Genomic DNA, 121,896 nt, shown 5'->3' with positions numbered 1-121,896 from the left:
GGAAAGTGTCTTCAAGGTATCTGTAATAATGTTCGATATCATTTATCACACAGAAAAAAAGGAACAGGAAAAGGGTACTCGTTTGCGTACACCTTGAGTACCTTTGGTGTGTAGCTTTTCTGTAAAAAAAGGATACCCTCATGTGAAGGATAAATAGTAAAGGCCATTGTGAGTACCGTATGAACGACAAAATTCGATCTATTCTCCTATTGAGTACCCATTTCTGAGTATTTGGATGTGCAAACCGGCCTGCCCTCTGTTTCAGAGTGTGCTTGAATCAGCTCTTGTGAGTCAGTAAGGCGTGAGCGGCGTGTCGTCGCATGCACGAGCCTCCAGACAGTATAAAGCTCGCGAGCGGCCAGACAAGTCAACCAGAGGACTTATTCCACGTGTGGGACCATGACGATCGCACGGATTTTGTTGTGCGCCATCTGCATCTGGTATCACGTTCAAGGAACGTATAGTTGTAAGTGCATTTTAGTATTGTTCCTATTGTTTTTTAACTCTTTGTCAAAAAGACAAAGGCATTCATGACAAATGTAAAACAGTGTATATGTTTTTTATAGTGTTTTTGGAAATCTAGTCAATGATGCCCATGTTGCATTGGACAGTCAGAACATTATAGTTCAAGTGGTTCGGTTTCTTTTATACAACAGCAAGAAATCCGTTAGATTTTGATTTTACTGTTTACTGTAATTGAACAATTACTGTTGCATAGGAATGACACTGGAGATTTCTTTCGTGAATGTCCTTACAAACATTTTAGATAAAGTAAAACCGTTCAGACCCAAGATTCTGACTGTGATTTGATGCACTTTCTAGTCTCAGTCTCAAAGAAAGGCGATATTTTATTCGACTTCAACAAAAGCTGCTTCTCAAAGTTTTTGGAATTGATTCAAGCTTTTTAGACTGAAAACGAGGCTTTAAAAAAAAGACGCTCACAGGCAGCGGATGTGGGTAGAGTGTTGAGCCTTATTGACATCTTCAACAGAGGTGCAAATGTGGTAAAGTACATAAAAAGCACATCATAAATCGTTAACTCAAATGTGGTTGAGTACAGAGTAAAAGTTTCTTATGTCTTTGATACTCAGTAAAACTAAGTAGTTGAAAAATCACTTAAGTACAGTAACGAAGTAATTTTCAAATATGAGCTGTTACTAAAGAAAGCTGTAGGATTAGAAGAGAAAGCTGTAGGATTAGAAGAGCTCAAAATGAAGAATGAAACAGGTTAGTTGTATAAACAAATGTAAAGGTTGCAAAGAAAGCTTTTTCCATGAAATGTTACATACATTGTGTCTTGGTATGTATTTAGTTTTACAAAGAAAATGTACATAATTGAGCTACAAGTCTCTTGAATGTAGGCATGAGAGTGAAATGATTAATGGATAATCCAAGTAGCATAATAAATGCCTAAATGTGTGCTAAGTCGTTGAACATAATGTCATTCTGTATGTCAACTGGCAACTGTCCATGGATTTGTTTGTTTTTTCACACCATGGCAACATTTTATGTTTTGACTAACGTAGATCAGGAAGCTGAATTCTCAAATAAAACCCTGTGTGACCCCCAAAATCCCACGGCAAATTTAGTCCCCATTTGCAGTTATAATAACCTACAATCTTGTAAAAAGATGTTCTAGATTTTGTTGTTCATTCAACCACAACGGTGTTTGTAAACCCAGTTACATGATTCAGTTGAGGTGAGGAGGCCTGGGGTGCAGTCAGCATGTACATTCATCCCAAAGATGTACGATAAGATTAAGGTCTGAGATTTTCCACTCCAACCAATGTATACCTTATATTCATGGATCTGGCTTTTGTGAAGAAATTGTGCTAACAGTTTGGCTGACAGTTTGGCCAGCAGACCAGCACCTGTCAATTGGTACCAGGCCGCACAGAAAGAATACATCACTTACATTATTTCCATTTTATTTATTATCTGAGTCTAAACGATGTTTTATTTAGGAAAATTACCAGATTGTCTTCATCACATTTGTCTATGACTCACTCTTGATGCATGTCATGGTGCCTCGGTCACATGTCTTACCTCCATCCGCTACCTTCTTAAAGGGACTGCTCCGGCCCCTAACACATAATGCATTAGCGCTAAATTGAAACCCCCAAGTTAGCAAAACAAACAAAAAACCAACACAGTGGATTCATGTTTATTCACGACATTAAACTGGTCTGTGGCTCAAAAAAGGTTGGGGACCGCTGCTATAGAGCATGTGATCCGGGATGCCATCTATTGGTCAGAGCATCCCCAAAACTTTGGGGTGTTTCCGATCTGCAGTGGTCAGTATCTATCAAAAGTGGTATGACCGTGGGGAGCGAAGGTTGGCCCGTGTGGTCCGATCCAACAGACAAGCTCCTGTAGCTTATATTGCTGAAGAAGTTAATGCTGTTGATGCTCGATGGGCCACGACTGTTTGAGCAGCAAAAGGGGGATCAACACAATATTAGGCAGGTGGTCATAATGTAAACAAGAACCAGAGTGCAAGGTAGAGGAGGAAGTATGACGCTCTAAACAATGTTCTGCTCAGAAACATTGGGTTCTGGGATTCATGAGAATGTTACTTTGACCTAACTAAACATTGCTGCAGACCAAGTACCCCTTTGTTGCAATGGTATCACCGAATGACACTCTAAAAATGATTTGGCCTCCAAATTCCCCAGATCTCAGTCCAAATGAGGATCGAATGAGGACAGAAAGTCCAATCCACGGAGGTGCCATCTTGCAACTAACAAAACTTGGTGCCAGATACCACATTGCACTCATGGGGAGTCCAGATGCGTCTTAATGAGTCAGACTTATTTTGTTTGCAAAAGGGGTATCTACAAGATATTACTCAGGTCGCTTTAATATTACAGCTAATTGGAGTTTATAGTCAAAGACTTGTTTCTACAAGGAATCAGGAAAGACTTATGCAGTATGGGGTTATTTGTACAAATGCTGAAAGCTGATGAGGTGTCTAATAGTGTGCAATGATTCCTTTTAATCCAATTGACTGGATCAGCCTGATACCCACTAAAGTACAAGCATAAACCTGCCCAAAGCCACTTCTTATATATTGTTTAACCAACAAAAGCAAGTCCGCTTTGCATACCTGTGTGTGTGCACGCCCACGATTGACAAGCTTTATGATCCTCGATGGTCCTGGGTGTCATTTTGTTGCCCTTTCTGTCATTTTCTTATTCACATCCTTTGTGTTTGAAATCCGTTGCCTGCTATTTCTAGTAGAAGAATGCAGGTGTCTATTTCAGGGTGTGGTCTTAACCCTGACATTGTGCAGGTACACATACCAGCTTGTTTGATGATTACGCCATTTACGCTTCCAAAGTTTGGGCACCATCCTCAGAAGGTTTTTAAGCGAGTAAATACCTGTAACAACTTGGCACTGAAAACTGGCACATGATCTCAATGTTAATGCACCTGGTTTGGTTTGATAAAATGATGAATAAAATGATCCTTGAAGCATCCAACGGAACACTATGTACACATTTTTAAGAACTGGTAGTACAGCCATAGCTCTTTAATCAAATCAGTGATTGCGTCAATATGATGTAGATCCCGCCACCACCACCATACTTCTCTGTTCTATGGTTTTGCTTAAGCATACTTTTCTATTGTTTGGGAGCTTTATGGTGCTCATAACCCTGTTTCTTTAGGTCTATTTCCTAGTATGTATTGTGGCCTTGTAGGAATAGGTAAACTTGCAGTACTTTTTGGACATCCCACTCCACATTTAGTGTCCATTTTCTGTTATAAAGACCTCCACTATTTTGGGACTATGTTCTAGATTTGTGCTAGACTGAGCTTGTGGAGATTTTTGTGAGATTCATTCAGCCACAAGGATGTTGGTAAAGTGAGTTACTAATGTAGATGGGGTGCAGTCAGTGTTTAATTTCATTCCAAAGGCATGGGGGAAAAATTAAAGCTAGTGCATCCAGAGACATCATATAAAATTGTGTCTCCAACTTTGTGGTAACAGTTTGGGAAAGAACCACATATGGCTGGAAAAGTTAGGTTTTTCCTCTACTTTCGTCCATCCAGTGTATATACATATATAATTACAGATGTGAAAATGGCTTACACTGACTAACATCTGGCTTTTTTGTCTGTTTGTTGTTTCATTAAAGCCTCAAGCTGCTCATGCAATGGAAATGCTCTGTACTGTGTGCGAGACTCTTTGGGCCTGCGCTGTGCCAACTGCCAAGACAACACCGAAGGCCGGCACTGTGAGAACTGCAAGGAAGGATACTACCACCAGAGAGCAGGAGAACGTTGCCTGCCCTGCTTCTGCAACCCTGTAGGTAGGTAACCATCTGGATGGAGTTCATTCAGTTTAATGATCTGCTTATGGAGCGTTTGTTTTGGTAATATTACACGGTATATTGTGTCTTGATCATCTAAAATCCTCCACTGAACTCTATTCTTTTATATTACCGGATTTTAATGTAATTTTTATGTGGAAAAACCACAATATTAAAATTCAGATTAAAAATACTAGGTAATATAGAAAAGTTGTACACTACTTGGCAACCCTTCTAAGAATAAATAAATACATAATTCATTCATTTATTTTAGTTCTTAGTTTCGTATATTGCTCTTGGTGATAGCATTCATAATTGTATATTCTATTTGACTCAGAGAGTAAGGAAGTTGTAATTCGTTATTGTACTTAAGTATCTTTTTTTTTTGCCGTATTTGTTATTTTTCTGAAGTATTTCCATTTGGGGATTTTCTTTTTTACTTTAACTTTACTACATCTTAAAGTTACGATGGTTCGACTTAAGATTTTTCAATCTTACGATGACGATACGACAACACATCTGGGATGAACGTATCTCTAGCCCTGTAATATGCCCCACTCCTGCTAGCGGTCGAAGGAGTAAAGTTGTCTCAGTGTGTATTTGTTTTAAACAGCAATTTTAGTGATAAAAGCATGTCTTCCAAGTGCCCAAGTATGTCTCCTGCTTGTAGTGAAAAAAAAGAGGAAATCCATCAGTTTAGAGAAGAAAATTCAAGTTAGAAATTAGCATTAAGCAGGAAATACTGTCACAGTCATAGCACCATCTTTGACTTGCGATATTTTTGACTTACGATGGGGTCTTCGTAACGTATCTCCATCGTAAGTAGAGAACTACCTGTATTTGTTTTCTTACAATAGAGAAAACAAATCTATTTGATATTTCTACCTTTATAAAAGATATTACATGACTTGTTTTTAATATGGAAATTATATGGAACCTATACTATATGGGCAGAACAGCTGACTTTCCTAGCTATAATGCCATGTAAAGATATGCTCTACAAGGGATGAGTACTCCTACTTTAGAGCTCTAATTCAACCCTAGTAGTCACTTCTGAGATAAATTGGATTTTTTAAAAAGAACACCAACTTTCGTATATGTAGTGTACTTAGCTAGGTGAATTGTCCAATGCATATGAATAAGCGATCTGTGATGCCATTTTGCCAGGTTCTGAGGGGGCAGGATGTGACAGTCAGGGGCAGTGTGTGTGCAAGCGAGGTGTACAAGGGGCCCGGTGTGACCGCTGTGCTAACGGATCTCCGATCACATCTTCCGGTTGTGAGGCGCTCCAGTGAGTATCGATACCAGTAAATACCTACTCAAGCAGTTCTATCATTTCTATATGTTTGTTACTTAACAAATTTTTTTCCATTGTTTTCAGGCAGAGGACTTGCTTCTGTAACGGTCATTCAAACGAGTGCTACCCAGCCCGGGGTTACTCGGTTCACAACATTGTTTCCACTTTCGATCAAGGTGAGTTGGTGCTTGTATTGGTTCAACGACCTTCTTGAAATATTCGAAAGGAAAATAACAATGTGGTGTAAATGCAGGGATGGACGGCTGGAAGGTCGTCACTGCTCCGAATGTCAGTCCGTCCCAGGTGCAATTCCGCTGGTCTCCGGCACACCACAGTGTGGAGGTCATGTCTACAGACATCCTGCCTGCTTACCTGTCTGCCCCAGGTTCCGAGATTTACTCAATCTATTTCAATTAATCAGCAAACCATGATGTATGATTAATTTATTAATTAATTTCTTTGCTTTTTTTCATTCTCAGCTCAATATTTGGGCAATCAGGCTCTGAGCTATGGTCAGACGCTATCCTTTGTTCTCCGCCTGAGCCGAGGAGTCCGCTATCCCTCCCCATCAGATGTCGTGTTAGAAGGAGCCGGATTAAAGGTTTCTGCTCCACTGGGAAATTTGAGGACCGTCATCGCCTGTGGCAAGAAAATTACCTACACTTTTAGGTATCTATTTGTGTTTCACATTAGTGATTTCAGTTCAGTTTATATTTATTTTGTTACAACTAAGCAGTAAAAGATTAAGGGCTTTGCTTAAGTTCCCAGCAGTAGCAGCGTGGTGGTGCTGGGATTTAAACCTATGAGCTTCCAATCCAGAGTCCACTGCCTTAACCACTGAGATACAACCTTCCCTACATACAACATAGAGCTACATTAAACAACATAGAGCTACATTAAACAACATAGCGATATATCAAACAACATAGGGCTACATCAAAAAACATAGAGCTACATATAAAAGAAACAGCTACTTCACACAACATAGAGCTACATCAAACAACATGGAGCTACATAACTTGACATAGAGATACATAACTTGACATGGAGCTACATCAAACAAGATAGCGCTACATAAACAACATAGAGCTGCATTAAACCACATAGAGCTACATTAAACAACATAGAGCTACATAAGTCAAGTTTCAAGTCAAGTCAAGTTTATTTGTATAGCGCTTTTCACAACAGACATTGTCTCAAAGCAGCTTTACACAAATCAACAGTGATGGTGAATGGTGTGCATTTGTCCCTGATGAGCAAGCCGTGGCGACTGTGGCAAGGAAAAACTCCCTTAGATGTTATGAGGAAGAAACCTTGAGAGGAACCAGACTCAAAAGGGGAACCCATCCTCATCTGGGTGACATCAAGAGTTTGATCATAAATCTTTCAACAATACAGAACACTGGAGAGTGGGAACTAACATGATTACAGGAGTATAAGATTATAAGTAATGTTCTTTCTGCAGTCTTAAACAGTCTATATGGTTAGTAGCTCCGAGTTTTATAAGCTCAGCATTTGTGATCACCACAGATCCAGCATCAGCTTCTCCATGCCAGAGCCTTTAAACACTCCAGGAGGTCCAATGTCAAAACTCCACACATGTAGCGGGATCCAAATGGCACTGGTACGTCTCTAGATGGTTCAGGATGTTTGTGAGTTCGGCATCTACTTCTTTAAAGGTCCGTAATCATCACGAGGTGGGAGGTGACTGAGCTGGAGCTACATCAAACAACATGGAGCTACATCAAACAACATGGAGCTACATAACTTGACATGGAGCTACATAACATGACATAGAGCTACATAAACAGAATGGAGCTACACCAAACAACATAGAGCTACGTAACATGACATAGAGCTACATAATTTGATATATAGCTACATCAAACAACTTGAGCTACATAACTTGACATAGAGATACATAACTTGACATGGAGCTACATAACACAACATAGAGCTACATAATTTGATATATAGCTACATCAAACAACATAGAGCTACATAACTTGACATAGAGATACATAACTTGACATAGAGCTACATAACTTGACATAGAGCTACGTAACATGACATAGAGCTACACCAAACAACATAGAGCTACGTAACATGACATAGAGCTACATTAAACCACATAGAGCTACATTACATGACATAGAGCTACATAATTTGATATATAGCTACATCAAACAACTTGAGCTACATAACTTGACATAGAGCTATATCACACAACATAGAGCTACATAAACAGCATAGAGCTACATCAAACAACTTGAGCTACATAACTTGACATGGAGCTACATAACTTGACATGGAGCTACATAACTTGACATAGAGCTACGTCAAACAACTTGGAGCTACATTACACAACATAGAGCTACACCAAACCACATAGAGCTACATAACATGACATAGAGCTACATAATTTGATATATAGCTACATCAAACAACTTGGAACTACATAACTTGACATGGAGCTACATAACATGACATAGAGCTACGTAACATGACATAGAGCTACATAACTTGACATAGAGATACATAACTTGACATAGAGCTACGTCAAACAACTTGGAGCTACATAACACAACATAGAGCTGCATTAAACCACATAGAGCTACACCAAACAACTTGGAGCTCCATTACATGACATAGAGCTACATAACATGACATAGAGCTACGTAACATGACATAGAGCTACATTACATGACATAGAGCTATATCACACAACATAGAGCTACATAAACAGCATAGAGCTACATTAAACCACATAGAGCTACATCAAACAACATAAGGCTACATAAAAAACATAGAGCTACGTCAAACAACTTGGAGCTACATAACATGACATAGAGCTACACCAAACAACTTGGAGCTACATAACTTGACATAGAGCTACATAACTTAATATAAAGCTACACCAAACAACATAGAGCTACATAAACAGAATGGAGCTACACCAAACCACATAGAGCTACATCAGACAACATAGGGCTACATAAAAAACATAGAGCTACATCACACAACATAGAGCTACATCAAACAACTTGGAGCTACATTACATGACATAGAGCTACATCAAACAACATAGAGCTACATAACTTGACATAGAGCTACATAATTTGATATATAGCTACATCAAACAACATAGGGCTACATAAACAGCATAGAGCTACATTAAACCACATAGAGCTACATCAAACAACATAGGGCTACATAAAAAACCATAGAGCTATATCACACAACATAGAGCTACATCAAACAACTTAGAGCTACATTACATGACATAGAGCTACATCAAACAACTTGGAACTACATAACTTGACATAGAGCTACGTAACATGACATAGAGCTACACCAAACAACATAAAGCTACATCAAACAACATAGGGCTGCATAAAAAACATAGAGCTACATTACACAACATAGAGCTACATCAAACAACTTGGAGCTCCATTACATGACATAGAGCTACATCAGACAACATATTTCTTAGCTTAGAAATATTTCTAAGGTGAAAGAAGGCTGTTTTGTAACCTGATTGATGTGATTTTTGAAAGACAAGTCGCTGTCTAAAATAACACCCAGGTCTTTTACCGTTGAACTAGTGGTTACAGAACATCCGTCTAAATGCAGGTTGAGATGCTGGGCGTCTGTATACCAGTTTTGGGCCGATGAGCAAAATCTCAGTCTTATCAGAATTTAAAAGTAGAAAGTTATGGGTCATCCAATCTCTTAGTTCCTTAACACACTCAGTCATCCGGGTTAATTGAGCTGTATCGCCTGGTTTAGATGAAATATATAGCTGAGTATCATCAGCATAACAATGGAAGCTAATTCCATGCCTTCTAATAATATTTCCTAACGGAAGCATGTATATTGTGAAGAGCAGGGTCCTAGAACTGAACCTTGCACGCCATAATTTACTTGCATTAGCCTGGATAGCTCTCCATTCAAATCTACGAAATGGTAACGATCGGACAGGTAGGATTTAAACCAGCTTAATGCCTGTCCCTGAATGCCGATGTAATTTTGTAAGCGATCTAGGAGGAGATCATGGTCTATAGTGTCGAATGCAGCACTAAGATCTAGTAAAACCAACAGCGAGATGAAGCCTTGGTCTGAAGCTAAAAACAGGTCATTAGTTATTTTAACTAGAGCAGTTTCTGTGCTATGATGGGGCCTAAAACCTGACTGAAATTCTTCAAAGATATTGTTCTCTTGCAGGTAGGAACATAACTGTGCAGCGACAATCTTTTCTAAAATCTTAGACATAAATGGGAGATTTGAAATTGGTCTGTAATTTGATAACGTGTTTGGATCCAGATTAGGTTTTTAATGAGGGGCTTAATAACTGCTAACTTGAGGGATTTAGGGACGTGACCTAAAGATAGTGAGGAGTTAATAATATTTAGAAGAGGCTCACCAGTTGTATATAACACTTCCTTCAGTAATTTAGTAGGAATTGGATCTAACTGACATGTTGTCGATTTAGCTTTGGCAATAACATTATACAGCTCTTCCTGTCCTATACATGTAAAACAGTGGAGTTGTGGAGTTGAAGGTAACACTGTCTCAGGAGATGCTGTAAGAGGTTGAACTGCCACAATTGTTTTTCTAATGTTATCTATTTTTCAGTGAAGAAAATCATAAAGTCCTCACTACTAAACTGTGATGGAACACAATTTTCAGAGCCCTGATTTGTAGTTAGTTTAGCTACTGTACTGAAAAGGAACCTGGGATTGTTTTTGTTGTTTTCTATAAGTTTGCTCAGGTGTTCAGCTCTAGCAGCTTTTAGCGCCCGTCTGTAGCTGAGCATACTGTCTTTATACGCGATTCTAAATACCTCCAATTTAGTTTTCCTCCATTTTCTCTCCAGATTACGTGCTGTTCTCTTGAGGGCATGTGTATGACTATTATACCAAGATGCAGGTGCTTGGTCTCTAACCTTTTTTAACCGGATAGGGGCAACGGTGTCTAATGTGGTAGTGAGGATAAGGTCTATGTTCTTAGTTATCTCATCAAGATTAATAGTAGTTATGGGTTTAGTGAGAAATTGAGATAAATCAGGCAGGTTATTTACGAATCTGTCCTTAGTGGTTGGAACAATAGTCCTACCAGGTCGATAACGTGGTGCAACACGGCTAATCTGCTCTACCGGTAGTGTGTACAGTATGAGGTAATGGTCTGTGATGTCATCACTCTGAGGTAAAATATCTATATCAGTGACGTCTGCTCCGGGGGATTACATAAAACAACATAGAGCTACATCACACAACATAAAGCTACATCAAACAACTTGGAGCTACATAACATGACATAGAGCTACATCAAACAACTTGGAGCTACATAACATGACATAGAGCTACATCAAACAACTTGGAGCTACATAACTTGACATAGAGCTATATAACTTGATATAGAGCTACACCAAACAACATAGAGCTACATAAACAGCATAGAGCTACATTAAACCACATAGAGCTACATCAAACAACATAAGGCTACATAAAAAAAAACATAGAGCTACGTCAAACAACTTGGAGCTACATAACATGACATAGAGCTACACCAAACAACTTGGAGCTACATAACTTGACATAGAGCTACATAACTTAATATAAAGCTACACCAAACAACATAGAGCTACATAAACAGAATGGAGCTACACCAAACCACATAGAGCTACATCAGACAACATAGGGCTACATAAAAAAACATAGAGCTACATCACACAACATAGAGCTACATCAAACAACTTGGAGCTACATTACATGACATAGAGCTACATCAAACAACATAGAGCTACATAACTTGACATAGAGCTACATAATTTGATATATAGCTACATCAAACAACATAGGGCTACATAAACAGCATAGAGCTACATTAAACCACATAGAGCTACATCAAACAACATAGGGCTACATAAAAAACCATAGAGCTATATCACACAACATAGAGCTACATCAAACAACTTAGAGCTACATTACATGACATAGAGCTACATCAAACAACTTGGAACTACATAACTTGACATAGAGCTACGTAACATGACATAGAGCTACACCAAACAACATAAAGCTACATCAAACAACATAGGGCTGCATAAAAAAACATAGAGCTACATTACACAACATAGAGCTACATCAAACAACTTGGAGCTCCATTACATGACATAGAGCTACATCAGACAACATAGAGCTACATAACACAACATAGAGTTAAGGACTAAACGTAAGTTGTCCTAGCTGCATAAAGTGCATAATATGCAACCTAATGCAAAAAGGGCAAGATGAAAGAGAGTGCTAACAGACAATACAAAACAAAACACTACAGGACGGAGACACAAAATACACAAAATACACAAAATACCACGACCAGAATACATTCTGTATAATGTGTTATGCAATACAACATATAATTCATATTATAAAGCAGCAGCATTTCATAGTCTTTGTAGACTTTCTTATAAACCATGACTAGTAGGCTATATGACTAGGAATATTCATTATATACTAGACAATGAAAGCATGTGTTCTCAGTGCTGGCTCTGCAGAACCTTCTAGAAAAGTTGGTGTGGGTGTGGGTGTGGTCTGGGCAAAGCCATGTTTAAAAAAAAAGCTTTGTCTGGTACGATGCCATCTGTAATAGCTTTCGGGTGCAGTATTGCCTGAGCAAAGAATTTGAAAGCAACATGTAGGAACAACATGAGAAAACTGACATAGATAATGAATTATTTGTTCTGTAGGATCAACGTTAATATATAATATGCTGTACAAAAGCATTTAGCCCCATTTTATTGATGATTACTGGACAAATGATTTGCCAATTAAAAAAAAGGAGGCAGAAAATATTCAGAGAATATTTAGTTACCTGACCTTTCCTAACATATGTGGTTCTTCTCCAAACTGTTACCACAAAGCTGGGGGCACACAATTGTGTAGGACGTCTTTAGATCTTCTTCTTCTTTTGGCTTCTCCCATTAGGGGTTGCCACAGTGGATCATCCGTCTCCATACCCCCCTGTCCTGTACATCTGCCTCTTCCAATCCAATGACCTGCATGTCTTCCCTCACCACATGCATAAACTGCCTCCTTGGTCTTCCTCTTTTCCTCCTTCCTGGTGGCTCCATCCTCAGCATTCTCTTATATATACCCCATGTCCCTCCTCTGCACATGTCCAAACCATCTCAATCTCGCCTCCCTCACCTTGTCTCCAAAATGTCCTACATGCGCTGTCCCTCTAATAAACTCGTTTCTAATCCTGTCCATCCTTGTCACTCCCTACGAAAACCTCAACATCTTCAGCTCTGCTACCTCCAGCTCCACCCCCTGTCTTTTACTCAATGCCACTGTCTCCAAACCATACAACACGCAGGTCTCACCACAGTCCTATAAACGTTCCATTTCACTCTTGCAGACACTCTTCTATCACATTAGGACATCTTTAGATAAGCCATAATAAACTTTTGTGTTCACTTGAACTTGGAATGATGAAAAAAACTTGAGAGGAACCAAACTCTAAAGGGAACCCACACTCATTTGTTTGACACTGACTTGTGTTCCTTTGTTGATGAGGTTATCAAATGTTCACTTAAATGCAATACAGGCCTAAGCCATTGTTGCTTATACTAATTACAGTCCACATTCATAATTCTTTAGTTTAACCTACCATATGGAACCATTTTCAGCCACCACTGAGTGGCCTCCAAATGAGTACAATAGGGTGAACAAAGCAAGTACAGAGAACCGAATGGGACAGAATAATGGGTCTCAAAATAATCTAATCTCAAAAGCATGAGATGGCTTTGGATTGTAATTAATATGAACAGTTTGCTACAATGGCTTAGGGCAACAACTGGCACAAACACTTTTGCTCTCAAGTGTCCATCAGGGATCAGGTGATAACCTCAAAAATTATTGAATTCTAATAAATGGTACCACCCAAATGAGTCCGGAATCCCCTTTGTGCCCCTCAAGGTTTCTTTTTAAGATCATCACAGTGAGTTTTTCTCTCACCACCATCATCACTGGCTCTGCTTTCTCATCATATGCAACCAATTGAACATTCACTGTATACTCTTTTTATATTATACAATGCTGTTGTGTGTTTTTTCAGGCTGGATGAACAACGCAACAGCAAATGGACTCCCCAGCTCTCAGCATTAGAGTTTCAAACCCTTCTGAGCAACATTACGGCCATCAAGATTCGAGTCACTTTCGGGGAAGAGGGTGTGTATACAGTACAAATACACCAATTACGCTCCATTCTCATATTTATTTTACTATAAACAATGCTAATTGTTATGTTTTTCCTGATGATGCCAGGATATGGCCATCTGGACGACGTCACTCTGGTGTCAGCTCGGTTTGGTCCCGGCTTCCCGGCAACCTGGGTGGAGGAGTGTCGCTGTTCAGCAGGATACGAAGGACAGTTCTGTGAGCGCTGTGCTGCAGGATATAAAAGACGTTTCCCTGAACGGGGCACCCTTAGCCAGTGTGAGCCATGCGATCCTGTAACAGGTATTTGGTTCAGAAAACAGTTTGTTTTTATTTAAGTGTTTTTTCTCGGGTTACTGATCGAAGGTTGGTGGTTCAAGCCTCATTAATGCCAGGCTGCCACTCTTAGGCTTTTGAGCAAGCCCCTTAACCCTCCAGGGGCACTGTATCATGGCGAACCCTAGCTTCTTAAAAATTGCTGGGATACGTGAAGAAAAAACATTTACTGTGCTCGAATGTAAACGAGGTGGTTTCAAAAAGTTTCAAGACTAGTTCTGTTTACAAGAAAATGCTTTATTTATCGAGATTTACACACTAAATAGTCCCCTTCCACAGCAATAAAGCTCTCCCAACATTCCTGCCACTTCTGGAATATGTCCAGGTGCTCCCTGTGACTGTGAAGCCAACAAACTTTTTGATAACATCTTGTTTGTGACCAATAAAGACTCCAGAAATAAGTCTGGGGATTTCAAATTTTTTTTAACATCACTAACAACAAAAACCAAGGAATTCATGAGGAAATAATGACATGGCATGTTCTTTCTAGGGGACTGCTACTCAGCTGATGAGACTCCTAGTGAACAAGGCTGTGGTGCAGGATACTACAGCGACCCTGAGATTCCCGGAGCTTGCAAGAAGTGCCCATGCCCCATAGGCTTTATGTGCTTAGTCACACCTGGGACCCTGAATGTAAAGTGCAAATGCCCAGCTGGGACCACAGGTTTGTAAGAAAGCAACATATACATTTTACATTTATAGCAATTGGAAGATGCCCTTATCCAGAGCAACTTGATTCGATAGACTATGAATACTTTCAAGTTAAAAACCCTGTTAGAAAGGAATATAGCTGATATAGGGGTAGCTAAATTAAGTACCTCCGGAAGGGGTTGGTCTTTAGATGTTGTTTCAAGACTGTAAGTTACACCACCTAGGTGCTAGGACATAAAAACATTCTTAAAGCAGGCCTTCTTTGTACCATGAGAAGTTGTGGGACCAGTTGAATAGTGGTAGATGATCAGGGGGGTTTTGGTTTTGTATACTAGCATCAGCGTTTTAAATTTAATGCAAGCAGCTGCAATCTGGGATGGTTGCAAATGTCAAATATATCTCAGAGGCAGTAGTCCAATCTGGAAATTACAAGCATTTTGAAGCAAGCATCAAAATAAATTCCTCTTATGTTGTAAAGCAGAAATAGTAATGACCTTTCCAGAGTTGCAATGTTTGTGGACAAGGACAGTCATTGCAAGCAAGCAGAAAACAAGAATGGATCTCAGAAACCAATTGTTTTCTATTACTGGGGCCACAGGAAATTGTAGGATGTTATCCACAATGCAACACATTATTTCCATAATGAAACAATGGTGCGTTAAAACATTCTGAAGTCCCTGGAGTTGTGACCTGGTCTTGATGAACCGTTAGCCGTGTCTTCTTCAGTGAAGTCAATGCACTTCCAGTCAAAACAATGATTTCACACCATATCAAGTCTTAAGTACCCAATTTGAGGCTAGGACTTTGGTATCTTTATGATATACTTAGTTTGTGGCCTATTGTCTTGTTACCTCCAGTGATGGATGAACCCAGGGGTTACAGTTGTGGAATAAGTCATCAAGACTCCACTATTCCCAATGGGAAAAAATTATAATTTCCTGTATTGACTTATAGGCTCTCAGTGTCAAAAGTGCAAGGATGGTTTCTATGGAGATCCTCTTGGAGAGAGTGGCGTTCCACGACCCTGCCAGCGCTGCCACTGTAACGGCCACTTGGACTTAAACGCCGTGGGAAACTGTGACCGCTTGAGCGGGGAGTGTTTCAAATGCCTGAACAACACTACAGGCTTTCAGTGTGAGAAGTGCTTGGAGGGATTCTTCCACAGCAAAGCCGGGACTGTGTGCCAAGGTAACGGTCACTGATTTAACACGTAATTTAATGCAATACAATGCAATAGAAAAAAAAATAGGATGCTCTGCAATTCAATATGGTACAGATAGTTCATAGCAAATCCTAGATGTATTTAAGCGTTTTCTGACTTCTAACATGTGGCCATTTTACAAACAAGCCTTCGTAGTGCAAAAAAAAAAAGATAACAAGATGAAATAAAAACAGATGTTCTGTTCCTGTTCTGCCTCCAGGAAGTTACAGCTCTTCCTCTGCCATGTTAATCTGTATTCTATGTGACTCTCAGGACACGCCTCGGTCTCTGTAGTGTTGCGATACGTCATATTTAAGTAGCAGAGGTGCTTGAGAAACAGTTCGACAAGCAGAAATCAATCCAATATCAAATATTGGACACAAATTATTGTTCACACTGGAAATAATAACAGTATAGCGGATCTACTATAATTTTTTTTTTTTACCGATGCAAATATGTTTAAAACGATGCATTGTGATACAAATGCTGTATTCAATGCACACTTTTTTTAACGATGCTTCACATTATGCAGATGAATCTAGGGTTAAGGGGTTTAGAACTTTATAGGAGGCCACTCAAGATCCACTCCAGCCCATGTATCTCAGATGAAATGTATCAAAAACAGCAATTTCCATTTATATTACAGGTTTGCGTTATCTCATTTACGTAACAATTTTTTTCATCTCTGTTAACAATTATGACTTTGTTCCAAGGATGTAGTACCTTGTTCTGATGTAAACCAGCATCTCACTGTGTTCTCTTCTCCGTCTTGCAGAATGTAACTGCAACCCAAAGGGATCGATCGCCAGCTCCTGCAGCGACCAGGGCCAGTGCAAGTGTAAAGATGGTTTCGAGGGACAAAAGTGTTTTAGATCCACATGTTCGTCATGCTACGATCCTGTCAAGAGCCAGGTGGGGGGAAATGTGTACTGCATTTCAGATCTAACCGGTTATTTCCATTTGAATAAATAATTACTCATCCAGACAGTGCAATAAAACAATATATATTTAACATATACATTCTATGGACATGGAAAAGTTTATAGGCTTGTGGTGAGACCTGCGATGTTGTATGGATTAGAGACAGTGGCATTGAGTAAAAGACAGGAGGTGGAGCTGGAGGTAGCAGAGCTGAAGATGTTAAGGTTTTCGTTGGGAGTGACGAGGATGGACAGGATTAGAAATGAGTTTATTAGAGGGACAGCCCATGTAGGACATTTTGGTGACAAGGTGAGGGAGGCGAGATTGAGATGGTTTGGACATGTGCAGAGGAGGGACATGAGTTATATTGGTAGAAGAATGCTGAGGATGGAGCCACCAGGAAGGAGGAAAAGAGGAAGTCCAATGAGGAGGTTTATGGATGTGGTGAGGGAAGACATGCAGGTAGTTGTTGTGAAAGGGGCAGATGTAGAGGACAGGGTGGTATGGAGACGGATGACTGTGGTGCCCCCTAATGGGAGCAGCCGAAAGAAGAAGAAGAAGATTCTATGGATAAAAGTACTGGACACATGACTTTTCCAGCCATATGGGGTTTCTTCCCAAACTGTTACCACAAACATGGAGATACACAATTGTACAGAATGTCCTTGGATGTGGCATGAAATTTTCCCTTCATTTAAACTTCAAGCATGTTCCAAAAGATATGCTTTACATGGAGTGGGAAGATCTTGAGTTGCCTGGTATAGAGCTATAAACACCATTGAACACCTTTGGGATGAATTGGAACACTGACTGAACCCCAGGCCTCCTCACCTACATCTACATTAGCACCTGCCTTTACTAACACCCTTGTAGATGAATAAGCACAAATGTACAAAATCTAGTGGAACATCTTTCCAGAAGAGTGAAGGTTCTTATAACAGTAAACAGGGACTAAATGCGGAATGTTCAAAAAGGACATACGACTCTTATCATCAGGTGTCCGGAAACTTGAGTCCATATTGTGTAGAAAAAGTACAGTAAGTTAAGGATGTATTACTGAACTGTAATAGTAGTTTGATGAGAAGGCTTAGAATGTGGATTGTTGTGATGAGCAGATCGGAAAGTACACGAAGAAGCTGCAGCAGGTCGAGGCTCTGTTTAACGAGGTGGGGACTGGCGGTGCGGACATCGTTGCGGCCATGGAGAATGCAATCAGCACCGCTGAGGAAATGGTCAAGACGGTGGCGCGGGAAGCTGACGCACTTAAGGGTAAAACAATCACTTTCGTTTTTGTATACTTTCCTGAAATCTAGAAAAAAAATAAATCTTGACCGGTGTTTAAGTTCAAATCCAATCAAATAAATTACAATGTAAATTGTTTTTAAATAAAATATATTTAAATTGAAAAATAAAAACACTGATTATATCATTCAATTAAAAAGAATTTCAATGAATAAAATAAATAAAAAAAAAATTTTTATATATATATAATAAATAAAACAGAATTAAATAAAAATAATTGAAAAATAGAAACTAAATTAAATGAAACTAAATTAAATATATATATATATATATATATATATATATATATATATATATATATATATATATATATATATATATAAAAGACACCATATTTGCTACACACTAAAACTACAGTCAACCCCTAATAATTTGCGATTCGGAAAATTTGCGGTTCTCATTTGGAACCTAACTAACAGCAAATTGCGGATTAGCTTAATTCGCTGGAATCCGCAGCGAGACCGAATGTTCAGGAACGTTAGGAATAACATTTTATGTATGTCATGTATTTGGTCAACTGAATCTATGTTTTAATCATTTATCCCACAGAAACAGAGAAGATTCTTAATGACCAGCTCTTAGCCATTGGCAGCAGTCAGCAGAAAGGCAAGGGAAAAATCCAGGGCATCTCGAAGATCATAGAGAACGTCACTGGGCAGAAGCGGCGGTATCAGCAAGAAGTAGCTGACATCCAGAAACTTATCGGTGATATTAAGCAAAATCTGCGAACGGCCAAGCGGAACATTCAATCGGCTGTGAGTGTTTTTGTAATACGAATTGTATGTCACCAATCCCCTCTTGACATCGCAAGTAACATGCCATGTTACCATGTTTTACAAGGTGGTATCAAAAAGTTGCGAGGCTCTGTTTACGAGAAAGTACTACACACTTTTACCTTCAAAATAGTCCTCATGCACAGAAATACAGCGTTCCCAGCGTTCCTGCTACTTCTGTGCTGGAAATCTTCTTTTCTAGGCGTGTCAAGCACCTACTGCGATTTGCGCAGGATCTTCGCAATGGTGTCAAACAGCAACCTTTAATCTGGACTTTTATCTTCAGGAGAAGGGCAGGATCCTGGCGAGTAATGCATTACAATATTGAGTTACTCCCCAAAAAAGTAACTAATTGAGTTATGTAGTTACTTTTTATAGAAAGTAATGTATGTTATTTTTGCGCTACTTTTTCTGGTTAAGGCTACCCCCAACACTGGCGAGAAGGGTGGGTATGGAAGTGAGATCACGTAGATTGTCCTCCAATGATCATCATGCACAAGTTGCCAAATGGTTTCGACATTTTAGGGGGGTTAAGCTTGTTGAAGGTCTTCCTGATATCTCGTCATCCTCCACTGATGCTCTTCCGCTCTTAAAGCACGTGTGCCATTCAAAACACCTCAAACGACCCGTTGCCAAATGTCAAACGTATGTCATGTCAATGTCACGTCTCTATCCTGCTGTCCATGATGAGATCGCGGAAATGGTAAAGCACGTTGTCAGAATAGCGCCATTAGTCTTGAAACGTTTTTGATACCACCTTGTTGTTCTAGCCCTGTCCTGCCACCTTTGCTTTGCAACTGCTTTGTTGCTCTACTGTGTTCACCTGTTCTGTGTTCACTCTTGAGTTCATTCATTCTGCCTTTCTCGATTTTAGGAGCTCCCCATGCAGGATGTGGATCCAGGCACAGACATAGTGTCCGGTTTGGTTCAGAAAGCAAGCGATCTTGCTGAGAAGTGAGCACAGCATTTTCATTTATGCTTGTTAACCTTCAACATCCAGAGCGATAGATTACATATCATATCATGTCAAATCATATCATATCATATCATATCATATCATATATATAATTTTATGGTAACATATTTACAAGTGGTGTGAGGTGTTAGCTTAGTATTTAAGCGGAGCCAAAGGTCATAGGTTCAAATTCCAGCCACATCAAGCTGCCATTCCTGGGCCCCCTAACAAGGCCCATACCCCTCGTAGCTGTTCAGTTGTACGAATGAGATGAATGTAAAGTCGCTCTGGATAAATGTGTCTGCAAAATGGCGTAAATGTATATCGAGCTTTATACAGTATGTTTTCTTTGCAACTTTATTGACTTGTTGCTTTCCTTATCAGGCACATGGGCGAAGCAGCAACAGTGGAGAAAACAGCCAAGAACTCTCTCCTGGAAGCTGAGAAAGCTTTGGCTCTCATGCGCACCGTCATCAGCGGCGAAAACAAAGTGGGCGAGCAACTTGATGGCCTCAGGACTCGGTAAGTGACTTGATTTAAAGGAATATCTGCTGATTTCACTAAAACACACATGGATATATTAGTTACAATATATGTTAATACTTTTTTTAATCCCTGTGGCAGGTACGAGGCAGATATGGCCCAGGTGGATGCCATGAACAAGCTGGCAGCTCGTCTGAGTAATGGTGCAGAGAAAGAAAGCACAGTAGCACTGGATACCCTGAAACAAATATCTGACCTGGGGAAAAACCTTCCAAAGGCTCCAAAGGTACTGAGTGAACAATAGCTATTACCGACTTCCTGTTTCAAAAGGGAGGCAATTTTGATGACTTGTTAATGGTTATGACTTGATAGATTTCACCGATATTTATTGAGTGCACGTTAATAACTACGCTTCATCCGATCTCTGTCTGCAAAAGGACATCAATGGCTTGTTCACTACACTGGAGGGTCTAGAGAATTCATTTGGGAGTGGCATGGCAGGCTTCATGGACCTTCAGAATCAGGCTGGGGCTGATCAGAGGGAGGCAGAGAAGCTAATGCAACAGCTCAGAGATGCTCAGGGGGTAAAGAAACACCATTTCTTTCACTTTTATAGCCACTATTACATTTTTAAAACTTTGTTTAAAAGCTAAATCTTGTTTTGTACTGTTTTTTTTAAGGTCCAGGGTAAAATGCTTGCCAGGGCCAACATTGCCAAAGCAGATGCAGACAAAGCACTGGCGCTCTTTAACAACCTGGGCAGTGTGGATCAAGATCTGGAGAAACTCAAAGGTTAGAATTCTGTAGTTTGAATCTGATAGCAGTGTTTTATCAGACCACAAATGTGTGTCTAAGGTTCGTGGATACCTTAGGATTCGTAGGTCCTTTTAAAACATCCAATTGGACTAAATGTGGAATTGGATGTTTTAAAAGGACCTACAAATCCTAAGGTTTCCACAAAACCAGTGTGCTTGTGAAGATTTGTGAAGACTCAGCCAGAAGGGTGTTAAGTAAAGTCAGGTACTGATGTAGGTGAGGTGAGGAGGCCTGGGGTTCAGTCAGTGTTCACATTCACCCCAAAGGTGTGGCGCTCTATAGCAGGAGATCTTCCACTTCAACCCATGGAAAGCATCTTTTAGTTCAAGTGGAAAATGTAATGCTAGTGCATCCAGTGACATCCTAAATAATTGTCTGTCAGCAAGTTTGAGGTAACAGTTTTGGAAGGAACCATATATGACTAAAAAAGTCAGGTGTGCCAGGACTTTTGTCCATATACACCAAACAGACAGAACATTATGACGTTATGGCACTGATTATCTCTCCATAATGGTACCTGATAGTGGGTGGTCTATATTAGGCAGCAAGTGAGCATTTTGTCCTCAGAGTTGATGTGTTGGAAGCAGTTAAAATGGGCATGCATAATGATTTGGGCATGGGCATGCATAATGATACTAGATGACTGGGTCAGAGCATCTCCAAAACTGCAGCTTTTATGGGGTCTTCAGTGGTCAGTATCTACATCGGTTTCTGTTCTGCAGTGCTCAGTATCTATAAAAAGTGGTCCATAGAAGGAACATCGGTGAACTGGCGACAGGTTCATGGGTGGCTACGGCTCACTGATGCTCATTGATGCTCATTGATGAGGGTAGCGAAGTCTGGCTTGTGTGGTCCGATCCTACAGACAAGCTACCGTAGCGCAAATTGCTGAAGAATTTAATGCTGTTAATGCTTGATTGGTCAGGACTGTTTTGGCAGAAAAAAGGGGGCCAACATAAATTAGGCAGGTGGTCATAAAGTTATGCCTGATCGATGTATGTACTGTATGCACAAAATATTCAGATGGCAAAATGGGTCTTGGCAATAAGAATGAGACACTTGGGGGAGATAACCATTGACTAAATAGTGGTGGAACAATCAAAATCAAAACACATGGCTAAATATGCAGCATTTAGCAAGAGGAGGATAATCTCTGTCAGGTTTTTCATTAACTAATGTCTGTAGTACTGTAGCTAAAACTATATTACTATATTTTGTTTAGGATTTGAAACCCAGATTAACAGCAATAAGGCTTTGGCTGATGATGCCCTTAGCAAACTGCCCATAATTAGCGGCATCATCGGGAAAGCTGTGATCAACAATGATAAGACTCAGGCCGTCCTGGACCAGATGGGTGACTACAGTGACGCTCTGGCCAAGCTGAACCAGCTGAATACCTCTCTGGCCAACATAGAGGTAATTGAAATCTACACGTTTCATTATATCTCATTTTACGATTGAAATTTGTTTCCTGAGGTGTCTGTTATTCTTGTCTCTGTAGAAAATGTCCGCTTCCTTTCCATCCTCGGCGGATCTTCTGAAAAGTGTCACGACCCTGAAAGGAGACCTGGATGACCTGAATATCCAATTGGACTCAACCAGTGATAAATTGACCAAAGAGAAAACAAATGCTGAAAGAGAGAGGAAGCTAGCCGAGCAGGTATCACTGACAGCATTAAATCTTACGTCAAAGCCTTATTTCGGGCATGTGGTAGTCGCTAATCAGGTTTTGGTTTTGTGTTCAGGTTGATCGGGAGGCCAGCGAAGCGTATATCAACGCAAACAACACTAGAGGTGCTGTCGGAGATGCTCTGAAGACCGTGAATAACCTTCTGGGGTTATTAGGTGAGTCCTTGTGTTTATTCGATTGATTGCTATATTTGGCATTATTCACTACATACTGTATGAACTGCAAACTATGCTATATAGACAACAGAATTGGGTCACTTGACTTTCCAGCCGTATATGCTACTTGCCCAAATTGTTACCTTAAATTTGGAGGCACAAAAGTGTATAAGCTTGAACTTAAAAAAATGGGCAGAGCACACTAATTTGTGGAAGACTGTGTCTACAAATGCTGGTTTAATCTCTATCATGCAAATAAGAAGGGGTGCATCTTTATAATCCTCTCTGTGCCTAAGCTCATTGTGGAAAACTGTTCAAACTAATCGGAAATAAAAATTTTGTTTTGGAAACCATGGACACCTCATCTTCCAGACTAAAGAGGAGCGGGACCATCTGGCATCTGGCTTGTTGATCCAAACTTGTTTCAGCATGATAATGTCCCCCTTCCCACCTGATATGCTTTTTGAACATCTCTTTCCACATTTAGTTAACAGTTTGGGGAAAAACCACATATGGCTGGAAAAGTCAAGAGTCCTAATACGTTTATACTAATAGTGTATGTGTTTGTCTATATAAGCTACGGTTGTGATATAAGAGCTAAAATCTGGCACATGTCCCACAGGAACCCCAGGAGACCTCGACAATAAGAAGGTGGCGGATCTGGAGAACGCTATAAATACAAGCCGCAGGAGTGTGGAGACCGAACTCAAGCCCCGTCTCCGAGAGCTGGAGGACAAGGAGGCTCAGCAGAGAGCTGCCATCACACGCATGATCAGCGATATCGAAACCATCCTGGCCGATATCGGCAACCTGGAGCACATCAACCAAACCATTCCAAACGGCTGCTTTAACACGCCCCCCATCGAGAGGGCTTAGTGAAATGCAATGGACTAAAGAAAATGCCTCAGACACTTTTTTTTTCTTCCTTTTTGTGTGGATTTTGTACCGAATGTTTACGTCACCATCTTTTACTAACTATATTTATGTGTTTTCTTGGGACAAAAAGAGAACTGTGATGATAGCTTTAGATACAATTTGTTTTGTTTATTGGATTCCCAAATACATTCCCATTTACAGTATAATGCAGCAGCTAAGGTGTGTGTATGTTAGCATGCAAAACCGAAGCCTGCGAATGACTATGTCGTTTTGAAAACTATCAGTATTTATTGTGTGTATGGTGCTTTTTAAATAAAACGTTCTGGAACTTTAATTACAAAGTTGGATTAATTTTTGCCCCTTTTTTTCTGCTTACACTACACGTTATGGGAACAAGTATTAGGATTCCTGACTTTCCCAGTCATATGTTGTTTCTCCACCAAAGTGTTGGACCTGAAGGCACACTATTGTATAGTCTCTAGATGCTGTAGCATGAAAATTTTCTCTTCAATTGAACCGAGACCCAAACCTGTTCCAGCAATGCCCCTGTGCACAAAGCCAGCTAAATAAAGATATGGTTTTCATGGGTTGGATTGTGTGGAAGATCTTGAGTGGCCCACTTTAGAGATCTCAGCTCAATCCTAAAAGACACCTTAAAAATCAATTGGAACACTGACTGCACCCCAGGCCTCCTCACCTTACCTATATCAGTACCCGAATTTACTAACAGTGGCTAGTTTGTTTAATGGTTTTATGTCACTGTTGACCTAAATTTTCGGAGAAAATCATGGTTACGGAGTTATTAATGCAAATGTATGTCCAAAATTTGCCTTGATGGTGATAGTTATATTTGCTGTAAACCAGAAAGTGCTTGCAGTGTTAAAAGACAGGTGGTTTTAGAGATAGAGTACGGATATAAATATAGAGTACAGTACACAACCCCAATTCCAAAAAGTTGGGACACTGTGTAAAATGTAAATGAAAACAGAAGGCAATGATTTGCAAATCTCACAAACCCCTATTTTATTCACAATAAAACAGGTAAAGCATAGTAACTGTTTAAACTGAGAATATATACCAATTTAAGTAAAAACATAATGTAGTTGTGTATTTGATGGCTTCAACATGTTTCAGGAAAGTTGGGACAGGGCCATGTTTAACACCGCTAGCATCATGTCTTCTGTCCGTATACTTCTGTGAACTGAAGAGACCAGTTGGTGAAGTTTTGGGAGAGGAATGTTGTCCCATATGTGTCTGATACAGGATTCTAGCTGCTCAACAGTTCTGGGTGTCCTTTGTTGTATTTTTTGTTTAATGATGCACAAAATTTTTAAAACGGTAAAAGGTCTAGACTGCAGGCAGGCCAGTTTAGGACTCTTTTTTTTTTACACAGTCATGCTGTTGTAATGGATGCAGTTAGCATTGCCTCACTCAAACATGCAAGGCCTTCCCTGAGCAAGACATTTTCTGGATGGATTTGTTGCTCTAAAAACTTTATCTACCATTCAACATTCCAAATGTGCAAGCTTCCCATTCCACAGGCACTAATGCACTCCTATACCACCAGAGATGTGGCTTTTTTGGCCTGAGCACTGACAACAAACCAGAAAGTCCCTCTCCTCTTTAGTCCAGAATACGTGGTGTCCATTTGTTTGACCACAGAACAGTTTTTAAGGTTGCCTCACGTTGTACAGTAAATGAGCTTTGGCCCACATAGGATGGCAACGTATTTGGATCATGTTCACGCATGCCTTCTTCTTTGTTCGATAGGGTTTTAACTTATATTTCTGTACATGGTCTTTCACAAATTGAAAGCTTTGCCTATCTTTACTTCTGAGAGACTCTCTAAGATACACTATTTATACCCAATCATCTTACTGACCTGTTGTCAGTTAACCTCATCAGTTGCAAAATGTGCCTCCAACTGTTTAATTTTAATAACGCTTACTTTTGTCGTCCTGTCCGAACCTTTTTGAGACCTGATGCAGCCATTAAAATCAAAAGGACCTCATTTTTTTGAAATTCATTCTACATTTCCTCAGTTTAAACATTTGATATGTTTTCTATGTTCTACTGGAAATAAAATATGGGTTGAAAAATGAAATTTGCAAATAATTACAATCTATATTTATTTATATTGAACAGATTTAAACTGTTTTTGGATTCGGGGTTGTATGTAATAGTAATAATAATAACAATAATAATAATAATAATAATAATAATAAGTATAAATTCACAATAGGGTAGATAGACACTTTCAGTGTTTGGTTCCGAACAATTCGGTTTTAATGAATCCATTGCAACAAGAAAAATTCTATATTAATCCATATTGTGCAATTCCTAATATTAATAAACCATAAAGAAAAAAGAGTCTCAGCCCTCTTAGACACATCACTATAAAGAATTACTTGATTAAAATCAAACACTGGCAGCACAATGTGTATTGAGCACATCAACAGACACATCGATTTCGAATCAAGCAGAAATCAAACAGCTGAATGGAAGTTGAGTGTGAAGATTATGATTTGCACTAATGCCATAGTTACATGTCGGAGTTTGAGTGGATTACAGAGGTACGTTGCGGCGAAACTGGAGCACACGCAGGCCATGCAGCGTGAGGTGAGGTGTTGATCACGTGTCAGTTATATAACCCTGTGTTAACCCATTTTATTGCATCATACACAATGATTTTTATTTGGCAAAGATAGCTGGAGTAATCCGATCCTAATAATCTAACCTGATTCATCCGCTTGAAAGAAAGTACATAGATGGGTTTCACTACAAATACCATTACAACCATTCGTTCAGCCATTTGTTAACCATTTAAACATAGCATTTGGGTATATTATTACATTCAGTATCATCAAATCAAAGAAACTCGTAGAGATTTCCGGATGCTTGTCCCAATGGTGTCCCAATGGTCTCCTTTGGTGATCAGATGATCAGCATGTAATCTGCAAGTTGCTAAAGGTGTTGTATTGGTCCATAATGGTATCAGACATAACATACTAGCATTAGAAGTGACAGAACAGACCTGCATGCTTACTTCATTGGGGTTTCCATTAAAATCAATACAACTCATGTTATATATATTAAAACCAACACAAACAATAGAGTTTTTTTATTTTATTTTTTCAGCAGGGTGGTCAGGGGGGTTTTGGAGCTAAAAAATGAAAGAAAATGTACCTTCTACAAGAAGACCGAATCAGACATTACATTCTGTCAGCATTCTGTCATCCTTGATAACTTTTTGTTGAAAAATGACTAAGAAACAAGCTAATTCAAACACTTTATGGACAAAGTATTGGGATACATGACTTTTTCAACCTATTTGTATAGGTTGTGATAGCGTGAAATTTTCCTTTTACTTGAAGAGAGACTCAAACCTGTTCCAGCAAGTCAATGCCCCTGAAAAAAAAGCTCAATGGACATATGGAGAGGTGGTACCTCATTGGTTAAGGCATTGGACTTTGGATTGCTTGGTTACAGGTTCAAATCCCAGCACTACCAAGCTGCCACTGCTGGGCCCTTGAGCAAGGCCCTGCTCAGTTGTAAGTCGCTCTGGACAGGGCATCTGCCAAATACCGTGAATGTATTGTAAATATGGTTTATGAGTTTGAGTGGAAGATATCCTGTTATAGATCTCTGACCTGTGAATGCTGACTGTACCCCAGGCCTCCTCAGCTCACCTACATCAGTTCCTGATTTTACAAACACCCTTCTAGGTAAATGAGCACAAATTTCCACAAGCTCCATACTCCAAAATGTAGTGGAACTACTAGTGGAAGAGTGGAGGTTTTTATACCAGGAATTGGGGAGTAAATAGGGTCAACAATTTTTAAGTATCGCTAAAACCCAAAAAAACGAAATTATATATATATTGTCAATTCAATTGGGAGAAAATAAAAAACTGTGGCTTTCAAGCTGAAGCGGAAGTCAGCAGTAACTCCATAAGCAGTCTTTACAGCCCGTGGTGAGCAGAAAAGCATCTTAACATGCACAATGCATCAAAATTTGAAGGTGGATGGATAACATTTGGTGTAGACCACATCGAAGTCTACTTCTGTCAACCAGGAACAGGGATCTGACGCTAAAACCGGACATTTGAAGCCTGGAAAAACATGGACTGGCCTTTGTGCCTAATAGCATCAGATTTCTGGACATTCTGTAGGTGTCACATGACTGGTTGATTGGATAAATGGACCCATTTGAATTGGTTCCAAATACTCTGGAATCAGTTCTATGAGAAGGTCTTGGTGAATAAACCCAATTCGAACCCAATTTCGGAATCGTATCGATCGCTCCTCGGGCGTTTTTACAGCAAAGCAAAGACAGCCTGATCAGAAGGTCATTCTTTAATGTGCAAACGAAATACAAATGACATATGCAGGAATGCACGCAGGTGGCCAAAACAAAAAGAAAAAATGAACGGCAATGCAAATCCCTTTGTACACACGGCCATATTGAAAAGATAAAAAAAAGGAATGCGCGTAAGCAGGTAGTTATTGGTAGTTTTTTTTTTTTTTTTTTTTTTGCAAACACGGTCACAGCGGACTAAAGTCTACAAGGCTATTCGAGCACTCGTGCGGTAAAAGAAAAACCTCAAGACATGCAATTAGAGGGAAAAAAGAAAGTATCAAACTGACAGCAAGGCCAACATTCAAGCCGGTAGCATTTCCTGTATGAATCGCTCTCATCTCTTCTCATTTCTGTTCCGTTTCGGCGAACCGCAACGCCGCAGCACGCCCTTACTCCCGACAAGTCACTATGATACAGTTAGAAAGGATGACGGATAGGTTTTAACGCTCCTCTATATGGAAAAAGCAGTGATAGAGTGCGGCAGGACTACACTGTTAATCACACACAGGGAGACAGACGGGGCAGCTTAAACAGAGAGGCATCTGCTTGCGTCCTCTTTGCCTATCCAGAGGCGGTGATGTAGAGCTGATTTTGCAGGATGTAGTCAATCACTGGCTGAGTCAGGTAGTCCACCACGTGGCCGTCTCCATGCTGGAGAGCCAGTCTAGAAGACAGAAGGTACAGATTACAATGTGGATATAAATATGGATAAAGAAATTATTAACAGAAGAGTAAATAAATTGCGGCATTTTCCTCCTTCCTGGTGGCTCCATTCTCAGGATTCTCCTACTGATATAACCCATGTCCCTCCTCTGCACATGTCCAACTCAATCACACCTCTTTCACTTTGTCTTCAAAACGTCCTACATGCACAGTCCCTCTAATAAACTCGTTTCTAATCCTGTCCGCCCTCGTCACATCTTCAGCTCTACTTCCTCCAGCTCCACCTCCTGTCTTTTACTCAATGCCATACAACATCGCAGGTCTCACCAACGTCCTATAAACTTTCCTTCTCACTCTTGCAGATACTCTTCTATCACAAATCACTCCTGCCACTCTTCTCCAGCCAATTCACCCACTTTTCTTAACTTCTCGAACACGCTCTCCTGGTTTGACTTGAACATCCCTCATCCAGCAGCTTTATCTGAAACAGCTTATTTATTCTGCACGATATCGCCATCTACAGGGTATTGAAGGTATTTTTGAGTGAGCCAAATTAAGCTACTCCACACGAAGGCGGATTAGCGTCTTACCGAATGCCAGGTGTTTCACATTAATGAGGGATGTTTGCTGTAAAGTATCTATACTTTTATTCAAGTATGATTTTCAGGTACTCTTTAGACCTCTGGTTGCAAATACAGAATGAAATATTGGTCTAGTCTACTAACCAATCAGTGGCTCAGAAATGACTGTGGGTCACACCGACTGCATAATTGCAATGATGCTATTACTTGAACACGCTTAAAAGCAAAAACAGCTAAGTTTCATTAAATCAGTAGTAAATAAGTAGATTACAAGCACCTTCTCAAGCCCCATGTAATAAGCTGATGTGATTGGTTGGGATGGTGGTTCGTGAGTTCAAAAATCCCACCACCATTAATGTTAGGCTCACACTAGTCTTTTGCGATTGTCATTTGTCAGACTGTACAAACATGATCCCCATGTCATAATATCAGACTGTATGACAGGCAAAAAGTGATGTACACAAGACTCGAACCCCGAAGTTTTACGTCATCAATCCGGGTTCAGACTCTCGCTAATGGTAGCTAGCAGCAGTCAAAAACAATCTGTAGCCTTAATTTGGTTCATGATGTGCCTTCATAATTAAAAAAAAAATCATACAAACACACTCCTTTTTACACCAAATAATCAATACGTTTCTCTTCTGGCTGTACTAACTCGTTTTGAATTTTTTCCTGAGGTGGTTCAATGTTGACGCTAATTGCGGCATCAGGTTTGGAGCTTATATTACTTTTTAGTTGTCGTCATAGATGTCTCTTAACCCTTGACTGCTCAGTTGTATAAATGAGATATGCCAAATGACACAAGCCTGCTATAGAGCTCTGCCCCTCAATCCTATTAAACACCATAGAAATGAATTTGAATGCTGACTGCACCTTCTCACCTCACCTACATCAGTACCTGACTTTACTAATGTGGCTGAATGAGTACAAATCTTCATAAGCACACTGCAAAATCTACAAGATCTTACCACAAGAGTGAAGGCTATTATAACACCAAATGGGGACTAAATGTGGAATGGTGTTCAAAAAGCACATAAGAATCTTATAGCCACTGGTTCATAATAGCACAAGACTGCAGTTTCGATCAATGGTAGTTCATTATCATGTGCTGTGGTATAGGAGAAACCAGACTTAAATATACCTCACCTGCTCTTAGTTGAACTGACAATCGACATCGGGTGGTTCATATCGTCCTTCACCACAATGATGTTGCCCTGTCATGGGAGAGAAGAATCCAAATTTTCCATCAGTTCGCTTCAGGAAAATCAAGTTAATCAATTTCTATGGAAATTATGTTTGAACAAATCTAAATGTAAGATGTTAGGATGTTGTTTCGGCCTTTTTGTAGGACTTTACCTTGTGCTTACGAAGCACAGAGGAATGATTCATTATCCTTTCTGTGTCGGTTCCATCCCGGGGCACCACAACTATCCCAAAGTCACCTACGATCACCTCCATCTGCAAAAAAAGAAAAAAAGAAAATGGTTTACAACCCAGGACAGAATGTTTTACAACCTGGAAAGTCATATACTTTATACAGTGTATGTTTGGCGCTAGTAATACAGTGTCTTACATAAGCATTCGCCTGTCACAACCTGGAAATGCAATAGGGTTGGAATTGTATATCATGAATCTACAAAAAATATGAAATAATACTAAAGTGTGTATGTAGGGGGGGTCGATGGAGTTTACAAAATTATGTAACACCATCATGAAAATGTTCCTCAAGAAGGAGCTGTTGAAAGGAGTGTGGGGACAAAATTTTGGAAAAGTTTCATCGGAATTTATATATAAATCAAATCAAATAAAATTGTATTTGTCACATATGCATTCATACACACTACAATATGTAGTGAAATGCTTTTCACGACTGTCCAACATGTAAATACAAATAGAATATTAAAAAAGATCAAATAAATTTAAATATAAAGTATAACTATAAGATGTAAACTATAAGTATAAAAATATATTATGCTATAAAATATACATACAAAAAACAAACAAACAAACAAACAAACAAATATATATATATATATATATATATATATATATATATATATATATATATATATATATATATACTAAAAAATAAGTCAGTGACTGGCTGTGAAAAGCATTTAGTCAAAGATGCAATCGAACAACCAAAGTTAATTTTGAAGAATCTGGAGAGATCCACAGTTCCCATAGCTTGCCTTTGTAAAAGAATGGCGAGAAGAAAGCAATTGCTCAAGAATGCCATAGGCAATCCTATTTGTAGGATATGGAAGAATGTTGGAAGGATTCTTTGATCTAAAACAATCAAAAGATTACACCCTTAGAACATAGCGTTATGTTTGGTGGACACATATAACTATTTAGACAAACAGTGAAGCATGGTGGTGGTAACCTCACGAGCAAAGACTGAGGAAAAGTTGAGGACAAGACAGATAGAGACGAGGTTTTTTTTTGTATGAAAGAAAGCATCTAAGCTAAACTGGAGTGGTCCAAAATCAAGAACTAGGATATGTAGAATATGAATGTCCTAGTCAAAGATTTTGTCAAGAACAATGTCAAAATACAGATGTGTAAAGAAATAGAAACATATCAAAGAAGATTGTAGTCACTAGTGTTTTTTTCTTTTTTCTTTTACCAAGTCCATTTCAATTTCCTGGTTTTGAGACTACAATGTGAACACAATGTTTACTCCTAAAGAGGAGTTTACTCTCATTTTTACTTTCATTTTCTATTCTATGTGTGTATCATTTGAAAAATGTGGATATTAACCATACTCACATCACTCTCATTCCATAGACCAGGAATGCAGAAGGATTCCAGAAGATCACTGCCACACAGAAGCAGGATACGCAACTCTACACAACACAGCACAATAAATAAAAATCATATATTTGGCTACTCAAAGTTGTACAATGTCAGTTTAAGGCCTCAACCTATTAAGGCAGCTGAACTAAGCCCAAAGCTTGCATACCTGGTTGTACTCAATGTGTATTGAAAAGCCTTTTTTTTTCCATCTATGTAAGCTTAAATATATGAGGTGGTATCAAAAAGTTTCAAAACTAATGGTGCTAACTGGTGCTATTCTGACCACATGCATTACCATGTCTGGGATTTCATCATGGACAGCAAGTTAGAACAAAGAGCAATTGTGAAATTCTGCATGAAAATGGGCAAATGTGCCACACAGATGTTTGACCTGACAAACGTTTGGTATAAGGCGATGATACAATGAGTTGTTTGAGTCGCACACACTCTTCAAGAGCGGCGGAAAATCACTGGAAGATGACGGGAGATCGGGAAGACCTTCATCAAAATTAACCCCCGAAAATTTCGAAACTATTCAGCAACTTGTGCATGATGATCATCGGAGAACAATCGACATGATCTCACTTCCGCACCCACCCTATTTGGCAGATTTAGCTCTTGTGGACTTCGGCCTCTTTCCGAAGATGAGGATCAAGCTCTAAGGTCGCCGTTTTTGACACCAATGCGTAGATCCGGGGTGAATCGCAGGAGATGCTTGACACCCTTCAAAAAGAAGACTTCCAGGACACATTCCAGAAGTGGCAGAAACGCTGGGAGTGCTGTATTACTATGCAAGGGAACTATTTTGAAGGTGACAGCGTGGGAACGTAGATAAATAAAGTACTTTCTTGTAAACAGAGCTAAACCTTTTGATACCACCTCGTACACTAGCGGGGGTTATTTCAATTGTTTCCATTGACTCAAATCTTTGGATCTTTTAAAGAAAGAATGGCATGAATCCAAAACCAAAAAAGTGTGAACCCATTTGTTCATCCAGTTTGTTTATTTCTTTCGGTATGCCAATCAACAATGAGACTTGATCAGTGTTGTCCAATTGCTATGTTTACCTCAAATTTAACTTAATTTCAATTCAATTTATTGTTATAAGTATAGCACTTTTAACAATGTCTGAAAGCAGCTTTACAAAGGTAAACCGGTAATAAAAGAACGTATATGTTTGTTTCTTATAATTGTAAGTTTGTCCCTAATGATTGAGCCATTGGCAACTGTGGCAAAGAAAAAAACAGTGAGATGGCATTAGGAAGACACCTTGAGAGGAACCAGACTTAAAAGGGACCCTCGTTCCTATCTGGGTGGCACCAAATATCCAGTCATTACAGTTCATCTTTAAGCTGATTGATGTGAAACCATCCCCAGCTGCACAGACAACTTACTAAATGACAAAATTGTATGATACATGATATTTGCAGTTCAACCTTTAGACATTGTCAAGTTACACAACATGGGATATTGCTTTCTGTTTAGACTTAACTCTTGCTACATTCTCTTTATAGCCCCCTTTTTCCACTTGCTGAACCAGTAAGCAGTATCGTTCTCATGGTTTAGGTTTAACATAAAGTCCAATGATGGCCTACTTTTTCACAGCTGCTAAAACAGGCACATGTTTTACAGAAGGCAGGATATACAGTAAGTGTATACAAGGGAAATATGAGTCAGTACACAGATGTAAAAAAGAAGGATTTGCTCATTTGCTGCAAATTTTCATTCAGAAACATTGGTTTGTTCACAAATGAAACCCTGCTAATGCATAGAGTAATGCTTGACACGAAGCTACCACCACTACGCTTCACTGATTGGATGGGTGATGAGCGGTGTCGGTTTTTTATAAAGCATAATACTTTATTGCCAAGCAAAAAAGAACATTTTGGTCTTATTGAGACCAAAGACACATTTTTCTTATGGGTTTATATATCTTTTTTTTGTTGCCAAGTAATTCAAACATTTCACTTTTTGTGAGGAAAACAGCAGGTGGCAAAATGGGTTTGTATCTGTTCCTCATCACGATGTCTGTCCATGACTCGCTATGACACCAACAAAATAAAAGACCCAACGAATCATATCCACTCACCGATTTCTTCGTAGCGCACGGCGGTGCCAAGGTTGGCGTTTTCATCTGCACAAACGAAACAGAAAGTCAGCATTGGAAATGACTGCTCCATTACATGCTCATGTAATATGCATTCCGTTTTCGCAATACTCTCTGTATAAATTTGTGGACAGAGCTATTAGGAATGGAAAGATGTTATCACATCGTAAATTTTGGAGTACTCGCCAACAAAGGTGAAGCGCTCCACGTGTGGGCGGACACAGCAGATTTTCGCCAGACTCTCACTCATTTTTCCCCACAGCTTAACTGGAGAAGAAAGGAAAAGGGAGAGAGTTATATGAAACCAAACTATTCATCAAACTGGTCAACTTTTCTGATGACAAATGCATTATCATGCTGGGGGACAACGTGTAATGGCAACACAAAGACAAAATAGCTCTTCTTTTATCTTCAGTGAACAATCATCAGGGACTGACTTTTAAGTAAAAGCTAATGGTGTAATCCTTACTCAAATATAAGAGTTTAAGAGTTTTCTTGCAAGATTCATTTCTTGTGCTTAAGTTCCAGTTAACAACAATGAAAATAGAAAAAATGTTTGTGTTTATTTGATTGGACATTGTGTACTTGATCTGTTTAACTTTCTTTCGGCTACTCCCATTAGGGGTCGCCACAGCGGATCATCCGTATTCATGATCCACATGTTCGATTTGGTACATGTTTTTACACTGGATGCCCTTCCTAACGCAACCCTCCCCATTTATCCGGGCTTGGGACCGACACTAAGAGTACACTGGCTTGTGCAACACTAATGGCTGGAGTTGGTTCCCTGACCGGGGATCGAACCCGGGCCGCAGCGGTGAGAGCGCTGCATCCTAACCTCTAGACCACCAAATACCATATACTATACATATATAGTCATATACCACCTACTCAGTCACTGTTGAGAACTTGTTTGGACTTTGCAAAATGCCAACCAAGTCAAGAAATATATTTTGCTCTGTCATTGGAAATGACTTTTAAATCTACTGCGTTATTCTTGACTAGAAATATTGGGATGGATTGTACCTCATAGGAATGAGTTGAAACTCTTTCATCCCTATCTTTCAAGGTACAATCCATCCCTATCTTTAAATCCATCCCTTGAAATGTACCTTGAATCCTTTTTATACCTATCATTTAAGGTACAATTCATGGGATGACTTAAAACATAAGGATGAATTGTACCAAAAAGGTAGGGATAAAATAATTCAGTGTACAATCCAAGAGATGGATTACAAGATAGGGATGGATTGTACCATAAAATAGATAGAGATAGATTGTACTCGATAGGGATAAATTATAATTCCCTTGGATTGTACCTTAAAAGATAGGGATGGATTGTACTTGATTGATGGATTATACTTGATTGGTATGGCTTGTACCTTGAATTCTTTCATCCTTATCTTTCAAGGTACGTATAATCCAATGGAAGTATAATCCAGCCCCATCAAGTACATCCATTCCTTGAAAGATGGATGGATGGAAATAGGGATGGATTGTACTTGATAGGGATGGAGTGTACCTTGAAAGATAGTGATGGATTGTACTTGATAGGGATGGACAGTACTTGTTGGACGGATTGTATTTGATAGGGATGGACAGTACTTGTTGGATGGATTGTATTTAAAAGGGATGGATTGTATTTTGAAAGACAGGAATGTATTCTACCATGATAGAGATGGATTGTACCATGATAGGGGTAGATTGTACCTTGACAGATAGAGATTGATTGTATTTCCCTTGAATTGTACCTTGAAAGATAGGAATTGATTGTACTTTCACTGATTTCTACCTTAAAAGTTATGGTTGGATGGTACTTGATAGGAATGGATTATACCTTGAAAGATAGGAATGGTTGGTACTTGATAAGATTGTACCATAAAGAAAGGGTTGGATTGCACCTTGTTAGTAATAGAGTGTTCCTTGAAAAAAAGAAAAAGAATAATTGTACCTGATAGGGATGGATTGTACCTTAAATGATAGGAACGTATGGTACTTTATAAGGTCGGGTTAAACTTGCATTTTTACCATCATCCTCTGTTAAATGTTATTCTCCGAAAACTATATGTATGGTAAACTTACATACTACATACTACCATAATCTTTTGTAGATGGAGAGGTTTGTATGAGGACTGTCAAAATCAAATAGATTTTATAACAAAATTTAAGAAGGTACTTACCAGCTGTGGGCTTGCTTACTGCATTGCGGCTCTGATAGATCGGAGAAGTGGTGTTCTGGGGCTGGCCAATCACAGGAGTTGTAGAAGGCGTGTTCACATTGGACAGAATGCATCCTGTTACTCTCTGCAAGGAGACATTGTAAACGTTTGCATTGACATATATGGCATTTGGCAGACACTCTTGTTTGATTTCAGCCATACGTTTAAGATAGCAAGAGTTTGAGTATGGAAATGGAGTGGTCCTGGCAGAGTAGATTTGCTAAGACCAAAGACTGTTTACCATGTTCGAACATAGATTGTTAAGAACCATGCAGCTGTTGCAGATGTATAAAGATGTGCTGAACTAGATATTAATGCCTGAACTAGACATTAATTTAACTGAGCAGTCGAGGGTTAAGGGCCTTGCACAAGGGTACCCATGACAGCTTAGCTTTTCTCATCGATGTCTTAAACACTGAGCGATCACGTTCCCCTAAGTGACAGTGAAATGCTAATCTGACCATCAGGATTTGCCAATAAATTGACACATTTGTCACCTTCATCAGATCTCGGTGGTGTTCCAATACGCTGCAAGTAGTCTGCCAGGTGTCCTGATAACACTCCCAAGGATCGACCCTGCAAATAAAAAAAAACAGTCATTCATCCGAAGCCAGTTAGTTTATGTATTGTCGTGTTTTGTGCATTAGGTTTGATGATTTATACAACTCAATATTAAACTACAACAGATGTTGTTCTGACTCATGAACAGATACCTGATCCAGTCGGATGACTGCACTGCCACCTGACACATGGTGAGTCGGTGTCTGCTAGAAATAAGACCCTAAGAACCCACATGAAGAAAAGATTTTATAACATATCATTTCCACACAAATTATACAAGGCAGCCACATGTATACATCCTGCTCAGGCTGAATTTAGAGGTGAATAAAGTGCACTTGGGGGGAGCTGATAGCGGAATGACGCACATTGATTCCATTAAAAACACAGACATAACCACTGACTTAAGTGCTGTGTTAAGTGGATGGAGTGTGCTGAGAATATAGACATGTCTCAGATGCACATAAATGGATTTAAGCTCATGTTTCTTATACTATGTTGCAAACAAATATTTGAAATAATTTTATTTATAAATAGATAAATATCTTCCTATTAATACAATCCAAATTCATAAAAGATGAGACACTGTGTAAAATGTAAATAAAAACAATGCTTTGCAAACTTTAAAAACCTGTATTTTATTCACAATATACACTGTGGCGCTGTATTTCATGGCTGTAACAGGTCTCCATAAAATTAGGACAGGGCCATATTTAGCACTTTGTAGCATCATGTCTTCTATCCCTATACGTCTGGGAAATGAGGAGACCAGTTGCTGAAGTTTTGGGAGAGGAATGTTGTCCCATATGTGTCTGATACAGGATTTTACCTGCTCAACAGTTCTGGGTGTCCTTTGTTGCATTTTTTGTTTCAAGCTATAGTAACAGTGCTTCGGGTTTCATTCGAATCTGCAAACTCTGAGAAACAGACCACCAAAAGGACTTGGTTGTGTGTACTTGTACTGAAATGCATATATTATTAAGTATTATCAAGATGAATGTTTAATAAGGTGATAATAAATAACTTGCGACAAATGTTGTTGAAACTAAATCGCATGCATTGTATTTTTGTTCCTGCATGCACAAATTACGACTGTCAGCACGTTCTTTGCTAAACCGCACTGCTCTAGTTAAATATTTACAATCTGCTTATTACTTATTTATGATATTGATATTGATTTGGCATTCCAGTTCACGACACAGAGTAGAACTTTTATCATGAGACGTGGCTACTCTTTCCTAAAACATTTATCATCCATGTTTTTGCTTTGTAGAAGCTTTTCTTTTCTTTTTTTGGTATGCATGGAGACAGAAACTAGGTCAAGCTTTTCATTAGTTCCTCATTGAACCCAAGAGATCTGGATTTCTTATTTGGACTACAGTAGATTACAGGCATCTAATGCAGAAACTCTTTCAACCCAGTGCACAATAATGGTTAATTCTGTAACTTTTGAAAACGGTTTACTGTAGTTTTGGATCCATTGGCAGACAATTCTGACATTTTTTCATACATTTGATTATAGTTTCCAGCTGGCACTTACCGCTTTGCCGTAGGAGTCATGTACAGGCGAAATGATTCCACCAATCACTATGAAGCGCCCTGTCTTCTGCAGGAACTCTCTGGCTTTTTCTGCAAAATCAGATACAGTCATTTGGTATAACAGATTTTCCATTTTCCATGCATTTAGTATGGAATAAAACACTCTGGGATGTGTGGTTATAGTCATCAATGGCGTCAACGGCTTTCATCCAGAGAAGAGTTGTGTTCAAGGCTCTGGATGGCCACTCAAGTTCAAATTTGGTGTTTGCATTGTCAAAAGGGGCTTGATTTTGTATACCACTGATGGGTTCTCAGTACCCCAGAGATTCACGGAAAGTGCCATGTTTTGGTATCTGGCTGTCATGTGGAACCAAAGTACACTATATAGACAAAAATATTGGGATACCTGACTTTTTCAGCCACATTCATTGTTCTGATACTTCAAAATTAGAAGCACAAGTTGTATGTCTTTGGATGTGGTAGCATTACATTTTCCTTTTCTTTCACTAGGAGACCCAAACCTGTTCCAGCATGACAATAGGAGATCCACCTTACCTCCTTACCTCACCTACATCAGTACCTTGTGTTTACTAACACCTTTGTTTTGGGCTGAATGAGGACAAATCTCCACAAGCACATTTCTAAATCTAGTGGAACATCTTCCCAGAAGAAGTTATTATAACAGTAAATGGGGACAAATGTTGAATGTACAAGAAAGAGATAGGCATATAGAGATAGACTTATAGGCAACTTTTGTCCCTGTACTCTAGAACTAAACTAAAAGAAGCATTATAAAGAGAGCAACAAGGAGAGGGAATTTGGTTTCCAAGCCACGTTTGCTTAATTTTTTTGTGGACCATTAAAGCCATTGGCATCGATATAGAAGACATCAGAAAACTAGAGCTATTAAGGAACAGCAAGCTTCAAGTTCTTCAGCCATAAAGCAAAGTGAAGCTTTTATTTTCCAATATCAGCATCACATATCTCCTTCAGAACATTTTGTATACATTTTTTGTCATTATAAATGCATGCTGTGCTTTTTACCCATAATTGCTTTTAATATTGTGGGAACGTTCTTGTGATGACTTACTAGCAGGTAAGTTGTTTTATCACTAGACTCTGTTTTCACCAAAAAAAACCCCCTTCGTCATCTTGAAAGTTCAAAGCGCTGAAGCTCTTTGTGACCGTTACAAAGTGGTGACCCTGGAGACTCCTACTACACATGCTAAAACAAGCATCTCCTTACAGAAAACGTTACCATATTGACTATAATACAGTTTTCTGTTATCAAATATCAGCATTTCTCTTTGTGGGCAAGTCCCTGTGAACAAGCTGTTGCCATAGCAACGCAGATGTATTAATGGCAATGTATAAATACGATGCTAAAATCGTTAGAATTACAGTACAGCTGTAGTTTGGTCTACTGCCCTGTTTGAAAAAGATCAATTCACACCCACACCATAATATTGTAGCTGCTCCATTTGACATTGCTACCTATAGCGCTGGGAGAGAAGAAGCCAGCCATTTGAAACAAGCCATCATCTCGTAAATGCGAATAGACAGGCAGCCAAAACTTTTCATAGATCATTGAAATTGAAATCCCATTGTGGATCCTGGTGACATTTTTACCAGGAGAGTGATACACATACACCATCCACATGATTCATCAGACCTGGCCGCCTTCATCTATTGATCCAGAGTGCAGTTCTGATGCTCACATTCCCATTACAGGTGCTTTTGAGGTATTTAGGGGACAGCATATGAACTCTGACTGATCTGTAGCCACTGTAGCACTGTATTGTGTGTTCCAGAATGATGTGGTAGCTCAGTGGTTAAGGCTCTGGGTTACTGGTCAAAAGGTTGGAGGTTCAAGTCCTGGTATCACCAAGCTGCCACTATTGGAGCTCTTGAGCAAGGTCTTTAACCCCTTTGTGCTCCAGGGGTGCTTTATCATAACTGACCCCAGCTTTCTAACATTGCTGAGATATGAGAAGAAATAATTTTACTATGCTGTAAAGCAAGAATAATGTTCTTTCTGTTTTCTTTGTGTATCAGTGATTCTCTGATTTACCAGTTCCTACAGTTTGGTAGATACTAATTCGGTGCATATCAAGAATACTGACTTGCTGTTTTGAAGATGAACCAAATGGTCAGAAATCAGAATTTATCCCATGTAAAATCACACAAATCCTTACGCTGGCCAATTTTCCCTGCTTCCAACTCATTAGCGAGAAATAACTGGAGAAAAATACACTCTACAATGACAAAAACTGGTGTACACTTGACTCTGAGATTGGGCTTCTTTTGATGATATTCCATTTTCCATTAAGTCCCCATTTGTTGGTATAATAACCTCCACTCCTCTGGGTAGACGTTCCACTAGATTTTGCAAAGTGTGGAGAGTATTAATAAATATATACAGTATAGGGCTGTCAAAATGTTCATTTTAACTAATTTGATTAACACGTGATTAATGCAGCACACATTTTATGTTTGGCCATTGTTCTAAAATATAATACATAAAATAACATTTTGTATATATCAAATATATACAAAATATAAAAGAGGCCAAATTAAAACCTTCAACGCCAAGTCTCAAATCAAGCAACCACATCCACCGTGATGCACACATTTAAAACCGTCCGTGTGGAAACATCGCTGATTGTTTATGTCCTTTCGAAACCATAATTACTTTGAAACATTCACAAAAATATTTTGTCCACATGCTCTATGCTGAGAACAGTTTCGCTAATCATTAACATTAAAAACATAAAGCATCCACATTTGCCCATGTTGATTAGAGTATTAAAAACTGATTCTACTTTTGCACAAGGCATAACGCTGTTAATCTGGACTTTAAGCCCTTTCATTTCAAGTTGAAGACCTTTCAGGTTGCAGTCTAACTCAAACCCAGCTTTAAATATCTTTATTTGTTGCAGTTTTGTGATCCATACTCGACTGTGTATATCTACAGAATATTCCATCGAGCAATCTGGACATGGTTATGTATTAAATGCATCGCATTTGGCAGACACTGCTAAGAGAGCTGAGTAAGGCTTTTCTCCAAGGCCCCAGGACTGGCTATTTGGAAATTTGAATCTGTCCTTAGTCGACTGTACAATCGCTTAATACCCTCTTAAAATACATTGCACCATTTCCTTTTTGGCAGCCACCGCATATCTGTCAGCTGTCATAGTGAGACTTTTAAAAAGAGGTTCGAAGTAGAAATCGTCAAGAGACGTCCGTCCCTCTCCCGCAAAAATATACAGGCCAAGGTTTTGTTGCATTTTTATTAGATTTTTTTTATAGGACCATTTTGCGGGAGTCCATTTTTTGATGTTTAAATAGATTCATCAATATTAATATAGATACACTGAGTTTTTGAACACCTGGGCATGAGAGTTGTATGTGCTTTTTGAACATCCTATTCCACCCCGAGTTCCTGTTCGCTCTTATAAGAACCCCTACGCTTTTGGGAGGACGTTCCATTATTTGATTTTGGAGTGGGATGTTAGTAAAGTCCAACACAGTCTCACCCCACATCGTCACATATCGACGCTGTGGATGTTGCGTCGGACGGCGTCCACATCCGACGCCGAGGGTACACCCTTCGCGTTGCTTTTCGACGTAGAGGGACGGGAAACCCTTCGCTTCGCTTTTTGACGCAGATGGACGGAACCCCATTTGCAGGTTACGGTTAGGGTTTGGGTTAGGGTTAGGGTTAGGGTTAGGGTTCGGGTTAGGGTTTGGGTTAGGGTTTGGGTTAGGGCTACGGACATCTTCAGGATTTTTCGAAATTTAAAAATTATTCCTGTACACTTATTATGATAGATAATACTTTATTCAGTGTATAGGACAGCGATCTGCATTGAAAAGTGTAGCACACGGGCTCTCAACCATCTGCGTCGAAAACCGAGGCGAAGGGAGGTACCGTCTCTCTACGTCAAAAAGCGACGCGAAGGGGGTACCCTCGGCGTCGGATGTGGACGCCGTCCGACGCAACATCCACAGCGTCGATATGTGACGCTGTGGGGTGAGACTTCCCTGTAAAGTCGGGTACTGATAGGTGACGAGGCCTGGGGTGCAGTCAGCATTCAAATTCACCCCAAAGGTGTTTATTAGGGTTGAGGTTTGGCACTTTTGCTGGAACAGGTTTGAGTCTAAATTTAATTGAATTAATTTCATTTTTATTTGTAGAGCACTTTTTACAATGGTACAATGGCATATTAGGGCCAATATCGGGTTAAAAAAAAAAAAGAGTTGGAAGGGCAGGGGCAGGGAATTTACCAATTTCAAACTTAAAATCTTTAAAACTAGAAAATTTCCAGTATGATGATCTGGTGATTTTGGGCTTAAATAACAAGTATTTCTCTGTTGCTAAATCGAAGTCACACACACAAATTTTAGAGTTTTAAACTTAAATTTTTCACATTTAATCCACCCAAATCCAAAGAAAATTAGTTTTTTCTTGTAATCATCTGATTCTTAACCTCGAAAATGTAAAAATATTTTCCTGAAAATTATTCGGGTTCGGGATTATTCATGCCACCAAATCCATTCACATCCTAACCAGTTGTGTGCCTTCAAGTTTGTGAAAGAACCACCTTTGTTTTTATGTCCACAGCATCAGTATATCCAAAGCATTTTTTTTACTTACAGTACATATTACACTTAGATCCCTGGTGAGACAAGAAAAAAAACCTCAGAGAAACTAGACTCAAACCTGAAACCATGCTCTTCTAGGGGATTTCTTTCTCAGTAAAGGAAATGAACAATCTTATAATTAGGATCTCTTAAAAGCAGGTTTATATCTTAAATGTATTAAGTCATGATGACGTTTCCCTTTTGGCTGATGCAAAGGGGATTGTCAAAGGTCTGTTTTAAAGGCCAGAGCCGATCCGATGTATGCTTATGCAAATCTGAATGTACAGTACATTCTGATCCCTAGTGAATAAGCCGGACATGATTCTCCCTTTAAAAAAAAAAAAAAACACACACAATACAATCCAGACCAGACTAGACCTCTTCTGATTAAACCAGACTCAACTATTCTGTTTAATTTCGATCACATGGGAGAAAAACCAATAAACCAAGGGTTGGAATTTTGGAATTCATTATCAGTTAATTAAAAATGATATTATACTTCCAGGGATGAGTAGATGATATTTCTCTTTTGGGTGACACAAATGGAAGAATGTTTATAAATCAGTTTTGCATTTCCCTGGAAATAATTCTAGGTTCAAACGCTGGTTTTTATTTGTTGTTTCCAAAGAGGAGAACCTATCCGAGGCATGCTTACCGAGATTTGATGTACAGAATGTTCAGTACTTAGGGATCCCTAATGAGCAAATCAGAAGTGATGCTGCCTTCAAAAAAATCCACCACATGTAAATCTTATAAACTTCAGTATTTAAGATATACTAACATTTTACTGTAGAACACATGAGGAGGAAGCCGTGAAAGAGACCAGACTTAAACAGAAATGAAAGCTGTATTTTTATAGGGGGATTTTCATTTCACCAGAGAAAACAAGTAACCCATAGCTTGTAGTTTGTAATTAGGATCTGATAATGGAAGCTTATTTTAGCTCCAGTGATGATTGGATGACATTTCTCTTTCGGGTGATTCATGGGGGAGTACGCTTGTAAACAGTGAAAAAAAAAATCAGTCTGGCATTTTTCTTGGTAATAATTCTACGTTCAAACTCTGCTGTTTAGTTTTCGAACGCCAGTAGCTATCCGAGGCATGCTTAAAGAAATCTGAATGTACAGTACATAGGGATCCCTAGTGAGGATGTTGGAAATTATGTATTTCTCTCTCTCTCTCTCTCTCTCTCTCTCACTCTCTCTCTCTCTCTCTCTCTCTCTCTCTCTCTCTCTCTCTCTTTCTCTCATGCGATATATCTCATATATATAATCCATTATTAGAAGGTTATTTTGGTTCCAGTGATGACTGAATGTCACAAAGGATTTGCAATAAGGTTTTATTTTATTTTTTAGACAAAAAAAAATAGGTTTTGCATTTTATTTATGAGGAAAGCAATGAGAGAAAGCAGACTCAAAAGTCATCATTTGTCTCATCACTGGAAACCAGTAAGCCAAGCCTTGTAATGAGGATTTGATAATGGAATCTTATTTTAGCTCAGGTGATGACTAGGTGACATTTCTCTTTCAGGGTGACACACAGGAGAATCTTAAAACATTGGGGAAAAAAACAATTTGGGCATTTTGCTGGTGGTTTCCAATGGCCAGAACCTGAATCTGAGGCATTGAAGCAGAAATCTGAATGTACAATACAGTATGAGATCTGTAGTGAGCAAACACATGGGTGAATACAAACTTGAAAAGAAGCAAGCTCAGTACAGAAGTCATGACTTTTATTTAAACCTGATTCAACTTTGTCTGCTTGATATCGATCTCACCAAAAAAAGCAATAAGCCGAGGCTTGTAATTTGTAAATGGGATCTGTTAATGGAAGCTTTTTTTGCGATGGTCACTTTTGTCTGCGTGACAGAAAAACAAACAAAAAAAAGGTTGGCTAACATTTTTAACAAGCAGTTGATAAATAGTATATATAGCATGCCCAGTGATCTGTGTTGGATTTGGTGAGAGGAGGCTCAAAAAAGACCTCAACCTATCTATGGTGATTTGATCTCAATAGAGCTAATCAATAAACTCTTGTAAAGATGTTGACTGGATTACACACTGGATGTGTAAATTCTGATCTTTGTTAACCTTTAGTAGAACCAGACCAATGTAGTCCATTCTAGATATGTTCGGATGTCGCAATTTGTGTGAACGCACAGGACAGCAAAAAAAGGCTTGAAAAAAACAACAAAAAAACCCCAAAACAATAATGTATTTAGTGATCATCTGAGAAATAGTGATCATTGCAGAAATAATCTGGGCCTAGCTGCGCCACATGATCATGATCGACTTAATCAGCAGGCGTCGCCCATTTCAGGACCACGGTCCTGAACAGCGACACTTGGGTTCCTCCCAAAGAGCCTCATTCACGAAGTCACAAAAGAATATAAATGTTCGCAAAACATTATTTCTTACAAACACCCACACACACAACAAAAGGATGTCTTGCCTGTTCCCCCCCAATGATCAACCCAGAGAAAGAGAAATCGCTTACCGAACATATGTATGTGTCCCTTTGTGATGGGGTTGAAGCTTCCACATGAAAGCAGGATAACGTGGGTTTTGGTCGTTTGGTCTGTCATGTTGATTCGTCGTCCGATTTTCTTTCGTATATATTTTTTGACTTGCGTGTTTGATTTGCAGGCCCTTTTTTTTGTTGTTTGAATGTTCCAGGAAAAAGGCGAGGTTTGGTTTCAGATGCGGCACAGTCGCTCCACACCTCCAGACTCAGAGCTGGGATCTGATAGGCTGTCTGATCTGCTGCCTTAAAGCTATACACATGTTTGAATAAATAAATAAATAAATAAATACATAAATACATAAATAAAAGTAGTATTCATTATCATCATCATCATCATCATGATCATCATCATCATCATCATTTTCACTGAAGTGAAAAAAGCAAAAGGCTACTTCTTTGAAATAACAATTCTTCTTATTAAATAAATGAGATATATCAAAAAATGAATATATATAAATATTATATTTTTAAATCAATTCTATATGCACACTTCTAGATGTATTTATAGTTTGTTTGTTTCTTTGTTTAAATGTGCCTTCAAAAAATCATTCATTTTTATTACATTTTTTAATAGATACATAGTTCCATAAGTTTGGAAACAGTCTTTTATCGTTTTTGAAAGGCACGTGCATGTTCCTTTTGTTTTTATTCAACACACTAGGTCATATACCTGCATAATTTACTATGATCGAACAAATATATAAGTGTAGACTTTATTTTCATTGAAAGATCCTCCCTTAGCATGAATAACAGCTTTACGCTCCAAACCTTCAGCTGAAAAACTTTGCTGTGCCTCTTGGAAAACTCTTGAAGATGTTCTTCACTAGTTGGAGATCCAGTTTGTACCAGAGCAGTTAAATAGAATTTGGGGGTCAGCGACTAGGCAGGCCATTCCATTATCAATAACACTTCAGCTGACTGTTTTCTCTCTAAATAAAGCTTACAAAGCTTGGACGTACGCATCGGTTTTAATGAGCTGCAGTCGAGATGAAATTGCATGGTGATGGAGTATGTAATGGTTGCTATGTTGGTTCAGTATTCCTTACATATGGAATGTCTCCAACCTTCTGTGCTCCAAAACAACCCCAAACCATTAGGTTTCACCTCTGAGTTTGACTTTAAGGGTGGGGCAGTCTGCAAACACCTTCTCTTCTGTGCTCTGTCTTACATAAGTTCTTCTGTTAGAGCAGTATGAACATAACTGAATGTATATAAATGCAATCGTATAAATGTAACAGGACTGATAAGTGTAACAGTATAGATATGTGTAACAAGACAAATATATATATATATATATATATATATATATATATATATATATATATATATATATATATATATATATATATATATATATATATATATATATATATGTGTAAGAAGTGTAAGAGTATAGACATAAGTGTAACAGTAAAATGTAACAGGACTGATATAATTGTAATAGTATACATTAAATGAAGCAGGGCATAAGTGTAACAGGACAGATATAAATGTGTTTAGTATAAATGTAGCAGCGCTGACACAAGTGTTACTGTATAGGCATAAGTGTAACAGGACTGACACTGGTGTAACAGGATTAATATAAATGTGTTGGTATAAATGTAGCAGGGCTGACACAAGTGTTACTGTATAGGCATAAGTGTAACAGGACTGACACTGGTGTAACAGGATTAATATAAATGTGTTAGTATAAATGTAGCAGCGCTGACACAAGTGTTACTGTATAGGCATAAATGTAACAGGACTGACATTAGTGTAACAGGACAGATATAAATGTGTTAGTATAAATGTAGCAGGGCTGACACAAGTGTTACTGTAAAGCATAAATGTAACAGGACTGATATTAGTGTAACAGGACAGATATAAATGTGTTTAGTATAACTGTAGCAGGGCTGACACAAGTGTTACTGTATAGGCATAAGTGTAACAGGACTGACACAAGTGCAACAGTATGAATGTAACTGGATGTATATAAATGTAACCGTATAAATGAAACAGGACTGACACGTGTTACAGTATATACATAGCTGTATGAAAACAATAATGTTTATAATAAAACAAAATAAAGAAATAAAGCATTATATATTCTATTAACACGGGCAAACACAGTGCATTTCTACAATACATCTTTTCACCGATGCCTGGGATATTTAGCTTTTTTAAAAACATACGGTAGATTTAATTGTATTTTGTAATTGCACATCTTTAATATTTACTCTGACACCAGAACGAGGAGCCGCAGCCGTATTGCTGCACTGACGTCACTGTGGGACATTATCCCCTGAAGTTCAGTGTCATGGTCATGAGAGAGCTAACGCAGAAATAGAGCACCTACTGGACTCAAAGTCCCAGAAGGCAACGCAGCTCCAATAAAAATTCCAGCAAACATCCAGCACTGATAATTAAAGCGTGTCCAAAAATACAGGTAAAATCGAGGTCATTGCTCAATTTAGAATCTTATCTGAACACACATAGAGGTCCCAGTGGCACCAGTTCCAGCTGGAAGTCAATATGGCCTTATGGGTAATGTAGGAAACCGGCTCTTAGGGTGGGAATGGGGACATTTTATAGTTTGGGAAAGGATCAGTTCGAAAATGTTCATATTAAATAAAGCTTGGCTGCGCATTATGATAAAGATTAATATTCAGTTCGTTCAGGGCGGATAATCTTTTTATATAATATAAAAAAATAAATGAAATGTCAATATTAAAAACGTGCGCGCTGTAGAAACAGTTCGCGGGCGCCCTCTAGAGCACCAGTCGTGCTATTTCAACCTGAACTCCCGGTTATTGGTCCAGACATGTATCCCGCCTCGAAGACATGCGATTGGCTGACGGAATTTTATTGACAGAGGTAGCAGCCAATAGGAGCACGAGTTGACGAAACAGTGGGTGTGACACCAGTCTTGCGTTGCTAGCTATGTATACGGGATGGACAAGATGGCGCCGGGGGTTGATTTAGCATTCGGACCTGCGGTGGTTGACGAATAGTCCGACAGGATGAACCTCTGTGGCCAGTATTTGCGGTATGTGAGACAGTAATAAATGCAAAGAAATCGTCTTCGTGCGAGCGGGGGCAGGTTTTAAAGAGCTATCCCGAGTGGCCGGCTATGCTAAGCAATGCTAGGCTATGCTAACCTACGCTAAGCTAAATAGTAACGCTGGAAAGTCAAACCGAGTCTCCGGATTCATTTTAAAAGATTTATTTTTATACATTTTTAATAAATAATTTGAGATTTTATAAAGTTATATATACACATATAGTTTAGGCTCGCATTCTTGTAAGCTTACATTAGCAGACAAAACGACGCAGCACGTACACCAATAATATATTTATATATATTAGATGTACATATCATATATACCAGGTCTGCGCATGCGCACGGGCCATTTTGATCTCTCCAGACAATTAATTGTAGTGTGATGTTGATGTTTGTGATGGATTTTAATGGCTTTTCAGTGGTGCAAAAGGAAAATAAAACAAAACGCATTCTTTTAACAATAGCTGTCTGCCTCGATTGCCGATTTCTATAATAATTTTTAAATTAATTTGATTTCATTCGTCTCTACATGCATATGTAGAGTGAGGCTGCGTCGGGAGCGCGCATAAAAATCTGAAGGGGGGGGAGTAAAAGCGCGGTTGCTATAGATACAGCAGCCTAGCAACTTGTCAGTCAACACAATGTGCTGTACCCATTTGTAACGTGTATAGATGCCGATCAGGAAGCGTTTTCGACGTTGATTCGCTTTTTTGGGCGTTTGGCGAGACCCCCAATGCTCACACTAAGCGATATGTTACGGTAATCTGGACACCCAGAGTCATCCTGGCAGAGCTTCTTTTTTTTGGGGGGGGGGAATATATGTATACACAGTATATATATCGATATTTTTGCTCTAACCAAGAGTTTCTCGCCAAGTCTCGCTCACGATCAGACGTCATCTGGTGGCGTGTTTTGACAGCTCGATGCCTCACGGTCACGTTTTTCAGCTTCCCCGTCTGTTTTCAGACCGCCGAAGCCAATCCCCTCCTCCTGCGATATTTGTCGGTCAGAATTATGGCATCTGATAAAGTCATCGAATCTACAGGGTGTTGGCGGGGTCTTAAATTTTAAATTCGAAGCCTTAAAAAGTCGCTATTCCACGTCTTAAACAATTTCGAGCAGGTCTTCATTTTCCGATGTCTGTGTATCTTCTAACGATCGTTGAAATGCTCCAGCAGCACTTCAGAATGCTTTCGTGGCGTTCTTTCTTTAGTCCGTATATAATTCACTGTATTACGACTACAATTGAGACCCACATGCAGCAGCCAATCAGCTTTCTGCTTTTTTTTTTGACGTTGTGATACAGGTCTTAAATTGTATTTTTAATGGTCTTATAAAGGTCACTCTTGGCCAAGAGTGGTCCTGCCACTCTTGGCCAAGAGTGGTCCTGCCACTCTTGGGCCCTTGAGCAAGGCCCTTAATCCTCAGTGCTTTGACCCTAGCTTCCTGATATGCTATGAAAGCATTTCACTGTAAGGTGCATTTGACAAGTATACAGCTGGAGAACACGACTTCCTCGTATCGCTTTTTTTTCCCCCACCACCGCACGAGACTAACAATTAAAAAAACACACCGTGTCTATTTGAGGCAGCATCCTATCTCGAATCGAATCACCGATCATGTCTCCTGCGCCGATGTCATGCTTTTACACTGGATTTCTGACCCGTCTTGTTTTGCTAGATCGCTTTTGATGCATTACATGTGAATGTGCAGTATTTAATTTTTGTTTGTTTTTGTCTTCGAGCAGGCAGGCAGAGGCCCTGAAGGCTGACATGACAGGTATGGGTGTTGTTTTTCAAAATATTTATTAATTTATGTTTTAAATTATGTTACACACACAATAAGGTCAATAAGTATGTGGACAGTAGTGTAGGGAGAACATCAGAGATGGAGTAGGAAAAGAAGGGCTTATTAGTTAAATTTGTTTTCTATATCGATTACCAAGCAATATGTCTCACGTACCCCGATATGCTTTTCAGATTCGAAGCTCGGCGCCGCCGAGGTCTGGACGTCGCGGCAGGCTCTTCAGGACCTGTACCAGAAGATGCTGGTGACGGACCTGGAGTATGCTCTGGACAAGAAAGTCGAACAAGACCTGTACGGCCTTTTCGTTCACACTCTTTTTATACAGCGCTATTCCATATAGAGTCATATTTAGTGTGTATCTTTTTTTTTACTCTGCAGCTGGAACCACGCTTTCAAGAATCAGATCACGACACTACAGAGTCAGGCCAAAAACCGAGCCAACCCCAATCGAAGTGAAGTACAAGCAAATCTCTCGCTTTTTCTCGAGGCAGCCAGCGGATTCTACACACAGGTAAGCGCGAGTTAGCAATTATGAAGGATTCAGCTCAAGTCCTCTATGTAGATGAGATCTATATGATAATAGCGTAATAATTATAAGGTACCTACTTTATTATTATTATTTTTTGCTTGGCCCCGTGTTTATAACTCTTCAGGACACACGGTCACCTTGCAGCCGAACGTAATCGGTCGGAAATACGTTTTTTTTGTTGTTGCAAATTGTTTTTATAAAAAAAAATAAAAAATTCAATTTTAACGGCGGCGTGTTTTTCAGTGTTAAACTGGGTTCCTATGCAATTTTTTTCTTTGGCTGCATAGAAAGCATCAGAGATCGTAACGTAACACATGTTGTAGTCATTAGTCGATTCACTCAAGCAAATGCTTGGATTTCGAAGTCGATCAGGTTCTGGATGACACTAGTTAGTCTTCTAGCGTAAGAACGTACGGGATTTTTATGAGCGCCAGGCCGCTTTTCAAATAAATCCAGCACGTTGTAAGACGATCTCAAGTTTTCAGGTACAGTTCAATGATTTCTTTTCCCCCCACCCCTTTTCAGTTGTTGCAGGAGCTTTGCACGGTCTTCAACGTGGACCTGCCATGCCGCGTAAAGTCGTCTCAGCTGGGCATCATCAGCAATAAACAATGCAACTCCAACGCTATTGTGAAACCCCAGCCCAGCTCCTGCTCTTATATCTGCCAGCACTGTCTCGTCCACCTGGGGGACATTGGTCAGTCTGTTCTCCGTCACTCGCAAGTGATTTATTTAACTGGACTTGGTTGGTGGGTGGGTTTTATTCCCCACAATTCAAAATGTTTTTTTTTCTCTCTACCGTAGCACGATATCGCAACCAGACCAGCCAGGCGGAATCCTATTACAGGCACGCAGCTCAGCTGGTTCCTTCAAACGGTTAGTCTCGGTTTGTATATTCGCCCCGTATTAAGAAATCGCAGACCTCAGCTTTATAGCGTTCACTATACGCTTTGTGAATCTGGTCTCCGTCCACTTCTTGCCATCAGGTCAACCGTACAACCAGCTGGCTATCTTAGCCTCGTCGAAAGGAGACCACCTCACAACCATCTTCTACTACTGTAGGAGCATCGCGGTCAAATTCCCCTTTCCAGCAGCTTCCACCAACTTGCAGAAAGCTCTTTCCAAGGCTCTCGAGAGGTACGTACCAGAGTTCCGGTTATTTCCACCACGGTTATATCCGCTTTCCTGAGATTCACGAACTGCCTGCGTCTGGCTTTCAGCCGCGACGAGGTCAAGACGAAATGGAGCGTGTCCGATTTCATCAAAGCCTTCATCAAGTTCCACGGGCACGTTTACCTCAGCAAAAGCCTCGAGAAGCTCGGCACGCTGAGGGAGAAGCTGGAAGAGCAGTTTCAGGTACTCAAACAACATCCGCCGGCTTTCTGTGCGGTGCTTCTCGATCGTTTCTGCTCGACGCCTCAAATGTTTTATACACACACACTCTCGTTTTCTTTCACACAGCGACTGATTCTTCAGAAAGCCTTCAGCTCTCAGCAGCTCGTCCACATTACGGTCATCAACCTGTTCGAGCTGCACCACCTCCGAGACTTCAGCAACGAGGCCGACGACCAAAGCTTCAGTCCAGACGAGCAGATCAGCTGGATCCAGCTACTCGGCCTTTTCAGTAAGTTTGGATCAACCAGCTCGGAAATATTCAACGTGAAATATGAGAGAATATTGCCTTTTATGATGTGAGTTCTAATGCAAGTGCGTTTTTTCCCCCCAGTGTCTTTCCTGGGTGTGATGTGCAGCCGAGCCTTATTGAATAAGAACCAAGAGGAGATCATGGGGGAGTGCCCCCTGCCCGCTATCAAGGTGTCCATGGATTGGCTGAGGCTGCGCTCTGGAGTGTTCACCGAAAGCGCCGTTGACCAGAGACAATAGTATGACTCTTTTTGTCCTTTTTTTATTTTTTATTTTTGGGTGGTGCGTCGTTAATTACAGTCCGTGGGGAAAACAAAAGCTGTAAAAAAAAAATAATAAATCAACCAAAAAAGCTGTTTATTTACAAACAAAATGTTCATATTCATGTTTGTATATGATAAAAAATCCGAATGAATTCCCATAAATTCCTTGGAATATTTCCCAAATTGGCCAGATGAAGTTCCCATGGAAAGCGAAGGGGGAATTTTCCACCCCTCTGTAACCCCCTGTCTAAATTCCAGCCATCACCGTGCCTCGTTTTTTTATTTTTTCTTTCGCGAAGATGCTCATGAATTGCGACACGCTCTGCATTTGGCAGGACATTCAGTCCGATTATGCGTCTCATCTCGATTTTCTGTGTCATCTTCACACAGCATTTGGCCGTGGCTGGTGTCCATCCTTAACAGCTTCCAGCCCAAGGAGGAGGACGCGTCGAATCCGTCAGGTAACGCGCGGATCAATTTTATCGTGTCAATGCGTCATGTATAACAGCAGTTAAGCCTGAAACTGGTTGTGTTACAGCTATTCCACTCCCAGAAGAGTTCGAGCTCCAAGGCTTTTTAGCGCTGAGGCCCGCGCTAAGGTACGTTTTAGCACGTTGTATATTATGCGCCAAGCTTACATTTATTTATTTTTTTGGCTCAAAATTTTTCCCCGCTTTGGTCTGATGATCCAGGTTGCTAGACTTTTCCAAAGGACACCAGGGAATCGCGGTCGACAAGGACAGCTTAATAGTTCATGCCCGTCATCAAAGGCTCATCAGTTTGGGCAAATGGGTGGCAGATAACCACCCGGGGTGAGTGGAAACCGTTTTTGTTTTCACCCATAACTCAAAATTCCATTCAGCGTGTTAATATTCTGTCTGCGTCTCCAGTCTAATCCAGTGTCGCAACAGCGAAGGGCTGCTTCTCTTCATCACCGACATCCCGGAGCTGGCAGTGGAGGAGCCGCCGGAAAAGGATCCCTCAGTGTTGCAGGAATCGTCGAACGGCGAGCAGAACCCCAACGACGGTTCTTCCGGCCTCAAATCGGTACTCTCCATGGGAAAGAGCCAGAGCAGCAGTCTGGACGGCAGCGAGAGGCCCGTGGTCACCTTCAAGGAGAACATCAAACCTCGCGAGCAGAGCCGCAACCAGCCGCACAGGGACGCAGCTAAGGAGCGGACCGGCTTTGGCAAGGGCAACGGGATGCCGCTGAAAAACGAGCAGAAAAAGGACGGCAAGAGGAAGAGTGACGTTAAAAAGAACAGTCACGAGAAAGCCTTGGACGCGGGGAAACAGGTGAGGAGGAATCGCTCTTTCTGCGCTTGGATTTGTTTTTTTTTTATTTGGTTCAGCCCCGTTTAATTTCTCTTATACACTGTGAAGGTAAAAACTCAGACGGAAATGAGGAAGACTCCGGTGACAGAGGCCAGAAAAACGCCGGTCACACAGACCCAGACGACCTGCTCTTCGCAGTTTATCCCTATACATCACCCGGGAGCGTTTCCTCCTCTCCCCAGCAGACCAGGTACAAACGCACACTTTCAATCAGTTGTATAGCAAAGTGAAAGTTTTTTACATTTATTTTGGATAAACAAACAAAAAAATGTAAATAGATGCTGTATTTAAAAACAAACATAACCCTCCATGTAAAATAAAGCTGCACTTTAGCACACAAATTCAAATGAAAAAAGCAGTACTAAATCATGAAAATATGCTAAATGAAATAAATATGAATATATGAATAAATATTGAGGTAAATAATTCAAACTGAAACAAAAAGTAACAAAACGGATGAAAGACACAACAAACAGCACGTGTCTGTGATTCGCCTCTAGAGGCCGCTCTCGTACTATTGGTGTGGATTTTTGCCGATAGTTCCAGCAACAAACTGGAGTACTGGAGAAATGAGCGGAAGCATTTTGTAAATTTACTAAACTTTTTTTTACACCAGGTTTTCCTCCGCCAGCATACGTGATCCCACCCCCTGTGGCGTTTTCAATGAACCCTGGCTTCACCTTCCCAGCTGGCGTTTCCGTCCCGACCTCCTTTCTGCAGCCTGCCTCCCATCCTCAGTCTCCCAATCAGGTGCAGTCCGGCAAGCCCTCGCACATTCCCTACAGCCAGCAGAGGCCCTCCGGCCCTGGATCTCTCACTCAGGGGCCTCCTCAACCCCAGGCCCCAACTCAGACCCAGCAACCACAGCCGGCTCCTCCACAGCCTTCCAAACAAGCCCTGCAGCAGAGTGTGCAGCTTCAGGTGCAGCAGCAGCAGTCGCCCACTAAGCAGAACTCGCAGCTGGGCAAGAGTCCACCTCACCACACCGGCATGCAGCAGGTACCCAAGTCACACGTACACACGGTCAGGGGTTTGACGGTACACAAAATTTCACGGTCTGTCACAATCCATAATGGTAGACTGTCATAAAAACGTTGACAGGAAGTGGCAGCGATTTCCCGCATGCAAAGTGCAAATCGTGCTTCCCGGTACGGAGTGAGCAGCCATGGCGACGTGCGGAGACTAAACAAACGTGCAAATCGCCTCTAAATATGTTCGTGAGGGAACGAAGTCCCGCACGTAAAACAAGGATCGCATTCGTTGCACATGTGCTGAAAATCCTTAACCGAAACGGCTCGGTACCAACGCGTGTACCGTTACAACCCTACTCGTTGTAATGATCGTCAGGTGTTTCATATTGTAACATTTTCTGCGCTCTGTTCTCCTGACCGTATTTCCCCCCTGTCTTTTTTTTATTGAACCCAGCCTTATATGCCCGTCTCTGAGCAGGCCGGCCAAATGTGGAGTCAACACCAGGCCCCGGCCTCGATTCCCAAGATGCCCATGCCGGTCAAACCGCCGTTCTTCATGCCTGCACAGGACCACATGAAGCTCTTTGAGCACTCCATGCCTCCCCCTGCCGTGTCCATGCAGCCGCCACAGCCCAGCATGGACAAGAAGATGAACTTTCAAGAAATGAAGATGCAGGATTTCTACTGGGAGCCACCGTACCGCATGACCGAGAACAGGAGCAGCATGGGGGACAGGATGGGCAAACACCAACCCGGGGTCTTTTGCGCAGAACAGGAGAACACCCCCAGGGGGCCACCTTATGAGGTTTGCCAGCACTTATTTATTATTTATTTATTTATTTTATATTTTGGTCATGATCTATATCTCTCCAGGAATACTAATTAAATGTTTTTTTTAATATATATATTATTGTTTGAGTTATTATTTAAAATTAAATAGGAGATTTGAAACTTTCTTTTTCTATTCTTTCTAAACTGTCCTCTGCAAGGGTGCAATTTGGCAGTATTCATTATTCTGACTAGAGGTTGAGCAATGGATTTTATTTCGATATCTAGGTTGGATCGTACTTGCCGATAATCAATTAATCAATTAATTAAAAAAAAAAGGATACTGGATTAAAAAAAGCCACATCCCTCCATGTACAAAAAAAAGGAGAGACTGCAAATTATCTCCTGAAAGTGTCAGTGATTTGCCTCTAGAGGCTGTTCTCGTATTTGATAACGCATCCCGGAAAAACTATAGATTTTTGCAGACGGTTCCAGCAATCAACTATCAAAACCCTTAAATCGGTCGAACACTAATACTGATTTTTTTTTTTGAAATCATTTGTTTGTTTATTTATTTTTTTATAACCGTCATGTATTTGGGCAGAGTCTCTCTTTTGGCTGGAGTTGCTGCTTTTCTCAGACTCTGAGTCTCTCAGGTGCTTTCGTTTCCTAAAGGGCTGTGTTTTTCTCTCTCTTTTTCTTTCTCTTTTTTTCTTTCTCTTCTGTCTCCTGCCTTTCCTGTGTGCTTCATCTCTCACTAGGACAACAAGAGCTCTCCTCTTCTTCCTCCCGACCTGTTAAAAACTCTGGCAGACTTTGAGGAGGAGGAGGAGTTGGTCTTTTCTAAGCCTCATGATTTCTACCAGGCCTTGGCCGGCCCTCTTAATTCTGCTCCCGGAAGAAACATGTTTGTATGTGTTTATTTTTTTGTTGTTTTTCTTTCCCTTTTTCCCCTCCCAACCCCTGTCTTATTCCTATAGGCAGAGCTTTTTATTTATCTGTACACTTTGGGATTTACTGTTCAGAGCAACAATCTTTCTCTCTCTTTTTCTTCTTTGCTTCTGTTTTTAATATTACACTGTGCTCAGGCTGTAGAGTTTCACATATTGCTCATTCATGGTATATGTATTTTTTTAAATTAGGTGTCATTTATATTTTGTGCGAACATAAACGGAAAAAAAACATCTGACGTTAAATGTGTTATGGTTGTCGGTGCTCAATGTTTTTAGATTTTGTTGCCACTTTAGAAAAAGAAAGGATTACGTGCCATTGTGTAAAAAAACTGTCGATAGATTTTTTTTTTTTTTTTTTTTTTACGTAAAATATTAGACATGAACATTTTCTGTTATGCCTGACATTTTAATTTAAAATTTTTTATTTTAGTTATCTAACCAGTCCAGGCTGGACAGTGGATCCGAGGTTATGGGACAGTCCTCTCTCCTACACCGCTCTGTCTTTTCCATTCAGGTACGTCCATCGTTGCATTTATATTAGGTTGTACCTCTAGATGGCAGCAGAATCCACTTTATTACTCTTGTGCAATTAGTTTCTTTTTGAAAGAGTGGGTTTCTTTGTTTTGATTCGTAGTACACGATATAAAAGCTATTTTTAACACCAAATCTTGATTAAGTGCTAGAAATGGCCATTGCTATAAGACTTGCTTTGTATTTTATATATTTTTTTTATTATTTTTTCCTTTTCAGGAGAACTACCAGAACAACAGTATATTCAGAGAGGCTTACGGGAAACACCTCCCTAGCACACAGAAACCCGACGTACCCATGATGCACCAGGAGCACTCGCTTTACTCGCTGTTTGAAGGAACCCCATGGTCACCCTCTCTTCCTGCTAGCTCAGGTATGTCCTCTGTCCTGGCTGCTTTGCTCTAGGACATCTATAGGGGTCTCCAAATTTTGGTTTCATTTTGAAAATGTTCCTGTGCTTGTTGGGAACTAAATGTGAATTTGGATAGTGGCTTTTAATGTACAAAAACAGTAATAATAGTGTGTCCCTGAACCATTCTTGGGACCCGGATCATTCTTGGGGCAATGATTTCATGTTCTGTAATAAATCACAGAGGAGTTTATTCGTGTTCCGTCAGATCACTCGACCCCAGCCAGCCAGTCTCCTCACTCGTCGAACCCGAGCAGCCTGCCGTCTTCACCTCCAACTCACAGCCATGGGGCGCTACCCTTTTCCAATTTTGGCCCCATTGGCACACCAGACAGCCGTGACCGCAGAGCGGCTGATCGCTGGAAGCCTGAAAAGACTGGCAAGCCCTCTTTCTTTGTTTATTCCTTTCCTAATTAATATATTATTTATTTAACTAATATATAAACTAGTTAATTCTTTGTTATAATCTAAACCCGGATATTCAACTTTTGCCTTTGTAGGTGTAAGTGGTTTCGGCCTGGACTACCTGCCAGCCGGCTCGTCTGGCCCAGAGCCGAACAGCTGGCACCAAAGCGCCCCAACCAATAGCTGGGCAGCGCAGGACATGCCTATGGAAGACTCCTCTACTGTCCTACTCGACAGCTTCAAGGTAGCTTTCAGGTCGAACGTAACTCAATATCTGATGTTTAAAAAAAAAAAAATAATAATAATAATTTCAACGAGCCTCTGTGTGTGTTCTCAGTCTATCTGGTCGAGCTCGATGATGCAGCCCGGACCTTCAGCGCTGGAGCAGCTCCTCATGCAGCAGAAGCAGAAGCAGCAGCGCGGCCATGGCACCATGAACCCTCCGCACTGAAGAGAGACGCGAGGCATTCGTGCGGAAACAAACCAAAAAAACAACCACCGATCCCGAAGACGAACGAAGAGGTGCAAAACCAAGAGCTTCTATCGGAAATCAGTTTTTCCGGCGTTAACCCGCGCGCGGAGGCCGGAGACGGCGGCTTGGCGTGAACCGACACGCTCCAAAGCAACCGCTGGAGGGGTGGGGAGGCACAGCCCTCTCCTCTTTCTCTCTTTCTCTTTGTCTCTCTCTCTCTCTCTCTCTCTCTCTATCTTTGTCTTTCTGCGCCTTTTGAAGGCAAGGAGGGAATAAATATAGGCATCTGATCTACCGCACTGCTCAGCATGTAGCCGTTGCAGAACCTGGTCATGTGACGGAGGGGGGACTTTGACCGGGAACTCCCTCTGTGATCACTTCCTGCAAGGGACGACAAAAAAAAATAAGTACTAATCGTGTTTTATTTGGGCTCTGGACCCTGGACCTGGTCAAAACACCACCTGATTCACAGCACATGGGAGAGAATGACTATGGGTTTTTGGTGTGTATGTATGTGATTTGGGGTTGGGTGGGTGGGTGGGGGTTGAGGCGGGGTGTCTTTACGGAGAAAGGTAGAGACGGAAGGGCAAAAAAACGCAAGGACAAACTTTTCTGAAGGCTCTGTTCAAGCCAGAGCGCGAACGATACAGTACTAATAAAGTGCCGTGTTCATTGCAGTGGGTGTAACGAGTGTTGGATAGCACGCAGGAAACAGTCCAATTTTTGGACGGGGGTGTTTTTCTTTTTTAGGGTGGGCGAGTCGGACAGGAGGCTCTGAAACGAACCGCTTCACGATATTCTAGTATATATAAATATATATATATATATAAAAAAACAAAAACATTGGAAGTAGGGCCTATGTATTGAGTGTAGTATCATTAGCTGCAATAGACATTGCATTTAAACAAATACTGTATTTCGTGACTTGGTTATGTAGCAGTTTTGGCTTTCAAGACTATATTGAATTAACACGTTCGGTAGTTTAACGCGAAAAGGGGAGCTTTATATTATTATTATTACTATTATTATTATTATTATTATTATTATTACTACTACAATGACGCTCCCCCATTCCTTCATAGCTCTTGTTTTTTTTTTCTTTGTTTTTTTTTCTCTTGAGCAACACTTCAGCCTTTTAAGCAGTTTTTTGAGTCTTTGTTTCGGTGCCTCGTCAGTGTTTGTAGTATTCTTGCTTTGTGTTGTTTTTTTCTTTTTTCTTTTTGGAATCACCAATATTATGGTTGGCAATGTCTGGATTTAAAAAAACAACAAAAAAAACGGGTCCAGCATCGACGCTGCTGGTTCAGCATTGTGGAGAAAGAGGGGACAAAGCGGTTCTTTGAACGAAGAGCTTTTTCCATAGCCGTGAACCGAAATCTGAGAAACGTTGGAAAAGACTATGTACGAAAGCAGTCTTTTTTTTTTGTTGTTTAAAAAAAAAAACCTATTATCGGAACTTTTAAAATAGATACTGATCGAGCTGCACTCCGACCGGTTTTTGGAAGCCCCAACGTCGGGAATGGACGAGACCTTCAAGATGGCGCCTGCATCGCTGATCCTAGACGTCTCGTTCGTCTAGACGCTTTTTAGTTTCTCTAGCCTGTCAATCAAAGGTGTGTGGCGTGGAGGTTTCGGAGATTTAAAAAAAAAATCAGTTCCTGTCTGATAGAATCTGCTGAGACATTATGCTGTGGTGAAGTTTAGACATGCAGCACTAAAAAAAAAAAAAGGAAAAAAGTCATTCGGTAATGTAAAGCTTAGGTTTTGCGTCGAATAACGACGGCTGGAGCTCGTGTCGGATCAGCTTCGATTTTTCCGGGTTTTTCTTTCTTTCTTTTACCAGCCTTTTCAGCTGGCCGTTTTTTTCCGAACGACTGTCATGTATGAAGGGAAAGCACATTTTATTTTCCTGTAGAGACTTTTATCGGAGACTAACTTTACCTATCTCTATCTGCTGTGTGATTTGTGCTTCTCGTTGCATTTAAAAAAACGGAGAAAAAAAATTGTATTTAAAAGTGGCGTAAATAAAACAACTTTAAGGAATTACGTTCGAACGTATCAAAGGATCTACGAACACGGTGAGGCTTCGGCTGTCCGTCAGTCGGCGTCCCTTTTATCAGCCCGCACCGGCTTCTAGAAATCCTCCTATCGAAGCCTGTGAAATGTGAACGATACCCATTCTTTTTTTTCTTTTTCTTTTGGAATCACCAATATTATGGTTGGCAATGTCTGGATTTAAAAAAACAACAACAAAAAAAACGGGTCCAGCATCGACGCTGCTGGTTCAGCATTGTGGAGAAAGAGGGACAAAGCGGTTCTTTGAACGAAGAGCTTTTTCCATAGCCGTGAACCGAAATCTGAGAAACGTTGGAAAAGACTATGTACGAAAGCAGTCTTTTTTTTTTGTTGTTTAAAAAAAAAAACCTATTATCGGAACTTTTAAAATAGATACTGATCGAGCTGCACTCCGACCGGTTTTTGGAAGCCCCAACGTCGGGAATGGACGAGACCTTCAAGATGGCGCCTGCATCGCTGATCCTAGACGTCTCGTTCGTCTAGACGCTTTTTAGTTTCTCTAGCCTGTCAATCAAAGGTGTGTGGCGTGGAGGTTTGAGATTTAAAAAAAAAATCAGTTCCTGTCTGATAGAATCTGCTGAGACATTATGCTGTGGTGAAGTTTAGACATGCAGCACTAAAAAAAAAAAAAAGAAAAAAGTCATTCGGTAATGTAAAGCTTAGGTTTTGCGTCGAATAACGACGGCTGGAGCTCGGTGTCGGATCAGCTTCGATTTTTCCGGGTTTTTCTTTCTTTCTTTTACCAGCCTTTTCAGCTGGCCGTTTTTTTCCGAACGACTGTCATGTATGAAGGGAAAGCACATTTTATTTTCCTGTAGAGACTTTTATCGGAGACTAACTTTACCTATCTCTATCTGCTGTGTGATTTGTGCTTCTCGTTGCATTTAAAAAAACGGAGAAAAAAAATTGTATTTAAAAGTGGCGTAAATAAAACAACTTTAAGGAATTACGTTCGAACGTATCAAAGGATCTACGAACACGGTGAGGCTTCGGCTGTCTGTCAGTCGGCGTCCCTTTTATCAGCCCGCACCGGCTTCTAGAAATCCTCCTATCGAAGCCTGTGAAATGTGAACGATACCCATTCTTTTTTTTCTTTTTCCACTTTGCTCTGATTTCTGATCGTGGCTGCGCTAACAGTGGCAATATTAACATTCCAATACGTGTCAACCGACCAGCTTTTTTTACAGCCACCGGACAGTCAGAGCTCTCATGAGTCTCGCTCTCGTTCGGCGAGAAACTTTTTTTGGAAGTCTGCATGGTGATGATTTTTTTTTTTCTTTCTATATCCAGCAAGTCCTTCCCAGGGCTTACGGTCTCTTTTTGAAACAGGCTCAAATTTTCTTTCTTGTTCCCGCCTCTTTTGACTGACATGAAATGCGGCTAAGCCTTTAACAAAAGGAGAGGAAACGTGGTCTTCACTCGGGAGTTCTTTCGCAAGTTTTAATGCGACGCATCGTGCACAGCTCTTAAAAACATCACTTTAGGGGGAAAAGTATTAGGACACCTGACTTTTCAAATTGTATACGACGTCCTAGAGTTGGGGCTAGAGGTACATTTTTGAATCGCTCATACTAGACAACCTGTTTCAGCATGGTAATGAAGATACCCGGGTCGGAGTGGAAGATCTTGAGTGGCCTCACCTTCGGAATGAACTCGAACGCTGGCTGCATCTCAACCCCCCTCACCCTGACTTTACTAACGCCCCCGTGGCCGAATGAGCACAAATCTCCAAAAGCTAGGACATCTTCCCAGAAGAGTGGAGGTTTTTATAACAGCAAGTTTGGAGGAAATGTGGAAAGCAGTTGGTGTCAGGTGTCCGCAAACCTTTGTCCATGAAGTGAATGTTTGATCAGCGATGAAGGGAATGAAAATGTGTGTATGTAACACTCAATGTATGCTAGCAATTCTTCATAGGGTTGAAATAAATGTGAAAATTTCAGGCCTGCCTGTTGTTTTTCCATGGCTAGGTTTTATTGATAGAACATTGCTACTGGAATCGTGTTAGAATTCAGTTTCTGTAGGCAATACTGACATTTATCATAACGCTGTAGGTAAAAAAAAATTTAAGTTAAGAGCGTATGTATGCGTCCAGATGAACAAATCTTGCATTGTTTACCATTGCTCAGGGTTTTGCCTACCAATGTCCAATTCTTGGACCACAAGTTGGATGACAGCCGTATGGCCATCCATCGGGGATGGACGAGACATGGAAAAACCATTGATTTGCTAATTGTGCTGTATTGCATTGTAATCTTCCATTACTCGGAAGGGAAGGTTTCTTGTCACATTTACATTACAGAAAAGTGAAATTCTTTCTTTGCATAGCCCAGCAATGTTAGGAAGCTAGGGTCAGAGCGAAAGATCAGCCATGATTCAGCGCCCCCTGGAGCGCAAAAGGGTTAAGGCCCCTGCTCAATGGCTCAAGAGTGGCATCTTGGCTTAAACCCCCAACCTTCCGATCAGTCATCGTGGGTTGGGGGTAACTCGATGGGTAAAATGTTGGACTCTTGATCAGAAGGTTGAGTTCAAATCCCACCGTTAAGATGGCACTGCTAGGCCCTTGAGCAAGGCTCTTAATCCTCAACTGCTCACTTGTATGAATGATAAAGACATTGCTCTGGATAAGGGCGCCTTCCAAACGCTTTAAATGTAACCCAGTGCTTTAACCACGGAGCTACCACTTGTACCCCAAGTGGTGCCCTTCAGTCAGGCTCTCTGTTAGTCAGACTGCAGACGAGAACAAAAAAAAAGGGGCTTCTGGGTATCATGTTGTGGAGTCCATTAGAACTAACAAAAGAAATTCTATTGGCCACCATATGTTTCCTCTAACAATTTGAAGGGGCCACATTTTGGGGTGACCTGTGTACATCACTGCCAATGCCTGGCTAATATAAATGAGAGGCTAGTTCTATCTTATCCCATCCGCAATTCCCAGCCATGATGATGAGCAGGCTCCAAGCATTTTTCTAAACCGAGCCCCAGGACCCAATTCTCGGTTTTCTAACTCAAACTTTGCCAGTTGGGTGAAATACATGCTTAAAGCCACCACATCTTCGAGGTAATCCACTAATGGCTCGAAATCCAGTTGCACATTATCAGAATGATGCAGGTCCAAACCAAATCTCGGCTCAGTTGGAAAAGTAAGGTCCTCCTTCATGTCTCTCATTAGAGGTTACTTATACTGCAAACGTTTGGCTGTACTGCTTATAGCGTGAATCGCTGTAATACGCATTGAACTGTTGAAGTATTAATGGGTTCGCATACATGTTTTCACTGTACTATATGTTTCATTAAATTAAAAGGTGCTAAAAATAAAAGCCTGCATTAGTTAAACAGATTAAAAGACCTCAGTTAGGAAGGTTTTTCCATCCAATATAAAAAAAAGTTTGCACACCTGATCTAGAAGGGGGACGTAACAGGACAAATTGTAATTACTTGTGTTGTAGTACTACCATCAGGCCAATTGGATCCATCTTGCTTGTCTAAATAGCGGCACAGAATACTATTTGTTGAAGTTTCAGATACATATAACATGACTATTGTATCAGAGTATCAGAATCTTTTTCTATTAGCCACTTCCGTTAGGGATCACCAAAGCAGATCATCCATTTCGTATCACTCTGTCCTCTATCTATTTCAAACCAACTACCTGCAGGTGTTCCCTCACCACATCCATCACATTCCACCTTGGCCTCCCACTTTTCCTCCTGCCTGGTGGTTCCATCCTTAGAATTCTCCTTACGAGGTTCTCAGCTTGTCTCCAAAACGTTCTACAGGGACGGTCCCTCTGATAAACTCATTTCTAATCCTGTCCATCGCTGTCACCCCAATGAAAATCTCAACATCTTCAGCTCTGCTACCTCCCGTCTTTTACTCAATGCCACTGTCTCTAAACCATACACCATCGCAGGTCTCACCACAGTCCTATAAACTTTCCCTTTCATTCTTGCAGATACCCTACTATCACAAATCACTCCTGCTATCACTTTTCTCCACCCACTGCACTCTGCCTGCACTCTTTTCTTCAACGCTCTAACACTCTCCATTATGAAGAGGTATCAAATAGTTTCGAGATCAGCTCTGCTTACAAGAAAGTACTTTATGTATCTGCATTTACACACTATCACCTTCAAAATAGTCCCCTCCTAGCATTCCTGCCACTTCTGGAACTTGTCCTGATGGGACACAAGAGAGTGAAGTCAGCAGGAGCCAAATCTGGCGAGTAGGGTGATTGTTCTGGGGCGACCTCTGGTGAAAAAAAAAAAAACTCTCTTAGATATATGAGGTAGAAACCTAAAGAGGAACCTGGCTCAAAGGGGAACCCATCCCCATTTGGGTGACACCAAGAGTGTGATAATGAACCATAAAAAAAAAATACAAAGAATAGAGAGGAAGAAATATCATTAGCAACAGTGTGATTTGAGTGTACTTGAGTAGAATATTTAATTTTTCTTTCCACCTCTCTGAATTTGCTCTTATAATTCCCTCCACTCTTCTGGGAAGATGTTCCACTAGATTTTGAAGTGTGCTTATGGATATTTGTGTTCATCAGCCACAAGAGTATTAAGAAAGGCAGGTACTGATGTAGGGGAGGAAACCTGGGGTGCAGTAAAGATCTTCCTCTCCAAAATACTCTAATCAACATGACCATGGACAAATATTGATGCTTTATGCAGATGTATGTTTATCATTAGACAATATATTCTTGTAAATGTTCTAAGTAATTATGGTGTTTTAAATTATGTAAATCATCAGTACACCAAACTGAACCTTTGCTGTATTTCCACACGGACGGTTTTAATTGGTGCTGATTTGAGACTTGGCGCATCAGTAAAACTAATGTTTTTTATGTTTAAGAGCTTTAAAACTTTGTAAAGTTACATAGTGCCACATATGTAAGGTACTTTACACATTCAACTTTAAAGTGGAACTTGATTTTCAACTGCATCCTGTAATTTCCAACATTCCAACCCTCTAGGTGGGGCCTAGAAAGAAAAAAAATACCAAATTATCTGCTTCCTCGGTGAAAACCAGAGTGGGTTTTACCACATACACCAGTTGCTTTATCTTATTTCCTGCGCAGGCAAACTCTTTTGAACGGTTTTTGCAGCAGTGTATTTCATTGTGCCTTTACGGGGGGTCACAGTTCTGCAAGGAAATGCAGAACCCCTACAAAAACACAGCTCAGCTTCTCACTTACGAATGCAATATGAATACAATTGGATTGCAAAAAGGTCTCAAAATGCACCTTGAGACTCATATTCTTACAATGTATTGTGTGATACCATGGTGAAATGTAATGGTTTATGATACATATACCAGTATATAGCTTTAAAAAAACTGTGAAATTATAATGGGATAAAAATAATTAAACTCGTTGGTGGTCTAGTGGTTAGGATTCGGCGCTCTCACCGCTGCGGCCCGGGTTCGATCCCCAGTCAGGGAACCGACCCCAGCCATTAGGGTTGCACAAACCAGTGCACTCTTAGTGCCGGTCCCAAGCCCGGATAAATGGGGAGGGTTGCGTTAGGAAGGTCATCCAGCGTGAAAACATGCCAAATCAAACATGCGGATCATGAATACGGATGATCCGCTGTGGCGACCCCTATGGGGATTAAATATGGGTAAGCATTCAGATATAAAGATATGGTCAATAAATGTAAGGATTTAAGGGTTTTCACCAACAAACATAACAAAACAGGGACAGGGGTGACGGTATAACCATCCCCAGTTTCATAAAGACTGGCCATACCAAAAGATGCAAGCCATTCCTCTGTAGTAAGAATCTGAAAGACAAAAATTACATGCCCAGGAGGATTAAGGCAGTGCTAAATAACAATTGTGCCAATGTGCTGGACTCAACGGGTGGAGGAAGAAAGGATCTGCTCATGAGTTAAAACGTCACTCAAGACTTTGGCCAAAATATGCAAACTGCTGCTCAGCAGGAGGAATCTGAATGGCCAAAATTGAATTTGCAAGGTAATACAGAGTCAAAAAAAGTCCTGGAAACCAAGAATGATCTACACCAAAGTGCTGGAAAATCTAAGTGTAGAGAAAGAAAGGATTTGCTCATAAGGCAAAACATCACTCAATGATGGTGGACGTAGTATTATGGCTCATTTGCTTTCTTGGAGTAACTCTTAATGGTTGCAGCAGAATGAATTCAAGTGTACAAAAACATTTTGTTTAAAATAAAAGGTTATAGGCTGACCAGACTATCTAATTGCCAGACCTTTATTCAGTTGAGCAGGTAAAAGCATCAAAAAGATGATATCAATGGTATGCCATTTAATATTGCAAACAAGGGACCACCAAAAGCTAAACTGGATGTAAATTGAAATTCCAATACATGGTCTCATTCATCTTTTTATGTCAGAGATGTCGTTGTTGTTGCTGTGAACAAATTCATGATCTCTTCAGTGTATCTTCTCCACTGTTATTTGCATATAGAGGGTGTCAGTGAGTTTTTGTTCATGGTTGTGGTACTGTGGGATTGGGATCTCGCCCAATAATTCATGCGACTGTTGGTTTTGTACAAAAACAAGCAAACGTCTCAGGCACCTCGAATTTCCAATATATAATGTTCATAAATGAATCTCCAACTTTTCCCTTTATCCAAAGAGAGTATATGGAGTGTTTGTTCTTGGGAACAATATGTTCCCAAGGGTTTATTATTTATTCATTTATTTTTTCCAGGTATAGCTTTGAAATGTTTACATTAGATTAGATTCGATTTAATTCGATTCGCTTAGAATAGACTTATTGTCATTGTGCCTGTACAGAGCCAATGAAATGCAGTTAGCAACTAACCACTATAAGTGGCTGATAGATATTTGCAAGAAAATAAAGAGAAAAAAAAAAGACCTGGAAACAAGGAACAACCTATACCAAAGTTCTCGAAAATTTAAGTGCGGAGGAGGAAAGGATCTGCTCATGAGGCAAAAAGACTTTGGCCATACCAAAAGATGGATATCAATAGGATATCATCTGTGATTGCAAGCAATGGACCATCAAAATTTAAGCTGGATCTAAATTAAAATAGGATCTATGGTCTCTGATTCTTGTTTCATCCAAAGCCTGATATAATTGAATAATAAGCAAGCCAGATGTGAGAGAGATATGTCTTTGCAGTGAAAAATGTAATGATCAAAATCAAAATCTCTTCAGTGCATCCTCCACATCAGTGTATCCTCCATATAGAGGGTGTCAGTGAGTTTTTGTTCATGGTTGTGACACTGTGGGACTGGGGTACCACAGTGCTTCATTTGACTATTGACTGTGTACAAAAACATTGTGGGGCATCTTCCAATATATAATGTTCATAAATTCATCATAAGGTATTTTCTGGCTGGGGGGAGATAAACAAAGTGATTAAGCAAGCATATTTAAATGTAGGACAATATTTGGGAATGTAAATTGAAACATATGGCAACCACCTTGTACCTTTTGGAATATTATGGGGGAGATATAAATTGTATAATGTTGATAAATTCATCTTCAACTTTAGATTAAGGATCTGCTCATGAGGCAAAAAGAGTTTGGCCATACCAAAAGATGGATATCAATAGGATATCATCTGTGATTGCAAGCAATGGACCATCGAAATCTAAACTGGATCTAAATTAAAATTAGGATCTATGGTCTCTGGTTCTTGTTTCATCCAAAACCTTGATGTCTTCAATCTTCAAATGATACAAAAAAAGCAATATAATTGCATAACTGAATCTTTAATAAGCAAGCCAGATTTGAGAGAGATATGTCTTTGCATTAAAAAAAAATGAATGATCAAAATCTGAATCTCTTCAGTGTATCCTCCACTTCAGTGTATTCTCCATATAGAGGGTGTCAGTGAGTTTTTGTTCACGGTTGTGGCACTGTGGGACTGGGATACCACAGTGCTTCATTTGACTATTGACTTTGTACAAAAACATTGTGGGGCACCTTGTATTTCCAATATATAATGTTCATAAATTCATCTTTAACTTTTAACTTTATTAAACTATAGTATATATGATATACTATATACTGAACTAAATGCTACGCTAGAAGGTCATTTTTGGCTGGAGGGAAGATCAACAAATTGATTAAGCAATCATATTTAAATGTAGGACAAGATTTGGGAATGTAAATTGAAACATATGGCAACCACCTTGTAACTTTTCTGTTCAAGTAAAAATTTGAATTATTGAACAATCGGCTGTATGAAGTACTTACTTCTTCAGAGCTTTTTATGCATTTCTGTTTTTTTCACTTTCTCACAATTGAGAAATTTTCTCACAATCCAGATTCTGTTTTTTTTATTCTTGCTTCCTTTGAGTTTACCATTTTGTATGGTGTTCTAAAATCATATGAACAATCTTTCTTTCCTCCAAACAATATGAGCTAAATTATTGCCCGAGGATATTGTTTCAAAGTACAGAATTGTCAAAATTGTTATGTACAGATTTTTAGATCTAAAAATGAATTGATTGTAGTGCAGATTGGAGCTGTAACTTTTGCTTCATAGTTTTCTGTGTAACTGTTCCTGCTGCTTTCAGGTTGTCCTGCAACTCTATTCTTTCTTCCAAACATAATGAGCTAAATTATTGCTAGAGCATATTGTTCTAGAGTACAAAACTGTCATGTGCAACTTTTAGATCTAAAGTCGAGTTGATTGTGGTCCGGATCAATGCTTTATCTATTGCTTTATAGTTTTCTGTGTAACTTTCTGCTGCTTTCAGGTTGTCTTGCAACTTCTTTCAAATGACTGCTAAACTTTCATCGTTAGAAGGGACAATTATAGTAGGTTCCAGTTTCACTAGCATATTATCGAACCACCAAAGCTCGACATTTTTAACGTCTGGTTTTCTTTTCCATTCCAGGAAAGCATGTATTACTATGCCCAATGCTTGTACAATGGCTCTGATTTGATTTTTTTAAAAAAAAATTTTTTTTTTTTTTTTTTACTTATTGTATTTTCTGCAAAATACTGTAAATATGCTTATTTTTTATCTATAGACAGCTCTCTGGTCAGATTGTTGGTTTATCCTTAATGTTTTGAAGACGTTCAAAGCAAAGAATTGCTTGCTAATTGCTAAATTTTGCATGTTCCAGTTTATTTTTTTCGATTATTTTGCTTCAAAAATGGATGGGATCAATCCAAAGGTGCCATCTAGAACAGGGGTCACCAACCTTTTTGAAACTGAGAGCTACTTCTTGGGAACCGATTAAGGGCTACCAGTTTGATACCCACAGTTTTTAGTTTGATCTAAAATAACACATTTGCACAATTGACCTTTTATTATATGTTATTATTAATAATTAATGATATTCATCTATGTGAGGACGCTGATCATGTTAATAAATTCTCATAATTATCAACAATGATTTAACAAAGTAGTAAACAGCTATTTTTTTTAGAAAAGGCCCATGGGCTACTCATGTGGTCCACGTTGGTGACCCCTGATCTAGAAGGTTTACATCTAGAAGCAAATATCAAGAAAGCTGAAATTCCGTTTCATATTCATATGTCGATCTGAAAAATAAACGACCTGGCTTTGCTTTTACAACAATTTTGAAGAGGATAAAAGCACAAGAATATATGGTTGCCTTATGGCGGTTATTCCCTTTAGTCTTGTAACATAAATAAAAATTTTAATATATACATTGATCGGTTCTCTGGAAGGGTTGGATCTTTGGAACACCAGCATTTTGGAGCTCGAGGACTGTAGCAAATGTGTAACTTTGAATGGGCTCACAGTATCCCATGCAGTTTTTATTATTATTATTATTGTTTTTATTCTAATTACAAAAACTATCATAGAATTTTGCATAATCCAAATCTTTTCATCTTTTCATCCTCCCCTGCAATATTCATAGAGGTTGAGAGATTTTGTTTAGGGTTATGTCATTGTGGGGCTGGTCGTACCACAGCGATTAATTTCCATAATGGGTTTGTACAAAAACCTCCCACTCAAGGTTTTAAGCTTTGGGTTGTTTCATATTACATTTCATATTATATTTGAATTCATTTTTGGAATCAAAATGGCCCAAATGGAATTTTATGGACCTGTGTTAAGTCAAACCTTTATCAGGAAATAGTTTGTCTGTCTTGTTTGATTGCAATTTTATGGTTTAGACTAAACCGGGTGAGGGTTTTTGTACTGTGGATTATCACTGTGTACGCTGACTACCACAGTGACTCAAGAACAGTTAAGCCCTGTACAAAATACCTGTATGCCGCGTTCGGCTATCTGGAATTGCATTTATCCGACCGAAGGCTGCTCGATCATCACCACTACATTACCCTGTGGAACTTATTATACTCTAGATGGACTTTTTTTTTAAGTTATGTGTTTTTAGGGAGTTTTCCTATAGATTACAAATGCATTCCTGCTGACACGATGAGAGATTCACTCGTACGTATTCCTAATGGATGTTCACTAAGAAGCAATAAGACCATGGTTTGTTTTTGTTTCAAAAGCAGAAGAAAATAAAATGCTCATTGGATAAGATTTTAAACATTTTGGGCCCTTGTGCAAGGCCCTTAACTCCGAACTGCTTACATTTTTTTGGATGAAATGTAAATGTACAAGTAAGTTTACATTCTTTGCAAAATGCACAATTTCAAGGAAGGACAATAACCACAACCGTTTTTTTTTCCTCTTTTTCGAGGTAATCTTTCAAAATGATCTCGAACAGTCTATATTTCAAAGTTTACTACTACAGTGTATATGCATTTTCAATTAAAAGTTGAAAAGGAATCATTAAAAATGTCTCTACTATTCATTTGATAGTATTTCAGGGGAATACTTTCCTTTTCTATTATAAAACAACAGTTTTTAGGGTCACACACCCAAAAAAACTCCTCCTCTTAACACACTGTTGGCGCAGAAGGTATTTGTATGGGCTTAAATCACAGTGACACTGATGCTCTGACTTTCGGAAAACCGATAACTCTCACCGTTGAACCAAGTAAGTACTTTTTCCACCTTACTTTTCTACTTCTTGTTGAAATTTGTGTGAAATTGAATTTGTTTGTTAGAAAAAAAAAGGAATTGAAAATTTTGCTTGGATGCCATAATTCTATGTAAAGAAAGAGAGAATGTGAGTAAAGGCGTAAGTGCAGCTGTTGCAGTTTGTTGTAACTGAAGAAAAAGCGAGTTCCAAGAATTCTGTTATGTCACATAAAATAGTTCAAGATACTATGAAAGAGTTGACTTTTGCATGCTGATGGCTATAGAAACGACTCAAAGTATTAAAGCTTGATTATTTCATGGAGAAACAGCAATGCAAGTGCAGAGAGATATAGTCTTGTAGTGTTGGTATAGTTGATGAAATGAAGCATGTATGATGTTTGGTGTGGTTTCAACTGACTAAATATCGTATGAAATAGAAAATTAACCTAAAAATTGTAAATCTGGTATTAAAACTATGTATGTAGTTAGAAATGCTTTGTGCACCATAAAGTTTTAACCTAGGGAAAAAACTAAAAGAAAAAGAAGTGGTAAAAGGATTCTAGTAAAAAAGAAAAAAAGTAAAAAAGTCTGGCAAGATCAGGTTAAAGAGACAATAGCTGAAAAGTTAGTTTTATTCTTTTTGCAAAGTACTCTCAAAAAAAAAAAAGGCAAATACATTATATAAAATGTTTATAAAAAAAATATGATTTTTTAATATACATTTTGTATGTTTTTTTTAAATGTACAACATTTATTTTCCTTATTTGTGGACTATATATTTTCTAGAAAATAATATTCATTTATGTTAATAATGTAGCTTTATCATTTACAAACAATTCACTTAAAAAAAAGTATATAAAAATAATAAAAATTTATAAAAATAAAAACAAAATAAGCAGAATGTTTCTTTACCAGGCATCAAAAAAAAAAAAAAAAAAAAATTTAACGATGCAGCTTTTGGATTGATAAAACAATTTCGATATTTAGAAAATCATTTCCAATACATAAATACCGCTGAATAAATGCTGACTTTGCTAAAAAAATAATTTATAAATTAACACTAATACTAACTCAGAAGTCACCTGGTACCTAAAATGTAATATAATAAAAATATAATTATTCTAGTAAAAATGTATTCTTATTTCTTCTTGAGTCAGTATACAAAATCTAAACATGCAAAGTGGATGAAACTTTATATTACAACATGAAGTAGATTGTTACAGTAGAGTAGAATAGTAAAGTTTAGTATATAATGTAGAAGTAGTAATGCAGGTTAGTATATAATGTAGAAAATGTAGACTTGAAATCAATACAGCAGGTCACAGGTCTTATATTTTAGACTTGTATATATATACTGTATATATTTTATACTATAAGAAGTGGCTGAGGCTGTATTCGGAATCAAAATGGTCCCTATAGATTAGATTAGATTCAATTTTAATGTCATTGTGCAGAGTACAAAGAATCTCCAGTGCAGTCTTTAAGTGCATTTCTATACATAAAATATTATGGTCTTTTAAAAGTGCATGTATGAGGGAATTATTAGAAACCAGCTCAATGCAAATCCACATTGTGCACACATAGAAGTGCAGAGATAATTCCATCTTTAACATCTGAATTTATTTCTAAAATGTAGACCTCCATTATGTTTGCCTACATTTATCCATAAAATCCCAACTGTCAACTGGAATACCAAGAATTAATTTTATATTACATAAAAATATTTAATACTCTACAAGAATCGACATAAAATTGACGTTAAATCAAAGAAACCCATAGTATTAAAGGTCCTATGCTAAAATATTCCAGTTTACATATCAACTCAATGAAATTTAGCTTTTGATGAGCCTCAAAACAGACTTTTATAGACATTTTACCGGAAAAAAAATCCCAGAAATTGCTATTATTGTTATTTATTTTGGGACCTGATTTAATATTAAAAATCACAAACAACAAAAAATCCCATTATTTTATTGTCGAATTGTCTACTAGTTATTTTTGAAATAAATTTGCATGTCATATAATAAACATACTGTAATTAATGCACTTACTGTAGAACATAAGGACGGCACCATTTTCTTCCCCTAAGTTCCTTAATTGTTTCTATAAAATGTTGATGGAACGCTATATATACTGAATGCAAGGCAGAACGTACAATGTACACAAATATCCGCATTTAGATTATTAATAGGGGAAATTTCAATATTGAAGTAGACATAAAAATGGCACTTTAACTTAAGTTTTTTATTTTATGTAGCTTTGTAAATCTTTCTGGTGTTCCCTATGTATGCATTAATTCACATTCGGATGGAAATTTGGCGTAACATTTAGACAACTGATATCGATATCGATATCAATATCACTATTAACTATCATTGTCGGCAAAAGTAATATTGTTGGTAGAAAAAGTGGAGGAAATAACATTCACGATCATATAATTCCTTGTAAAAAAGGGTTAAATAGGATGACAACATGTAATTTATATAAAATTAGGCCAATGTTTGGCCAAAGATCGTGCATAGAGAGGTATTAGCATGTCAAATCGATTAAATTGGCTTGTCTGCAGATTAGATTTTGATTTTCATCTTTCAAATTTGTGTTTATTTCCAGAGAATTGAAATATTTCGCTGATATGAGACATATTCTGTTATTTCGGCGTATGCCATATCCACGTTAGAGGGAATCCACACAATGTTATGTAGTTTGAGAACTTTTCAATATTACAAATCACACTTTTAGATTTACTTAGGTTACCTAGGTATGAGGTATTTCATATTTCCTTTCCCAAAAATGATTGATCCTAAAGAATGTTTGAGAGTCAAAAAAACTTGTCATATATCATATGCATTCAGTTTCCTATAGCATACTGTAAGTTGTGTATGTTAGAAAATGTGTTATAAATACATATAGTTTCATCTGCCATCAAATTGTTTTTATACGATAAAATTAATAAATGAAAATCTAAAGTGGTAAGAGTTGGTGTCAGTAATTTGACTTATATAGTGTATATAGGTAGTTAGAAAAACTGTATGTTAAAAGGTTTACCTGGAAAGACAAAGTAAAAAAAAAAGAAAAAAGAAAAAGAACAAAGAAATTCAAAGATAAGAAGGAAAAAGAAAATTAGCTGGTGGAAATCTTGACAAGATCAAATGTATATAGATAAAATGTGAAATCGTTTCCATTAATTTACGTCATAAAACTATATTAATTACCAACATACCCATTTCATCTCGTACGCAATTCATTTTCCGTGTTTGTAGACTTAAAAAAATAAAGAAATATATACAGTATATATATATTTTTCAATTTAAATTGTGTAGCTTCTAATTTGTCAATGCAGTTCACAAAAAAATGATTAAAATAAAATAGAAAATACCAGGTTATGCTGAATAAGTAAAAAAAGTGCTAAAGTTATACTAATATTTGAAAATGTTAAGATATTGAGAAAGGTTCTAATGAAAAAAACAGTGAGAAATTCTGGTAAGGAAGTTGTATTGACGTAAATTCATCTAAAATATTTAAAAAGTTTATTACTGTATATATATGTTCATAATAGCATTGGTTATTTGTACATAATTCCACCACTCGCACCCATAAAAAAACCCCACATTTTCTTTAATGAAGATTCCTTATAAGTTTTAACTGCCAATTTTTTTGCCCTATATTAGTGGCGTGACGGATATCATTACAGACCGATAGAGTTCCTTTGGCAACATGGAGAGTAGTTTGATTCGGTTTGACTTGTATAGTGCTTTCATTTGTCCCAAAACAGCTTTTGAAATGCATAAATTAGTCCCTATAAATGTATCCCTATTAAGTGAAAGAGGGGTGACGATATGAGGAAGAAACTTCGCTCAAAAGAGATGAGGAAATGAGAATCCGTCCTCATCTGGGTGACACCAAATGTCCATTCTATCATTGTTAAGGTTACAAAATACTCACTGATGGACACGAGTGAAAAAAACTGTCAGCTGTAACCCATTGTGTCAGACTATATATTAATTATAGTAACTCCATCGTCATGGTTCTTGAGATCTCACTACATTTACACTATATTTCCAAAAGTATTGGGTCCCTGGTCATAAGTAGGTATGTGCTCTTTGAGCATTGCAATCCTAATTTAGTCCCAATTTGCTCTTTTGATTCCCTCCACTCTTCTGGGAAGATGTTCCACTACGTTTTGGAGTGTGTTTATGGATATTTGTGTTCATTAGCCATAATGGTATGAACTAAAGGTGTTCAGTAGGGATGGAGCTCTATAGCAGGCCACTCAAGATCTTCCTCTTCAAACCAGATCTTCAAGGAGTTCACTTTGTGCACACTGTGCCATGCTGGAACAGGTTTGGGTTTCCAAGTTCTAAAGACGTCCTGTACAATTTGTGGTAACAGTTTGGAAAAGAACCACATAGAGCAGGAAAGGTCAGGTGACCCAATACTTTTGGAAATATAATGTATCTACAAGGGACCATTAGGACATCAGTAAGCATCCAGGTTTACAAATCGAGTTCTCATGAAACAGATTAGTTGATCCCAGGACTTTGTACATTGTCAGATTTTTACCACTGATGCAACTTTATATTGTGTCCTGTAAATAATCTTCATAATAACCTTCTTATCTATTTTTATTTCCCTTTTCTAGAGATCGTGACTCAGTCTCTGCCTGTGCTGTCAATATTAACAGCTCTTGGTGGCAATGATTTGTGCCTGGCTGCTGGCTTCTCTCCGAAAGAAGGGACGGTATCCCTCATTAAAAAAGGCGAAAATACTGTAGCCGAACGCAAGGTCGACAATGCTGTGCTGTCCAAAAGCGGGACGTATTACTTCGCCGCATTTTCCGACGAAATTGACACTTGCAAAATGAAAACTGAAACCGTTAATAAAACCGTTGGACAACCGAGTAAGTTGTGGATATATATATGTGTATGTACCCCCACATTAAGCAACATTAATAAGATTAACTATATGAACAAAAAAATTGTGTGGAAACTGTGCAATAATATTCGTATATGCATTTTCTGTTATAATAATCTCCAATCCTCCCAAAAGACAATTCTCTAAATTTTGGACTGTGGAAGTTCGTTAGTAAAGTCAGATACCGATGTAGGTAAAGTGAGAAGGCGCAGTTGGGGTGCAGTTCAGCGTTCACAATCATCCCAATGGCATTCGATTGGGTTGAGGTCAAATCAAATATCCTCCATTTTAAGTCTTGTAAAGCATCATTTTAAAGATGCACAGGGGCATTCAGATGCCGGGTCTCCTAGTTCATGTGCAATTGTCTATTAAGTTTTTGGGGAGAAATCCACATATGCTTGGAAAAGCTTCTACTTTTGTCTATATGTTGTATATAAATTCATATATGTACATGGATTTTTTTTTCTCAGCAACAGAAACTGGTACAAACATAAAATGTGATGATGAGATCGGCAGTGGGAACGAAACTCTAGTGGCTAATCAAACCAGATCAAATGAAATCAAACTTCACGGTAAGAGCATAACTATGTACAGGATATGATGGCTGTAAAGGCCATGTGTACATGATTCGCTTTATTTATACCTGCTTTTTTTCTTTTATATTCAGGCGATCCAAAGTCGAACACCCTGCAATTGGTCGTGACCGGACTCAGACTTCTGTTGGCGAAAGCAGTTGGGCTGAATATAATGATGACAGTTAAAGCATTGCTTGTCTAATGTTAGTCCTAAACTTTCTCCTTATTGCCTGTGATTTTTAGCTGGACAGAAAGGAAAGCTGTAAGTAGGTCGGTAGTTTTTGTAGATCTATATTCCCAATTTTCTTCCTTATATTTTTAATTGAAACATTTATTTTTTTTAAACAGCGGGTTTTTTGTTTGGCTTCTTTTTAGGATTAAAAAAAAAAATGTGTAGTGATATTCTTTTACGTTTAATACATATTGCGATATTCTCGACTGTTCCGTTCGCTATATTTATCTTCAGCGCAGTACATTTCTAGGGGGCTATCATGCATATAAAAGAGTGTTTTTGCAGACAGTTTGTGCTTCTGCAAGTTGCTGGGCTAACCACAGGTTTAACAGCACCTAACTCTGCGAGGCACGGTGGAAACTTCGGTCTCAGATAACAATCAACCACACATTTTAGTTTTCAGGAAACGCTGTGTATTTCGTCACCGTTCGCAGCGGTCTGCAACAGAGAAGCAAGTGAGAGCAGGTTCACAATGCATGCAGTAATTTGGCTTGTTTTATATGATATACTTAAAAAGGGCAGTTCATGTTTATATGCGTTTTTTTGTTTGTTTTTTTAGAGATATAAATATGTATTAGTTTATTAAGAATAAAATCTGCTTTTCAGCACAAAATCATGTCGTTTGGTTTATTTGGCTCCCCCTTCTGGCTGTGATTATATTACCTTGTTTCCCCAAAAAACAAAAAATAGGATATACTTTTTTTTATATACTTTTTTGAATTTTATATGGTAAACTTTAAAATGGCAGTCGTTTTTTTTGTTTATATCTGTTTTTTTGTTTATTACTTTTTTTGTGTGTGGATATGAGTGTGTATGAGTTGCATAAGAATAAAATCTGCTCTTCGGCACAAAATCATGTCGTTTGGTTTATTTGGCTCCCCCTTCTGGCTGTGTTTGGAATTCGGAGATTATGGTACCTTGTTTTCCTCGAAAACAAACAAACAAAAAAAATTTATATAATAAATATAATATAATATAATATAAAAATATAATATATATTTTATAACATAAGTATATATAAATATATACTTTTTTATTTTCTATGATATACTTAAACAGGGCAGTCGTTTTTATTTTTATATGTTTTATTTATTTATTTATTTATTTATTGTGGATTTGAGTAGGTCTGAGTTGTTTAAGAATAAAATCTGCTTTTCGGCACAAAATCATGTCGTTTGGTTTATTTGGCTCCCCCTTCTTTTTATTTTTTTATTTTATGCGATATACTTAAAAAGTGCAGTCGTTGTTATGTTTATATATATATATATTTTTTTTTTGTGGATATGAGTATGTATGAGTTGCTTAAGAATAAAATCTGCCTGTGTGCATTCACGGTATTACCATAGGTCTGTTGCAACATGATGATGTATTCTTCTTCTTTCGGCTGCTCCCATTAGGGGTCACCACAGCGGATCATCTGTCTCCATACCCCCATGTCCTCTACATCTGCCTCTTTCACACCAACAACCTGCATTTCTTCCCTCACCACATCCATGAACCTCCTTCTTGGCCTTCCTCTTTTTCTCCTACCTGGTGGCTCCATCCTCAGCATTCTTCTACCAATATAACTCATGTCCCTCCTCTGCATTGTCCATCCTCGTCCCTCCCAAAGACAACACGATGATGTATTGAATTATAAAATATTAATATGAATATAATACAATAATAATAGAAATATAATATTAATATTATACCGGTAATTTTAATTATTATGACGCATCAATAATATGTGTAAGAAAACAATTTATGTATAATTATTAGTAGATGCACTATTCTTTAATTATTTAGAAAGTGACCAATCATTTCTGACCATATATATACATTGGATCGTTGGCTATACATCGAGATGCGAATCGCATCGGCCTCAGTTATGAAGATGCACATTACTGTTAAACACACTTTAGTAACAAATATATGTATTTTCCAGCCATATGCGTTTAGCTTTATCAAATTGTCCCCACAAAGTTCGAGGCACATGATTTTATAGGATGCCTTTGGATGGGGTAGCATGAGATTTTCCCTTCCCTTAAACTTGTAAAGCCAAACTTGTTCCAGCATGCCACTTTACTTTATGCACAAAGCCAGCTCCATGAAGATATCGTTTAAAAAGGAACCCTAACCCCAACCCTGTTGGATACCTTTAGGATGATTTGAAACGCTGACTGCACTCCAGGCCTCGTCACTCTGGATCCATACCTGACTTTACCAATGGATCTTTATGATTTTTGAGTCTAACCTTCCATTGGTAGTGTAAGACAAAATGACGAGGACTTAAATGTTAATTCAGTGTAGGAAATGAGTAAAGGAACGCATGAATGGGTGATACCACTATCGAGCCGGAGGTCAGCAAGTGGCGGTCCCACCAGCAGGTCTGGTTATGATATTGTTTAATAGATAATCATGGTCTCAGACCCCTTTTGGTTAGAGATGGTCCTTGATGAAGATTAAGATTGATCCAACTGAAAGTCTACATAACTACTTTTGTGAAATGTAAGCCCTTTTGCGGATGAGCTCATTTTGATATAGCGTGGGGTGGTATCTGGGTTGAGGCAGTCTGGAAATTCTTATTGTAGGCTACTCCAAATGGCCTCCAATTGAAGAGAATAATGTCTAGCCATACGGCATCAGGATGATTTAGGAAGGAAAGGGACACGATTATTGGTACCTCAAGAGCAATGTGAAATTTTAGGTACTCTTCTTGTTGCATAATACAATAGTTAAGGGCACTGTACAGTGTGATTAACAAGTAAGGACTCTGGCAAGACAGGCTATGACAGCATAACTGATAAAAAGAGCCAGACATTAACACAGACATGAGGGAACGAGACATGAAATAATGCCTTATATAGACTTATATGGACTTGATAACTAAGGTATTTTTTTTTAAATACAATGGATGCATTTACTTGTCGCATATATATTACAGCACAGTGAAATTCTTACTTTTCATATTGTCAACCTTCTGATCAGTAACCCAGAGCCTTAACCACTACCACTCCCTCACTTACCACTTAATATGCTAGGATAAACGTTTTTGGACATTTGTCTATAAGGTTGATATTTTGAACATCCAACATTCCAGTTACATTAAACATCACTCTTCTGAAAATGTTCAACTACTTTTTTGGGGTCGGCTTTGTAGTAGCTCAGTGCTTAAGACGTTGGGTTTCTTTTCAAAAGATCATGTTCAAATCCCGGCACCACCAAAATGCTACTGTTGGTCATTTAAGCAAGAACCTTAACCCTCAGGTTGTAAAAATAAGATAATTGTAAGTCAATCTGGATAAAGGCACTTCCGGAATGGCATAAATGTGAATGAGATCTGTTCTTATTCAGCTACTAAGGTCATACCAAAGTCTGCCACCACCATATTATTAATGTTGGTCCATTGCAAACCATATGAGGGAGGTGGACCCCTAGTGGCTAAAAGTGATAATTACCACGAGCCTAAATGTAAGCACCTACAATACAGTAGCGAGCCACATACATATGATAAGTACCACCATGGATTTGAAAGTCTTTCAGGAAAACTGAATGATATGGGCTGGGAATACACCCTCGATGTTCACCTCTATGAGAAACTGTCCTGGCACTAGAACACTTCAGCTTTGGTTAGTGCCTGCACTTCTTGAAGAGTCTAAAAAAAAGCACATTTGTCCCCAGAGATTCAAATCAGATTTTACAGCTGCATCATTGAGAGCATTCTGACCAACTCCATCACTGTATAGTACAGAGGCTCTAATGTGTGTGAACGTAAAGCCCCTTTCAAAGGGTGGCCAAAACCGCCCAACGCATTACCACCACCAACTACTGGCCATTAAGCACCTTTACCACAGCAGATCTCACAACATCATCACTGACTATTTACATCCCAGTCACAAACTGTTTAACTTCCTTCCATCAAGAAGGAGATACAGGAACATACGCACCAGAATCAGCAGGTTCAGGGTCAGCTTTTTTCCATCCACCATTACACTACTAAACTATATGTTACATTTTTAGAACCAGAGCTACACAGGTTGTTGCTGGGATCCTCTTCCACTCCTCCATAATGACATCATAGAGCGGGTGGATGTCAGACACATGGTGCTTCTCCACCTTCCACTCGAGGAGCCCCCACAGGTGCTCAATAAGGTTAAGGTCTGGAGAAATACTTCGCCACCCATCACCTTCACCTTCCTTAGCCTCATCTGGGCAGTTACTATGTTGGAAAACAGGCCATTTTCTGAAGTAAGGGCATCGTTTACTGCTTCAGAATGTGACAGTCCATGTTTCCCTCAATGAACTGCATCAAACATACTTACAAAGAACATATTTATGTTTAATCACCACATTATCTGTGTAAAGCTGCTTTGAGACAATGTTCATTGTTAAAAGCGCTATACAAATAAAAATGAATTGAATTGAATTGAATCTTCCCAGTACCAATAACACTCATGCAGCCTCAGAACATGATGCTACCACCACCATGCTTCACTGTATGCAAGCTATGTATTGTTGACTGTATTGTTGCCAGCTATTTTGTTAACAATTTTAATTTCTATAGTATTACCCCTTTAAGAAGATTATGTGAAGAAATGTGAGGGGTGTACACACTTTTGTGAGATATTGTAAATATATATATTGAATGAGACCAATAAGATCCCTGGCTTTTTTTACAGAGTCTTTTTTATGCTATAGCTATAGTTTGTATTATGTGAGTATCATTATATGAATGAGAGAGAAAAAAATTCGGAAAACCTCACTGTTCCAGCCGTATGTGGTTCTTCTAAGCACAAAATTCAAAACCCTCAGTTATACACTGGAGGTCTTTGGATCTGCTAGCATAAAATATTCCTTTCACTTGAACTAGGACACCCAAAACTGTTCCAGCATGACAATGCCGCTGTGCACAATGCCAGCTTGATTAAGATATGGTTCCCATGGGTTGGAGTGGTAGATCTTCTGCTATAGAGCTCTGAACTCAATCCTATTGAACAGGAATAGCGTTAAAGTGGTATATATCGACATATATAGTGGATGTTGTTTGAACTACTAAGTTCAAATATGGCTTAATGAGCTAATTCGTAGACTCATATCGGAGTTGGCCCAAGCGACCTCCTGTACCACAAAATGAATCTTCTACTGAAGGAGCAACCAATTGGTGATTGTGCAAAAAAGCTGTTTATTCTTCTATTTTTTCTCCACTATTACCTCAAAAATGTCCCCGTGTCTGAGCAACCGCCTTCTTGATCAGTTTGGTGAGCTTTTTTTTCGATCTTCAGCATTGAATGAAGACTGTAGAATGTTATATTCAGGAACATTAAAAGCTGTTAGACACAAACAGCAGCCATACAAACTGCAAGACAATCAATATATTATATTTGGCAATGGAGATGTAGCTCTAAGATGCACAGGATGAGGATAAGGTATGTTCATTTGTAGAAAGTAGGGCAGTGAAGCAGATGTTCGTCAAAGCAACTGCTGCACATCCGCAACTCATATTCGTCTGAGCTGTGCATGAGTTTTATTGGTCTTAATGGTGCCCTTAAAATTCACTTTTTTGACAAATTGACTGTTTTTTTTTTATTTTGGAGATCCATCATGTAAAAAACAACATCTAGTTTAGAGTGTGATCGCAACAACTTGAGGCCTTCAATGCTTTTTCCCCACTTCTTTATTCTTCAGCAATTAAAGCAATTCCAAGGGGATCTATTTGATACAACGCTGAGATGAAGCTGCTAATTTCATTGATATCTTTCCACAAGGAACATGTGTGCAAATGAACCATAAGGATTTATTTTTTTTAATTCTTGTTTCATTTTTACATTTTTTTAAACACCAATTCATTGGATGCTGTTTTACAGTATGTATTGGTGTTTGACCCTATGTACCTCTGGTTCTAGCTAAAGGTTGTTCAGTCTTGTAAGTATAATTCAATATATTTCTTTGATCAAACATTATTCAGAAAATTCTGTTTTTTTATTTATTAACAACATGCTTGAAAAGTTCAGCTTTAGTTGATTACTTTATGGACAATTGTTGGTGGACACCTGACAATGAGATTTGCATGTACTTTTTATGCATCCCATTCCATAGTTAATCCGCATTTGCTTTAAAAGTAACCTCCACTCTTCTGGGAAAGTGTTCTACTAGATTTTGGAATGTGTTTGTGGTGATTTGTGTTCCTTCAGCCACAAGGAATCCAAAATGTGTTCAAAAGGGTTGAGGTCAGAGCTCTATAGCAGGTCATTTACTCTACAATCTTCCACTCCAAATTAAATGCCTTTAACTTTGTAGTAAAAGTTTGGGAAATAACCACATATGTCTGGAAAGGTCATGTGTCTTAATACTTTCATGTAGAACATATTACAATGCTTTGCCATTGAAGTCTGTTTAAAAAACTTCCTATATAGCTAATCAAATTGTAATGTCACAAGCTAATACTGAACTTGACACTGAATGTCGAGTTGACTTTCTATTTTGAAGTTGAAATTGAAAAATTTTTACACATGACATTAATTTGTTGCTTTTCCTGACAAGTTTTTGTCATGGCTTGTTGCTCAGTGTGACTACTTTAGGGAAAACTACGGTTATTTTCGGGTCTGGAATCTATCTCAGAATAGAATCAGGTAAGTTATTTATTGAAATTTAAAGAGTAATGCAAATTTTAACACTTGAATTTTGCATTTTACATGGCTTAGCTGAGTAATATAGGATTTGATTATTGTCAGGGTAAATGTGCTATATAACTTAAACTTGGTATCATGCATAAAATACAACATAAAATACAACAAAAATATAAAAAAATAATTGGCCTGTGATATTTAATATGATAATAAAATAATTTTTTATTGACATTCATTTAAAAAAAAAAACCCTTATGAAACATTCACCAATTGAATGAAAATTATTTGTAGTGACGTTCAGAATATGTTACTGTTAGCTGCCTATTAAACCTTTTTTTGGGTAAAAGATCCATGTTTTATGTTGCAGTAGGTAGGAAATTGGAAGCAAAGCTGCAAAATGTAAATTTTTTTAATGTACAATACCAAACAAAGAGCTACATTCAAATATACTAAATTTATGTGAATGCAAACAGCCTAAATTTCTCTAGATTTTTCTATGTTGGAATTTTTTCTTTCAATATTATTAATGTCATTTTAATAATTTAACAAACGTCTAGCTTTATTTGATAAGTAAGTAGAAATATTAGACTAACTTTATACATGTAGTATAGTGACGAGTGAGTCTCCTTGATTAATGTAGTAGTATGTTATACTGTGTGACATCTGAAACTTATGGGAAACTCATTTTTGGTAATGGGACCAGACTTTTTGTTGAAAAAGGTGAGTAAATTTTTTTTTCAAACTATAGTTCATATATACATCCATACGTATAAAAGTCCACTTTTTAAAATATTGATTAGCAAGAAATTCATGCAGTATAACAGCAAAAACAATTAAATGTTGTATAGTCCTTTACATTAGAAAAAATCACTTTTCAGTTTTACATTTGAAATAACAAATAAAACTTTCTTTAATTTTTATTTTTTAAGGTTAAATACCTAGTTGTAAATACAAACATTTGCAATTGCAATATTAAAATATTATAATGTTACATCGTTTTTTTAAACAAAATTTTTTTATTAAAACAATGCATCTAAATCCTAAACACTTTTTGGTTTGGGTTAAAACGATGTGTGACTGGAGGGACCAATAGGATTATATTTGGAACCAGCATTATGCTGTCAGTGGATATCAGTAAGTATAGTTGAATGAATATAATTCATTGTAATTTTTAATATTTTTTTTAACTTTTTTTATATAGTTTATGAAGGTAATAAAAATAGAAAAGAAGAAGAATTTCTTACTAATGGATAAAGTTATTCTTCTTTTCGTTATAAAACTTCACAACTATACATGTAGCTAGAAGAGATACAACCATGTAAGCATGGGATATTTTACAGAATTAAGTTTTTGTTATGGAGATATGCATTGTGTGACTGGTAGCACGGACAGACTCATTTTTGGCAAAGGAGTTCAACTCTTTATTGAATCAGGTGATATTTTATTTCTTAGTTTTTTATTAAGTTCCTTGATCTTACTTCATAAAATAAAACTATCAAGCAAAATTTTATGCAAAAATACTCTGCTGTTCTTTTGCATTTCAGTATAAATCTGTTTTATTGAGATTTTTTGCCTTACAAGTCGCAAATGTAGTTTTCAATTTTTCTGTTAGAAGTTATTTGGAAAAGAAATTGCAGTTTTGTGTTCTTAGAGTATTTGATACTGACTTTATCGCAGTGTGACTACTGCTGGAGTAAACAAGATCATATTTGGCAAAGGTGCCTCGCTCGTAGTGAAATCTAGTAAGTTTTTTAAATCTATTTTGGATCAATTGAGGTGTATTTTTTTAACATATGTAATTGAAGCTGTGAAACTTCAGTTACATGAGAATCAATGCAATGCATGTTGGATATGTACAAAAATGTAAACTGAATTAATTCATGCAATTATGAAGGAAAAAACATTAATATCTATTTAGTACTACCACTATTTGAAAAAACTCATTTTTATTCTCAAAATGAGCTTCAAAAATGTGAAATACTTCCCATTTATTTTATATGTCCTTCTCCTAAATATTATATCACTTTGACATTATATCACTTAGTATTTTTTTGTATTGGCATTTAGCTATGTGTGACTAGAGAAGGCTACAAGATCTTTTTTGGAAGTGGCATTCAACTTTCTGTTGAGTCACGTAAGTTTCATACATCCAATTCTATCTAATTCTATGAAAATAGTTTGTTTTTTCTTTAGCTTTAGTCTAGTTGACTTTCACAACCTCACCAATTGCTGTGTTTTTTTTTTATATGGAAGATCAGAATGTACTGACTGTAAATCTAAATTATTTTTTGGCAAAGGAACTTAGTGTTTTGTTACAGAAGGTAAGAAATCAAACTTTTTTCAGAAAGACGGTTTTGCAAAATGGTACAATTAGATTTACATTGACAAAAAACCGATATATGGTATATTCAATGCATTCATTCGTGCCAAACTATCTAAGGTTGCACCTCAATTCCTTGTCAAATGTATAATCAAATACAACTTTTTGGGGTCACATGAGTAAATTCATGATTTAAAACAACAGAAATATTTAATCCATCGAGTATACGCATTTGTGTGGCAATCCATGGATACTTTTTATCTTCCTTTTATGAAATATTGATACATTTCTCTAGTAGGGGTCAATTTGTGTCAATTTTGTTGTTGAACTATTTTTGTACTTTGTATCAAATCCTGCATTTAGTCAAATGAAAAAAATATTTGTCATGATTTGGTTGTAATTCGTAGAACTAGCATAAAACGAGTGAGTGTACCAGGTTAATGTACTGATATGTAAAACTGTGTGACATTTGGTGGCAACAGTAAACTCATTCTTGGTCGTGGAACCAGGCTTTTCATCGAAAAACGTGAGTTTACAGATTTATGTCTCTATGTCTATACTTTTAGATCTGTATATTGAATATCTCAATATTTGTAGTTTGGGGAAGTATCATGTATGGCTGTAAAAGTCAGGGATTCCAATATTTATATATATATATATATATATATATATATATATATATATATATATATATATATATATATATATATATATATATATATATACACACACACACACACACACACACACACACCTAAAATAGTGTAATATAAATGATAATGATATGCAAAAATAGTCTACAATTGTGCAACATCACTACTATTAAACAACTTGTTCTATAGTACTTGTATAGTACTTGTGTCCTAGTAAAGTATTCAATTATATAAAAAAAAAGCATTGCATAGGGTTGTTGATGCATACGGGAAGTATTTGCTATGGAGTTTCTCTCAGTGTGAATACTGGCGGGGTGAACAAACTCATATTTGGCAAAGGCACCTCACTCGTAGTGGAATCTAGTAAGTTTTTTCATTTCTATTTCTTTTTTTCATACGGTGCCAAAGAGGCATAGCATAACATGATTACAATTTTAATGTTGTTTATATCTAGATGGCTTATTAGTTGGTTACCCTTTAAAATTTCATAAAAAAAAAAAAAAGTTAAAGCAAATTGTGTTTGGTTCTATTTCAATATGAACGTCATCTTCTATCTATAATTATTAATATATATTAGTATATGTGAATTAAATATATTAGTGTAAAAGTACTAAGTATATGAATCTATTTAGAACTTAGGGTACATTTTTGTAATGACATGTAGCTTTGTGTGACTAGAGGAGACAATAAAATCCTTTTTGGAAGTGGTGTCAAACTTTCCGTGGATTCTCGTAAGTTTTGATTTATTCTTATCTGATTCTGTAGTATGAAGTATCTATCGGAATGTTCAATCTTAAATACTGGGCATAATGGTGGTGCTGTAAAACTGGTAAATGAGATTACATTTTAAAGGCTACAGTATGTCCAAAGTAAAAAAATTGATACCAGGAATTTCAACATAAGAAACCAAGAAAAAAAGCACAAAACCTAATACTTTGTCTATGTCACACTGAAACCAGTCTTTGAAAATTTGTGACAGCTTAAAATTGTATATTTTGTTAGTCGATAATTTGCATTGAAGCATTGAAACATACGATATTGCCATTTAGTGTAACAAACATTATGATACGCGTATATATAAGGATGAATTCCTTTAGTACTGGTTTGGTAATGTTCGCATACCCATGTATTGTTAGTGAAATTAAAATTTACAGTTTACGCCATTAAATACATCTCATACGGTCTCGTGCATTCTACAGTGTAGTATTTGCTATGGCGTATCATTTTGTGTGATTGCTGGTGCTGACAAAATCATTTTCGGAAAAGGGACTCGACTATTTGTTGAAGCTGGTGAGTAAACTAGCTTCGGATTTTTGCCGGTTCATTTTCAGAAATAAGTCAGTAATTCAAGAACAGTTAAATAGTGAATTAAGTAACAAATTGCTGAGGTAAAATCATCTTTCTTATGGGTAAGAATGAAACATACTACATGTATAATGGGCAAATCAATCTTAATATTTTATAATAATAATTTGAAGTACAAATTCCCAAATGAAAGAATCATTAGAGCCAACATGAAAGCTATACGTTTTTATTGCCCTGGACAACATCATGATGTTTCTTCCTGCCTCAAAATAGAGTGTAGTAAAAGTTAATGAAAGGATATATTTCATTGTGTGTATTCTGGTGCTGGAAATAAAGTGATCTTTGGACATGGGACACAGCTTACAGTAACTGCAAGTAAGTGAACTTATCATGATTAGGGGTAATTGTGAAATTTGTGAATTTTTTCTGTTTATCGTAACATAGGCATTTTTCAAATGGTGAAATTAATAGTAATAAATGAGACAACCTTTGAAGTTATGTATGTTACAGTCCAATTTGCTTGGTTTAATAAGGAGTTACAAGAAAAAAGTTTTATTGGATGCTGGTGTTGCATCAAAAAGATTTTTTTTTTTGAGAATTTAAATGATATAAAATGATAAAGTATTAACATAGAACATACTTTTTAACAGCACTTTGTCACTCAGACATAGATCCCAGTAACAATACATAATCTGTATCTTCTGAGAACAATACTGACTCTTAAGGGTACTTGGTGCTGGATCGAAAATGTAAGAATATTTTTGGTGTAGACTTGCATAGGGAATGCTTCATTTGAGGTTTTGCTTGTATTTTTTTTTAAAAGAAAGATGAGTTTGAAATAGTCTGAGGTAGTCAACCTTGGGTATTTGCTATGGCATGCCACTTTGTGTGACTCTTAGCAATGACAAAATCATTTTCGGAAAAGCGGTCCGATTGATTGTTGAAGCTGGTAAGTGAGTTGCCTTTAAAATGTCATTGTCCTTGCTTGTGTTTGCTTTAGTTCCATATAGAAGAATCATCTTTTCTTCAGCTGTCATTACGGTAGTGTATATGCAAAAATATATAGTTAAACATTTCTCCATGGGTGAAATGTTGTAGGTTTCAATGAATGCTGAAAAATAATCAGTAGCGACTGAATATTTTGAATAGCAAAAGTTGTTTTGTAGATTGGACAAAAACGATAGCTACACTATTGTGTTCTGCCCATTAGAAAAACCATTTAGGACACAAATGCAAGTTTTTTCAAGGTTTTCGGATTGAGTTCAAGTGTGATGAAAAGTTAACGAAATGGCATATTTCACTGTGTGGATGGCAGTGGAACAAAAGTGATCTTTGGACTTGGTACAAAGCTTACAGTAATTTCAAGTAAGTGATATATGATAAATCAGGCAACCTTTCAAACTATAGATGTTTTAAACTTGTTAGAGAATTGTTGCTGTTTGTTTATTGTTAGCACATTAATCACATTAATAGTATGTTAAGGCCAGTATATTGCCTTTCTTGATAGGAAAAGGTTTAACAATGGGAATGGTTCCATAGTTTATTGAGTTCTATAGTAAAACGAGTAGAGAATTAAAATACTACAGACTATACTGGAGTATTTGTTATAGTATGTGATGCTGTGTGACTCGTACTGCTGACAAGATCATTTTTGGAAAAGGCATCAAACTGCTTGTTGAAGTTGGTAAGCAAATTGCCCATTGATTTTGAATATTGGAAGACATAGCAAAACAATGAACATATACCATATGTACAAAATATTTGACAAATTTTGGTTTGGATATTTTCTAAACAGCCAAAATAAAAAGGATATACATTAGTTTTGAACATAAAGCCAGTTATCAGGGCATGATTATGTATCTCTGTGATTTGGAAGTACAGTAGAGAGTACAGTAGAGTTAATGAAATGAGACATTTCAGTGTGTGGATTCTGGGTTTGGAAATAAACTTATCTTTGGTCATGGGACAAAACTTGCAGTAACTTCAAGTAAGTCTGTTTATAACTTGTAGTAACATATTTTGTTCATCTTGTAATTGTAGTCTTGAAAAGTGAAATTCACAACAAAAGTTTAGCCTGAATCATTCTTTGATTTTGAAGTTTAGAGTTCATTGTAGCATTTTGAAAATGGTGAACATTTTCACCATAACTTAGACAACCGTAAAGCTATATTATATTGTTATAAATAGATATGTTATCTTTCAAATTGCTTGATTTTATTAGAGAAAACAGATCGATGAAATATTTGGAAAATGTTTGGAAAAGAAACTAAAATGTTTGTTGAAGTTGGTAAATGAATTGTCACAGATCCTTGAGGGATACAGGTTTTAATTTATACGACAATATATACTGTCAATGATCTGAAAATCTGACATTGATGACTTTTGGAAGAATTATTTTCGAATTCAAATTCCGAAATCAATGAATTGTTAAAAGCAATATGAAAAGCTTTATGTTAGTATTGGCCAAGACAACATCACGATGTTTCTTGCCTCCTTTGAAATGATTAGAGTGTAGTGAAAAGTTAATGAAATAAGACATTTCATTGTGTGGATGCTGGTGCTGGAAGAAAAGTAATCTTTGGACGTGGGACAAAGCTTACAGTAACTTCTAGTAAGTCAACTTATGATGATTTGGCTTCATTGTGAAATTTGTGATTTATTTTTAATAATATTTTGTTGGTCATTTTAAAGTCATTGAATGTGAAATTTCCAAAATTGATCAGGGTGATTAGGGTTCATTGTGGCATAGAGGAATTTTTCAAACAGTGAAATAATTGTACGTTATATTGCAATTAAAATGCAATTTTTAAGTTTGAAAAAGGGATTAATCTGCTTGATAAAGTTGGCAAGTTAAATGTCTTTAAAAATACAAAAAAGCAACAGTCTCAGTTTCTGAAATAAAATGTAATGCAAATTTGCAAATGCTTTACTTGGACTTATGAAGCTATTTTACTTTTTGCAAATATGAGTGTAAGTGTGTACTGGAACATAAATGAAATGACACAATTCACTGTGTGGATGCTGGTTCTGGATATAAATTGATCTTTGGACAAGGAATAAAGCTTACAATAAGTTCAAGTAAGTCAGCTTATTATAATTATGGTTTGTTGTAGCATTTATAATGTTCGTGAAAATGTTCTTATAGTTTTACTAAGAATTTATAACAAAACTTTAGCAAGAAATAATATTTCATGTTGAAGTTCTTTTATAAGTAAGAACATAGAATATGTTATATGAAAATCTAAATAAATCTGAATCTTTATGCTAATGGTATTATAATAGAGTATTACATTGGCACTGATAATAGAAAAAATAGATTGCGATTTTTGTCTTGGTTGAATAGAACTAAAAGAATACAGCCTGTTTGTTTGTATGTCATTATTTATCAGAATATGCTTTAAAATAAATTGTAGTTGAATAAATTGTAGTTGAATCCTAGCAGTAATTTCCTATTTGTCTGACCAGAACAGGTACAATTTGGTAAAAGAAAACAGTGAAAGAATTATAGGAATTGGTTTAATGTAAAAATATTACTATAATTTTGTCAGGTTCACAAATTTTTAATGATTCCAAAGATTAAAGTTAGATGATATTTCTGCATGAGTGTATGTTCATGTATTTGGTATGGAGTAGAAGTCTGTGTGTATTCTGGAGGAACAAGGATTATCTTCAGCAATGGAACACGACTTATAGTAGAAGCAGGCGAGTGTTTCTCAGCTCATTTTCAAAACACATTTGAAGTTTTAAATTTATACATTAATGTCCGAAAATTTCAGTAATGTTGTGAGAAAGAATTTCTTGCTTAGTATATATTTTTATATATATTTAATTAGATAAAATTTGCAAATGAAACCTTAAGTGAAAAGTAGAATGTTTATACTAAGAAATATTTCTTTTCAGAATGTATTTATTCATTCATTGTATATTCACTATTAGCCACTGCAGATTCTAATTTAAAATATATAAAAAAAGCATGGTCAACATCATCATTTAACTTTAAATTTAAATAACAGCATAGAAATAGTGGGACTTCTTCAATATCTGACTTTGACATGATTTTGTTTAAACATTTTCCAAATTCTTTGTCTAGATTCAAATGAAAAAAAAAAAATTCCAGATTTTCAGTGTTGCCTAAGACCCTGAAGTATTTGATATAGATCATAAGTGTGTGTGTATACTGGTAACAAGCTAATCTTCGGGGCTGGAACACGACTCATAGTTGAATCAGGCAAGCATTTCTAAAATATACCTTCATACAAATCTATACTCATTTGTGACTTTGTTTAGTATATACTATATTGGATAGGTTCGATTCTAATTAAAAAAACATAATAAATGTACTTAAAGTATTTAATGTATTTTATAGGATCTATATACATTCTACTCTATGTACACATACGCATAAATACGATACCAAGTTGTACTTTAGTTTTTTTATATTGCATTATATGCATTATAAAGCAGTCTATGACATGCATTTAGAGCTGTAGAGAAAATGTTATGAGGTGAAGCAGTGTGTGAATAACAATGTAAAACTGATCCTTGGCAAAGGCATACAACTGCTGGTACAGTCAAGTAAGTGTTTATTTTTTACTGTACATTGTTTCTTACTTGAATTTCAGTACATTAACTATATCAGTTTGGTGTATGATCCACAGATCAGCATTTAGTATCTGATTTCTCCCTTAAAAACGTATTGAATTGTAAATTGCACAACATGAGTATTTGTTATGGCATGCATGGGTGTGTGATTGGTAGCACTAATAAGATCATTTTTGGAAAAGGAACTAAACTGCTTGTTGAAGTTGGTAAGTGAATTGCATATATATATATGTTAAATATATTTTTGCATTAAAATACATTTTAATTCTGTATCTTTGATTAATATAGTACATTGTTTTAATTATTACTTTCATTTGTCCCAATGTGGCAATGAAATTAAATACATTAACTACATGAATGTATAATTCATGTCATTTTATATATATCATTTTGCCAACTGAAATTTGTATTCAGTACATGCTATATATGTGTTTTTTTTCACATTAATACCACATGTTGGAACCAAAGTTATAAGTAATACTCATGCATTTAAAACCACAGTAGAAATTTCATTTAAGTAATTCATAGGTTTCACAGACAGAAGTCTAAAAAATTGTGATCGTGACAACTTTCAATTAAATCGTGACAACCTTCAATTGAATACATTAACTTAATTCCTGAGCATTATTGTCTATTGGTACATAAATCTAAAGTAATTTTTATAGTTATATACAGTACAATGTACTCAGGGAGACAAGTATTTGTCAAGCTTTAAGCAACTGTGTGACTGCAAGTGGGGGACAATACAGATTATTATTTGGAGAAGGCATAAAACTTACAGTAAATTCAGGTAGGACATAATTCATTTTCCATATTCTATATTCTATTAACTTTTCATTTTTGAAAAGTTAGGTAGTATAGTTCGGTAGTGCTGCTTGAACAAAATAATAAATTCTCTTAAAGTATATATTGAAATACTGTATACTATATACTGTAATGATTGCAGTAGAATTTGATGATATACATTAAAATGAAAACCAAAAGTTGGACCCCTGCAATAAAGCAAGAGGGGGTTATTGGTAAGGGCTAAAACAGTGTGTGACTAATACTGGAGGCAACCGAATCTACTTTGGCTCTGGAATAAAACTGATTGTTGAAGAAAGTAAGTAAGCTCTAGCTAGTAAAACTAGCAAAAAGTATTATAAAAAAAGTATTTTTTTTTGCCTTAATTCAACATAAAATAGTAAGATGTACTCTTACAAATTTTTTATAATTGTGTATTCAAATCATGTATTTTTAATTACAAACTGTATTTTTTATATATATTTAACCATTCACGGTGAGACAATGCTGTAAGATGTTTTTAATGGCTGGTCTGTGGCATACTACAGTTGCATAATGTATATAGTTAATGAAAGGGTTTTAAATAAATAAATAATTTAGTTTATAGGCAACAACACAGCAGTATTAGTGCATTTTGATGTTTTTTTCTGAAATTCAATTCGCACTAAACAGTCTATTTCACACATTGGAGGCTACAGAGAAAATGTAAGGACTTGTAGCACTGTGTGACTAATAATTTGGGAAAAATTATCTTTGGGAAAGGCATTAATCTACTTGTGCAGTCAAGTAAGTCTTCAGTTAAATAGATTTTCTCTATTTTCTACATTTCTACATATAACTTCCTTCATGAAATATGTTTGCAAACTTTAGTTTAGTGTGAAACAAGAATTTTAACATACAAGTACATACAAATGGTTATTTGCCTTTGCGGTAGTACACTAGAGTTTGTGTCATGTAGCTTCTCGGTGTGTGAATACTGGGAGTGGAAATCGAAAGTTAATCTTTGGATCAGCTACAGAATTGAGAATTTATTCCCGTGAGTAGAAATAACACCTTTATTATTATTAAAATTATTATTTGCAAAAATCCCTATAGAATTGATGAAGGATGTGGCTTTGAGTATAATTGTATTAATGTTAATGTAGTATTAATATAATGTTATGCATGCTGAAAAAAATTTAATAATACAAAAAAAACCCCACCTAAATCTTATTATTGAATTTCATATTTTAACAATTCTATAATTTTCAATTAAACATATTGCATTACTGTTTAAGCTTTTCTGTAGTTTTATCTTTAACAAAATCATTTGTAGTTATATCCACTGATACTCACGTTATTTTAGCATAATGAAAGCCAGAAAATGCGCCAGTATTTGTCACGCCATAGACAATTGTGTGACTACGAGTGCAGGAGGATATAAAGTCATATTTGGAGAAGGCATAAAAGTTACAGTAAATTCAGGTGGGATATAGTTCATTATCCTTTCGAACTTATTATAAGTTGTGTTTTGTATTAAAGCAGTGGCCTGTAAGATACAGCTAATTAAAAATACAGTATATTTCTGCTATGCATATAATGTATGCAGTAATAAGAGATACATAGAGACTTATTGATATGGAACTCAACAGTGTGTGACTTATTCTGGTGCAAAACAAATCTACTTTGGCTCGGGAACAAAACTGATAATAGAAAAACGTAAGTGTGTTTTTTATTTATTAAAAAAACTTTTAATTAAGTTATTCTCTAAATATTAGTAGCTATTTAAAATAATGAAGAGAAACTTGGCAATCTTTGTAAGACTGTATATATTTAAATTCGAATTCTGTACATGCAAAATTAGGTGAAATTTGAAGCAAATTTCATATGTTTTATACTATAGAACTCTCGCATTTGTACCGGTTTAAATTCTGGTTGTAAAGAATGCTAAAAATCCAAATTTTTGAATACATTTTACTGCAGTTTTATTTGCATGAGCTTGCAACAAAAACTTGAAACTTTAAATTTTTTTCCTTATAATCTTTGCCTTAAAGAAAAAAAAAAACTAGATCACAATAAAATTGTATATAATGAAATAACTGACTAGATACCTTCAAATGTTCTTCAGATATAATAAATAGCTTCAAATGTTAAAAAAAAACAAATAGATTTTGCATGTGAAAGATATAATTATACTATACAAATTCAGTGTGTCTGAAAGTTCTAAAATTATTACTATTTCTATTTAAACAGCGCATATAAATTGTGCATGTTATTTGGCTTCCATTTAATACGCCAGAGTTACTGTTATGTACCTTTCCAGTGTGTGAATACTGGAAGTGGAATTCAAAAAATAATTTTTGGATCAGGTGCAAAATTGGTCATTCATTCCAGTGAGTATAAAACATAAAAGATCTATTTTTACATACTGTAGCATCATATATATCAATTATAAATGTCTTTTAGTATTTTGTAACTAATAACAGTTGTCTAGTAACTAATAATGAATCTTTACTGAATGATTGCGCTTTTCCTGATTGGTACGATGTCTTTCGTTAGTGAAGTTTTCACAGAGTACTGCAAATTCAGTACTGTATGTAGTAGAACAGTACAATTACGTTATTATAGTATAGTATACAGAATATTCCTATTTTATGACTATTACTAATACTCCTATTAACTATGACTAGACTAAAAGACATTTAACAACGTATTGTAATGTAAGACCTTTATAGTGTACATTTCAACTGTGTAACACATTTTTACAGTAGAATTTTCTTACATTATATATGGTAATACATATTGTATATAAATAGAGTAAGCAATAGTTGATAGTATTTGAATACTTGAATACGTTATTGATAAGGAATGGAACAGTGTGTGACTAATTATGGAGGTGGTAGAATCTACTTTGGCGTTGGAACAAAGCTCGTTCTTGAAAAAAGTAAGTGTAATTTAAACAAAAAGAGTTACAAACATCCTAATCTTATTTATCATATACATACATCTTATGCATATATTTTATTTTTTAAGTTCTAAAATTCTGGGCATCTGTGTGATTGTGTTTGACTAAATTATATACATTGGATGCTACTTGAGAAAATGTAATGAAGTGTCACACTGTGTGGATAATAACGCAAGAAAAGTGATCTTTGGCAAAGGCATCACACTCTCTGTACATTCAAGTAAGTGTTTGCTGTAATTAGGAAAGTTTCTACTTTTTGTATTATTTGCTACATGTAATTTAATTATATTTAGATTGTGAATTTATAGAGTAGGAACATTGAAAAGGTAATTTTTTTTTTTTAAAGTGTAAATCGTTCATATAAGTAGTCATATAGCTTTTGTTTAATATACTAGTGTTAGTGTTATGAAATTTCCCAGTGTGTGAATACTGGAGGAAATCAAAAGTTAATCTTTGGATCAGGCATTGAACTTGTCATTCATTCCAGTGAGTATGAATGCAAAATCTTTTCATAACTTCTTATATAAAAATATATTTTGCTGTAAATTATTATTTAAATGTATATATAAAGCTCTTATGTAGTTTTATAATATTTTTTTAAAGAGTTTACTAAAGCAATTCGATGATATTTTCGGAAGTGCACAAATTTCTCAGTCTTTGCTACCAAATAGCAATATACTTAGTAAATAATGAGATTTCACATTCTTTCATTAAAAAGTACTTAGACATACATTTGAATCTTGAAGTATAGTTGAATTGAGTTACACAAAAGGTTCTGGTCATGTTCTCATTCTGCACATAATGAAAAAAACAAAATTACAAGTAGAAAATGTTACAAAACTTTTTGTGTAGCAACAGTTGTATAATGCTTTACTAAGTCAAATACACTAAAACAGAATATGTAGCACATGTATTTGCCAATCCATAGAAACCTGTGCGACTGTATATAAAGTCATATTATAAAGTATATAAAATAATATTCTGACAAGGAACAAAACTATTCATTCAGGTGGGATATAAATAAACTTTCATTGTAACAGTAATTGGTTTTTGAATATTTCAAATCTATAAAAAAAACTAAACAATATATATATATATATATATATATATATATATATATATATATATATATATATATATATATATATATATATATATATATATATATATATATATATATATATATATATATATATATATATTTATAGACAGTTATTGCTAAGGGACAGAACAGTGTGTGACAAGTACGGGAAATTACAGAATCTACTTTGGCTCTGGAATTAAACTGATTGTAGAAGAAAGTAAGTAATTTTTAAACATAAAACAAAAATCCTGCTACAAATCCTGCATTCATTGTGCACACTTCAGGCTAGAGAGAAAATGTTAAGAATTATTGCAGTGTGTGTCTAATACCTATGAAGGAAAGCTGACTTTTGGCAAAGACATAAAACTGCTGGTGCGATCAAGTAAGTTTGATAAATACGACATTACAAATCATGAATCACTACATAAATCAGTAACTATATGAAATATATATAACAAAATATAGTGCAAATTTAGTTTATGCAATTTATAATTGTTAGATTTCCCAGATATATATTATATGGACAAAAGCAGTAGGATGCCCTACTTTTTCAGCCATATGTGATTCTCCAAACTTTTACTACGAAGGTGTCCACAAAAACATTTGTACTGTTTTTCTACATACTGTAAGAACACCATGCATGAGTATTTGCTATAGACTGTAAGTGTGTGTGAATGCTGGGAACAAGCTGATCTTCGGGGCTGGAACACGGCTCATAGTTGAATCAGGCAAGTGTTTGCAGTAGTTTTCCTATTCCTAGTCATATTACATAAAAGGATGTTGTTATAGTGTACATAAGTGTTTATAGAGTATTGGACATTTCAGAGAGTAAATACTGGATATTGGTTTTTGATTTTTGGTGGACATGAAGTCTGGTATTTGTGCTTGAATGTATTTACAAATTCTGATCATGTATGTATGTTATAAAAGTGTGTAAGCAAGAAGAAAAAAGAAAGGAAAAATAATCTAGTGCATGCATTGGAGGTTATAGGAAAAATGTTATGAGGTATAGCAGTGTGTGTCTAATAACTATAAACTGATGTTTGGCAAAGGCATAAAACTGCTAGTGCAATCAAGTAAGTGCTTTATATATACTGCTTACTTTATATATATAATATATTATATATAAATACTGTATAAGTAGATATTAGGCTTTATAATTTATATTCCTTATTCATTTACTGTACTGAGCTTCTTAGTGTGTAAATGCAAATGTAAATTCCAGTCAGTAAAAAACAAAGTTACCCATTTTAAATTTTTTTTTGCGTTTACATAGTTACTTTTAAAAAGTTACTTATTTTGTATGAGTACACTGGCGTCTATAGAGAAAATGTAATGAGATGGAGCGATGTGTGAATCAAAACACAGGAAAACTGATATTGGGCAAAGGCATAAGTCTGTTCATCCAGTCAAGTAAGTTTTTGCTGGAATTGAGGAATTTTGTACATTTGCTACAATTCAGCACACAAGGTGCGAAATTTTTAGTGGAATTCCAACATTTGTTTTATTGGACACAGTGTATTTGATATAGATTGTAAGTCTGCGTCTTTTGGCCACATCAGGCGTGTGTTTATATGAATTTATTTATATAATTCTGTGTAGAATATTAATTTCAGGTGTATAAACTCTATTTAAGATGTAGAGTACTTTTACCTGAGAACAACTTATAGTAGATATTCAGCTTATGGTTGGTTTGGAAAATATTTTGCAGATATTTTGGAGTAAAAAATGGTGTTTAAAGAGTATTTGAGTATTCTAGAACACTGTAAAATCTAAATATCAAAGAAGAGGCAACATTGTAGAATGTGTATACACTGTACATCACCTTATTTTGGAGAGAAAACAATCAATCGTAGACATCATAGTGAAAATGCTATTAGGTGTAGCAGTGTGCGTCTAATAACTTCGGAAAACTCACCTTCGGCAAAGGCATAAAGCTGCAAGTGGAATCAGGTAATTAAATACTTCAATAATTTTTTTATTCCTACCTGAATTGTCATAGTGTGTGAACATACAAAAGCTATATTTTATATTTGAATGAATTTTAAGGAATTTTTATATATTGGAATTTTAAGAATACGCTAATAGTAAGCAAGCATACAGGGATATTTAAACATTTTCGACATGCTTTAAGGCAGAATACACACGTTATGTATTTGTCATGCCATAACGAACTGTGTGACTGGAGGTGCAGCACAGTACAAATTAATATTCACAGAAGGCATAAAACTTACCGTCCAATCAGGTAAGACGCGAATAATCTTACAAATTTGTTGTATAATACCATTTTACAAAAAATATGTCAAGCCATAATGTCTAATCAATATACCATACATTTTACTATATAGCTAATACTTACAGAATGATTGAATGTGATATAGATATCTAGGAAAGTTATTGATAAGGGACAGAATACTGTGTGTATGGAAACAGAATCTACTTTGGTTCGGGAATTAACCTGATCGTAATCAAAAGTAAGTGCAGTTTCTGGAAAAAAAAAAAAGATTACAAAGATCTTTACAGTATGAATTAATTGTAATCTTCCATATTTGCAGTGTAAATAGTCAAGTCTTTATTTCTTCTATTCGTTCATTTCTATAAAATATGCAAAAAGTAAAAGTGTTTATAAAAAATACCCTCAATCCATTTTAGTATACATTTCTGGTATCTACTTTACAGTTAAAATTTAAAGTAATCTATCCATGATAGATGAATGGAGAGTTTATGATTAGGTACAGATCAGTGTGTGACTTATTCTGGAAACAACAAAATCTACTTTGGCTCGGGAACGCAACTGGTTGTACAAACAAGTAAGTGTTACTCAGATTCAACTATATTTAATGAAAGTTTCCCATTACGCAAAGTACCATAACATAGTATTCAGTTCACTTTGAATGGTTGCCTTCAAACCTACAGGATTATCATAAAATATATAGGCAAAATACAAACATTAAGGGTATATTCGATCAAATGATATTTAATGAACTAAGACAAAACAGTTCATTGCATACTTTGGAAGCTATAGAGAAACTGTAATGCAGTGTAGCATTGTGTGTATAACTATGAAAAACTGATCATGGGGAAAAGCACAAAACTACTAGTGCAGTCAAGTAAGTGTTTTTAAAGTAAAGGTTTTTACATTTCATATAATGAAATACATGCATTTCATTACATTCAATAGATGAATTTTTGAAAATTAATTGTCATTGTCATTGAAAATTTTAAATTGTACATGCTGGATAATTATTAAGCTTTCGTTTTACTATACCGAGTTAGTGTTATGTAACTTTCCATTGTGTGTATACTGGAGGTGGATTTCAAAAGTTAGTCTTTGGGTCAGGCACCGAATTAAGAATTCATTCTAGTAAGTATATAAAACAAATTAACACATTTATCTTTCATCTTTCAGTTCATTGCTATGTATAATTTTTATTGAAATTAGTATGACCATAGTTTCATAGTTTTCTAGAAGTAATTATTCAGTAACACATCTTTAGTAACTTCAAAAGTACCTTCTCAAGGTACATGAATTGTATAAATATAATTCATATAAAATAAGGTACACATGTCTATGCGAATGTGAAATATAGTAAATATAATAGAACAAAAAATATATAACATATGTAACAATATACCCTGCTTTATTTGTGTTCCGTACAAAATTTTCGCATACATTTTTAGCCCAAAGCTGTAATGTAATATTGCAGTGAAATTCACTAATGATTCAACTGTAGATTTTCTAACTAAATTCAGTGCAATTTGCGAAATTTTGAATAATAATAAGATTTTGTTTTTGTACTTACAAAATACAGTATAAATCCATGCTATTAATGATAATATATATGGACAGTCGATTGGTCTTAAACCTGCATATACATTACTCAATATCTTGTACCAAACCTATAGAATCATTATATACTACATACATAATCTGTACAGTAAAAATGAGAAGTAATATATGTTGATCTTTAAAAAAGACTGAAAACAATCTGCTTTGGCTCTTTGACGAAACTCACTTTTACCACTTATATGGTCTGAAAAAATGGGTTAAAATCCTAGGCTTCATCTTCTTCAATGTATGAAGTACATTGGAGGTTAAAGAGATAATGTAATGAGGTTTAGCATTGTGTGGATAATAACGTTGGAGGAAAACTGATCTTTGGGAAAGGCACCAAACTGCTGGTACACTCAAGTAAGTGATTTCTGGACAACAAATATTTATGTGAGAAGCCAGTGGGATTTTAATAATGGTAGATTTATGATGAATTACCTTTCAGTGAATTCTGGTGAGTTTTTGGACTGTGTATTTGATATACTGGATAATACCTGTATAAACTGTAGTCCTGGAACATGAGTAGAACCAGTGACATTTCTATTCCATTGTCTACTCATATTTCATGGTTTTTTTTTGGTTTATAACATTTGGTTATGCTAGATATATTTTGCTATAAGAACAGCATAGGTATTTGCTATAGAGTGTAAGTGTGTGTGAATGCAAACAAGCTGTTTTTTGGAGCCGGAATACAACTCATAGTTGAATCAGGCAAGTGTTGAATTTGTTTAAAATGTTCTTGCCTGGCAATATTCTGAAGTACTGAGATGGTCAAGGTAGTAGTTAAGTTCTTAATATTTCAAGAAGCAGAAAGGTTTGTCTTGGGTGCCAAAACGTTTTATAAATCTGATTAGCTGTATTGTATATGGTACATAATAATTCATGCAATATACTCATCATTAGTTTGATATTACTACAAAGAGGCTAGAAGAAATAGAGAAATTGCTGTGAGGCGTAGCAGTGTGTGTCTGATAGCTTCGGAAAACTAACCTTTGGCAAAGGCATAAAGCTGATAGTAGAGTCAAGTAAGTGTTCATTCAAATTATTTTGTATATAAATTGCTTTACGATTCCGAACAATAAATTAATTGTGAGCAGAAGCACATATTGTCATAGAACTATAATTCCTTAAAAAATCTAATCAGTCTGTAATGTATATTTATACTTATTTGGGTTATTTATTACAGAAGGAATGCATCTTAAGGGTGTATATATAGTGATATTTAAGTATACACAGTGTACACATGCACATGTATTTGTCAAGCCATAACAAACTGTGTGACTCAAGGGACAGGACAATTCAAAATAATATTTGCAGAGGGCATGAAGCTAACTGTAAATTCAGGTGAGGCATGAATAATCTTATATTTTAATATTTCAGATGAGCAAATTGTTGGTTGTGTGATGTATTTAGGTAGTAATGCATATACTATACTATACTATACTATATTATACTATACTATACTGTAATATACTAAACTATATACATTTTTGCTGTAGATTTAATTTTGCATTCAAATTTCAAATCTAAGGTATGGGGAAAAAAGCCAGTTGGAAAACTAAAAAATAAGTACCAGCTTCATGTTTTTTTATTGTTCAACAAAGCTAAAATTCTCTCATTGTACTATAAGTTGCACTAAACCTAAAAATTAGACTGCATTAGTGAAACAGATTACAAAGTAATGTCTTTTTATTTATTCATTTTCAAATATTATGAAATGATAACTTTAAATAACTTTCATTTTAATATAATGTTTAGTACAATACAATAGTTAGCCAATGGCCCTCAATTAAGATTTTTGGCTCTTCATTGGAAAAGTTTGGGCACCTTTGATATAGATGAATAAAATAATATCGAGTTATTGATAAATGGTTAAACAGTGTGTGACTTATTCTGGAGGTGACAGACTCTACTTTGGCACTGGAACAAAGCTTGTTGTAGAAAAACGTAAGTGCAACTAAAAAATGCATCTTGACGATTTATCATAGTGCTATCATTCATTTATGAAAATTAATGATGAAATCACTAAAAATAAAAATGTGTCAAAAGTAGAAAAAAAGTGTGACCACTAATTACTATTCAATAGTTGGTGCATCTAATAATGACTCATAAAAATGAATGCCTTTCTTAAATTTAGGTAAACTGAGGTAAAATGCGGTGCAAATCTTGAATAATCCATTAGTTAACATTGCATTTTATAGTTATTTACAGCTGAAGGCAGAACAAGCCTATGTATTTGTCAAGCAATAAAAAGCTGTGTGTCTGCGAATACAGCAGGGTATAAAATCATATTTGCAGAAGGCACTACACTTACAGTGAATTCAGGTAGGATAAAAAATATGAATGTAATATATCAATGTAATGCAATACACGTATCTATGTTACACTTAACTTCATAAGTTTGTTGTTGTATTTGGAGAACATGCAAACTCATTATATACATGTAGGTTGAATATTAGTGAAATTGTGAAAAGGAATACTTAACCATCATCCCTACCATTAATGAAGAGTTAGTGATAAGGCATTGAACAATGTGTGACTTATTCTGGAAGTGACAAAATCTACTTTGGCTCAGGAACCAAACTGGTTGTAGAAAAAAGTAAGTGAAATGTTTAGTATATTGAATAGTCTTTGTTGAAGTGGTGAATAATTCCATATTTGCTCAATTAAAAGAGTTTATAAATGAATGGTAAGCTAAGTTTTATACATGATAGGTATATGATGCAACACAACGATTGTGCCTGAGGCATTTAGTTACAAAACCAGTGAAAGAATTGTGTTTGAATGCTTATACAGGGGTGGGCATAGAGAAAATGTTATAGACTGTAGCAGTGTGTGACTAACAATTTTGGAGGAAAACTCATATTTGGCAAAGGCATAAAACTTCTGGTACATTCAAGTGAGTTTTTGAAATTTTCTACATTGTGTTTTAATGATTACATGGATTTCTATACAAAGTGTGACATTTGTTTGGTGTGACAATATGACAGGTTGAAATGTTTTTATCAATTGTTCCATGCATATTTTATGTTATCCAGACTAACAATTTTAGCCATTTGAAGATTATCGATTGGATTCATTTTTATTAAATGTCTTCTGCTTATGATTTCTGCAGAGTTTAAGAAAATTCCAATCGTGTAATCTAGATACATGAGGCCAACATACTTAAGTAATTGCTATAGAATGTAAGTGTGTGTGAATGTAAACAAGGTGATCTTTGGCACTGGAATACAACTAATAGTAGAATCAGGCAAGTGTGAAAAAAATGAATATTTTATAACATATTAGTCGTCTTATATTGTTCGAAATCTATAATAATTCAGGATGGTCATATTACCTGAGGTTATAAATTAAGTGAGGGGTATTTTAGTAATGAAATCTGTACATGTTGTAGGATACATTCTTAACTTTTCTTTTATGCTGCTTGTCTTTTGTCGGTTTATATAATCCTTGAATCACAAATTATATCATAAATCTAGAAAATGTGCTGTATATACAGGATATATCTAAAAAAACAAAACACTATTGAATATATTGTGTAAAATTAATGATACAAGAAAACAAGGTTGCCAGTACAGTAAAATATATTTAAAAGTGAAGTATAAAATAGTGTATAATCCACTGCTGATTGTAAAATTAGTGTTGAACTTAAGGTCAGGTTTTTTTGTACAATGTACATTAAGGACTATAGAGAAAATGTTATGAGGTGTAGCAGTGTGTGTCTACTGGCTATGGAGGAAAAATTACCTTTGGCAAAGAAATAAAAGTGCTGGTACAATCAAGTAAGTTTACATTATGCAATATTCTACGATATGTAAAATTTACTATAGATATTGTATAGCTTTTTATAGCTATAAATCCAAAAATCTGAATTTAATTTGGAACCTCCTAAGTAGAACTGCCTAGAATATTACAAAATCATTTACAAGTTCTATAAAACAAACAAAAAAATCTGTAGTAAAGTAAAAATGTTACAATACAAAAATGTATTTAAAAAAAAATTAAGCTAAGTATGACATATAATTTCATACTACACATCATAAATGTAATTCCCGAATATAAATGCTAAGGTCCTAAAATATTAATATAATATTGCCAAGCCATTATAGTATGTTTTTCCTTATTACATACAGTACTAAAGATTTATATGTAATACTTTCTTTATTAATTTCCCAGTTCTTCATGCTTCAGTAAAATTTAATGTAATACAGATATCCAGATCTAGATTGATTAAGAGTTATTGATAGGGACCAGAACAGTGTGTGTCTAGAAACAACAGGATCTACTTTGGCTCAGGAATGACTTTAATTGTGGAAAAACGTAAGTTTTGTCTTAGAAATCCATATATTATTTGCATATTTTGCCTTTACAATAGAATATGATGTACTATTCAACAGGATAGATTTATTACAGTGGAATTTAAATGAACTGATTGCGTATTTTATGTCTAGTTTTGAAAAATCTTTCATATTTAAAGGAATGTGTAAATGCTTAGTTACATTTCTGCACAAGTATTTAACAAAACTGTAGTCTATTGTATACACTGGGTGCTAGAGAAATTGTACTGACTTGTAGCAGTGTGTGGATGCTAATACACGGAAAATTATCTTTGGCAAATCTGTAAAACTGCAGATAGAGTCGAGTAAGTCTTCTGTATTATAGAAATATCTTTACATTAATTACATGAACTCATTGATCATAATCATTTATTGTTTACATTTGATGCTTTGAAATACATAGAATCGTGCATGATGGGTTTTATTGGCAGGTTACATAGATCTTGTTTCTAACTTCTTCAGTTTCTTTGACCATAATAAGCAATTTTACATAAGCAATTTTACATGTATCCGTCCGGTAGAAAAGATTAAATTGAAAATGTTGGAAATATATACACAAAAAATATAATTCAGATATGCATTGTTTCTGTAGTTTTGCTATAATATGTACATAAGTCTTAAGGTTTAATATCTAGAAGCGAGCAATAGATCTTTTTAATATAGACATAATTATCTCTATAAGTATTTGTCAAGCCATAAAATACTGTGTGACTCAAAGCGGAGGAGGAAACAAAGTGATATTTGGACAAGGCACAAAACTGACAGTGCATTCAGGTGGGTTATCAGTAATCTTTCATATTGAAAGGGTAAAAATTGTGCTATTTGGACCGTAATCAATAAAAAGTTGCTACGAAGGATCAGGGCTGCAATCACCAAGAACAGATTTGTATTCAAATGGATGAGGATGGGTTCCATTTGAGTCTGGTTTCTTTCAGGGTTCTCATTCTATCTTAGTGAGTTTTTTCCCTGCCATTGTCACTGGCTTGCTTGTTAGAAATAAACTTAAAGGGATAGACCTATAAGGACTTATCTATGATGCTAAATGTACTGTATATTTGTAATATATTTTATTGCTACAAAAAAGCTTTCAGACAAATTTATTCCCAAATTTATTAGTAGAAAAAAAACTTGATTGTTCAATAAGAAAAAATAATTTTGTATTCTGCTTGATCTTATTATTCAGTGATTGTAATAGTGATATTGCTAATAGAATGATTTCTATCCAGTATTTTTACACTCAAAGCCTAGAGTAAAATTGTAATATATATTGATTTACTAATAGACAGTTATTGATAAGAGAAAGAACAGTGTGTGACTGGAAACAACAGAATTCTACTTTGGTTCAAGAACGATTTTGATTGTGGAAAAAAGTAAGTGGGGTCAAAAAAAAAAACCAATTTTATATTATTTGCATAATTTGCCTGTTATATGATGCTGTATTTTACAGTATAAAACCGGCTTTATTGTGGTAGTTTCTAATCACAAATACAGTTATTTAATAGCAATTTATGTGTAGTTTAAAAAATATTTACGATTTCAAAGAAGTGTGTATAAATGCTAGTATACATTTACACACGATTCGTGTCATGCTTAGAGTATTTAGAAAACTGTATTCTGCTGTACACAATGGATGCTAGAGAAATTGTAGTGACCTGTATCGGTGTGTGAATACTAACACACAGAAAATTATCTTTGGGAAAGCTGTACAACTGCTAGTAGAGTCAAGTAAGTGTTTTCTGTCTTGTGTATTATAGAAATTTCATTACATTTATCACACAAACTCATAGTGCATGATTGACTTTATTTTCGAGTAAGATTTATTGTAATATATACCGATTCTTAACTATTAAGCTTGAAATATTAAACATATGTTTACTAAAGGAGTTATTGATAAGAGAAAGAACAGTGTGTGACTGGAAACAACAGAATATACTTTGGCTCTGGAATGAAACTGATTGTAGAAAAAAGTAAGTGCTATCATTTTAAACAAATAAAAGGTCCTAATCTTATATAATTGGTCCTAATGGTGGTGAATTCACAAGGCAAACAAATATAGTTTACTTTGCCAGAAATTTACCTTGAAACTTTTGTTGTTGTTGTTGTTTTAGACATCTTAAAAATAGTAAAGAAATGCAAATAAATTCTAGGTTACATTTCTGCATGAGGTGTAGGTATAGGTATGATACAGTACATATGGTGTATTTGCTATAGACTATAAGTCTGTGTGAATACTGGTGGTACCAGGATTATCTTCGGCACTGGAACACGACTTGTAGTAGATCAAGGCGAGTGTTTCTATTCCTTTTTTATGTTGATTTCAAGTCGTAATATAGTATCTCATATTGAACGATGTTTTTGGTCCTGGACTTCAAGCTCATAAATGTTGTTTTTTTGGTTAAGATTATTAAAAGCAAAAAAGGCAAAATTTTAGAGGGTGTAGTACTTATAGTTCTTGATTCAAGAACAGTCAATTGCATATATATGACTTTTGAGAAATTGTAATGAGGTGTAGCAGTGTGTGTCTAAAACTGTTGGAAAACTGACTTTCGGCAAAGGCATAAACCTGCTGGTACATTCAAGTAAGTGTTTTTTTTCAAAAGTAAAGTATTTTCAAAATTGATTTTTACTTATTGCTAAAACATCTTATAAATTTCAAATATAATGTCTACAATATAGTATAAATACAATTTAATAAATACAGTACAATTTGGTTTTTCTTGTGAAATACTGTAAAAAAAATTCGGAATTCACCACCATTTACACCACTTATATAGGTGTTTTTTTTATCCAATTTCCAGGAAATTAACCCCAATATATATAATTTACATTATTATACATTTTATACAAACCCAATTTGAACTAATCAAAATTTCATTGTAAGAAACATTGATCCTTTCACTTGCCTGAATGAGATTGTAATAAACAGCAAAATTCAGCCATGCCATTTTACTTATTACTTGATAGACTAATAATTATCTTTGTTCAATCTAATTAAAATAGACCAAATTCCATTTAGGGTATCAGTATATAGTTTGCAACAACAATGCAAAGTTATTGCTCAGTGATAGTACAGTGTGTGACTGGCACTGGGGTTACCAAACTCTATTTTGGCTCAGCAATCAACCTGATTGTTGAAACAAGTAAGTATTTGCTCTAAAAACACAAGATGTGTTTCTTGCGGTCATATGATTTGATTCCTACAACTGTTTAAAAGCCGTCAGAATGTATGTTCCTATGAGTATAGACATCAGTTTATGTTATATTTATGTAGCGTTCACAAATTTGTATACATTTCTGAGAAAAGTATGAATTTTGAGAAACTGATTTATGGAGATGCTGGAGAAAAGTGCGATAGTTGAATTTTAATAGCATTTTGATTGGGGCAGTCAGTTTAGGATCATTTAGATCTAAACAGAATACAACTGCATAAAATTAAATCTCAGATGTTAGACTGGCATTAAGGCAACTGTGCTAGAGGATTTTTGTTAGCTGATTACGTACTGTGTGACTGATTCATCTGGAATGTATAAGCTAATTTTTGGTAAAGGCACAAAGCTGGTAATTGAGACAAGTAAGTGAATACACTATTTGTTATTGACTGTTAGTCGAATGTGGGATATATGACATGGCCATAAACCCTTTAACTTCTTAATTGTATACATGAGATACTTGTATATAAATCTGGGTGTACTCGTAAATTCATTTATAACCTATATTTTCAACAATAATATGGCAACCCAACTGTTGAAGTAGAGGCTTTTTGTTACCTAGTTAAATAATGTGTGACTGATGCAAGTGGCTATAAGCTTATATTTGGTAAAGGCACAAAGTTGGTCATTGAGACAAGTAAGTGATCACATTATGTTTACTTACTTCATTGGACTATTTGATATTGTTGATTATTTTGTTTGACTGAAAAAACTTATTTTTGGTACTGGAAAAAAATTTAGTAGAATCAAGCATTATTTAATATTTAGTCTATTATGTCATATACAGTATATACTTTGACATAGTATATAAAAAGGCTTATATTGCATATAACATTATATAATATAACACACTATGCAAAATATCATCATAGTAATTTTTTTGGAAATGATGGAAGTAGGTAGTTATTTTGCTCTTGTTTAATATGCTGTACATTTAGTGTAATGCAATTTCTTACTGTGTGAATGCTCAAAGTGGATATGGAAAGTTGATCTTTGGATCAGCTATAAAATTGATACTCAATTCCAGTAAGTAAATGCTTTATTTGTGATAATTACACTTAGGGAGCTTTAAAATATGTAATGTGCTATATGACAGGTCAATATTGAAAACCAATGTGGAATTAAAGTAAAATTGAGCTTAGCAATGAACTTTCTTCAACCTACAGTATGTACAATTTTTAAACCCTTATTCTAGGAACCTTAACCATCTACAAGATTTTTATTTTATTGATTTTTATTTATTATATATACATCTAATGGTATTCTGAATTTACTATTTATTGAAAGTATTTTGTTATATTTAGTTTATATTTAAAGTTTTGAGATTCAACTATAGCCACTATATACAAACTATTTTAAATACACTGAAATTAAATCAATAGAAAATTCAGTACAATGAAAAAGCTAGAATTATTGATCAGGGCCAATTCACTGTGTGACTGGAAGTGGAAACTGGAAACTGTATTTCGGCTCAGGAATCAAGCTCACTGTAGAAAAAAGTAAGTGTGCAACAACAAAAAAAAATTCATATAAATTGTATTTATATTTTGTACTAGGTGGCTGGTGTAAAAAAAATTATTATAAAACAAATAATAGTTAACAAGCAGATACAACTGAATCTATATATTTCAATATTCAGCTTATGAGTTCAATCTGTGCAATAATATACGGAAGTATTCAATAGTTTTACTTCAAATTATTGTTTGAGTTTGTATTGTGGAAAACACAATGCACAAAGCAACCCATGAGACTTTTTGTCGTTGGCTTTTATACTGTGTGAATACTGGAGCTGGAAGGAATAAGATCATCTTTGCCACAGGAACAAATTTAATCATTGAAACTAGTAAGTAAATTGATTCATTTAATGTTGAATTCGGTACAATAATATTCTGGTATTCTGGTTTTTCAATCCTGACCTTTCAACATATATACATAAATCCCAAGATGATAGTATTTAAAAGTTTTGTATAAAATTATATTGTATATCCAGTATTGTGCACAAATCTTAGGCCACCATTAGACTTATTTCAATTATGTAATGACGATACATAATTATTTGTACAATTATTGGTGTAATGAATGGGTAGTATTTTGCCCTTATTTTGCTCATTTCACTGTAGACTTTTTTTGAATTAATGTTACAGAACTATAAACCAATAGGAGAACACTTGTTATATATTCGTCCAATGGAAAATAGATGATTTTATACAAAAAATGTAAGTTAAAAACATCTAGAAATTGTAATGGGAACCATACAAAATCTGTATACTTATTGATAAGAGTGAGAACACTGTGTGTCTGAGGGTGTAGGATGGAAAGTCTACTTTGGCTCAGGAATCCAAATGACTGTTGAAAAAAGTAAGTAAGAAACTGAATCGGGTTGCTTAACTACAAAACAGTTTCTATAGACCACCTTATTCCAGATATATGTTATATATAACTATAACTCCAACTATTTAGTTAATATGCTAATCAATTATTCCTTAACCTTCCACTTATACCTTAGTGATAAGTTAGCATGACATACAAGTTTCTTGTTTTTAAGCTCTTGAGGTTTGTCTTCAAAGTTTAACTAACAGGTTAACCAGGATAATAACTATATAACTTAATATGAAATTTTAACTATATAACTTTATATGAAACTTTGCCAATACACGTTTTGGAATCATATTGTTCCAAGTATAAAATAAATCAATCAATAGATTGATTTGAAGAACACATGATGCAACCTGTAAGGCTTCTTGTTGCTGGCTTTTACACTGTGTGAATGGAGCTTATAAACTTATCTTTGGCACTGCAACAAAGTTAACCATTAAAACAAGTAAGTAATGTTTGTTTAACATCATTGCAGTTAGTATAGGTTTAATGTTGAATTAACTCTTATAGTCATTGTTCAATTCTATCTGGAAGGGAATACAAATATATACTGTAAGTGTACATTTAATAATAATACTTGGAGCTAAGAATTTTTTTTTAATTTATGAACATAACTCAATGGTTCAAATATTAATCTACTTAGTGAAATGTAATTCTGGTTTATCGGAAACATTATGCTTTTTAATGACGAACTTTCCACATACTCATTAGTCCCAAGATGGTAGGATTTAAAAATTACTTTGCTTTTAACTCAAGAAACCTGTCCAATGAAAGTATCCAGTTTACTCTAATTAATCAGTTAACTATGATAATAATTTTATGCACTGAATATCTAACATACAAATTTTACCAATACTGTTTTTGTAGTATATATTTAGAATCTGGAAATAACTTAAAATAAGTTAAAAGCTACATTTTGTACAATAAAGTGTAATTCAGGATTCACAAGATTTATTGTTGCTGGCTTTTCTACTGTGTGACTGGTGCAAGTGGAGGTTATAAGCTAATCTTTGCGAATGCAACAAAGTTAACAATTGAAACAAGTAAGTAGTTTGCATTGCATTGTATTACATCAGTTGGTATAGAGTTAATACTGAATTAAATCATAGATTGATTATTTAATTTTCGCTGAAAAGGAATGCAAATTAATACTGTAAGCGTATATTCAACTTGGAACTAAGCATGTAACCAGTTTTATATACTTATCAGAACTAAATAGTATGAAATGAACAAAAACCTCATAATTTTTATATTAATCAACCACTATGTATGATGCAATATAAATGGCTTCTTGTTGCTGGCTTTAATACTGTGTGAATGCTGGAACTGGGGCTTACAAGCTCTTCTTTGGCACTGCAATACAGTTAATCGTTGAAAGAAGTAAGTGATATTTGTTTAGCATCACTGTAGTCAGTATAGATTCAATACTGAATGAACTCCTATAGTAATTTGTTAATTCCTGCAGGAAATTAATATGAGAACATTTGGAATCAATCAGTAGCATAATATCCTGGTTATTTATTGGAACTACTGAGCTTTTCAGTCCTGAACTTTTCACGTACACATTAGTCCCAAGTTGGTATGATTTCAAAGTTTCTAGTTTTTAAGGTATTGATTTTAACCATTTTGACTAAAGTTACTGGTTAACCAGGATAATAATGATATGAGCTCAATATGAAATAGAATACGTTTTCCAATATATTCTTTTATTGTAAATTTGGAAGCAGTTTTAAACTAATTATTAGTTTGCACACTTAACTATAACAATGTAATTCGCAATGCTTGAGGTTTTTTGCTGCTGGCTTTCATACTGTGTGACTACTGGAGGTGGAGGTTTTAAGCTCATCTTTGGCACTGCAACAAAGTTAATCATTGAAACAAGTAAGTAAATAGCATGCAACATTTCCGCACTCTGTATAGATTTAATCCTGAAATAACGCCCACAGTTGATTTTTTTAATTCTAACTGGAAGTGAATACAGTAGGTTCAATGTAATACTTAAAACTAAGTATAATTATTTTAAACATAATTCAGTGGATCAAAAATAAATCTGACTTGTTTGACTGAGTAATCAGTATAATAATATATTGAATATTTATCAGAACCATCAAGCTTTTCAATCTTAAACTTTCCTTATACACATTAGGTCCAAGTTGTTATGATTTAAAAGTTGCTAGTTTTGAAATTGTTGGTTTCAACCCTTTCAGCTCAGTTTCAACACTTTTAAACTAGTTCAATTGAAGTGACCAGTTGACCACTGGTTAATAAATATAGGATCTTGATATTAAATATATGTTAATATACAATTTTCATAGAATATATTCAGATGCATTAAATACATTTTAATGAATGAATAGCTTGTAATTTGTACAACAACTTTGTATAATTCACAACACGAGGCTTTTTGTTGCTGGCTTTTATACTGTGTGACTGCTGGAACTGGTACTTATAAGCTGTTCTTTGGCACTGCTACAAAGTTAATCGTTGAAACGAGTAAGTATTATATTTAATACTGAATTACCAGCTATGGTCACTGTTTAATTCTAGTTAGAGAGGACAAATGTATACTATAAATTTATAAATGCAAAATTATACAGTTAAAATGCAATTTTCAATTTTAATTTCAATGTTTATTACTTTGAACTTACTTTATATGTCCATAAGTATATCACTAGTGTTGGTTACAGTTAGAGACATTTTTATTTGTGGCCAACATAATGTTTTTAATGGTCGCCTAGAAAAGTATTTAGCAATTAAATATCCCCAATCGTCCAATCAACCCAATCATCCAAAACCTTGCAACGAATTGCTTCATGTTTCTAATACGTTTTGCATGTTGGAGGGAAGCATGTTTTTGTGCAGAAGTATAACTAAGTGTGAAAGGTTCAGGACAGAAAGTGATATTTGGAAAAGCAACAAAAGTCACAGTATTATCAGGTAACGCTAAATATTTGAATTTTCTTTTCTGAAAGGCTGAATAATGGGTCCTCTTAGCTACAGATTTTGTGTGAGAATTGATTTTACAAGTTGCATAAATAAAAAAAAAAATATTGCACTTATTTAAAAAAATCCTTCTATTTACATATCTAAATAATTCAAAAATTATGAATTGAATACAGCTTTGGAACAAGGTATTGATGCTTAGGAAAGTTATATTAGTTTAAATGTAGACATCCAGGATGGCGATAATTGGTATTTGCTGTAGACTTAATGTTATGTAGTGTAAAGCTGTGTGAATACCGGAGCTGGATATGGAAAGTTGATCTTTGGATCAGGTGTTCAATTGTTCATAAATTCCAGTGAGTAAAATGCTTTGTTCACTATATAGTTAGTTAATTCCTTGGCTTGTTTTGTGTATTTTAAAGTGTTGCACAATTAAATGAAACAGTTTTTATTAAGAATTACATGAAACATGAATTTTTCAGTAACACTGAATAGTCGCAATAGTAGATTTTCTATAATAAAATTAAATGCAACTAGTAAATATATAATATAAACCATACTGTACCTATAGAATTATTGATTAGGCTTAGAACACTGTGTGTCTGACAGTGGAGGCAGGAAACTCTACTTTGGCTCAGGAATCAAATTGATGGTTGAGAAAAGTAAGTGTGCAACAAGAAACTGAAAAAACGTTTTTTAATTTTTTTGGAAATGTTTTCTGTATTTCTAGTCTAGTTTGCATATTCTCAAAAAAGGCTAAACTATTCAGCTATAATAAATATAATAATGTTTATAATCATGGACCACTCTGAAACAAACAAACAAACAAACAAAAATATACATACAGTATATAATTAAAGGTTAAATTTAGGCACTGTATGATTACACACAATTCTTATCTTATTAAATATCATCTAAAGGCTCAGATTGTAAATGAAAATACATAATGCATAAATACATTATGAGGGTTCTCGTTGTTGGGTTTTATACTGTGTGACTACTGGAAGTGGAGTTAATAAGATAATCTTTGGCAAAGGCACAAAGTTGATTGTTGAAACTAGTAAGTAAATTATTTTCTTAGATATTACTGCAGTCCGTATAGTTGATATTTTATTCTCATTGAATGTGAATATACATACATACAATAATATAAATATAAATTCAAATTAATGTTTGGAGCTAACTCATCAAATACACAAAGCTAGTGAGTAGTTTGGATGATTTTTGTATCATTAGGCAACTTTGTGCACAAATGTCTTAATTCAATAAAGAAAATTTAGCACAATGGTTTTATAGTTTTAGATAAAAGTGCAATAAAAGACAAACATTTATAAGGTAATAAGTGACCATCATATTGGTAAACTGATTTGAATTTTGCTACTTTATACGAATTTAATAATGTTTAATTGGATATGAAATATTTTGCCTTAATATTACAGATAAATTATTCACCAACAAGTGAATTTAGTTATTGAACTAAATGTAAATGTCTTGAAAATCTGGATCTAGTATTTAGAATTATTGATCAAGGCTAGAACACTGTGTGACTGATGGTGGAGGATTTAAACTTTACTTTGGCTCAGGAATCGAACTGACTGTCGAGAAAAGTAAGTGTGCTAAAATATCAAATAGTATCTTACAAACTTAGTTTGTAATTAAGATATTAGCTTTGAATTCAAGGACTGTGTATCCCTGACTGTGTTTCTGCATAGTTGACCGCTAGAATAAAATTTTTGTTGTTTGATCTGAACTTGAAAATTTCTAAAGCAGTGGCAAGTTGAATTTAGTAATACTGCTGATATCGTTATTTTTAATTTATCTTACTATCTTGTAAACACCTTGTCTTTTTCATCTTCCCCTTTGTTTTTATTTAACAAACGAGGTTATTTAACATATTTTTCTAATCAAAATTTCAACATAGTCAATATCAAATCTAAGTAATGTTCTACTTTACAAGTTTTATCTTAATATCTGGAGAACAGGTAAACCTATTATATACATGTAGGATAATTATGAGGGGAATTTTGAACCAACAAATTTTTATGTACTTTTTCTCAACCAAAATATGCATTGTTTTAACGTTTGATGTAAGCAAATTTACATTTCTAAATAATTCAAGAAATTATGAATGGAATACTGCTTTGGAACACGGTATTAATGCTTAGGAAAGTTATATTAGTTTAAATGTAGACATCCAGGATGGCGATAATTGGTATTCGCTGTAGACTTAATGTTATGTAGTGTAAAGCTGTGTGAATACTGGAGCTGGAAATGGAAAGTTGTTCTTTGGATCAGGTGTTCAATTGTTCATAAATTCCAGTAAGTAAAATGCTTTGTTCACTATATAGTTAGTTAATTCCTTGGCTTGTTTTGTGTATTTTAAAGTGTTGCACAATTAAATGAAACAGTTTTTATTAAGAATTACATGAAACATGAATTTTTCAGTAACACTGAATAGTCGCAATAGTAGATTTTCTATAATAAAATTAAATGCAACTAGTAAATATATAATATAAACCATACTGTACCTATAGAATTATTGATTAGGCTTAGAACACTGTGTGTCTGACAGTGGAGGCAGGAAACTCTACTTTGGCTCAGGAATCAAATTGATGGTTGAGAAAAGTAAGTGTGCAACAAGAAACTGAAAAAACGTTTTTAATTTTTGGAAATGTTTTCTGTATTTCTAGTCTAGTTTGCATATTCTCAAAAAAGGCTAAACTATTCAGCTATAATAAATATAATAATGTTTATAATCATGGACCACTCTGAAACAAACAAACAAACAAACAAAAATATACATACAGTATATAATTAAAGGTTAAATTTAGGCACTGTATGATTACACACAATTCTTATCTTATTAAATATCATCTAAAGGCTCAGATTGTAAATGAAAATACATAATGCATAAATACATTATGAGGGTTCTCGTTGTTGGGTTTTATACTGTGTGACTACTGGAAGTGGAGTTAATAAGATAATCTTTGGCAAAGGCACAAAGTTGATTGTTGAAACTAGTAAGTAAATTATTTTCTTAGATATTACTGCAGTCCGTATAGTTGATATTTTATTCTCATTGAATGTGAATATACATACATACAATAATATAAATATAAATTCAAATTAATGTTTGGAGCTAACTCATCAAATACACAAAGCTAGTGAGTAGTTTGGATGATTTTTGTATCATTAGGCAACTTTGTGCACAAATGTCTTAATTCAATAAAGAAAATTTAGCACAATGGTTTTATAGTTTTAGATAAAAGTGCAATAAAAGACAAACATTTATAAGGTAATAAGTGACCATCATATTGGTAAACTGATTTGAATTTTGCTACTTTATACGAATTTAATAATGTTTAATTGGATATGAAATATTTTGCCTTAATATTACAGATAAATTATTCACCAACAAGTGAATTTAGTTATTGAACTAAATGTAAATGTCTTGAAAATCTGGATCTAGTATTTAGAATTATTGATCAAGGCTAGAACACTGTGTGACTGATGGTGGAGGATTTAAACTTTACTTTGGCTCAGGAATCGAACTGACTGTCGAGAAAAGTAAGTGTGCTAAAATATCAAATAGTATCTTACAAACTTAGTTTGTAATTAAGATATTAGCTTTGAATTCAAGGACTGTGTATCCCTGACTGTGTTTCTGCATAGTTGACCGCTAGAATAAAATTTTTGTTGTTTGATCTGAACTTGAAAATTTCTAAAGCAGTGGCAAGTTGAATTTAGTAATACTGCTGATATCGTTATTTTTAATTTATCTTACTATCTTGTAAACACCTTGTCTTTTTCATCTTCCCCTTTGTTTTTATTTAACAAACGAGGTTATTTAACATATTTTTCTAATCAAAATTTCAACATAGTCAATATCAAATCTAAGTAATGTTCTACTTTACAAGTTTTATCTTAATATCTGGAGAACAGGTAAACCTATTATATACATGTAGGATAATTATGAGGGGAATTTTGAACCAACAAATTTTTATGTACTTTTTCTCAACCAAAATATGCATTGTTTTAACGTTTGATGTAAGCAAATTTACATTTCTAAATAATTCAAGAAATTATGAATGGAATACTGCTTTGGAACACGGTATTAATGCTTAGGAAAGTTATATTAGTTTAAATGTAGACATCCAGGATGGCGATAATTGGTATTCGCTGTAGACTTAATGTTATGTAGTGTAAAGCTGTGTGAATACTGGAGCTGGAAATGGAAAGTTGTTCTTTGGATCAGGTGTTCAATTGTTCATAAATTCCAGTGAGTAAAATGCTTTGTTCACTATATAGTTAGTTAATTCCTTGGCTTGTTTTGTGTATTTTAAAGTGTTGCACAATTGAATGAAACAGTTTTTATTAAGAATTACATGAAACATGAATAAAGAAAATTTAGCACAATGGTTTTATAGTTTTAGATAAAAGTGCAATAAAATACAAACACTGGTAATAAGTGACAATTATATTGGTAAACTGATTTGAATTTTGCTACTTCATACGAATTTAATAATGTTTAATTGCATATGAAATATTTTGTATTAATATTACAGATAAATTATTCACCAACAAGTGAATTTAGCTATTGAACTAAATGTAAATGTCTTAAAAGCAGGATCTAGTATTTAGAATTATTGATCAAGGCTAGAACACTGTGTGACTGATGGTGGAGCACGAAAACTTTACTTTGGCTCAGGAATCAAACTGACTGTCGAGAAAAGTAAGTGAGCTAAAATATCAAATAGTATCTTACAAACTTAATTAGTTCATAATTGAGATTTTATAGTTGACTTTCAGAACTATATTTTTGTTGTCTGATCTGAACTTTATGAGAATTTAAAAAGCTGTGGCAAGTTCAATGTAGTAATACTGCTGGCACATGATATTTCTGATTTATCTAACTATCTTGTAAACACCTAGTCTTTTTTTCATGTTTGAAAGACACATGTTCCATCTGGTCTGCAGCAAATTGTAACCAACTTCACCATAGTAAAAGATAATGACCCAAAGCATGTTCAGAAAGAATTATAAAATTTTTAAGAGGCATGGCAAAGTATTTTAGCTTAATCTTTCTGTGCAAAAAGTGTGTAAAATTTTTATTCATGCTAAGGGAGGATTTTAAAAAGAAAGTTAAACATCTGTAAATTTATATACGTGTTTGGTCAAAGTAAAACTTTATACCATGAAATTACCAAGTTTGTTACATAGAAATAATAGAAGCATGCATATGTCTCACAAAAACCATAAAAGACTAGGTATTTCTAAACCTTCAACAGGCATTTTTTTGAAAATTAATCTTAAAGAATGCTATTTGTAATTACATTTAAACCCGCAAGGGAATTGATCTTGAATACTGCTTTAGACAAGATAAATTTTGCTCAGGTAATAAACAGTGTGTGACTGAATCTGGAGTCCGGAGAATCTACTTTGGCTCTGGAACTAAACTTATTGTTAAAACAAGTAAGTTGCCAACAAAACAATTAGGAAATAATTATACAATCAAAAATGTTGTAAGGAGGAAAAAAAAAATTTGAAACAGTATGGTATAGATATAGTGTATTTACAGGTATATAATGTATTTTTATTATTTGGCTTGTTCTCAGCCAAAATAAGGCATTCTTTAATGTTTAAAGTAAGCTAATTTCACTGTAGTATAAACAGTGAGAGATATTTAATTGGCACATCATCATTAGTATTAAAAAAGTTAAAACGTTTGTATAAATTAATGTAATTTTTTATGTATACGAATTGGATAAAAATATTAAATAAAGCAAAGAATTAATCAAATGAAATGCAATAGAGAATTGTAGTTAAATGTATAGTCATATGACTAAAGAGATATTGGTTAAGGATAATTTAGTGTGTGATTAACACAGGAGACAGAAGAATCCATTTTGGCTCTTCAATTAAATGTATTATTGAACCAAGTAAGTGTTTACATCATAATTGTAAATTAATGCAATAAGATTTCATTGTGATACAAGTAGGGTTCCTAAAAATCTAAATTATATTGTCTATACATTTGTTTATATTGTTGGTTCATAATGGAAATCCAGGCACCTAGAACAAATTACATTGCATTATATACTGCCGTAATTGGTATTTTAGGCTAGTATATAATATTGAAGTGAGGCAAAGTGGATAATAATATTTGCGCAGACCTATTTCTTATGTTAGAATGTAAGTTTTTGCTGCAAGTCCACATAATGTGTGAATACTGGAGGTGGATATAAGATTATCTTTGGCACAGGTGTAATGCTGACAGTTCAATCAAGTAAGTCATGTTTCCAGTTACAATAGTTAACAAAGTCGGGCTTACACTTTTTTTGTATTACAAATGGTTATAATATTAAAATAATAATCAGAGTATAAATGGTCTTGACTGAAGTGAATTGGGTTAAGGCTTCTAGGGGGCTAGAAACTTATAGAATCAAGCGAATTGGGGAAATGGTAGCTTAATGGGTAAGGTTTAGAGTTACCATTTGAAAGGTTTGTGGGTCAAACCCTAATATTGTCGAGCTTCTTAACAAGCTGGGATATGCAGAGAAAGACTTTCACTGTGCTTTAATATTTACATATATATGACAAGTTACAAGTTGACATGTTAAAACCTTTTAAATTGCATTTAAATTGCAGTGTTTGGATAGACTGGTAATATTAACAAATATCTATACATGAAGTTAAGTGAATATATCATATGAAATGTAGCTAGAGCATATCAAGGAAAAGATAGGAGTGATTCTTGATCAGGGCCAGAACACTGTGTGACTGATAGCGGAGGTTGGAAACTATACTTTGGCTCAGGAATCAAACTGGATGTTGAGAAAAGTAAGTGTGCATCCAAGAGATTAATAAATTACAAACTTTTAAATATAATATGTACATAAATTATAAATTTTATAATATGTCATTTAGGGAGTATATAATTGAGGCATGTTAAAATGACTATACAATGCATATTGCAACTTGAGAGGTTCTTGTTGTTGGGTTATATACTGTGTGTATACTCAAAGTGGAGTTTATAAGCTAGTCTTTGGCACAGGCACGAAGT

At 36.0% G+C, this 121,896-nt stretch overlaps 4 protein-coding genes across 6 annotated transcripts; 3 read left to right on the top strand and 1 right to left on the bottom strand.

Annotated features, from left to right (window-relative positions):
* Positions 1-372: 372 nt before the first annotated feature.
* lamc2 (laminin, gamma 2) lies at positions 373-24,329 on the top strand. The gene is made up of 22 exons (XM_046850664.1): positions 373-466; positions 4,140-4,313; positions 5,481-5,604; positions 5,695-5,786; positions 5,864-5,995; positions 6,090-6,279; positions 13,729-13,841; positions 13,938-14,132; positions 14,656-14,829; positions 15,771-16,004; positions 16,793-16,929; positions 18,054-18,207; positions 18,790-18,995; positions 19,888-19,967; positions 20,353-20,490; positions 20,593-20,737; positions 20,889-21,035; positions 21,132-21,243; positions 22,490-22,683; positions 22,769-22,927; positions 23,013-23,112; positions 23,735-24,329. The coding sequence occupies exons 1-22, from the start codon at positions 400-402 to the stop codon at positions 23,986-23,988; spliced, it is 3,321 nt and encodes a 1,106-aa protein (XP_046706620.1). The 5' UTR covers positions 373-399; the 3' UTR covers positions 23,989-24,329.
* Positions 24,330-28,328: 3,999 nt separating this feature from the next.
* nmnat2 (nicotinamide nucleotide adenylyltransferase 2) lies at positions 28,329-46,200 on the bottom strand. The gene is made up of 11 exons (XM_046850715.1): positions 45,954-46,200; positions 38,815-38,903; positions 37,430-37,497; positions 37,214-37,292; positions 36,678-36,801; positions 34,684-34,764; positions 34,480-34,524; positions 32,364-32,440; positions 30,948-31,049; positions 30,738-30,805; positions 28,329-29,011 (listed from the first exon to the last, which is right to left on the bottom strand). The coding sequence occupies exons 1-11, from the start codon at positions 46,039-46,041 to the stop codon at positions 28,909-28,911; spliced, it is 924 nt and encodes a 307-aa protein (XP_046706671.1). The 5' UTR covers positions 46,042-46,200; the 3' UTR covers positions 28,329-28,908.
* Positions 46,201-48,873: 2,673 nt separating this feature from the next.
* Positions 48,874-59,405, top strand: smg7 (SMG7 nonsense mediated mRNA decay factor). 3 transcript variants are annotated; one of them, XM_046852499.1, is made up of 23 exons: positions 48,874-49,005; positions 50,768-50,799; positions 51,000-51,117; positions 51,205-51,337; positions 51,881-52,052; positions 52,160-52,231; positions 52,342-52,492; positions 52,576-52,711; positions 52,817-52,979; positions 53,082-53,238; positions 53,653-53,723; positions 53,801-53,861; positions 53,955-54,074; positions 54,153-54,558; positions 54,646-54,787; positions 55,214-55,596; positions 56,047-56,373; positions 57,098-57,247; positions 57,720-57,803; positions 58,040-58,193; positions 58,438-58,608; positions 58,730-58,878; positions 58,972-59,405. In XM_046852499.1, the coding sequence occupies exons 1-23, from the start codon at positions 48,980-48,982 to the stop codon at positions 59,083-59,085; spliced, it is 3,492 nt and encodes a 1,163-aa protein (XP_046708455.1). In that variant the 5' UTR covers positions 48,874-48,979; the 3' UTR covers positions 59,086-59,405. The 3 variants fall into 3 exon arrangements, with proteins under 3 accessions (XP_046708455.1, XP_046708454.1, XP_046708458.1); XM_046852498.1 differs by having other exon boundaries at positions 56,023-56,373; XM_046852502.1 differs by lacking the exon at positions 57,098-57,247 and having other exon boundaries at positions 56,023-56,373.
* Positions 59,406-71,202: 11,797 nt separating this feature from the next.
* On the top strand, positions 71,203-78,450 carry LOC124388079. The gene is made up of 4 exons (XM_046852720.1): positions 71,203-72,135; positions 76,759-77,016; positions 77,501-77,602; positions 77,698-78,450. The coding sequence occupies exons 1-4, from the start codon at positions 72,066-72,068 to the stop codon at positions 77,805-77,807; spliced, it is 540 nt and encodes a 179-aa protein (XP_046708676.1). The 5' UTR covers positions 71,203-72,065; the 3' UTR covers positions 77,808-78,450.
* Positions 78,451-121,896: the final 43,446 nt, after the last annotated feature.

This window comes from Silurus meridionalis, chromosome 6 (assembly GCF_014805685.1).
Source record: "Silurus meridionalis isolate SWU-2019-XX chromosome 6, ASM1480568v1, whole genome shotgun sequence".
In the NCBI taxonomy this organism is placed as follows: domain Eukaryota; kingdom Metazoa; phylum Chordata; class Actinopteri; order Siluriformes; family Siluridae; genus Silurus; species Silurus meridionalis.
Note: the sequence above shows the minus strand (reverse complement) of the source record. Positions and strands in the feature narration are given on the sequence as shown.

Coding starts and splice junctions, on each gene's coding strand:
- lamc2 (XM_046850664.1), top strand. CDS start 400: ATGACGATCGCACGGATTTTGTTGTGCGCCATCTGCATCTGGTATCAC. Junction 5,787..5,863: donor TGTTTCCACTTTCGATCAAG/GTGAGTTGGTGC, acceptor GTGTAAATGCAG/GGATGGACGGCTGGAAGGTC. Junction 22,684..22,768: donor CCTCTCTGGCCAACATAGAG/GTAATTGAAATC, acceptor TTGTCTCTGTAG/AAAATGTCCGCTTCCTTTCC.
- nmnat2 (XM_046850715.1), bottom strand. CDS start 46,041: ATGACAGACCAAACGACCAAAACCCACGTTATCCTGCTTTCATGTGGA. Junction 37,498..38,814: donor ATGACTCCTACGGCAAAGCG/GTAAGTGCCAGC, acceptor GTGGGTTCTTAG/GGTCTTATTTCTAGCAGACA. Junction 36,802..37,213: donor ACCACCGAGATCTGATGAAG/GTGACAAATGTG, acceptor GTCTCCTTGCAG/AGAGTAACAGGATGCATTCT.
- smg7 (XM_046852498.1), top strand. CDS start 48,980: ATGAACCTCTGTGGCCAGTATTTGCG. Junction 49,006..50,767: donor CTCTGTGGCCAGTATTTGCG/GTATGTGAGACA, acceptor GTCTTCGAGCAG/GCAGGCAGAGGCCCTGAAGG. Junction 55,597..56,022: donor ACCACACCGGCATGCAGCAG/GTACCCAAGTCA, acceptor TATTGAACCCAG/CCTTATATGCCCGTCTCTGA.
- LOC124388079 (XM_046852720.1), top strand. CDS start 72,066: ATGGGCTTAAATCACAGTGACACTGATGCTCTGACTTTCGGAAAACCG. Junction 77,017..77,500: donor TAAAACCGTTGGACAACCGA/GTAAGTTGTGGA, acceptor TTTTTTTCTCAG/CAACAGAAACTGGTACAAAC. Junction 77,603..77,697: donor AAATGAAATCAAACTTCACG/GTAAGAGCATAA, acceptor TTTTATATTCAG/GCGATCCAAAGTCGAACACC.